At 41.1% G+C, this 144,179-nt stretch overlaps 4 protein-coding genes across 8 annotated transcripts; 2 read left to right on the top strand and 2 right to left on the bottom strand.

The window, feature by feature from the left end:
- Nucleotides 1–6,440: 6,440 nt before the first annotated feature.
- Nucleotides 6,441–30,357, bottom strand: LOC139452846 (lateral signaling target protein 2 homolog). Its single transcript, XM_071234480.1, has 12 exons — nucleotides 30,184–30,357; nucleotides 25,249–25,527; nucleotides 20,923–21,072; nucleotides 19,605–19,657; nucleotides 15,645–15,734; nucleotides 15,347–15,436; nucleotides 14,590–14,691; nucleotides 12,227–13,654; nucleotides 10,017–10,177; nucleotides 8,661–8,909; nucleotides 8,083–8,186; nucleotides 6,441–7,139 (listed from the first exon to the last, which is right to left on the bottom strand). The coding sequence occupies exons 1-12, from the start codon at nucleotides 30,217–30,219 to the stop codon at nucleotides 7,011–7,013; spliced, it is 2,871 nt and encodes a 956-aa protein (XP_071090581.1). The 5' UTR covers nucleotides 30,220–30,357; the 3' UTR covers nucleotides 6,441–7,010.
- A 263-nt stretch (nucleotides 30,358–30,620) lies between these two features.
- LOC139453024 (charged multivesicular body protein 7-like) lies at nucleotides 30,621–51,290 on the top strand. Of its 2 annotated transcripts, none has more exons than XM_071234651.1 (10): nucleotides 30,621–30,988; nucleotides 34,752–34,920; nucleotides 35,525–35,719; nucleotides 37,153–37,223; nucleotides 39,605–39,667; nucleotides 44,524–44,572; nucleotides 46,454–46,573; nucleotides 47,142–47,240; nucleotides 47,671–47,803; nucleotides 50,182–51,290. In XM_071234651.1, the coding sequence occupies exons 1-10, from the start codon at nucleotides 30,732–30,734 to the stop codon at nucleotides 50,280–50,282; spliced, it is 1,257 nt and encodes a 418-aa protein (XP_071090752.1). In that variant the 5' UTR covers nucleotides 30,621–30,731; the 3' UTR covers nucleotides 50,283–51,290. The 2 variants fall into 2 exon arrangements, with proteins under 2 accessions (XP_071090752.1, XP_071090751.1); XM_071234650.1 differs by having other exon boundaries at nucleotides 47,671–47,851.
- Nucleotides 51,291–58,861: 7,571 nt separating this feature from the next.
- LOC139452096 (regulator of G-protein signaling 12-like) lies at nucleotides 58,862–125,188 on the top strand. Of its 4 annotated transcripts, none has more exons than XM_071233411.1 (16): nucleotides 58,862–60,992; nucleotides 84,829–87,299; nucleotides 111,904–112,014; nucleotides 118,421–118,600; nucleotides 118,750–118,836; nucleotides 119,776–119,922; nucleotides 120,065–120,208; nucleotides 120,343–120,400; nucleotides 120,526–120,695; nucleotides 120,950–121,129; nucleotides 121,378–121,575; nucleotides 121,782–121,869; nucleotides 122,118–122,156; nucleotides 122,857–123,074; nucleotides 123,418–123,586; nucleotides 123,724–125,188. In XM_071233411.1, the coding sequence occupies exons 1-16, from the start codon at nucleotides 60,767–60,769 to the stop codon at nucleotides 124,683–124,685; spliced, it is 5,448 nt and encodes a 1,815-aa protein (XP_071089512.1). In that variant the 5' UTR covers nucleotides 58,862–60,766; the 3' UTR covers nucleotides 124,686–125,188. The 4 variants fall into 4 exon arrangements, with proteins under 4 accessions (XP_071089512.1, XP_071089513.1, XP_071089515.1 ...); XM_071233413.1 differs by lacking the exon at nucleotides 58,862–60,992 and adding an exon at nucleotides 81,770–81,911; XM_071233412.1 differs by lacking the exon at nucleotides 122,118–122,156.
- A 7,395-nt stretch (nucleotides 125,189–132,583) lies between these two features.
- On the bottom strand, nucleotides 132,584–142,717 carry LOC139452317 (uncharacterized protein C2orf42-like). Its single transcript, XM_071233749.1, has 9 exons — nucleotides 142,603–142,717; nucleotides 139,912–140,621; nucleotides 138,724–138,856; nucleotides 137,479–137,655; nucleotides 137,193–137,315; nucleotides 135,955–136,059; nucleotides 134,836–135,044; nucleotides 134,180–134,339; nucleotides 132,584–133,431 (listed from the first exon to the last, which is right to left on the bottom strand). Exons 2-9 carry the CDS (start codon nucleotides 140,605–140,607, stop codon nucleotides 133,226–133,228), a joined length of 1,809 nt encoding a protein of 602 aa, XP_071089850.1. The 5' UTR covers nucleotides 140,608–140,621; nucleotides 142,603–142,717; the 3' UTR covers nucleotides 132,584–133,225.
- Nucleotides 142,718–144,179: the final 1,462 nt, after the last annotated feature.

Genomic DNA, 144,179 nt, shown 5'->3' with positions numbered 1-144,179 from the left:
ATCCTGTGCTTCTTCCTGTAAGATCTGTGCACTGAGGTGTCCTGTGCTTCTTCCTGTAAGATTTGTGCACTGAGATATCCTGTGCTTCTTCCTGTAAGATCTGTGCACTGAGGTGTCCTGTGTTTCTTCCTGTAAGATCTGTGCACTGAGGTGTCCTGTGTTTCTTCCCGTAAGATCTGTGCATTGGTGTCCTGTGTTTCTTCCTGTAAGATCTGTGCATTGAGGTGTCCTGTGCTTCTTCCTGTAAGATCTGTGCATTGAGGTGTCCTGTGTTTCTTACTGTAAAATCTGTGCACTGAGGTATCCTGTGCTTCTTCATGTAAGATCTGTGCACTGAGGTATCCTGTGCTTCTTCCTGTAAGATCTGTGCACTGAGGTGTCATGTGACTCCTCCTGTAAGATCTGTGCACTGTGTTTCTTCCTGTAAGATCTGTGCACTGAGGTATCCTGTGCTTCTTCCTGTAAGATCTGTGCACTGAGGTGTCCTGTGTTTCTTCCTGTAAGATCTGCACACTAATGTGACCTTCGATTTCTCCTCTGACAGTTACCCAATCATTGCACTTGAGTCTTGTGCTTCCTCTTGTTAGATCTGCCCACTAAAAAGTGCTCTATGCCTATGCTCTAAATAGGTCAAAATTAATGAAAGGTACCTCCGCGAGTACGGGTATGGTGCTGCCAAACTTCAAAACATAATTTGAACCCATGATCATAGGATTCTGGCGTGTCCATGGGACACAACTCTGCACATTGAAGTTCTGCTCCTTAGACGACTGGGACACCCGTGCCCCCCTAAGGTGAAAGAAGATATGGTGGAAACTATCAGATATTTAGAAACATTGTAAACAACCTTTGTATTATTACAAACCTGCTCACCAAATGCTTACAACACATATGGGTCCTGCAGAAAGACAAGTCCGACCTTGATTGGCAGTCAAACCCATTTTTGCATTTGAAGCAGGTATCACCTGTGGCCAGGCCATGTTTTATTGAAGCAGTATTTACCTAATATCACCGAAGCAGGATTTACCAGATGTCAACCTTTCATTGAAGTAGGATTTACCTGTGGTCAACATTTCATTGAAGAAAGTTTTACCTGTGGTCAACATTTCATTGAAGACAGTTTTACCTGTGGTCAACATTTCATTGAAGCCAGTTTTACCTGTGGTCAACATTTCATTACAGCATATTTTGTGAGTGAGTATGGTTTCACGACGCTTTTAGCAATATTCCAGCAATATCACGGCAGGAGACACCAGAAATGTGCTTCACACATTGTACACATTTGGGAATCGAACCCGGGTCTTCTGCATGATGAGCGAACGCATGAACCACTTGTCTACCCCATCACAAAAGACGAACCCCTGTTGGAATCAAACACGTTTTGTCTGCATTGATCTCACACACTCAACTGGGCAACTGGGATCGTCTCAGTTCTTCAACACTGTAGCGAACATAATTCCAGCTACATCACAAGGGTCTGCAATACATCAGATTCCAGTAGGTTTACCTTCATTCCAAACACAAACACTGGTATTTCTGTATATAAAAAGTGTTTATTGACAGTAACCCCATGGTGTACATGAGCCTGCTAAATGCTGCACACAACCTACACTGATTGTACAAGTGGAATGACAGCCTCACTCACTCACAGATCCCACACTGAAAAATCTCTTAATCCAAACTTGTAGAAAAGGCAATAAGCATTCATTACGAAACATCACTGCAAGAACAACTGCTCCTCTTGTATTTCTCTCAGGCAAAAATCGGTGTAAGTTATTAAGATATAACAGAAAAATGTTACAAACGAAACCAATATACAGAAGAATACAACCTTGAATACTGAGAATACATGTAACATGTGGTGCCAGTTCCTTAAAGCTTCATCTTCTTAAAATACTTTAAGTAAGAAAACTTTGTAACAGTTTCAGGGAATCAATATATGTCAATGATGGAGTGCAAGTGGATAAGTACATCACCTTATACATGAGTTGACCACCTACCCAGAGTAAAATTTGTTGCATTTCTATTGCTTGTTTGTTTGTTTGTTGTTTAACGCCACACTCAGCAATATTCCAGCTATATGACGGCTGTCTGTAAATAATCAAGTCTGGACCAGACATTCTAGTGATTGACATCATGAGAATTGATCCACGCAATTGAGATACGATGACATGCATCAACCAAGTCAGCAAGCCTGACCACCCGATCCCGTTAGTCGTCACTTACGACAAGGATAGTCGCCTTTTATGGCAAGCGTGGGTTGCTGAAGACCTATTCTACCCCGGATCTTCACGGGTCTATTGCTTTTACTGAGCCAGATCAATGTATGGTCCTATCGATTTCCTGATGCTGGTGAAAAAAGTTAATACTTATCATGGTGTACAACATGTTTCCAAAATTTCAATATAAAAAAACATTCAATGTAAACATGACACAATAATTATGTTTATTATTTATAAAATGTGTGCACATTTGGCACATTTGAATGTCTGCAAAACCAGGTACTTCAGGCTTTCATGTTCAAATATGCAAACAATGGATGTATATGTCATGTGTTATTAAAAATGTTAACCGTTCAGATACTTTATATTCTGAGATGGACACGGATGTATTTGGTACTCAAACTGACAAAAATGTTTTCGTATATTTGTAAAAAGATAACTTTTACCATCTGCAAAAATATTTGCAGCTCTAGAATTCCGTAGAAATAGGACAAGCAGTCTCATGGAAACACATTTCGGTCACATTATCTTCCCGACATCTCAGCATGCCTTTTCAAAAAGTGAGTCGACAATAAAATGAGATCATGAGACATTGCTTGTGATTAACTTTTAAACATGTACTGTGTTTAACTTCTTCAAAAAAAGGCAAGCTCAACCATAAAACAAAAGAAATACCTTGTTTCAGCACTTTGAGTTGTAGGTAATAGCCTACTCAAGAGAAGGATCACCCGATTCTTTCATATTACAACAGTAAGGGACCAACCACTTGATATTCTGGGGGTGGGAGGATATTTGTAAAATATCATTTATTTTTTTAATAAGTATTTAGGCTTATGATAGGCTGGTTTTGCTGCTGTAGCTGAAGATATCTAGTCTCAGTGCAAAGTCTCAGGCATCCCTGGGGTATCAAATGGTCAGCCCCTAATATGAAGGGTCGAGAGGTCCTTATTTTCTTAGCATAAGTTGGAAACTGAAGGATGCTGTGGTCTGAAATAGAATAAGTGCACAAACAAAGAACCAACCAACAATTAAATCAGCACTATAAGGAAGTAAAATTGGTGTCAAGAGCTTTACATATCTCTTGTGATAAAGGTTACAATAAAATAAAAGAAACAGATCTATGATTGTGATCCTCATTTATATCGAAATGAGATCTTATGAGGACACTTGGCAAATACGGCTGTGAGAGTTACCTCCCTTCACATGGTCTACCTTATTTCTAAAGTTCTAAGAGGTGGCGATATCTCCTGAACACATGGAATATGGAATAAAGTTTCCATGGCTAAAGTGTGGGGGTGACTGAGAAATACAATTCATTCTTGACCAAAAATATATCTTGAATCAGTTTCATGCCTTGTTCGGTTCTTTTTTGTGTTAAAAATAAACTGCAAATATAGCAGTCCTCACAATAAAACATGTTCTAAAAGCATGACAATTAAACAACATAAAATTCACTTTGCCAATATATGTGTTATATGGAATATTTGTTGTATTTAAAGCAATAGCAAACATTTCATTAAATGCTCAGAATGACAACATCATCTTGCCTGCATGAAATCTTACATTACAAAAACATTCAGCAAATGCAATCAGCAATGTATGTGATATACAGAGTCTCAAAAAACTATTGAAGTGATCACCATAAGAAGCTGTTTACTATGACTATGTCAGTATATGAAAATATTCTCTTTATACAAATCTCTTGAACCCAGAGTAGAGCAAAGTAAATATATATATATACAATTGAACATTTATCACAGTTAGTTCAACATGTTCAGTAGGTGAAATACTCCCGTATCACCCACGACAGCAGTGTTAGAAAGACAGTGTTGACACAGTAGCAGTGTCGGATTGAAGTGACACTCCCAGTTCCTCCTCCCCCAAGCTGTGGTCCCCCTACCCCTAGCTGTGTCCCCACTTCCCCCTAGCTGTTCCCCCTACCCCCTAGCTGTTTCCCACTAACCCCTAACTGTTCCCCCTACCCCCTAGCTGTTTCCCCCTACCCCCTAGCTGTGTCCCACTAACCCCTAACTGTTCCCCCTACCCTCTAGCTGTTTCCCCCTACCCCCTAGCTGTGTCCCACTAACCCCTAGCTGTTCCCCCTACCCCCTAGCTGTTTCCCCCTACCCCTAACTGTTCCCCCTACGCCCTAGCTGTTTCCCCCTACCCCCTAGCTGTTCCCCCTACCACCTAACTGTTCCCCTACCCCCTAGCTGTGTCCACTCTACCCCCTAGCTGTGTCCACTCTACCCCCTAGCTGTATCCCCCTTCCCCCCAGCTGTGTCCCCCACCCCCCTAACCCATAGCTATGTTTTCAAAGAACACTAATCAAATATGTGTAATACTTTTAATAACCCTCCCTCCCCTGGTCTTATTTTGGGTGACCATCCCCCCTGACTCCCTCTGATCAGAGGGAATAGTAACTACCGGTAAATGACCCATCCCTAGATGCAGACTGGAACCAAGTTCAGTGCCATCATGTCACGGTAACAGTTTACAATTATGACCTAGGTGAAAGCACAGGTATGGTGCTGACAGACCAAGGATAATAATCAGGGCAAATCTGGGATTTGAACCCAAGATCAGGGGAACATTGCACAACTAAAGAACTGTGAGCTAACTGAAGTGATATACACCACTGGGCCACCTGGGCCCTTACTTAACATGATCAAGTAATTCAAAGTTTCCAGTAGAAATAAATACCAAAGCATACAGCTAGCATACCACACTCTCAACCCAAGTACAAATGAAAGAGTAAGTTTTATCAAAATAGTCCTACTCTTCATGATAAAAACATCAATCACTCCATTGTAAAATATCCTTGATGGGTGCGAGTATAAACAGGTTCGTTTTGATTGGCTGGCGATCCCTGGAGCTGCAACAACAGCGACCTTGACACCAGCTGCAAAGTGCAGTGTTGACCCACTAGGAGCAAGCGGCTCCATGTAATTCAGGCTATGGAGCCGTTCATTCCACACCGATGTTGCAGGCCCCTCGCTCTGGAATTGATAGTCACATTGTGCTGGGCGGCACTATTGCTCTAAGTAGGCAGCCAGACCTGGCGGTAGGTCATGAGGAACAGCTGAAGGATATACAGCTGCGCAAGTTTGTTCATATCTAATCGGTAGCCCTGCTATCACGATGGAGGTTATTGGTTGGTACATGAGGAATATATGTGTGAAAGCATAGAAGAGTAAGATGACTGGCTCTACTGGTTGGTTATGTATATTGCCAGAATGACGTAACGCCATCAATGAGTTGTAACAAGGAATGGTGTAGCCATTTAGTAGGTTGTCCCTGCATCAGTGATTTGGTTTAGTGCCCGACTAGGACATCCGGCAAATGGTTAATGATTACGGGCTTTCTACAGGACATCCTTGCAATGAGGAATGGCTCATCTACATAACATCAATAGTTAATGGTATGGATGTCTCTGTGACAGTTGAAGGTGTGCCTGGACAACTAGGATGTCCCTGTTGAAGGTGTAGCTGGACGACTAGGACGCCCCTGCTGCAGGTGTAGCTAGACAACTAGGGCACCCCTGCTGGAGGTGTAGCTGGACAACTAGGGCACCCCTGCAGCAGGTGTAGCTGGACAACTAGGGCACCCCTGCAGCAGGTGTAGCTAGACAACTAGGGCACCCCTGCTGCAGGTGTAGCTAGACAACTAGGGCACCCCTGCTGCAGGTGTAGCTGGACAACTAGGACGCCCCTGTTGAAGGTGTGCCTGGACAACTAGGATGTCCCTGTTGAAGGTGTAGCTGGACGACTAGGACGCCCCTGCTGCAGGTGTAGCTAGACAACTAGGGCACCCCTGCAGCAGGTGTAGCTAGACAACTAGGGCACCCCTGCAGCAGGTGTAGCTGGACAACTAGGGCACCCCTGCTGCAGGTGTAGCTGGACAACTAGGACGCCCCTGTTGAAGGTGTGCCTGGACAACTAGGATGTCCCTGTTGAAGGTGTAGCTGGACGACTAGGACGCCCCTGCTGCAGGTGTAGCTAGACAACTAGGGCACCCCTGCAGCAGGTGTAGCTAGACAACTAGGGCACCCCTGCAGCAGGTGTAGCTGGACAACTAGGGCACCCCTGCAGCAGGTGTAGCTAGACAACTAGGGCACCCCTGTTGAAGGTGTAGCTAGACAACTAGGGCACCCCTGTTGAAGGTGTAGCTGGACAACTAGGGCGCCCCTGCAGCAGGTGTAGCTAGACAACTAGGGCACCCCTGCAGCAGGTGTAGCTAGACAACTAGGGCACCCCTGCAGCAGGTGTAGCTAGACAACTAGGGCACCCCTGTTGAAGGTGTAGCTAGACAACTAGGGCACCCCTGTTGAAGGTGTAGCTAGACAACTAGGGCACCCCTGTTGAAGGTGTAGCTGGACAACTAGGGCGACCCTGCAGCAGGTGTAGCTAGACAACTAGGGCACCCCTGCTGAAGGTGTAGCTGGACAACTAGGACGCCCCTGTTGAAGGTTTGCCTGGACAACTAGGACGCCCCTGTTGAAGGTGTAGCGGGCCAACTAGGACGCCCCTGCTGCAGGTGTAGCTGGACAACTAGGGCACCCCTGTTGAAGGTGTAGCGGGCCAACTAGGGCGCCCCTGCAGCAGGTGTAGCTAGACAACTAGGGCACCCCTGCTGAAGGTGTAGCTGGACAACTAGGACGCCCCTGTTGAAGGTTTGCCTGGACAACTAGGACGCCCCTGTTGAAGGTGTAGCGGGCCAACTAGGACGCCCCTGCTGCAGGTGTAGCTGGACAACTAGGGCACCCCTGTTGAAGGTGTAGCCGGCCAACTAGGACGCCCCGGCGACGGTGAACGGAGTGACTTGGAACATGAAGCAACGGTTGCACACCCTGACAGGCTTCGCATGTCCATAGTGCGGCAGCGGAACAGAGTTGGAGGAACAGCGCCCACAGAAGATCTGAAGCAGAAAACAAGCCTGTCAGAAAGTCAATTCACAACCAAGGTTGATCTGTTTATTCTATTGTTCTTAATATTTGCACCAACACTGAATTGGATATTGACAGCTCTAGACTTAGCTGTAGTAACCTTATCTCTGTGATGCTCCCTATCAACGATTCTGAGGTTATCTTGTTGTTATGTGCTGTTCAATACAGTTTTCGAAATAGATTCCCTATTTGGAATATACAGTACTAACAATCCTGCCATAAAGTACATGAATAGCAATCCCCCGAAAACTGCAACACTATTCACTTCCTGAAATACTTGTCTTCAATTATGTAAAAGCATACAAAACGTTTATGGATAACAACCGCTTTATCTGTAACAGCAACATTTGGTATAGATCCTTATACCGTTGTCAATTTCGATATCCAAACCATAGAGCAGCGTTAGAAACTAACAGTTTTCATCCACTAGTTCTTATAACGATAACATATAGCATAATCCTTGAAAAGGGCAAATTTATACTTGTCCTTAAGATACATTAACTATTGGGCAGTTTAGCAAGGACTACAGGACTAGTGTCAATTTCTAACACTGTAGAGTGATACAGGTAAACTGGAGGCACCTCAAAATTTCGTTCCCTAAGAGTTAGCTGCCTTTGATCTTCCTCATGGTTAATCATACAAGGGGATCGACACGAGGGGACATGGGTGGGTCTACCTGTCATAGTAGGCTACGTATTTAATATACGGAACAATGTGATCACTGCAAATTATTTTTGCTGTTGTCAACGACTTCACAGTATAGATCCTCACACCGCTGTCAACACTGTCAGGATCATTACCAATGTCGCTATTGCAGTTATACGCTCTACTGAATAAGTCTCCAAAACAGAAAGTCACATGTGTCTAGCAACTCTATATTAGGGGGCTGCCCAACAATCAGTCCTGCCTGCATACCTTGCCACAGTTCCTGCAATGGTGGCGTCGTCTCACGAAGGTGAATGGTATTCTACACGCCATGCACAGTGGCGACACCTCGTCCGGCACCCAGTGTGGAGGATCTGAAACAACCACGTCATTGCTACATTAGCAAACAGTATTGTTTAAAAACAAATTAATATCTGTCATCTTAATTTAATTTCTAGATTTGTGTGTGTAACTGCTTGTACAAGTCCAGATTTAACCCAGTCTTATAGCGCTAACCTGCTGGGACACCATGCTGAGGTTTAACATGGATACTCCACTCAGCCACATGATATCGACTCCTAGCTGACCAGTCCCTGTTTTATTCCCTTAATACCAAGCAGGGTAAGAATAAGTACCATTTTTCGGCTTGGGATCAAACTACTCTCTCCGGACAGATGCTCTATCCACTAGACCAGAGAGAGGGATGATAACATGATTAACACATCACACTATTGAGGTACAATGACACACGATCGGTTATGGTTTTTTTTGGTCTCTTGAACCATGACATTTTGAATATGAACATCTGTTTAAAAGTTGGTCTGACTTTAATCAATTTCAAATCTGACCGTGTGTTGGGTGTGTGTGCTCCTGGGTATCACTGCTGTGGCCGTTGGATAAATATTCTTGATTTTCGATGTGACTCCTGACCCTGGTAGGGGAACTCTCGTTGGATGAACTTGCAGCCGCCTCATCATCAACATCCACATCAATATTGTCATCATTAATTAGAGGCTCAGCGCAGTTCATGTCAAACACAGCACGCAAAATGTTTCGCAGATCACTGGCAAAGTTGGTCTGAAGTTGGTCCGCTACACCTGCAACAATGCCATAAGTGAGAGAGGGAGCAAGCTGGGAACCGCTGGGAACCGCTGGGAACAACGCCGCTCAGCCCTCTAAGTAGCGACCATTTCAGTGGCCAAATGCAACTTAAATCTATGATTGGCGACCTCAATTTATCTACTCCTCGCCACTTAGCAATCGAAAAGTAAACATAACTGGCGACAATATCTGTTGGCTCCTAAAATATTAAAAAAACAAACTTAAAGGGCTGCCGCTTTAAACAGTATTTCACAGGGTGTGAACAAAATACAAAAAGATCCAAAACTGAAGCAGGTCTTAGATGTTAATGAAACATATGAGCCTAGGTTTAGAGCTGACAAACCAAGGATCATAGTGGGATCCGGCCCCACAATCACATGATCCTAATCAGCATTAATAATTGTCATGTATGGTCCAGGGGTAGACACATGATTTCTATTCAAGTCGCCCACAGCTTGCTTCAGACAAGTGTCTCATGTAACAGATGTCTTGGGTAGTAGAAGGTGAAGTGAATTGGGTTTTAACGTCGCGTCCCAGATTATTGCACTTATATAGCGACATGCATGCACGTGTGTATCTGTGGCTGCTTGTACTAGACCAGACTGATGCCAATTTATAGTGCTAGCACACTGAGATACCATGTCGCAGTTTCACATGAATAGCCCACTCAGACACAGTATACTGACTCCGAGCCGACCAGTCCTTGTTTCAGCCCCTTAATGCTGAGCGCCAGACAGGGTAACAACAAGTACCATCTTTTAACGTCTTTTGGTATGACGCGGCCGCGGATCGAACTCCTGACCTTCCGCTCTACCACTAGAGGCGGAGGCGGTCTTGAGTAGAAGAACTTGGCACTAGCCCCGCAGTGTATCCACATATATTTGTTGTCTAACTTCACACAATATTACAGCTACATGACAGCGGCCTGTAAACAATAAGGTCTGGACCAGACAAACCACTGATTGATGTTACAAGGCAATCAACAATGTCACCGACTACCCCATCCATTCAGCTGCATCATACAACAATGGCAGTCTCTACGGGGACTCTCCACAAAATACACTTATACCTCAAATATAGGCATCTGCATTTCTGAGTATTACCTGATATACAGACGAAGAGCCGATGAATCATGTCGCTGCTGCTGCGGAATCGAGATCGTGCCTCATTGCGTGAAGCAAGCTCCGCTGCCTGTATCGCCAGGGCGATTTCCTCATCGTCATGGCATTCTGAGTTGTAGGAGCTGGTCTCACTGCTGGCACAGCTGGACAAACAAGGGACGTGGTTACAGCAGTCACATAATACATGTCGATTCTCTCATGACAATTGGAGGTTAACACTGCAATATTCCAGCTATGTGATGAAGGCTTGTAAATAATTGAGTCTAGAACAGACAATCCAATGATTGATATTGTGAGCAAAGATCTATGCTGTCGGGGTATGATGACACACAATCAACCAAGTCACCGAACCTGACTACCCGATTGATTCAGTCGCATCTTACAACATCCATAGATTGCTGGTGACCTACCCTAACTGGGAATCCCCACAGGGTGACAATGACAAGATGGCCATGATAGTAAACCACATGTAGTTACTGGGTTTCAGAGAATTTTTTAGCATCAGGAGTACGTAGTCAAAATAGGAGTACTGGCAAAACTAAAAGAGTACACTTAGAGAATGGAATGTAATGGATTAATCTTGTATTTCATTTTAGATATGCACCACAGCATAATCAATAATCAATAATCAATTCATAATACTTTTTTAGTTGTACATGCATGTCTGTTGTATAATGTGCACTCCCTTTCCATGGTATTCAGTATTTGGGGGAGAAAAATTCGAGTATTAAGAGCAGACTTTTTTTAAGACGTATCCCTTCAGTAATGTCAGGTGAAAGAACAGGGGACAAATTGACATTTGAGAAAAAACATAACGAGACAAGATGATTTATCGTTTAAATTGTATTCCTGTTGTAATAGGCATTGTTTTATATGCAGAGATAAAGATAACACGCTGCTTGAAATCGGAATATCATTTCAGGGAAATACGTCTATAAATGAATGTTATGCTGTACATGTATGCTGTGATACGTATCGGATACGTCTATAAATGAATGTTATGCCGTACATGTATGCTGTGATACGTATCGGATACGTTTTCTAAATTATCACGCACTGTATCATGCATATTTCAACCCTACATACACCCAAATAGCCTTTATCTGCAGCCCTGTGGTTATTGTTTTCAAATATCATTGAGAGATGTCTTAAACAAATAAACATTTTACATGCTTAAGTCTGATTCTGTATTATGATTTATTGTGACAATTTGTGATGGTTGATAATCTTTGGAATTCCAAGATAATAATGTATTTTTTAAGGTAAAAATGTCATTTTTACTTATCCTGACTGATACTAATTACTATAGTGTATGAGTCAGTATAAGGTGAAAAATACATTAGACTTGTTTATATTCAGGTAGCTGCTGAGATAAGCGGTTTGCTGATGCTCAACATATCCAGACATTGGGTGAAAGTATTTATGTTAACATACTTAATGACAGTTCAGATAAAACAAGTGAGTGAGTGAGTATGGTTTTACGCCGCTTTTAGCAATATTCCAGCAATATCACGGCGGGGGACACCAGAAATGGGCTTCACACATTGTACCCATGTCGGGAATCGAACCCGGGTCTTCGGCGTGACGAGCGAACGCTTTAACCACTAGGCTACCCGACCGCCCCGATAAAACAAGTAATTCATGGAAGTAACAAAACATACTAACCATTATCATGATCATAAACGTGAACAGTGTCTGTGGTGAAATAGTACTTACCGTATTCAACATAATAAGCGCCCAGGGCGCTCTCAAAATTAGAAATAGGGGGCTCTTACTATGATATAATTTTAGTGGGAAAAAAACAGAGTTGAAAGATTGCAAGTTTCGTGTTTTATGCTGACAGCCTGAAATGATACAAAAGAAAAGTCTGTGCATATTATACACGACAGATATATTTTCCAGAATTTAATTGCCCATAATTAAAGGTGCATATAACACACAAGCGTATAATACACGAATAAATAAGTCTTGTGTACATTGATCGGAAGGGGTGCTAATTTGGATTGTTCACTACGTCGAATACAGTATGTCATTACTGACAATTTGAACAATGCCTTCTACACAGATATTTCTTGACAATCAGCTGGGCTGGAAGAGGCTTTATATCACGGACAAAAAGTTAGGAGTCTCTACCAGTCTCAACATCAACCCCAAACTAACTACTCCAACTCAATCATTCTTCACTGACGTACCTCTCCTTCTCCCAGTCTCCGTCGCCATGGACACTGGAGCCACCACTTCTACAGCTGGAGCAATTTGAGCTAATACTCTCGGCATAGCGGAGCCGTTGCACACTCGATACCGGAAGTCGCTCTGGAGTTCCCTCCCCAGGTTCCCCACAGGGAGCGGCAACCTTACTGTGGAGTTTATCTAATGCATTGCCATGGTTACTGCCATTATTGGAAGTCTTGCAACTTTTCTTGTCTTTTCGTGATTTCCTAGACCCTGTGGCTTGAAGTGTAGATTTTGAGCGTGAAGAGTGTCCATGTTTGGACAATTTGTGGGATTGGTCAGTATCGTCCAGTCTGTCGGAACTATCTACTATCACAGAACAGCCGGGGTGGACTGGAGATGATTCAAGGGAGGTGGAACTGGTGACTATTGCACTATCACCCACAACATTGTCTGTGTCGTGAGCTACGAGATCACAGGCAGCCTCTAACTGATTCACACAATCACTCAACATGCTGACAGAATCCGAGCCACTTTCCTCATTTGGCTTTGGGCTCAGCGAGTCACTCAACATGCTGACGGCATCCGAGCCACTTTCCTCATTTGGCTTTGGGCTCAGTGAGTCACTCAACATGCTGACGGAATCCGAGCTACTTTCCTCAGCCGGTTTCATGGGATTGGAAGACACAGAACACCCTGATGGAGACAGAGAAGGACTGACAGACAAACTCACAGACGTACTGACAGACAGACTTGGCGAGTCTACTACAGTTGTCTCAACGATGTCATTCACAATATCTGCACACATCTGCCTAATACTATGTGACACGTCAGCAATCACCGCTGTCTTACTACTTTCACCAGTCTCCATCGCCTCCAAACTAGCAGAGTCATCAAGGGAGGGACAAGTGTCACCCCTTGCTAACTCTGCCAGTGTTCTCTCCCCTTCAGGATTGGTCGCGGTAAGAGTATCGTTCAATAACGGTTGTGATTCTGTGGACGACACTGTCGTAATGCTGTCTGAAGTGCTCACATTTTCGCTATGCAGCCCCGAGTCATTGCTCTCACTCTTGTTCAACAAACACTCCTGCTCTTGCTGATCCTCAACGTCCAAGCTGTTTCCTCGCGATGCAGCGATCACAGTTGCACATGACGTCGAGGCAGACATGGTCCCAACAGGGAACTCTGTCTGCGCAACAGGGGTGACAGGACTACCAGAATTTGGTGTGTGCACAAGAATCGGTCCTCCCAAGGTGTCCTCATAAGACACTCCACCCTGTGCATCCTGGTTCTTGTCAGCGTGGAGTTTCATGAACTCAGTCTGGGTAAAGCCCTCCACGGATTCTATGGTCGGCTGGAGACTGGCTAGGAATGTTGGTTCTTCCGCCGAGCACAATGCTCGCTCCAATGTCACCATCTCCTCAGGTGACAATGTATACAGCAGCTCTCTGAAACACAAGGACAAGGTGAGAGTGATGAATTGTACCATACTTTGGCTGTAATGATTTATCATGTGCATGTGTATTTTTCTGTGTTTGTGTCTGTCTGTGTGTGTGTCTGTGTGTGTGTCCGTCTCTCCCTCTGTGTGTGTCTGTCTGTCTCTGTGTGTGTCTGTGTCTGTCTGTGTATGTGTGTGTCTGTCTGTGTATGTGTGTGTGTGTGTGTGTGTGTGTGTGTGTGTGTGTGTGTGTGTGTGTGTGTGTGTGTGTGTGTGTGTGTGTGTGTGTGTGTGTGTGTGTGTGTGTGTGTGTGTGTATGTCTGTGTCTGTGTCTAGCAATATTCCAGCCTGTAAACAATCAATTTAGGACCAGACAATCCTGTGATTGACATCATGAGCATCGATCAACACAGTTGGATACAATGACATGCATGAACCAAGACAGGGATCCCGACCATCCGATCGCATTCGTCACCTCCTAGGACAATCATGGGTTGCTGAAAAGACTGATTCTAATACAGATCTCCAATGATGGGCCAACCATCTTCCCGAGGCAAGGGAGTTAACCGACTGTAATTGTCCAGTTTCCACCCTTGCAGAAAAAGGCTAGATTTTCGTGACTCGATCGTAGCATAACCAGTGTACTTTCTATGGCCACTCTATTGACCAATCACCTTCCACCTCTCATATCACTTGCAATTGCATCAAACAAAATGGTGGAGCCCAGTTAAGACGATCTCATCAATAATCAAGATCTTTATTGGAATAAAGGTCTTACTTCACGAAGAGCATCAAATCATTTGATAAAAAACATGAAAACATTTGAATATCTGTCTACGCCCAGTTGATGGTGCACATGCCCTGCAAGAAGTGATGTAGATTTCGTAACGCATGGAGACTAGAGGATGCAAAGGAGGCTTGTAGTCAGAACTCCTGTAACGTACCTGATCTTGAATAGGAGGGTTTGGAATGGGCGGAACATGTCTGACATGTTCCATGGATCGTTGTCTGGATTCAGCGGGCCTTCACGGAACACAACCAGTCCACTACAACAACAAATAATCTTGAAACATTACCTCCATGTACACACTCTACGAGACTGAACATTTTTCATTTTTATGAGGACCCCTCACCTGATACCAGTTACTCAGGATCAGTTATCTTAGCTCACCTGACACCGGTTACTCAGGATCGGTTATCTTAGCTCACCTGACACCAGTTACTCAGGATCAGTTATCTTAGCTCACCTGACACCAGTTACTCAGGATCAGTTATCTTAGCTCACCTGACACCAGTTACTCAGGATCAGTTATCTTAGCTCACCTGACACCAGTTACTCAGGATCGGTTATCTTAGCTCACCTGACACCAGTTACTCAGGATCAGTTATCTTAGCTCACCTGACACCAGTTACTCAGGATCGCTTATCTTAGCTCACCTGACACCAGTTACTCAGGATCAGTTATCTTAGCTCACCTGACACCAGTTACTCAGGATCGCTTATCTTAGCTCACCTGACACCAGTTACTCAGGATCAGTTATCTTTGCTCCTGACACCAGTTACTCAGGATCAGTTATCTTAGCTCACCTGACACCAGTTACTCAGGATCGGTTATCTTAGCTCACCTGACACCAGTTACTCAGGATCGGTTATCTTAGCTCACCTGACACCAGTCACTAATGATCGCTTATCTTAGCTCACCTGACAATAGCAAGACGAGGGATGGTGAACATGAGTGCAGGGTCGTACTCATCAATCATATCCTGGGTCAGCAGCCCCACTTTGAGCGCCCTGAAACAAGATATATGACTAACAAACCTGTGACTTTACAGAAATAAACCAAAACTGGTCAGTGGTCATCATCTCAACAAGAACTTGCTATTCCAGTAATAATGTTACAAGGCAGCCAATACAAGTTACACAAACCTATCTAGCAATTCATCTCTGGACAGAATAAAAACCCCTGATCCCAATGAAGGCTGGTTCTCGGGGCACCTACCTGTGTACAGTCTCGGAGAAAAGCACCGTGATCTCCTGTATCGTGTCATACTCCTTCATCGTCTTCACTGGCACCATCGCACTCACATAGCTGTGGGAATACAACACAACATAAACACAATTGAACACATGAAAGGAGGCTGGTTATCATGAGCATGATTTGGGATATGTTTGACATAGATTTTCAACTAATTCTGGACTCCAATTAGGATCTTTCTCATGAGTGAATGTCAACAATTTGATTTACTGTAAATATTTTTTTTATCATGTTCTATTCTCAGTCTCTTGTCCATCCTTTCTTGTGATACATTATATTGGAAATGTATTATTGTAATATGTGTAGTTTATTTAGTGTGTGAGTGAGTATGGTTTTACGCCTCTTTTAGGAATATTTCAGCATTATCTCGAAATGGGCTTCACACATTGTACCTATGTCGGGAATCAAACCAAGATCTTGGGCGTGACGAGCGAATGCTTTAACCATTAGGCTACCCCACCGCCTGTAAGTAAATATAACTTGTACAACTTTCCACTTTATGTGAATAAAATATGTTTAAATACAAATACATCTCAGACAGCTGGCCACATAAAGAGACTGATACACATGTGTGTGTGTTGCACAAGCATCAGAAGTTCTATATATACTGAGTGAGAGAAATACCTAAATACTGACACAAGTTTCCCGACATTAGTATGATACACACCAAGTATGGGGCTAATTCCCCATTCTTCAACATATGTGTCCATCACAACAAATCGTCCGCAAAAAGTTTTTCTTACTGAGGGAGACAACTCCATAAACACATAATCCATGCATACCACTAAGAATATCTTGTTGGTCAGAGACGAATGTCACAAGGCAGAGATCCACAAGACTAGTACAAACAGTGTACATGTAATGGCAACGATTTTAGGCAACCATGTCATCATGTACTGTGATATCTATTAACAAGTCAACAATGACGTTTGTATAATGTTAAGTGTACAACGTCACATGGACGTCAGTTTTACGGCAACAACAATGTCAATATAATATTACGTCACCAAGGGTGGTGAGGCCAAATGGGATAAAACAGTCTGTTCAGGGTTAATGCAATTACAGCAACATGCATGCATATGTGTGTGTGTGTGGCTGCTTGTACGAGTCCGGACTAATTTTATAGTGCTTGCCCACTGAGATGGCATGCCACAGTTTAACATGAATACCCCACTCAGACACAGTACAGTATCTCTGAGCTGACCAGTCCTTGTTTTAGCCCCTTTAATGCCGAGCAGGATAATAACAAGTGCCAACAATGGTTGGTTGGTTGGCTGGTTTTTGTTTAACACCGCACTCCAGCGGTCTGTAAATAATCGAGTCTGGACCAGACGATCCAGTGATTAATATCATGAGCATCGATCCATGCAATTGGGATCGATGACATGCATCAACAAGGTCAGCGTGTCTGACCACCCGATCCCGTTAGTCGTCACTTACGACAAGCATAGTCACCTTTTACGGCAAGCATGGGTTGCTGAAGACCTATTCTACCCCAAAATCTTCACGGGTCGCCAACAATGGCATAAGCATTATATCAACAATTGTGTTTGCAATGAATCAGCAGCTGTAGGTGAGTCAAATCAAGATCATAAATGTCTATCATTGTTCGAACCCTATGACATAATTCACCACAATCAGCTTCCCCCTGGCATCTGCAGGTGGTGAAGCTGACAAGCCTGGGACAAAGCACATAAAGTACAGAGATTGGACAACACTGTGACATAAGACTGATGAGTAGTCACACACTGCTCCGCAGCCAGCAGCATGTCAGTGCATGTTGGTTTCATGTCACGAGTACATGACCGTCCACAGCAGCCAGTATGACCCAATCCTATCTGCCTATTTTTTACCCACAATGTCACAAAGAGGTCATATTGTTTGATATAAAAGATTTTCGATTTGTTTGATCTTAACAAAAATCATTTTATCTTTCCATACTTAGTCACTGTTTAGAGTCTTGTCCCAATAGTAACTTTAGAAATCTCTTCATGTGTTGACACTTAATTCAACTAACACATTAAAGAGTCTCCTATTAAATACCTGGCTCCAAATATCTCAGCAAACAGCCATCTTCGTTTCAGGTCATCAGAAACACAAGAGGGAAGGGACCCATAACGCTCCCAAAAAGAACTTTTTTGTCTTTGGTCTGTGTCCAACCTGAGTTCCCTGGTCAACTAAAACACTGGCCATCTTGCTCTAATGAATCACCAGGTTGCCCTATTTCTCAATGAGTTGCCATGATAAAACTTGCCCCTATTTCTCAATGAGTTGCCATGACAAAACTTGCCCCTATTTCTCAATGAGTTGCCATGACAAAACTTGCCCCTATTTCTCAATGAGTTGCCATAACAAAACTTGCCCCTATTTCTCAATGAGTTGCCGTGACAAAACTTGCCTGTATTTCTCAATGAGTTGCAATGACAAAACTTGCTTGTATTTTTCAATGAGTTGCCATGACAAAACTTGCTTGTATTTCTCAATGAGTTGCCATAACAAAACTTGCCCCTATTTCTCAATGAGTTGCCGTGACAATACTTGCCCCTATTTCTCAATGAGTTGCCATGACAAAACTTGCCTGTATTTCTCAATGAGTTGCAATAACAAAACTTGCTTGTATTTTTCAATGAGTTGCCATGACAAAACTTGCCTGTATTTCTCAATGAGTTGCCATGACAAAACTTGCTTGTATTTTTCAATGAGTTGCCATGTTAAACTTGCCCCTATTTCTCAATGAGTTGCCATGTTAAAGCTATTATCAATAGGAATGATGGGCCCCGAGGACTGTGTGACTGTGTGTGACCCTGTGTGACCCTGTGTGACCCAGTGCGACCCTGTGGTCAAGTGGTGCTGTTGGGCAGCCTGTGATGCAACAGGACATCCTGTGACAAGTGCCTGTGACATGTGATGGTCTACTAGCGAGCCATCACTTCCTGGTGCGAGACATGGGTCACTTCCATCAACATCACACCAACAGGATGGGTTGACACTACCCGTCATGTCACAGACTTCAAACATGACATGGTCAGTGATTGCTTCAGGTTGTTTAGTCTTCTTGTTTGAGTGTTTGAACATTAATATATTTGCAGGGCTACAGATAAATTTTATAACCACTGAGTAATAACTCACACTGTATCATTGACATTGGGTATTCAGAGTTTTCATTGGGTATTCAATATGTTTACTCTCTTGGATCTAGTCTGTTGGATATGTTTACACCAATGAGTAGACATTGTTTTTAATATTAATACTTGTAATGCTGTTTCAGGTGACTTTTAATTTGTATCTGTCTGTGTGCTGCCCCAAGTGTCCAAGATGTCACATAAACTCGCAACAGCGATACACATATCTATTTAACAATAAGCAAAATGGACCACTTGAATATTTGCTACTACCACCAAGACAAGACTCTAATCAGGACATATTGTCTAACTTCTTAATGTCTTTTTTTCATACATGTCACATTCAACCACATGTTGATGTTATGACCATGACAACAGGATGCTGTATTCTCGTGGTCCTTTCATGTCACTACATTACACATCTTTGTGTCTCATTCCAAGGACAGCCCACTGAGATACCATGCCGCAGTCGTACGAGGCGACTATCCTTGTTGTAAGAGACGACTAACAGGATCGGGTGGTCAGGCTCGCTGACTTGGTTGATGCATGTCATCGATCCCAATTGCGTGGATCGATGCTCATGATATTAATCACTGGATTGTCTGGTTCAGACCGCTGTCATATAGTTGGAATATTGCTGAGTGTGGCATTAAACAACAAACCAACCAACTTAATATTATTAAGGTCTACTGAGGGCCACTATTGTAACAGATTATTATATTTGTTGAGAAAATGATTCATGTCATGTAGTCAGGGAATATTCACACTTCTTAACTATCAAAAGACAATAATCTATACAAACCTGAGCTCAAATTCTGCAAATAATTTGTCGAATATAATAAGTGCTTCTTTGATCTGAAAGAAAAAACAAAAACATCAATATCAGGCAGGAAGAATGAAGACGTTAAACATGGTGACATTTGAAGTCATTGTAGACATAATATATATACTGGGGAGAATAGAATATATGGATGATGAATTAATAATGGCACTCAACAATCACAAGCCGGTAGATTATTGATTCATTGGATATAGTGTTACAGTTGTGCAGGTGATGAATATAACTGCTCTCACACAGGAAGAGAACACCAATACAGATCAACCCATTGATCTCCACACCAACAATACATCTAACCAACAATACATCTAACCAACAATACATCTCTACACCAACAATACACCAGAACTGAAGGGGCATCCTTTGTACAGTCACTTCTCAGGGTTATGGTCAAATTATGATTCTCGCTGTACTGCTTGTTTTCCACAATGAGCATGGTAAGAACAGAACATATTTTGTTTTGGTTTACAAATTTTTGGGCCAAATATTCAGGTCAGTAGGTCAAAAATAAATAATTAAAATTCACAATTTCAGTTATTTGTGTTTGCATACATTTATACCTCCTGATCAAGCGTAGTACAGACAGCATTTCAAGGTTTCAAGATTAATCCATTACAACTGATCACAATGACTTATGAAACCTGGATTCAAGGACAAGACAAAAATACTTTCTGACCATGGTTCATACTCTTGTTTATTCATTGGTATGATCAAGTCATGAGATCACCAACCACAAGAGGGTGAGTATCCTAGCATCTACAAAACAGCCATAAACATCTTCAACATAAAGTGATAGGCATCACATACCCTAAGGCAGAGAATTCATGGATGTCAACTTCTTTATGATGAGGAACAAGTTTCAGAGTATATACTTACTCCTTCATCAGGTGAAGGAGTAAACATATACTCCAAAACGTTGTGTTCCTCATCATAAAGAAGTTGACATCCATGATTCTCTTCCTTCTGTGTATCACTTCTAAATGCCTTTCATGAAGACCCGGACTAGAATAGGTCTTCAGCAACCCATACTTGCCATAAAAGGCGACTATGCTTGTCGTAAGAGGCAACTAACAGGATCGGATGGTCAGGTTCGCTGACTTGGTTGAAGCAAGTCTTCGTATCCCAATTGCATGGATCGATGCTCATGATGTCCATCACTGGCTTGTCTGGTCCAGACTCGATTATTTACATCTACAGACTGCCTTCACATAGCTGGAATATTGCTGAGTGCGGCGTCAAACAGCAAATGCTCACTCACTCACTCAAAGACTTGATCACCTACCCTGTCTGTGTACTCGTGGATGTTCTTGAGACACTGCTCCCTCAGGATAGTCCGGAGACTATCTAGCATCTTGGTGAGTGCCCGCGCCAAGGGCCGCATGCTGGCACTCTCCGCCTCGCGGTTCATGATGCTTGACCCCGCCGCCAGACACTGAAACATCCACCAAAGGCCATCACATTCAACATCCACCACAGCCCATCACATTCAACGTCCACCACAGCCCATCACATTCAACGCCCACCACAGGCCATCACATTCAACATCCACCACAGGCCATCACATTCAACATCAACCACAGCCCATCACATTCAACATCCACCACAGCCCATCACATTCAACGTCCACCACAGGCCATCACAGTCAACATCCACCACAGCCCATCACATTCAACATCCACCACAGGCCATCACATTCAACATCCACCACAGCCCATCACATTCAACATCCACCACAGCCCATCATATTCAACGTCCACCACAGGCCATCACAGTCAACATCCACCACAGCCCATCACATTCAACATCCACCACAGGCCATCACATTCAACATCCACCACAGCCCATCACATTCAACATCAACCACAGCCCATCACATTCAACATCCACCACAGGCCATCACATTCAACATCCACCACAGGCCATCACATTCAACATCCTCAACAGCCCATCACATTCAACATCCACCACAGGCCATCACATTCAACATCCACCACTTGTTCTGTACAGTTTCCAAAATGTAACTGCTCGAATGCAATTAGACCATTATGTGTTATTATTACCCTTAGGGTTCATAAAAATTGTGTGTGCACTAGTGTTTTGTTGACGTCATTCAAATCATATTGTGGTTTTCTAGGACAATGGTTGTGATCAGAGCATTTTTCTACAGGGAGCTAAAAAATATTAAGAAATAATGGGTAATATAGAAATTATTACACTCATATGTGTGTCATACTGATTTCTCACTCTCGCTCGGGAAATACAAGAATTCTGACACTCGATTCGTAAAATCAGTATGACACACCTGCTCGTATAATATCCTCTATCGATTACAGCAGTCACTGGATCAGTGTGCACACGATTTTCAATGTCAGCTCCCTGGGCAGTATACAACTCAAGAAGCCTGCTAGAATATTAACAGTAATATTACCATCACCTCCTACCAGGTACCCATTCACTGCAAGGTGAACAGAGGCATCCTCTGAACAAAGTCACTTGCCTAACACGTGTTACATGTGCTTCAGTGTGGGGCAGGGCTGAAGCCCCCGACACTCAGTGTCAAGCAGCCGAACCCTGGACACTCAGTGTCAAGCAGTACACCAAGACACAGCTACTGACATCCACATAGCATTACACCAAGATACAGCTACTGACATCCACATGGCATTACACCAAGATACAGCTCCTGACATCCACAGGACATTACACCAAGATACATCTCCTGACATCCACATGGCATTACACCAAGATACAGCTACTGACATCCACAGGACATTACACCAAGATACAGCTCCTGACATCCACATGGCATTACACCAAGATACAGCTAATGACATCCACAGGACATTACACCAAGATACAGCTCCTGACATCCACATGGCATTACACCAAGATACAGCTACTGACATCCACATGGCATTACACCAAGATACAGCTCCTGACATCCACATGGCATTACACCAAGATACAACTGTTGCATGTATAACCTTCCTGGTCATATTCAGCATCATTTTCAGAAGATTTTCGTCTAATGAGTGAGTGAGCGAGTTGGGTTTAATGTCGCTTTAAACAGTATTGCAGTTATATCACAGCTGCCAGCTTGATGTGGGAGGAAAGCTTAAAGTGATAGTGCTGACAAACCTAGAAACATATTCGTGGCGAAGCAAGATTCATACCCACAATCAGACGTTTCTGATGTCCCCAAAGGGATGTAACGCTGCACAGCAAAACACCATGCCTTAGAAGACAGGGCCATCCATGCCCCCCTCTTATTACATCGGAACTATTATTAGCAGAACTTCTTAGACAAACACAAGACTGGTGGCCAAAGAGACCAAAATTGTCAGAGGTCAGGTGTCTTCCCCTATCAAGTACATGTACAGGTGGTAGTTCAACTAATTAATTAATGTACTCGATGTGATGTCGCCGTACCTCCACAGTCCACTAGTCAAACAAATTTGTGTTTGACAAAACACTTTTTATGTCAAATGTTCTCCACATTGTTGCTGGCCACAATACTTGGACAATCAGATTTGGACAGATAAATTTTCCGATGACAAGCAATTTCTCTAAATTCTGCAGAAATGCCACAATACATATATGGTTGGCTACATGAGATGAGGAACATGGATTAATGCATCATAATTCCCCATCTGTATACAATGGTTAACAATAACCAGGTGTAGGACATGCTGGCTGCTTTCAGTAACAGGATAAAGTAGTGGTCTACATTGTCTACAACAAGGATGACAAATCCACAACAGCAGTAGTCCCAAAAACTCACTGACAGGCTAACACCTAGGAAAAGGTGAATACCTGATAACACTGATAACTCCCTGATAATATTGTTCATACTAAATTTGCATGACTGGCAGCCCATTATTGAAATACGAAAATGCTATAATGGATGATATTCAACATGCTGAAGGTTAAACACAACTACTGATACATTTGTCATGAGTTCATTCTGGGACAATTAACTACTAATCGGTTAGTAATTCTTGCATAAATGTTGTCTAGTAAGCTGAGTTAACACAGGGTCCACAATTCAACACTAAACTCTACTAGAAGTGGTACAAAAGGACTAATGAGGTTGTCATACCAGAAACTAACAGTTTTAGTCTACTAGTCCTCATTATGATCACATACAGCAAAACCTTAATGGGCAAAGTTCTACTTTTCCTTATCAATGCTTATGGTACAGGGATTATCCTGGAAATTTTTACCTTTGAGAGACTTTCTTTTTGGCCACTAGAAATAGTTCAAAATTTGTAATTCACGCACAGTGGTCATTCTTGTACGAGGGTACGTTCATGAAAACTCTTCCACCGGTGCCATCATCGGCTAGGCGATTCTCATCTAAAATATGATCGTTTCTGATCTGCAGTTCATAGATTATTATGGAGAAAGAGTTGTATGTATATTCATATAGTTTTTTGTTTTGCTGTCATTTCAAAAACGAAATTTGCTCGTATTTTGAAACTTTACCTGTGATTGCCTTTTTCTCTCTTGATTTCTGCCATACACACATACATGTAGATCAATGTCTTTGATTTCTGGTAGGATTTAAGTCTTAAAAAAATATGTTCAATGACTTGGAGTTGTAGATCACGGAATAAGATTTTCGTGCGCTACCAAAGTGTAAAAACAAACACTTGTTTTACCAATCAGGGATAAAAAAATATACTCCACCATTGTCAGCTGATGCAAAGCTTCATGCAGTGATATAAGAATCGGTTATGCAAAGTAAGAGATAGCATGCAATGTTGTGAGTATGCAAATCGCGTTTTTGATTGACAACTTTTGATGATTGAATAAACTAGCGTGTAAGTTTTTATTGACATTTTTAGGTACCGTAAGATAAATTTATTCAAGCAATACGACATTTTTATTATTGTAGGTGAAAATGAGATTGTTAATGCAGAAAAATCTATAAGATCTACCCGCTGATTGAATGTTGATGCGATATCTACGACAACTATGTGAGAATATCGCAGAATCACGGCTTAAGTCAATCCCTGTGGTACCTTAACAATTGGGCAGTTTGGCAAAGACTATAGGACTAGTGCACATTCCTAACGCTGTAGACTCATAAGATTTTGACACAGTCTTCATGGACTGACTTAAGCATCATACCGCCTCCTTGGTCTAGTGGTAGAGTGTCCGCCCGGAGAGCGGAGGGTCCGGGGTTCGATCCCCGATCGTGTCATACCAAAAGACGTTAAAAGATGGTACTTGTTGTTACCCTGTCTGACGCTCGGTATTAAGGGGCTAAAACAAGGACTGGTCGGCTCGGAGTCAGTATACTTTGTCTGAGTCGGGTATTCATGTTAAACTGCGGCATGGAATCTCAGTGAGCTAGCACTATAAATCGGCATCAGTACGGACTAGTAAAGGCAGCCACACACACACACACGTGCATGCACGTCGCTATATAAGTGCAATAATCTTGGACGCGACGTTAAACCCCATTTCACCTCCCCTCACCTTAAGCATCATTGAGAATAATCACAACTAACACACTCATACTTCATGCTACATTGGAATATCAAAACTAACTGACGATTGGGACAAGTAAGTGGCACAACTCAAGCATGTCAGCATCTCTCACCTCTGCCCCAAACCACAGCTGGCCTGCTAGGTTTTCCTGGATAACATCGTCCGGGAATTTACAGCGGAAGTCCCGACTGGCTCTCTGGCCCGGCACTGCGTCCTCCATGATGTTCTGTATGGCTGTGAGGACCTTGTCCTGGCAAGCCCGGAGCTGGTTCACCAGCGCAGTGCAACGCTCCGGGTCCTTGCGCCCATCAAAACTGTCCAGCTCCGCTGCTACCATGTTCAGGTCCTCATCTGAGTAGAAGAACTGGGCCAGCAGAGAGGTGTCTGTCCTCTGGAACAATGAAGCTGGTCAGTCAATAATATAAACAATATAGGCAGATTGATTTTTTCTTCCTAAACTCTGCACTCCACTATTTTCCAACTATATGATCATGGCGGCCTGTAAATAGGCAAATTTGGACAAGACAATCCAGTGATTGATATTATGAGTAATGATCCATGGTCTAATCCTTCTGTTTATAAATATGAAAGTTATTTTTGTCATAAATAAGTACTGCATTTATAACTCAAGTTGTTTTCAATAAAAAGTTTATAACACATTCAGAACGTCCAGATTAAGCACCATGGAAACAAAAATTATGGTGATTTGAGTCAATTTTAAGATTTCACTAAAGTGGTATCCACTAATTTATTTCTTATTAATTTTCATTAAGAAAAGAATTTTAAGTACAATCTATCATCACACATTTCCCGATAATTGTTTCTCTCAGTGGCATGAGAAAATACTGGGAAATTCCTCCTATCAACTGCAGGCCTCAGGGGCCTGATGAAATTTAAAACTATCAGCCCGAGAACAAATCAATCGGCCTCGGGCTGATGTCTATTTCAAACACTGCACTCAGCAATATTCCAACTACATAACGATGATCTGTAAACAATCTAGTCTGGACCAGACAATCCAGTGATTGACATGAAGAGCATCAATCTATGCAATTGGGATATGATGACTTGGATCATCCAAGTCAACGAGTCTGACCACCTGATCCACAATGTCACTTGTTAGCGATCTTAGCACTAAGGTGTTCATAACTCCCATACCCATGTTACTGTAACACAAACTTTCATTTGTTTGTTTGTTGTTTAATGTCGCGCTCAGCAATATTCCATCTATGTGACGAAACACGACAGTCATATATAGCCCTAAGGTTGTTTTGTACAACCAGCTGACAATGGCACCCTGTTCTGACCTAATTCCCAATGGGGAGCCAGATGGATTGATTGTGGCATACATTGTAGTCGTCTACAAGTGGATCTTAGCAATTTGAGCAAGTCATGGTATGTCAGCTCAATTTGGGAGGAAAGCAATCCAACGAGTAGAGATATGGTTCTGACAAACCATGACAATTAATCTGTGTGAATCCGGGAGCTGAATCATAGGCTTCTGGCAGTGACACACCTACAGGACCCAACTATGTATTGTGAATTGTGGCTTCATAGACGACTGGGTCACCTTTGCCCTATTGCAAAAAGTGTTGACTAACACCAGGTCATTGATCCCAGGGAACAAAAGTGTTACTCCATTTTTTAGATTATGGGTCCATAATATTATTGCTGGACTTGCATACTGACAGGCCACGAGGTAATGTTCTCAGTCCTACACCTGGGTATTCAAATCAATCTGTAACACTAGATGTTGGCCAAAGAGGTAACAAAGAGGTTTGTTTGTTTAACGCTCCATTCATCAATATTCCAGCTATATGATGATGACTATGCTTGTCATGAGAGGCGACTAATGGGATCAGACAGTCAGGCTCTTTGACTTGAAAGATGCATGTCGTCATATCACGATTGCATAGATTGATGTTCATCATGTCAATCACTGGATAAAGTGGATTGCCTGGTCCAGATTGTTTACAGATCGTCGTCATGATTGTGTTTATTTCTTTGTATTTTAAAGCTGTACTAAGCAATAATCCAGCTATATGACAGCAGTCTGTAAATAATCAAGTCTCAACCAGACAGTCCAGTGATTGACAACTTTAGCATTGACCCAGGCAATTGAGATACGATGACATGCATCAACCAAGCCAGCGAGTCTAACCAACCGATCCTGTTTGTCGCCTCTTATGACAAGCATAGTCGCCTATTAGAGCAAGCATGGGCTGCAGAACACCTTTTCTACAGGCCTCAAAGTTGCAACTAATTTCGTCGCCATGGTGAATGAAATTTCCACTTGGCAACTAATATTATTTAAGCAGTCACCACTTGGCTACTTGTAAATCAAGCTGGCAACCTGATATCACTAACTGCATAAATTGCAGCATAATAGTCGAGACAGAAATGCAATATATTAATAAATACTGACTGACTGAACTAAAATTTCATTGTAATTTTTTTTTTAAATCATTATGGGAATTGTGAGGTAAAAAATTAATCGACAATCTTGTTCTTACAACAACGTACTTAACAACAAAGCCTGATACACCAAAGGTAGGTATATTATGATATGGTTTAACAGTATTATACAATACTGACCATTATCTTGAAGTTCAGCTCCTTAATTTATCACATAACTTCTGGAATTTCACATTGGCTCCCTGAAAACAATTATTAGGCGCCAATGGCTCCTTGGGAAAAACTTAATCTTTGAGACCTGTTCTACCCCCGAATCTTCACCGGAGTAGGACAGTGACTCAGTCACATCAAGCTAAAAGATAAGAATCTTCCCTGAGTACTGCTTTAAACCAACAAACATGACGACGACGATCTGTAAAGAATTTAGTCTGGATCAGACAATCCAGTGATTGACATCATGAACATCAATGAAACATTAATATAACAGAGATGAAGTGAACCAAATAGTTCACTGAATCTGCAGTCATTTTCTCACAACAGTACAGCAGGCCAAAGCTTGGTCAGCCCACCCAAGGGGTCAGGTCCACTTTCCAGGGGTCTTTGTTTCTGCACAATGATCTCACCAGGAGTGATCATTTGTTTCGTTCATTAAATGCTTAATTTCACCTTTTTGAAAGAAAGAGTGTTCACAGACTACTAGATGTTTTCAAGCAAACAAAGTCAATATTGATCATGTTACAGGTCAATTGTGATTGTGACAAGCCACGTGACTTGACAAAACCTTGTCAGTATTGATATGTCAGCACTGAAATCTATCTTTTCATCATGTTCATCATGTAATCATGGTATATGGGTTAAGCACTGAAATTCAAAGATTCTTAATCAGTGAGTGAGTGAGTGGGTGAGTTGGGTTTAACACCGCTTTTAACAGTATTCCAGTCATATCACGGCGTGTCAGCTTGTGGGAGGAAAGCCCGAAGTGATGCAGGTCTCAGACGTTTACCACTTCGGTGAAACCCACGAGCACGGGTATGGTGCCGACAAACCTAGAAACATAATCAGGGTGAACCCGGGATTCGAACCCACAATCATGGGTTTCTGGCATGCCCAAGGGATGCAACTCTGCACAGCGAATCGCGGCGCCTTAGACGACTGGGCCACCCGTGCCCCCGATTCTTAATCAAGGCTCAACAATATGAAATAAGTTCTTTGAAGGGCATTTAGAGTTGGAGTACTAAGTAAGAATAGGATTTATGGTTGTAATAAAGAAGTTGTTCATCCATAAATCCTATCCTTACTTTAAATGAAACAAGCATGATAAGGTTGCAATGATTCCCTGGTTCATCACAACAGGAAACTCAAGATGCAGAACTAGATCTGATCGACATTCTAGCTTTGAAACATACATAAAAATCTATTGACATATTTAACTCATAGTGTACATTGGTATTATGTTTACCTGAATATGTGGATATCTGATAAAAATACAAGATTTTATTGTCAAATGTATCAAAATTATTCCAGTTTACCATGTGTACAACACATACCACATTTTGTATTGCACTTTGACTTTCCAGTCTTTCAATCGCAAAATTATCTCAGTATTATCTCTTCACACACCTCATCAGGAAAGTCATGAAAATGTCTGAGACAGTTGGTCTAAAACTTAAAATACTAACAGGATTGTCATAGATGAGCAGTACGTTTTCAAATATTCAAAATTGAAGGTGATCACTTATTACCAAGCTTTAATGTTATATTATAATTAGTTAGATGAACATGTCTCACCATGTTCACGTGTGTAATTTAAAATGTTTTACACACCAACAAACAAATCTCTGATATAAACATGATTATTGAATACCATTTGGATATTCTCAGGTCTGATGTTCTGAAACATGTTTCGTCATGTTCATTGAAATGTAACATGCTCCAGTTTAAGCTTTAGGCATAAAAGCAAGGCAGAAATATGACATAAGGAAAACAGTATCATAAACATGATAAAGTTTTGCATTTCAAATTAATAAATATTTATGACAATGATCTGCAATAAGGGAAATAGATGCAATCTATGACAATAGATACATAATCTGTGATCAAATCAAAACAGTGGTGAAAACATAACAATGACTAAGTCATAGTGATTCATCATCAAGCTAGCCTCGTGCTTTTACATCTAACCCAAGAACATTAACAGAGGTGAATCTCATATATGTTATTGATTATTTAAAACATCCAACAAGTTGGGAATTGTTGATTAGGGTGTGGTTGATATTCGCAGGACACCACATTCACGATGTACACACGATCGACATAGTTATGTTTCATTCTATCATTATCAAACCCAAAAGTTGATGATCCATGTCCAAACTATCCAAAAGTAGGCCAAATAACCAGCAAATAAACAATGAAAACCTATTTATCTTCCTGAGATTAAACTATCATGGAGGGGCATACAAACCCTTGAAAGACAATGGGACTGATTTCATTTGTCACACCAACACTTTGGATATCAAATTACTTCAGTTATCAACATTTATCTTTTCTGTAAACAAATAAAATGGACTGCCAAAACAGACAGGTGCGCGACAGGAGCTAAACTAGCAGGCATTGTGGTCACACATTCGCTTACCTTTGGCCTGTACAGCCATCTTCGAAGAGAATTCATCTTGAAGATGGTAGTTACACTGGTATAGTCCAGAAAGGCGAACTTTCTAAATTACAAAAACTAAGGAGGGAGTTTTCATGCATCACAAAATGATAGTAAGATATGACCAATTCACAAATTCTCGCTAACGTCACGCGTTACGTCAGTTGTCCGCGTGACTTCCGCGGTTTTCGTACATACTATTAGCCAGAAAACGTATAACATATGGTAAAAAAATAAATTAGATACACTGGCACAAATTACAATACTTTCTTGCAGTGATAAGAAAATATGTTTATCAGATTTATCGGGTTTTTTAACAAGATTTTGTTTGATTTTTGTACTTAATAACACTTTATCGTAGGGATGTTAAATTTGACTTATATTTGTTGTAGGATAATAATACCGATAGACATTCACAAATGACAACATTGCAATGTGGTTGTTGGAAGCGATGGATTAATTGACTGTTCTTGCGGTGATAAGCCATCTCTAATGCGATTAGATGGTTACATCAACCACATAGCTTGATTATGTCAAGCGACAAGTTATTCCTGCCTCCGGAATGGAAGGACGATCAGAAGATGACAGTGTTGTTTGCTCCATTCCGCGACAGATCTCTTAATCCGCAATCATGGGATCGAAAGTTGAAATTTTGGACTCACGTTATCAGTGAAGACTGTCGACAGAATAACCGTATAATTGTTGATGTGAAGGAACTACAAAGTCGTTTTGTAAGAAATGGGAAAAAACCTGGGTGTCTTGATGTTGTTGGTGTTGAAATGCAAAGGTAAAGCTCAAAATTAGTCTCCGTACCATATAAAATGTAGCTGCGTTTATTTGTAGGATACAACTGAATGGCTATAGACTAGATGTGTGTTATGGGAATTAGACGGGTGCCAATGAGAGACACTGAACATGGTGAATAATGCCAGCAGGAAGCCAATCTTATGGAAACTGCTTAAACACTGTGCCCTTTCTCACAGGTGCCAGGTACAGTGATAGGGTTATAGCTAAAACTGGGCGAAAAGGGCACCGATTGGCGAAAACGGCCCCTCGCCTCAAGAGAAAACGGCTACTATTGCTTGGCGAAAACGGTACCTTATTTATTTTTTTACCTTGTTCAATTAAATTAAATTAAACTTACATGGTAACTTGCAAACACCAATAATTGTGAAATGTTAAAACAAGTTTACATTAGACATTAGCCTCTACTCCAACTATATACGCAACTCAACTTATTGTGAAAACATAACATGCTTTGAAGTAAAATAAATTAAATTAAACTCACATTGTCTCTTATGACCACAAATAATTGTGAAATGTTAAAACAAGTTTACCTTAGAAATTAGCCCCCTACTCCAATTTACCGACAGAGTCTGATTGGGAGGGGAAGCTAACTTATTGTGAAAGCACTATACGCTTTGAAGTTTACTCAGTTTAACTCAATGTCAAGCTGAAACTATATTTAAGAGGCCTAACATGGTCAACACGTGATGAAGATATAGTACCACATAAATCCTTCTTATCGTTATTAAAAATTGAGGTGCCATTTTCGCCCGACACATAGTAGCTGCTTTCGCCAAATGCGGTGCTATTTTCGCCAGAGAAATCGGTGACGTTTTGCTGAGGTGACGTTTTAGCCTGCACCCTAGTGATATCACTGAAACATCAGACCCATATATATAGCCTGCAACCTCGGAGTATCTCGGTACTTGTTATGTACACTGAACAGAACAAAATGCACTCACTAACCTTTATGATTATTCGTGTTCTCTATATCAGATGTTACTTATTCTATCTAAGTATATATATTTTACTGATAAAAGTTCATTATTTACATTGGTAGGGTCGAGTGAAAGCTGGGCCTTGCGCTCAGTTTGGCAAGGGAGAGAACTCCATCGTATCACGTTACAGGGAAAAGTTGTGTATGGAGGTCAGAATTGGACAAAAACAGGACATAATTCTACCTACCACTAAGTACATGTATGATGATGCCAGACATCAGTGATTTGTGCAGTCAAGTGCACAGACAGCACAAGTAAAATTCTGAATGTGTAATAAGTATTCAAGGCATATTTACCGAAAAGTAAGAACAAGATATTTTTTTAAAACCTACAACAAAAGATCAGAAAAGACATTTTTAGATTGTTGTTTAAAAAATTGGATGAAAATAATGTCGGAAAAAATTTAAAAGTTAACAATAAATATATAAAAAGCACTCCTACTATGCCAGAAGTACTTATTTATCATTTGGTTACATGTGAAGAACATATTTCTAAGTATGGCATTTTGGCCCTTATTATCTCCTAACAGATTCTGGCCACAGAGTGGGAACAATGTGCTTCCATCACCTTATGAGTCACCATGAATATGCAGATGATCTAGTTCAGGTCGACAGAGAAAGTTTACTTGGGAAACTGTGGTTGTATCTTTGTATATTGATAGATGGGGGTAAGGCAATATTTAAAAGATGCCAGAAGTAAGTATCAACATGTTAATATATCCGTACTTTCCGAGGAAATTGAAATTGTTTACGAAGCAAGCACTTCCTTGTTACTGATTTGCATTAAAAAGCTGGTGACACTCCCTATTGCAGGACGACCGTAAACCTCCAGTATATATACACACAGAATTGTACATTGACATGACACAAGGACCTTTACACTACACAGAGCTTTCGGTGTCAAAGTAAAAGATTAGAGGAATAGACAGACGCTAAGAGGCGTGAACCAGCGGAAATCACAAATGCCGTGATACGATGAATGCCGCGGTACCACAGGGTTCGGGTATAAATAGACAAGGTACGTCACTCGACATCTTGGCCGTGGTTGAAATTGGATGTATGTTTTAAATTAAATGAAAATGTACGCATGTCATGTTCACAATACCTCCCCACCTCACTTCTCATACACGCTGAATGCCACAAACCTTTATTTTTTGCAATTTATTATCTGTATTGGGTGATTTTATGTACATGTGTACATTTCCATTTATTATGAATGACATAGCCGATTTCAACTTCTGCCAAAATGGTGAGTGGCATACCTTGTCTATTTGTATATATTGGTCCGTTGTTTTCAGTAATATCACTCTTTTGCTTCAGGTGCCTGTGCCTGTGCCTTTTTGTCTTCAAGATGTCTCAAAGCATGCAATGATAAATAATGGGAGTTAGGAAACCCCTATGAGTGCAAGTAGTGTATATCATACCATATCTGGGGGCACAGGTGGCCCAGTCATCTAAGGCGCCGCAATTCGCTGTGTAGAGTTGCGTCCCTTGGGCACGCCAGAAACCTATGATTGTGGGTTCGAATCCCGGTTCGCCCCAATTATGTTTCTAAGTTTGTCAGCACCATACCCATGCTCGTGGGTTTCACCGAAGTGGTAAACGTCTAAGACCTGCATCTCCTGGAGCTTTCCTCCCACATTAAGCTGACACGCCGTGATATACATGGAATACTGTTAAAAGCAGCGTTAAACACAACTCACTCACTCACTCACTCACTCACTCACTCACTCACTCATACCGTATCTGATAGTGGTTATGCTTCATTAGCTGGGCTAGTCAGACCCATGAAGATCCAGGGTAGAATAGGTCTTCATCAACCCATGCTTGCCTTAAAAGGCGACTATGCTTGTTGTAAAAGGCGTCTAACGGGATCGGGTGGTCAGGCTCGCTGACTTGGTTGATGCATGTCATCGTATCCCATATGTGTGGATTGATTATTCACAGACCGCTGTCAAAGAGCTGGAATATTGCTGAGTGTAGCGTTAAACAACAAACAATAAGCTGGGTTAGTCATATTCAAATTTGGCTAGTTGAGAGTAAACTAGGACTGGGACGGGTAACTTGGGTACTCGGGTCAGGTGGGTACTGAGAAGGACCCAGGTGTCCACAGAACTACCCGGACCCGTGGCTACACCACAAGTCATTAATGTTGGCATTTCTTTCTGACTATGCACCCAGACGTTTATATGTTTGAATAAACATAAAACTTCAATCAACTTCAATGTATGCATGACCAGATCGTTTTATACGTGTCTCTATATACATTTTGTCCAGGGCTACAGTCAAACTATTCCAAATTGGACATTTTGTACATATCTCTTGAGACCTACAGTGGGTACCCAGGTAGGGTCGGGTAATAGGTGGGTGGGTACCCGGGTAGTAAATTTGGACTCGTCCCAGCCTAGCGTCAACACTGTCAAGCCCTATTTTCAACCATGTTGACAAGTGTTGAACAAAGAGGAATGTATTAGACATTGAAAATAAAGGGGTCCCTACCATAACCCTGATTTTGAAAGTTTTAGTGCATCCTTAGATTCAAATCTAGTGCTAGCAAATCTCAAGGACACTTTAGGACACTGGAGTGTCGCATTCCATGTTTTGCTGACATGGTTGAGGATGAAAAGTGCGAGTCCTTAATTTCAGTAATTTCTTAAATATGAAGAAATATTCATTGTGATTCTGGAAAATTGAAACGATAATGTTTGATGTTTTTGAGATAATGTTTGACATGTTTAATGTGTTTGTCTGTTATCTCAATTTGCAGAAGTGGCAAGTTACACAAAGTGTCCCAGTATCAGAAAGCAGGGAGCTCAAGCTGGCTGGGGTGGGGCTTCAGCACATTTGTGTGGAGGCCGATGACGTGGGGACTGAGTGCGGTGTGGAGGAAGTCGGAAGACAACTCGGAGCCACTGGTCCTGCATCAGCTGCTTACAGTAATAAGTTACTTCTCATCTTTGGGTATACATGAACATCATGATGTATAAGCAGAGCCTTTTTTGATTCCATGTTGTAATCAGGTAATGATAAAAAATAGCGTTTTCATGTTTATCTTGGGGGCACGGGTGGCCCAGTCGTCTTAGGCCGCAATTTGCTGTGCAGAGTTGCGTCCCTTGGGCACGCCAGAAACCTATGATTGTGGGTTCGAATCCCAGTTCTCCCCGATTATGTTTCTAGGTTTGTCAGCACAATACCCGTGCTCGTGGGTTTCACCGAAAGTGGTAAACGTCTGAGACCTGCATCACTTCGGGCTTTCCTCCCACATTAAGCTGACACGCTGCGATATAACTGGAATACTGTTAAAAGCAGCGTTAAACCCAACTCACTCACTCATGTTTATCTTTCTAATCACTTTTTACAGGGATGCTTTTCTTTGGGGATGGGAGGAACTCTGTGTGCAAAGTGAACATGATCTGTAATATTTTAGCCTTGTAAGCATGTTAAATTGTGATGAATCTGATAATATTGCTTTTTTATGATAAGTATTCAGGGTTTATGTGTGCATGTAAAATAATAGCCAGTGTATTTTTTGTCATTCAGGAGAAGTGTAGTGAGATTCTGTGTCTCCACTACGACACTGTGGAGCACGAGTCTACTGACAACCTCGTGGAACTGGGGGCTCTCCGCTCCAAGCATGCATCGCTGGGCTTATCGGAGAGGGATTTCGACCTGGTTATACAACAGCTAGCACTAGACAAGAAGGTGGTTGTCACACAAACCATGGAGAGAGACACTGTATGTATAGTCTAAACCATGCTTTGGTTGTTGGTTGGTTGGTTTGTTGTTTTACGCCGCACTCAGCAATATTCCAGCTATATGACGGCGGTCTGTAAATAATCGAGTCTGGACCAGACAATCCAGTGATTGATATCATGAGCATCGATCAACGCAATTGGGATCGATGACCTGCATCAACCAAGTCAGCGAGCCTGACCACCCGATCCCGTTAGTCAAGCATAGTCGCCTTTTACGGCAAGTATGGGTTGCTGAAGACCTATTCTACCCCGGAATCTTCACGGGTCTCTAAACCATGCATTTACGACAGTGAAATCTTGTTATTCAGATTCAGAGAACGATTGCAAAAATACCAGGACTGCACGATTTTAGCCCTGGGCTTTTTTTTTATTAACATTTTATCTAAATACCTATAAGCCCAGGGGTTAAAAACAAAAAAAGACAAAACAAGATAGAATGAATGAATATCCCAAGTTTATTTAAACAGTACTCACAAATGGAATGACAGAGCAATACTTCAACAACTTTGTAGAGGAGATAACAAACAAATTATTTTTCTCAGAAATCTTTCAAATCTTTCTCAGAGGGGGAAATTCAGAACAGGGGGATTCTAGATTAGAATAAGTACCCAGCTAACTGAGCTGGTTGTTGGATCAGGTTGTCAGGTCCAGTGACTTGGAGTGTCATCGTACCCTGGCGGTGGGCGTCATTCACAATTTTAGGTCCAGATGGGATTATTTACAGACCATAGTCATAACGATGGAATGTTGCTGAATTCGGCGTTAAACAACAAACAAACAGAACAGTCACGATTTCCAGTAAAGCATATGTTGCTTTTTTATCCAGTAATTCTGTCCTGACTGTGCCAATACATTCAATAATCTGTGCTGAAATTGTTGACTGGGCTGTGAGGCAGTTGCAGCTTAATGTCACCTATCCCCACGCAAATGTTACCAGCCTTTGGATTCCAGGCAGGCAGCTATTTCAGATGCTGATAGTGATGGGGCGATATATCTAGTTGAAGGATGAAGGCATGACCCTTTTGTGGTTAATGTCTGTCTGTCTGTCTGTCCTCACCGGTTCTATCTATCTATCTATCTATCTATCTATCTATCTATCTATCTATCTATCTATCTTGACAACGGTATAAGGATCTATACCGAAACGTCGCTTTTCACAGTATTAAAAAAGTTGTTATCTATCTATCTATCCTCACCGGCAAAAGAAACATGAATGCAATACATGTTGGTCAGTTTATGAAGAATAGCTCTTATAGAAGAGATATTAGATTGGTGCGATGCACAATGATCTATGATGTAAATATTTAAGATCTGTCACACTTTGATCTTCCAACCCACATTCCAGGTTATGACTGAATATTGTTCAAAGCAGTGCTTGCTTGCTCTCACTCACTCACTCTAATTCTGTTCCAGGTTGTGAAGTTCTCAAAGAAGGGAGACAAGCGTGTTGGCCCTGTGAGCGAAGTGGAGCTCAATGTCTTCAGGTAATATATAGGTGGTGGGTAGTGGAGACTTCAGGCAATACTGACAAGGCCAAAGTTCAGTTCTTCACAGGGGCTTAAGTTGGTTACCCTGTTGTAAAGCTTGCGTGACAACATGGGAATAGCAGTCAGGAATGCTGTCACTGACTCTCCTGTAACTGTATCATTATATGTGACCCTCAATGCATTGCTCCTGTAACTTAGGCGGGGGGGTGTACACACTAGTAAGAATCCAAATTCGTATATCGCTGTGTATTATGTTTTTTCATAACAAGAAATAGGAGGCTTTCAAGGTATGTGTTTGTGTGGAGTGGGGGGTCTTCTTATACCCGGGGTTGATTATATATTTCAGTTATATTACTGGCCGAATCACCGGTAGATTCCGAGAAAAGTGTATACAGCTGAAGGCTACTTCTGGCTTAGTTTACGAGACAAAATGCAAAATTAATCCCAGCATATAAAACAATGCCAGTCAGATAAGGAAATACAATTTAATCGGCTAATCATTATGTTTAGTGATGTTTTATCTCAAATTTCAGATTTGTATTGACCAAGTGAAATTGATATAATCTGTTCCATTTTCCTGAATTCGCTGACGGGCTACGATGTAGAGATTTTGTATGCACTAGTGATGTGCTATATTCCGATTCACTTTAGAGCGGGGGTATATAAATTAGCATTGATTTCCCGCTTATTTTACGAGACAAATAACCTCTGCATTGTCCTTCATACAGTACACAAATACCACTGAATTTGTATTTGAATACCATCATCATGTCTAGTTTTTTCATTGACCAAATTTGCAAACAGCAAATCAAGCACAAGAACTCCTATTGCCGCCATGACCATAACACGAGATGCGCAGTAAAGCAGTGCGCATGAAAAGGGAAGTAACTGCATGTATACTGGATCACATTGTTTTTAAGTATTGTAGCATTTCACAGTTGAGGTCGTGTGTTCGAGACGCAGAACATTTAAGGATTTGAATTTTTTTGAAAATGGAAATAAAAACGAAACATGCGACAGACTTTATGATGGGCGGTGCCTGAGAACCAAGAATATTTTAATTTTTTTAGCCTTACATTATGTTTGTTATTGTTGTCAACAGGGCTACAATGTGTGAATAACCCGCGACCAGTGTAAGGCATAAAACCATTCTCACTGTCGCTATGTTTGTTTTGGGGGTTACTATCATTGTGTCGCATTTGTACATGGTCCTGTGGCAAGACCAATCTCATTAATATCAGATCTTAGGTCTCGCTATCGCTAAACAAGATCTGAGGACATCCCATTACGGGTCACGTCAGAGGGACCTATCATCCGACTTTTCATCTGACCAATCAAAGCATCGCTTGCCAGATCATGAAAGTGACAGTCGGAATGTGTTTTCTAATCATGCAACCTCGGAAACGTTAATATTCCGAACGACAGTTATCGTCTATCTCTCGCTTCCGTGGGATAAACATTTAAACAGAGGAGGCGTTGCACAGTACGTGGGAAGCACTGCCATACAAATTCAACCATATATTAGACATTCCGGAATGTTCGTTTGTTCAGTTTTCATAATGTTAATCGAGAACTGTGTCAACATATTTTTCAAGCATAGTCTGAAATGGATGTCGTGACCCGTATTGGGATGTCCTCAGATCTTTGATTAGCGTTAGCGAGAACGAAGATCTGATTTTAATGAGATTGGAGGCAAGACATTAATTGCAAGGTATAATATGAATAGTTACTGTCGATGCCTTGCAACACTACATCCGACAGTAATTAGGAGTACCTTCTGCTTTAGAAATTGGCGCTAGTCCTATAGTCCTTGCCAAACTGCCCAATAGCTAAGGTATCCTTAGGACTAGTAGAAATTTGCGAGTTTTGCTATATGGTGCCATTTTAAGGACTAGTGGGCTAAAACTGTCAGCTTCTATCGCTGACCTTCCACAACTCCCTAGCAACATCCAGGCTCTGAATCCTGGACGTGACTGACATGTCGGGCTTCATCATGTTGTGAAACAATGCAAGGACATTGACATTGTAATGTGTAGGAAGGTGAAAGAGAATCTCACCCGAGTGTCTTTGATATAAAACAGGAGTTGATAAAAGTTTAACTCCAAGCCTTACCTTTTATCTATGAGTGTTGGTACATTTGATATCAAAAGCCACGAGGGTGAGATTCTATTTTTGATCCAAAAATCATTCTTCCAACAATTTCAGTTTGTAAAAGTACTTGTCCACCAACTGAAAACATTGTACCTATATTACTAAAATAGTACTACAATGTATTAAGATTATCCATTGAAAACCCTTGATAGTCACCCCTGTTGTTGTTTCAGATGTTGATGTTGTTGTTGTTGATGCAGCTAATGATGATGATGTTGTTGTTGCAGGATCCAGAAGGTGCAGCTGAACCTGGAGAAGCAGACGGAGGTTCTGTCCCAGCAGTGTGACAAGTCAGTACAGCACTGTCACCTTGTGACATCACCTTGTTCACCTTGTGACATCACCTTGTTCACCTTGTGACATCACCTTGTGACATCACCTTGTTCACCTTGTGACATCACCTTGTTCGCCTTGTGACATCACCTTGTTCGCCTTGTGACATCACCTTGTTCACCTTGTGACACCACCTTGTTCACCTTGTGACATCACCGTGTTCACCTTGTGACATCACCTTGTGACATCACCTTGTTCACCTTGTGACATCACCTTGTTTGCCTTGTGACATCACCTTGCTCACCTTGTGACATCACCTTGTTCGCCTTGTGACATCACCTTGTTCGCCTTGTGACATCACCTTGTTCACCTTGTGACATCACCTTGTTCACCTTGTGACATCACCTTGTTCGCCTTGTGACATCACCTTGTTCACCTTGTGACATCACCTTGTTCACCTTGTGACATCACCTTGTTCACCTTGGGACACCACCTTGTTCACCTTGTGACATCACCTTGTTCACCTTGTGACATCACCTTGTTCACCTTGTGACATCACCTTGTTCGCCTTGTGACATCACCTTGTTCACCTTGTGACATCACCTTGTTCGCCTTGTGACATCACCTTGTTCACCTTGTGACATCACCTTGTTCACCTTGTGACATCACCTTGTTCGCCTTGTGACATCACCTTGTTCACCTTGTGACATCACCTTGTTCGCCTTGTGACATCACCTTGTTCATCTTGTGACATCACCTTGTTCACCTTGTGACATCACCTTGTTCACCTTGGGACACCACCTTGTTCACCTTGATAATGCAGAGCTCCAGATAAGCTGCGTATCTGCGTAAAATACGCATCAGAAATGCAGAAATATGCAGTGAAATAAATTCAAGTGTATCAAATATGCAACAAACATTATAGATACGCTACAAAAATAAAACTTGTGCGTATCATCAAAATACAATCAAAAGTAACCCTGCGTATTCGATTAGCAAATCAGAAACTTATTTTGAAATGATATACGGACATTCGGTCAACCCTGCCAAACTCCACGATGACAGTTACATCATGATCATTTGCCATCACACTTTCTTGTTGAAGTATCGCAGTATTTTTGAGTCCTATAAAGCTCTCGAACCCACACGACATCAGTTTGCAGGGACTAGATGAATAGTGTTTTTAAATATTTAACTTAAATACCCACATGTGTAAAAACTAGAGGGTAACAGAAATTTGAATACCCAGATAGAATTATTGATACCAAATGATTTTAAAATGCATGGGTAAAATACCCACAACACCAAAAGCTTATCTGGAGCTCTGTAATGTTTCTAGGTTTGTCAGCACCATACCTGTACTCGGGGGTTTCACCAAAGTGGTAAACGCCTGAAACCTGCATCACTTCGTGTTTCCTCCCACATCAAGCTGACACACTGTCATTTAAGTGGAATACTGTCCTAAGTGGCATTTAACCCATCTCACTCACTCGCTACATCACCTTGTTGTGTCACATTGCCATGTCACCAGTTTCACTGGTTCAGACTCATCCACATCCTCAGCCCATGCACTGGTGTCCTGTCTGATGCAGAAATGTACAGTGGCCTGCATAGACTGTATCCATGTGGGCCATCAAATCTGGGTCCTCGGCATGATTAGCTCACATTTTAAACACGAGACATGCTACAATTTCGAGTTATTACTCAACTGCTTCTTCTCTCAATCCCAATCCCAGCCATTTGACCTACACTTTATCACACCTCCAGTGTAAGCCACTGCTTCCCCAGGTTATCTTTCAGATTCTTCACAGGGAGGTGGGGGGACGTTAGGGGGTATGGCATTCCATTCTTTCATTTTGGGGGACAAGGCCATAGTGGTCTAAGTGTCTGCCTCTAGCTGTGCAACGGTTTGCTGGTCAAGGGCTTGCCGCCGCTATTAGGATCCGTAGTCTGTCAGCACCATGCCTGTGCTAGTGGGTTTACCTTTGGACAAGACTTGCATCACTTTCCTGCTACATCAACATGATGAAGCTGGTGGAACTGGATATAACCAATATTATGTCGAAGTGGCTTTAAATGCAACTCATTCACACAGTCATTGTGTCTCCAGTACTTCTCTGTGTTCCCTGGATATATATGAGGGGCATTCACAAAGTTTGGCAAGTCATATACAAAAGCAAGGGACACAAAGTTGAATTCATTTTTATATTTCAACATAAAGACCCTCCTTTTCAGTATGTTTAGTCCATTTGTCCTTCAACCTTGTCATATGGGGCGGTGGGGTAGCCTATTGGTTAATGCATTGGCTCGTCATGTCCTAATCCCGGGTTCAATTCCAAACATGGGTACATTTTCTGGTGTCCCCGCTGTGATATTGCTCGAATATTTCTAAAAGCGGCATAATACCATACTTACTCACTCAATCTTGTTATCCCTCTATTATAGAGTCATATTATCAGGCGTCAGCGGCAGACATGAAGGCATCTTCTGCAAAACAATGCAATGCAGGCCTAAGTTGTCAAAAGAGATAATAGTCACTAGGAACAAGGTCTGGGCTTCAGGGGGATGATTTAAATGTCCATAGCCACATTCCCTTATAGCAGCCTGTGGACTCCTGGAATCCTAGAATACTGTCGCTATGCCGTTGTTGCTGATGGTCGAGTCTGAAACTTCTAAGGTGCAGATGTTTCCATTGCATTGATTCAGTTTTGTCTCTCGATCCTAGTGATGAATCTACGTCTCATCCCCTGTTACCAAACAGGAACCTTATTGCAGAGTTCAAGGACCTCGTGGCTCCACTCCGTACTTTGGTGGAGATCTTGCAGACAAAGGTTCCAAAATGTTGATGAATGTTTTCAGTGCCACTCACTGAAGCCTCAAAGTCACAGGCTAGTTTCACAACCTTTACCTGGCGATCTTTTATTATCCTCCTTCCATAGCAGCTATCATGTCAATATTTGTCTCCCTGACCTTGGGTCATCTTAGAGGGACACTCAGCCATTTTTAAACTCTAGTCCATCGAGTTACAATCATGTAATGAGTGGCATCAATTTCTGTCGATACCCTTCCTTTGTCAAAAACTTAATGACTGCGCTTTGTTCCGTCTTGCTGAAATCCAATATGAAGACACTCGGCTTGAAATGATGATCTATTTATCATGTATTATATGAAGTACAGTTATACAGTAGAACACGGATATAACGAACACGGATAGAACGAACAAACGGATACAACGAACTGTTAAAAAATCCCCGATTTATCTCCTATATATTATCATACAAAATTTACATACATAACGAACCCTCTACAGCGAACTAACGGATATAGCGAACTGATATCTGATCACCGACAAGCCCATCTACCACTAATAAGTGATTGTATAGCGAACTGAGAAATCTCACTCAGTGTCAAGTGTCACTGACAATTGGATGTACGCAATCAGATGCGAATCAACACAATTACTGGTGACGATTCAACCTTGTTAAACTTGCATTATGTTAATCTTAATTCTGATCAAATAATAACTTCAGATACAATTTCGTCCGAAAATTAAAATTTTGGTACTTTTTAACTGAATCACCGGTAGATGCGGAAGGAAACGTGTATAAAGGTGTATTGTATTTTGTTTTAGCCAAGATGGCAGACATTTCCTTGCGAAAACGTATATAACGAACAACGAATATAACAAACTGATTTCTCCGGTCCCTTGTAGTTCGTTATATCCATGTTCTACTGTATGTTTGTCAGCATGAAATCAGCTTAGGACTGACTACCAAATGCCAGTAACTCTTCCACACTGGCTGTAATATTACTACTGATGTTGCAGGACCTTTTTAACATAGGACCCTGGTAGGACTCTGTGACAGGACTGTCTCTGTGGTAGAAATACAGAATCCCAGTACCATGCCCTGTATCAAGTCGGGGGGGGCGGGGTAGCCTAGTGGTTAAAGCATTTGTTCATCACGCCGAAGACCCAGGTTCGATTCCCCACATGGGTACAATGTGTGAAGCCAATTTCTGGTGTCCCCGCCGTGATATTGCTAGAATATTGCTAAAAGCGGCTTAAATCAATACTCATCCATCATCCATCAATATCAAGTGACGTACAAGCTATGGTGTCAAGCTGCTTGTCTCCTGACAATGAGTCTGATTTGGGATAACACCTTTTTTATTATACATACACGTTTCAGGGCTACTTCTTGCCCCATTATTCACTTAATGAAGGGTAAGGAAATAGTCCTGATTGTTGTGTATGTATAATACATGGTCTAGTGGTAGAGCATCAATCTGGAGAGCAGAAGGTCCGGGGTTTGATCCCCGGCCGCATCATACCAGAAGATGTTAAAAGATGGTACTTGTTGTTACCCTGTCTGGCGCTCGGCATTAAGGGGCTAAAACAAGGACTAGTCGGCTCAGCGTCAGTATACTGTGTCTGAGTGGGGTATTCATGTTAAAACTGCGGCATGGTATCTCAGTGAGCTAGCACTATAAATCGGCATCAGTCCGGACTAGTACAAGCAGCCACACACACACATGTGCATGCACGTCGCTATATAAGTGCAATAATCTTGGATACAACATTAAACCCAATTTCACCTCACCTAACATCCAGCCGTTAAGTTCCTAGAAAGACACTACCTAGTTACCCTCTAATATGAATCAAATCTCAGTTTTATACTTGTCATGTTAATTCTGAGTTTGTTAATATTTATCATTCGAAAGTTCAAAATCGAAAGTTTTTTAGTATTCATTATGTTTTCATAGGTTTGAAATGTGCCACAGTTCTCTGCCTTACATGTATGTATACATAGACATCATTGTAATAGTTAGACTGTTTCAGAGTAGAGAATGTCATCCCCATCTTCTGTTTCAGACTGAGGAATGAAGCTAAGCTTCACGTCAAGGAAGGAAAGAGGACCCTGGTAAGTGTTTATGATTCATACCAACTGGGAGGGACAGGTTTACTCAACAGCAGCTTATTTCTTCTGTTGTTTTCCTTGAATGGTATTAATACCGTATTCGACGTAATAAGCGCCCAGCTCTAATAAGGGCCCACAGCAATATTTGCTAATATATGGCTAGTGAACAATCCCAATTAGCACCCCTTCCGATTGATCAATGTACACAAGACTTATTTATTCGTGTATAATATGCACGTGTGTTACATGCACCCTTAATTATAGGCAATTAAATTCTGGAAAAGTATATCTGTCATATATAAACATTTCAGGTTGTCAGCATAAACCACGAAATTTACGATCTTTCAACTCTGTTTTTTTTCTCACCAAAATAATAATCTAATAAGAGCCCCCTCTTTCTAATTTTGAGAGCGCCCTGGGTGCTTATTACGTCGAATACGGTATACTCACAGCCAAAAGAACATGAACTATAGAAATATATAGAGAAGTATGTACATGATACAAGTATACATTCACTCACTCAGACACCAACTCACTCACTCAAAGACCAGCTCCCTCACTCACTCTGTATGTATCATGTAATCAACCTCACTCACTCACTTACCCAAACACCAACTCCCTCACACTCTGTATGTATCATGAATCCAACCTCACTCACTCTGGATGTATCATGTATTCAACCTCCCTCACTCGCTTACCCAAACACCAACTCCCTCACACTCTGTACGCATCATGAATCAAATCTCACTCACTCTGGATGTATCATGTATTCAACCTCCCTCACTCGCTTACCCAAACACCAACTCCCTCACAATCTGTACGCATCATGAATCAAATCTCACTCACTCTGGATGTATCATGTATTCAACCTCCCTCACTCGCTTACCCAAACACCAACTCCCCCACAATCTGTACGTATCATGAATCCAACCTCACTCACTCTGGATGTATCATGTATTCAACCTCCCTCACTCGCTTACCCAAACACCAACTCCCTCACAATCTGTACGCATCATGAATCAAATCTCACTCACTCTGGATGTATCATGTATTCAACCTCCCTCACTCGCTTACCCAAACACCAACTCCCTCACACTCTGTATGTATCATGAATCAAATCTCACTCACTCTGGATGTATCATGTATTCAACCTCCCTCACTCGCTTACCCAAACACCAACTCCCCCACAATCTGTACGTATCATGAATCCAACCTCACTCACTCTGGATGTATCATGTATTCAACCTCCCTCTCTCACTTACCCAAACACCAACTCCCTCACAATCTGTACGTATCATGAATCCAACCTCACTCACTCTGGATGTATCATGTATTCAACCTCCCTCTCTCACTTACCCAAACACCAACTCCCTCACAATCTGTACGTATCATGAATCCAACCTCACTCACTCTGGATGTATCATGTATTCAACCTCCCTCACTCACTTACCCAAACACCAACTCCCTCACACTCTGTACGTATCATGAATCCAACCTCACTCACTCTGGATGTATCATGTATTCAACCTCCCTCTCTCACTTACCCAAACACCAACTCCCTCACAATCTGTACGTATCATGAATCCAACCTCACTCACTCTGGATGTATCATGTATTCAACCTCCCTCTCTCACTTACCCAAACACCAACTCCCTCACGCTCTGTATGTATCATGAATCCAACCTCACTCACTCTGGATGTATCATGTATTCAACCTCCCTCACTCGCTTACCCAAACACCAACTCCCTCACAATCTGTACGCATCATGGATCAAATCTCACTCACTTCCCCATACACTTACTCACTCACTCACTCACTCAACAACTCCCTCACTCACTAACTCACCAACTCCCTCACTCACTCTGTTATTTCTGTTGTTGCAGGCCCTGCAGTCACTTCGCAGGAAGAAGCGGGTCGAGCAGACTCTGAATCAGAAGATGGCGTCCATTGACCAGCTGCATAACATGATGACAAAGATTCAGGATGCTGCTACAAATGAAATGGTAGGGTTGTTTGGTTAGTGTGTAACGCCGCACTCAGCAATATTCCAGCTATATGACGGCGGTCTGTAAATAATCAAGTCTGGACCAGACAATCCAGTGATTGATATCATGAGCATTGATCCACGCAATTGGGATCGATGGCATGCATGAACCAAGTCAGCGAGCCTGACCACCCGATCCCGTTAGTCGCCTTTTAAGACAAGCATAGTCGCCTCTTACGGCAAGCATGGGTTGCTGAAGACCTATTCTACCCCGGAATCTTCACGGGTCGAAATGGTAGGGAAAAACATCCATGTCATGAACGAAGTATGGGCAAACTGACGATAAAATGACTAATGAGCCATCGAACAGCAAGGGGCATTATGAAAATAAACAACACAAAGAGAGACTGGGAGGAATTCTAAATGGTGCTAATATCATTACCATGAACAAAATATGATATTACTTATGACATTGGTGTCAGTGTCTGTGTATGATTAACTAAATGAGAAAGACCAGATACTACTGAGATTGTCAACGTGTATTGTTTCGTACATGCTGAGTAGCCATGTTTGTTTCCCTTCCACAGATACTGAAGGCGTACGATTCCGGGATGTCCGCCATCAAGTCTCTCAACCAGGAGACCCCTGTGGAGAAAGTGGAGAATGTTGTCGACAACCTACAAGATGTAAGGCCGTGTGTCTCATCTGATGCACTTCTGTTTTCACGGGAAGGAGTCTGTACTATGAGATCTGTGTTACTTTCTTTCCACATAGTTCATTCCACTGAGGGTACAGGTTCTTCTTTACTTTCAACACCATACTGTCCAACATCTGGCATAAGCACAGTTGGCATTAGTACATGGCTAGCATAGACAGGTCAGTATGTACTCAGTAAAGTATGACAAGGTGTTCTCTGTACAAACAGGGCTCCATTTAGCTACCGGTATTTGAGCATCATGTCTCAGAAAAAGATGGCTTACACGTCACCGATAAGAGCATGTGGAAGTACTGTGATACGTATCGGATCCTGAGCAAGGTATCGTGATATGTATCTGATCGCACAGTTGGTGTATCGTCCCAGCCCTAAGAGTTAACTTGCTTCACTCTGTTGTTCAGGCGCTGGAAGATCAAGGGGAGATAACTCAGTTGATATCCCAGGATCTGTCATCAAGTGATGCCTCTGAGGACGGCCTTGAGAAGGAACTGAGTGACCTCCTGTTCGCTGACCAGCAGGCCATGAAAGAGGAAGGTGACGACCTGGCGTCAGTGCTGGAAGGACTAGCCATCCACGATACAAGTAGAATATCCGACTTATTAACTGTCTCCTGTTTCATTAACATTTGGTTCTTACTGGTTTGATTTACTTGATTTTTTCAAGCACAAGCACAGGGTTCAGATATGTATGCATAGCTGCCATCTTTCCCTTATTACAATCAGTATATTTGTTAGGTTATCTGGTTGGGACTCTAGCATCTACTCATGTGATTCTGAAACTCAGTTGATAATTTTATCGCTTAGTTTCTATTTCAAACTCTGCAACTCATGATATTTGTTTTGTTTTGGGTGTTTTTTTGTTTTGGTTTTTTTTTTTTTTTTTGTGTCTTTTTTTGTCTCCTGGGGAGGGTTTGAAATCTGGATATTAAATAAAATACAGATCAAAATTAAAATGACAGAAGACGTTGTTTACATAGGTTATCCAGCACAGACCTACAAGAATGCGCTAATCATTGTAGCAAAGTACATGATTTATAGATATAACTTTTTCAATAAACCGCCCACATTTAACCAACGATGCAACAGGAAAAAACCCCAAAAGAAACCACTTTAAATAGGCTTCACACTAGTCAATGAACAAGACGCACTCTTGAACGTAGCAAACAGCACCCCAATGCAAATTTTGTCCTTGTTTGTAGATTGGCATATTATTGGTATTACTTAAGAAAGGAAATCATTTGTTGTATTTTGGTTGTAAATTTGCCATAAATACAAACATTTCAGGACAGTTGGCAGCTATGTATTTGCAATGGGGTCCCCTATGTAGCGACCGGATTCTCCCTGTTTATCACTATCACCTTGCGTTACCTCATTTCTGTTCATCACTGTTTATGTCCATTCACACATTAATACAACCGCCGGCCATGTGCTTCTTGTTGGACTTGCCATCTTGTTTCCCATGCCCACTTATTGCCAGTCAGTTCTTTCTGGAACTGGTGAGCTAACCGTGTTACAAATATTGACCCCAATTTCTATGCTCAGGTCTTGAGTTGTTTGATAGGCATTACTTCGAAGTTGACGCACCGGTGACAAGGTAGACACAATTTTATGGATAACAACTTCTTTAATACTGTTAAAAGTTGACGTTTCGGTATAGATCCTTATACCGTTGTCAAGCAGGGAACGGTAACTGACAACTTCTTTCGGTATAGATCCCTGCTTGACAATGATATAAGGATCTAGACTGAAACGTCGCTTTTTACAGTATTTTAGAAGTTGTTATCTATAAAATTGTGTCTACCTTGTCAGGTCTTGAGGCCTGAATAAGATCAGTTTTGGAGTTATGGTATTGTAAGTGGGTGACCGGTATGCACGTGAAGCAAGTGTTTAGATGGACCCAGACAGTTCTTATTCAACAGTGACAATCACTGCTTTCTAAATACCGGAGACAAATCTTGATTCATGTACTTGACATGAACGTAAAATGTTGAGACCCACCAGACAAGGTAGTGAATGAAGCCTGCTTTATACCAATGTATGTAATTTTATATTAGTGATGCTTACAAAATTAGCTACTTTCATTTATTCAGTTATTTTAGCATGTTTTTCATCTCTTATACGTCTGCATATTCAAATTAAACAGGCTGAATGTCAGGTGGAAATTAACAGCAGGTCAGGTCTGTTTTGTGGAGCCCCTCATTAGCTTGACCAGTTCATCTGTTTGTGTTCATGTGTTTGGGTTTTATCATCAAAAGATGTTGATACAAACAACTTAGGCTAGTTCATCTTCAAGCCATAAAGGGGAAAGAGAGTCATACTCGTCCACTAGCCCAAGGCAGTTCATTCTCTATATCTGAAGGACTCGCATTTCTGTAAACCTACACTATCCATTCCCGTGGTTCTCGCAATCTCAAACATGACCTTGATTTTCCTTTACATTTTACCGACCAATCAAACGTCAAGGTATGGAGGAATGTTAAGGAAGACTTGCCACCACCAGTTTTAATGGAGTCATCATTTCCATCAGATTTTTGAGTGTCAGTCGGTTTTTAATGTTGAATTTCACACACTCTATCATAACCAATGGGAATGGCTACCATGTTGTTGATATCGGCAACCCAACATTGAGGCTAGTTTGTAACTCGCATTCAGATTGTTCTAGCATAGCAAATCAAAATGTAAAACAAGGGCGGGTAATTTGAGATCATGGGAATGGATCCACGAGTTAGTGTAGGTTGACCAAAATACAAGCCCTGGAGATACTAGTATATAAAGTCCACTAATGTTTGAATAATTGTGAACATGTTAGGGGGTGTTCCTGTGAGTTATCACTATTTGTGCTAGTACACTTTTGTTTTAATTTCTATGCCTGCATATGGGTGATCACTACTAACCTTGTGGTCTTTCTTCCAGTGCCAGACCTGCCAGATGTGCCAAGTTTCTCCCCTTCTAAAGAAGAGACAAAACAACCAAGGGGGACAACTCTTCAGAAGCCCATGGCAGCAACAAACTGACCCCAGTGCAAAACTTACTTTAGTGCTTTCAACATACTTCACTGCAGCATGTAGAGAGCTCTGCATTTCATTCACGCTACATTCAGTCACACAGAATTGTACCTAGTTCTTGTTCTACCATGTACATAACAGTTGTATAGAATATTTTTAAAACATCCCAAGTGTTTTGTTATCAGGTTCAAAGCATGAAGAGTGAGTGAGTGAGTGAATATGGTCTTACGTCGTTTTAAGCAATATTCCGGCAGTATCACGACAGGGGACACCAGAAATGGGCATCACACATTGCACCCATGTGGGAAATCGAACCCGGGGCTTGAGTGTGACGAATGAAAGCTTTATCCACCTGGCATCCCACCACCCATCATGAAGAGTGAGTGAACGAGTGAGTGAGTGAGTATGGTCTTACGCCGCTTTAAGCAATATTCGAGCAATATCACGGCAGGGAACACCAGAAATGGGCATTACACATTGTGCCCATGAGGGGAGTCAAACCCGGGGCTTGAGTGTGAGGAACGAAAGCTTTATCCACCCGCCCATCATGAAGAATGAGTGAGTGAGTGAGTATGGTCTTACGCCGCTTTAAGCAATATTCCAGCAATATCACGGCAGGGGACACCAGAAATAGGCATTACACATTGTACCCATGTGGGGAGTCAAACCCGGGGCTTGAGTGTGACGAACAAAAGCTTTATCCACCCGGCATCCCACCGCCCATCATGGAGAATGAACACCATCCAGGGTAGCAAGAAGGGAAGGAATATCACGGCGGTGGACACCAGGAATGGGCTTCACACATTGTACCCATGTCGGGAATCGAACCCGGGTCTTCGGCGTGAGGAGCGAACGCTTTAACCACTAGGCTACCCGACCGCCCCCATTCAATTGAATGCAGAACTGATTCTCATGCCCCGTGCTTTTTGTTTACCTACTTGTTATTTCCGAGAGGGTTTCGTTAAAAAAGTATGAATATTTATGCAATAAAATAATTTTGGAATACAAAAATAAAACTTGTCAACCTTTCTTCTTATTCAGTTTGTCCTTGCTGTATAGAGAAGTCACGACTTCAAACTATTTCAACAAGCAGTATAATATCTCTTAAACAAGTGGTGGGATATATCGATTGTGTCTCCCCTTGGAACCATCTTCCCGAGGCAAGGGAGTTAACTGGCTGTAAAAGTCCACCTCGCCTCTGAAAATGCTTGGAACACACGAATGTACAGTATCCGTAGTTATAGTGGAGAGATGCGACACGGGAGCACCTTCAGGATTCAGTACTTCTCGTGAGGACGATCTCTGCCGTAGGTTGCATGTCACCGATGCTCTTTCATCTCATCTAGTTTGGCTTATCATCCGCGCCTTGATAACCCAAAGACATTGCTGAAACATATTTTATCTATGTATTGGGTCATCGTGGAGATGTGTCTCCATCACTCTCGGAGATATCCCCGTATAATGTGACCATGGAGAAATGTGTCAGGCGCGGAGAGATGTATTTATTGTGACAGCGATTATTCAATGTGGTTGCGGTCCTGTGGGCTACAATAGAGGTGATCATTGCAAGACACGCCATTAAACTGTAGTTTAACGTGGTAGTTTGCGCTTTTCCTGCTGTAACACGGGGGACTGCAAATAATCGCGGCTTAACAGGCAAATAGGTGGATGAAATCACGAGCACCGCTCCACGCCAACGCGACAAATTATAGCGTATGACCGCCAAGTGCTCTTTTGTCGCCCCCAACAAGCACGGAACGATTGTGAAAAGTAATATTTGAGATAATATTTTTATCTGAGAGAGATTAGGGGTGAGTGATGGCAGTTGTGGCATCGTCATACGATCGTACAGTTTCCTTTGGGTTTAATTCTGTTGAGGGCGTATGACATCGCATTCGTTGATGTTATCTAACGCTTATCAGATGAAGCGTCCACACATTGGAAGTTTTAAGTGTTAGATGTGTGTACATTGTAACTTAAAGACACTCTCGTCCTGTCAGACGGAACGTGCATGTGCCTGTTACAGGCATAGTCATGTTTGTAACTTACGCCGCACTCAGCAATATTCCAGCTATACGACGGCGTTGTGTAAATAATAGAGTCTGGACCAGACAATCCAGGGCTTGACATCATGAGCATCGATCCATGCAATTGGAATACGATGACATGCATCAACCAAGTCAGACAGCCTGACCAGCCGATCCCGTAAGTCGCCTTTTACGGCAAGAATGGGTTGCTAGAAGGCCTATTCCCTGATCTTCAGGGGTCGCACAGTCATGTAAAGCGATATCCCGCGAGTGTAGCCTATCATGTTGTGTTTCTAGTGTAAAAGTTACACTCTTTGCGCTCGGGTGTCATTCAATGACCTCTCTGCCCACAGCAACAAATAAATATCACCACTTTGTGCTCTCCGTGCCATTAAACAAGAACCAACAACCTCATTACCTTCGTACCTCTCCACATACCGGCGTTAAAATGTGACCGCGAACAATGGCTGAAGTGTAGGCAAGACTCGCTGCTTCGTCAGATGTACAGTTGCTCTCTGACCCCTGGGCTGCGCGGCAAGCCTTGAAGGAAGACATTCCATTACCTGATTAGGGGCATTTTGTATTGCATTTATTGTCAGTTACACACTAATTATCTTCGCTTGAAAGTCGCTCGAAAGATTACACTGTTGATGCTGCACGTGCAGGGGTTTAGTAGGTCACGTGATGTCGGAGGTCGCGCTGACCCAGGACAAAAGGTCAAATCAGTGATGGTTGTCGCGGTGGATGGTACGGGTGACGCCAAGGGTAAGGTCAGAGATCTACGTTAACGGTCAAACTGATATGTCCCCTTAAGAGTTTAGGCTGGGTTGGGAGTATGACAGGAATAACTGAAAAAGACAACGTTGGTGTACCGTGACCGAACCGCCATCATCTAGTGAATTCTGACCAGTGTCGACATACGACACACATGGGTTCGAACCCGCCACGTTGAGATCGGATGAGGGCCCGTTCCTCAAAGCGATCTTAGCGCTTAGGTGATCGTAAGTCCCATACATTAACATAGGCTTACGATCATCGATCATCGTAGCGTCAAAATCTCTTCCTCAGATGAGGAACGGGGCCTAGCATAGAATCCCCAAGAACTCATGCTTGTGTATCGACCATAAAATTTCCGAGTCCCGTGATGGGATTCGAACCATGGACCTTCTGATCCGATGTCGGACGCCTTGTCCACATGACCAAAGAGGTTAACACCGTCAGCAAGCTGACAAGGTAACTCTGTGGGGTGACTCCACGCCCTGCTACACTTGGAAGAGGCGACTCCATTGGGTGGTCAAGATCAGTGACGTGTTGATTGCGTGTGATTGTATCCCAACGACGTGAGATGGTGCTCATGATATCAAACACTGGTTTGTCTGACCCTGAGTATTTACATGGTCGCTGAGATGTAGCTGAATGCTGCATAGCAAAGAGTCGTACACTGACCACGCGGAATGATGACAATGCATCGGTTATTACTTTCCCCTTCCCACTGCCTGAAGACTCGCGGGATATCGTTTCACATGACTGTGCGACCCCTGAAGATCAGGGAATAGGTCTTCTAGCAACCCATTCTTGCTGTAAAATGCGACTATGCTTGATCGGCTGGTCAGGCTGTCTGACTTGGTTGATGCATGTCATCGTATTCCAATTGCATGGATCGATGCTCATGATGTCAAGCACTGGATTGTCTGGTCCAGACTCTATTATTTACAGAACGCCGTCGTATAGCTGGAATATTGCTGAGTTCGGCGTTAGCTACAAACATGATTATGCCTTAACAGGCACATGCACGTTCCGTCTGACAGGACGAGAGTGTCACAGTGTTTATGTTACAATGTACACAAATCTAACACTTGAAACTTCCAATGTGTGGACGCTTCATCTGACAAGCGTTAGATAACATCAACGAATGCGATGTCATACGCCCTCAACAGAATTAAACCCAAAGGAAAGTGTACGATCGTATGACGATGCCACAACTGCCATCACTCACCCCTAATCTCTCTCAGATAAAAATATTATCTCAAATATTACTTTTCACAATCGTTCCGTGCTTGTTGGGGGCGACAAAAGAGCACTTGGCGGTCATACGCTATAAATTGTCGCGTTGGCGTGGAGCGGTGCGCGTGATTTCATCCACCTATTTGCCTGTTTAGCCGCGATTATTTGCAATCCCCCGTGTTACAGCAGGAAAAGCGCAAACTACCACGTTAAACTACAGTTAAATGGCGTGTCTTGCAATGATCACCTCTATTGTAGCCCACAGGACCGCAACCACATTGAATAATCGCTGTCACAATAAATACATCTCTCCGCGCCTGACACATTTCTCCATGGTCACATTATACGGGGATATCTCCGAGAGTGATGAAGACACATCTCCACGATGACCCAATACATAGATAAAATATGTTTCAGCAATGTCTTTGGGTTATCAAGGCGCGGATGATAGGCCAAACTAGATGAGATAAAAGAGCATCGGTGACATGCAACCTACGGCAGAGATCGTCCTCACGAGAAGTACTGAACCCTGAAGGTACTCCTGTGTCGCATCTCTCCGCTATAACTATGGATACTGTACATTCGTGTGTTCCAAGCATTTTTCAGAGGCGTGGTGGACTGTTACAGCCAGTTAACTCCCTTGCCTCGGGAAGATGGTTCCAAGGGAGACACAATCGATATATCCCACCACTTGTATAAGAGATATTGTACTGCTTGTTGAAACAGTTTGAAGTCATGACTTCACTACAGCAAGGACAAACTGAATAAGAAGAAAGGTTGACAAGTTTTATTTTTGTATTCCAAGATTATTTTATTGCATTCATACTTTCATACTTTTTTTTTACGAAACCGTCCCGGAAATAACAAGTAGGTAAACAAAAAGCGCGGGGCATGAGAATCAGTTCTGCATTCAATTGAATGGGGGCGGTCGGGTAGCCTAGTGGTTAAAGCGTTCGCTCCTCACGCCGAAGACCCGGGTTCGATTCCCGACATGGGTACAATGTGTGAAGCCCATTCCTGGTGTCCACTGCCGTGATATTGCTGAAAAGATTGCTAAAAGCGGCGTAAAACCATACTCACTCACTAATTCAATTGAATGACGAGCAACTTTACTCTCCTATCCGGAGCTCCATGTGGTCAACTTAGTATGCTAAGTCGTCACTGCTCCAGGGTGTGGAGAAACTTAACAGAATAACAGTCAGGAAAGGGTCTGTCATAACCAAACCTAAGGTCACCACCACGTAGTACCCAAACACGGCATACGTTTGATACCGGTTATCTGAAATGGCTTCCTCAAACACAGATGCGTAAGAACATATATTTATCTACCATTCTGTGACGGGGACACATATCTCCATGGTTACACAATACATGGATATCTGTCTGTGACGGAGATACACGTCTCAATGGTGACACAAAAAATGGATGGATCTCTCAGTCTGTGACGGAGACACATCTCAATGTTCACACAATTCATCGATTTCTCAGTCTGTAGAGTTGCGTCCCTTGACCGAACAAGGAACCGATGATTACAGATATGAATCCTTTATTCTCTGCCATAATGAAACATTTCCTCTTGAGAAATATCTACAGCCTTGGGCATTCATCCCGTGTGAAACCTGATAGGCCATATTACTGCTGAAAGCGGCGTTACAGCACTTTAGCCACTCCTCCCGTGAGTCGACGGCTACTATTGCGTCTGACGATGACCATTTCAACAAGAGGCACTAGAATCCCGGGAATTTCAATGTACAAATATATCCAGCGACCAAAGTATTGACTTAATGCTCCTCCTCATGCCACGCCGACCTGCGTCGCCTGGCAACACAGCGTCCGTGTCGGTCCTGCCGCAGTGGAGGACGTGGAACACTGGACCAATCATTTTGTATGGCTACTTGAATATGACTTACACATTGTAATAAGACTTATTAACATGTGGGGTCAGTCCGCTGATAAATGACACCAAAGTTGAACGGAAATATTAACCCTATAAAGCATGTACACAATAGAGACCTACATCCACTGAGGCCGTTCACCTCCTTAATGTGGAACACTTACCTGGAACGCGTACACTTTTAGTATTAGATAAAGAAGCACCTATCCTTAATACTGGATGATAAGGACCTATTCTTAGTAGTGGTTTGTAGAAGCACGCATATTTGGTATGGGTTGGTGAGCATGTATTGTGGGTATTGGTTTAGTTTGTTTTATTTGTTGTTGTTTGTTTTGGGTTTTTTTAACGCCGCATACACCAATATTCAAGCTCTATGACGGCGGTCTGTAAATAATCGAATCTGGACCAGACAATCCAGTGATTGACATCGTGAGCATCGATCTACGCAATTGGGATACAATAACATGCATGAACTAAGTCAGCGAGGCTGACAACCCGATCCCGTTTGTCGCCTCTATTGGTTGCTCATGGGTTGCTGAATACATATTCTAACCCGGACGTTATGTCATGTTCACGGGACGTATTGGTTTAAATTTAAGTTTATTCTTCATTTTGCTTGAGAAGCACGTATTAATAGTAATTGTTTAGAAGCGCGTGTTCTTAGTTGTGGTTTATAAGCACGTAATCTCAGTAGCGGTGTGTAGAAGCACGAACATTTGTTTATAGGATGATAAGCATGTATTTTAGGTATTGGTTTAGAATCAAGTATGTTGCTTTAGAAGTACGTGCTCATAGAATTGGTTGATAAGCATGTATTCTGAGTTCTGTTTGAAAAGCACGTATATTCATCGTACTTGACTATAAGCACGTATTCTTAGTTCAGGTTGAGAAACACGAATGTTTTTATTGGTTTATAAGCACATATACTTAACATTGGTTTAGAAGCACATGTCCTTAGTATTGGTTGAGTATATTCTCTGTGGGTCATATAATTTCAAAATCTGAATAGACTATAGACGTTGTCGACATAGTAATGGTGTTTTAATTTTATCAAATTACGATGACGCTACGCAAATACGACCAAGAGGAACATGTCTCTATTGAAAGGTGCTTTGCAGTGTGCAATCTTATTATTACATCCTTGTAGGGACCAAGGTGACGTCATGAATGGTACTCCGCGTTATTGCGTACTTCTCATTCATAAAATACCAAAATTAATGCAAATTATATATGCCATAAAGAAATATGCTGATATTGCACCTTTGGCATTTCGTGCCGAGTACCACCTACTCATAAATACCACAGAACGATCTTAGACAGATTAAATGTAAATGCGCTACTTGAGAAACGCGTTATCCATCGAGCCACTTATCACGCTCCTTGTTAAGTTCAATAATTTGTCGTCTGTTTGAGCAGGGGTAATTCTCGCCCTAAGTTGGCGAACCTGGCCTGGCTGTCACGCAGGCGAGAGATCAGTCTCATTGGGCTCATTACGGCAACAGGTGAACAACAACAGGTTAAAGCCTGTCACACTCATTCATACAGGACATTCGGTGTGTGGAGAGGATTTTCTGCTTGGCAAGTTTGATCTAAGAACTATATCCCTTTCTCAGACTTCCATTTGAGCTCGCACTGGAATTCCTCTGCAATCGATCAGCCGACACCGCTTCGTCTATCGTCTTCAAGCCCTCGGTGACCTCCGCTCGGACCGAACCAACTGCTGGGTCACATTTACCTTCTGTGGGACTTTGGCAGACGATATGCGATAAGCAGCAGACGAATTGTAGCAGACGACATGTGACAAGCAGCAGACGACACATGCAGAAGAAGAAGATAACGATCATGTACTATGATGATACGAGACAGCACGTCTGGACAATTTGACAGCTTGCTTCAAAAGATGATCGTCATCTTTTGAAAACTGTTGTACGCAAGAGTGAAATACTCCTTTCCCATCGTGGCCTTCCTTCAGTGTGTGTAAATTCAAAACCGCTCGGATTTGTTCACGTGATTATTTCTTAAAATTGGATTTATATCAATCTGTAGGTTTATTTACCTGCTTTTGTTGAAAGGGTAGAGATGCAGTAGAACTGTTTATTTACACTCCTCAAGTTGCGAATATCCTTGAACTATTAGGAGGGGATGTTACGGGTGTCCCCGGTCAAACAGCCTGGATAGCTGTGAGTCCCCCAGTTCACCGACAGCTATCGGGATACGTTAGTGGGCCCGAAAGCACAATCCCTGTCGTCCCATCGCTCACTGGCCTGTACAATTCTGATTTATTGTGTTTCAAATGCTAAGAAATGCACGAGTGAACAAAATGCAAGCGTCTTATTGTCAAAGGACCTCTCGTGGCGTGACTTTTATTGGTATTTGATGCAGCAGCAATCCGGGGCAGGATACAATACGTTGGATACCAAGGTGATACTAGATTCATTTGATCCTATACCCAATCGATGGAAGACCAGTACGTGTAGTGTGATTAATACATCTGTGCACACAGTGTGCACAGCCCGTGGCAACTGCCACTGCATGGTGCACGGCAGCACTACCACCTGTCGTTGAGTTTATCGTTTTGACAGCGTGTTTTCGTTAACTAGTGAAAAAGGTGTAAGTTATAATTTACTCTGCGTCACTAAATCGTTGCGCACCTGGACATTGTCATTAAGGCTTCACTGGGCGATATTCAACTCGAGTAACAAGTGTATGTAGGTAGGATCTGTCTGCACTATCAACGGGTGTCGCTCAGTCTCTCTCCACATCGCCGACTGCATTCAGAATTCAACAACCTTACTTCGAGAGAAACGTGACCCTCACTGGCGGATAGGTGTTAACTGTCTTAATTATCAGGATCAGACACACTCGAAACTGTATCAACAAACTTCAAGAGGCCTATTTGTCAACAGTTTGTACTGAGAAAACACCATCACTCACAAGGAAGACATTGTATCGTCTGTTCTGATTCTTCAACATAACAATAGCTATTGAACTCCGGTAATCCACATTACAAACTGGGTATTATCTTGGACCGGACTTGTGACGGATCAACGCATGTCCAGGTTTGCGGACGACTTTGAGATCACTGTTGCAAACGACATGTGGACAAACATGCAGATCAGCGTGTGTATATCATTTCATTGAACAGATCGCGGGATAAACATATATCGTCTGCTAGTAACCATCCTCTTGGTGTTTTCGGTTCTCGCACCAGAAGAGGGGAATACCTTGAATATTTTCTTCTTTCAGAACCACTTTCTGTCCCCTCATCTCCATCAGATGAAGAGGCAATACACTGGCGCAATAATCGTGCATTATATCAGCGTTCAACTTTTTCATTCAGTGGATTAAAAACAAACACATCATCTGTTGAAAATAATCACCATCGGCTTGCCAGGATAACACCAGAAGACACATTGGATACATATATGCTTCTATACAACGTACTGTTTACTATTTCTCAAGTGGATTAAGAATAAACATATCACCTACTGAAAGTTACATCTATACAGCCTGCCCGGATAGGCATCTTCAAAGGAAGACACTATGAGGACAGGTATGTTTCATAAAGTACTTTATCATATCCTGGATTAGCTTTCTAAATAAACATATGGATGATATATCTCCTTCCAATTTGCCCGGCCATGCATTACTAGCAGCCCGGAATATATTATATGAAGGCTTTATCTGAATTATTTCACGGAGCAGATTCAGAAGTAAACATATCGTGTGCTGAAGCTATCCTTCTGGAACCTGTCACACCCGAGTTAGCAATCCCGGACAATAGCCGTGCTGTGGCGGTTTGTCGTACACCGGGAGAACATTGTGAGGGAGCGAGCTCCACGTCTGTGTCACAGTGTCAGCACTGGATTAAACCCTGTCATCAAAGCAGCGCATCCAGTCTGAAGGGATCTCCCAGTGATGTCAGATGCTGAGTGGAAGTAAGTGAAGCGTGGATATCATCCATGCACCTATCCACCCGCCAGCTGATCATGTAGTAGTGGTAGTAGCTGCAGGCGACTATGATCGACAGGGTGGGATGTGTCGTCCTCTGAAGACGCGCTGATGACATACACAGCGGGAATCTGTGGTAACATCGCCACCTATGAGGTGGGTCTCCGTGGGAACTAGATCTGGAACCGCCCAGCTGAGAGCATCGTCTTTGGAACAAGGATATTCAGAACTCGTGTGTTAGTGGTGTTCTGTTGGATGTGAAGTCTATGTGACTTTTGGTTCATCTTATTTTCCAACTATGGAGTTGAACAGCGTGTAGTATACTGTAATACCTTTGTTGTCGGAAGTTCAACGACTTGCGCACTTTGACTTGTTTTTATCTACAGGGATACTAACAGTGATAAGTGTTCCGTGTTGAAGGGAACACGTGGAGGTGTGTGTAGTTCCAGTGTTGTGCATATTCAGTTAAATGTGGAAACAGCGTTCTTCTGGTTATCAGAATCAAACAAACCTGTTCAGATAATTCGCAGCAGTACAGAGGAATACCTGATAGTGATCGAAACTGGAGAAGTTTGTTGTTGATGAGGTGTCTGAATGACAAGCGTGGGAACTTGTAAATGTTACGATACCGCTATGTACCCAAGCGCTCAACCCGAAAGGAGGCAGTCGAGGAGGACTCGCAGGGGGGTCCCGGGCAGACGACAATCCGGCGCAGACGACAATCGTCCGGGACCAAAGTGCAAATGGCTGCAGAAGCTTTCCCTCTCCCTCCAGAGGTCGCAGCTGACCCCCTCTCAGACGACGCCGGGGAGACAGATAACAGCAAGGACTCCGGCAGAGAAGGTGAGATAATCACAGGTCTTTGATATGCTCAGGTAAAACGTTTAGATAAACTCAACGATTGTTCAGTACAAGTCAGAATGCTGACTTGAAGGGTAAGAAACAAGCAGCTGAGATTAACATATACCCAGATTATCATAAATAGAGAGTCCCAGTCAAGTTCTATACCCCATGCATGGAAGTATTGTTTTCATAAGAACCTACTGTAGTGTCAATAAAGGCTTATTTCCCTCCACCCCAACCACACACGCTCTCTCTCACACACACACACTTACCATCACACTCCAACACACACACATCCCTAAACACACTCTCTCTTTCTCAAACTCACACCTACACACACACACACACACATACACATCCATTCACACGCACCTACACACACACACGCCGCCTATATACACACACTCACACTCACACACACCTACATGCCTACACACACGCGCCCTTCTCCTGACCCTCATATATAGTGTAGCCATTACGTTAACCTGTCTTGTGACATTACAGAATACAATACACAGGGTCTATTAAAGGTTATACACACTGTTTATGCCTAAAGTCTGAAGGTTCATTTGGCTATAAATGTGAAATGACCCATAACCAATTTCAGGGTCCACTTCCTACGATATCAGAGCATTAAAGAAACGTGACAAATCACCGAATCATAAACATTTTGACTTTTTACAGAAAATGGACTTCGGGTCCAATAAACGGTTTGGGAGAGTGAAGTGTGCTGACCCCCGCGTTTGCACACTGATCTGATGGGGGTTGTTTGCTGAGAGACGGGCCGAGGTTAAGAGGTTCATATCGCCACTGTTATCATCTGTAGATAACTTGACAGTTGGGGGGATTAAAGGAAATGGGTTTGAGGGACCGCTGTCATATGCTTGAGTGTTTATATTTTCGAGCACTGTTGGTTGAGTAAATCTAAGTTCGTTGGTTTTAATGGCGCTGTTTGCGGATCCGAGGAACTTGATCTGCCCTCGTCATTTCGCCATGTTGGACGGTCAGGGCTTATGTCAAAGTATACATTGTTTTCATGAGAACTGGGAATATGAGAACACTATGTCAATAATCTTTTTCTGTAAAACGCAAATAAACTGTTTGCTGTGGGGTTGGGTGAGAAAGTTGGCTTTGAAACTTAAGCCCGCCGTTCTATTATTGAGCAGAATGTTGATGTGCATGGGGCACACAGGGAACGATACTGAAACAACAGACGAAATAAGGAAAGACATCTGCAAGCAGTAAGCGCACAGTTCTGACGGTTCTGTCTGTACCAGATGAATAGGGTTGGAACTCTCATATTGTTTGTTAAACAATGTTTGTTTATAACGCCGCACAATCCCGTGATTGACATCATGAGCATCAATCCAGCAACTGGGATCGATGACATGTATCAACCAAGTCAGCGAGCCTGACAACCTATCCCCTTAATCGCCTCTTACGACAAGCATAGTCGCCTTTTACGGCAAGCATCGGTTGCTGAAGACCTATTGTACCCCGGATCTTCACGGGTCTGTTAAACAATGGAGTGAAGCTGATGAATAATGGATTACGGGCGATAACGTTGTAATGATGTCTCGACAACCACATCGACAGCGTCAATAGTTGGAATAACGGCAAACAGGAGTTAGTGTATCGGGTATAAGGCCGCTTTCAACGGGTATATCACTCACCGAATATATCAGTCAACAGGTATATCACTCCCCGATTATATCAGTCATCAGGTATATCACTAAACGAGTATATCAGTCTACATATATATCCCTCAATGAATATATCAGTCAACAGGTATATCACACACCGAGTATATCAGTCAACAGGTATATCACTCCCCGATTATATCAGTCAACAGGTATATCACTCAACGAGTATATCAGTCTGTAGATACAGATATATCACTCATTGAATATATCAGTCAACAGGTATATCAGTCAACGAGTATATCAGTCAACAGGTATATCACCCAACGAGTATGTCAGTCAACAGGTATATCACTCATTGAATATATCAGTCAACAGGTATTTCAGTCAACGAGTATATTAGTCAACAGGTATATCACTCAACGAGTATATCAGTCAACAGGCATATCACTGACCGAGTATGTCAGTCAACAGGCATGTCACTCATCGAGTATATCAGTCAACAGGTATATCACTCAACGAGTATATCAGTCAACAGGTATATCAGTCACCGAGTATGTCAGTCAACAGGTATATCACTCATTGAGTATGTCAGTCAACAGGTATATCACTCAACGAGTATGTCAGTCAACAGGTATATCACTCAACGAGTATGTCAGTCAACAGGTATATCACTCAACGAGTATGTCAGTCAGCAGGTATATCAAAATATATCTGGTTTTCTATCTGTAGCTGAAAACATATCTGGTCTCAATATAAAATCCCAACCCCACCCCATCCCATCCCATACCCGCAGAAAATCAAATGGTCCGTCCCACAAATGCACATTCACTGACGTCGTGCCAACAGAACAGGGGCGGTCGGGTAGCCTAGTGGTTAAAGCGTTCGCTCGTCACGCCGAAGACCCGGGTTCCATTCCCGACTTGGGTACAATGAGTGGAGCCCATTTCTGGTGTCCCCCGCCGTGATAGTGCTGGAATATTGCTAAAAGCGGCGTAAAACCATACTCACTCACTCACCCACTCCAACAGGACATAACGAGAGTGAACACAGGCTATCTGGGCGTGTAGGAACGTCACTCTGAATATAATCACTGAATACTGTAAGTACCACTTCCGAGTAAGAACTGCAAAAGTAATACAAGCACTCATAAAGGAAATGTCAGTCGACGTTTTATTTCAAACGACAGATTTCCTTTAGGGAAAAACTTAAAGAAACCCCATGTAATCCACGTTTTTTTCTAACTTCATAGTATATGATTTCCGTTTCGTGTGTCCATACTTACTTAAATTGGGAATTTAACGTGCGCTTTCCGACATATGCGTATTTCGCGCAAGGGCCCACCAGGCCATTTAGTGTTTGGTCGAAAAGGGTATATCCGAAGAGGTGGGGCAACCTATGGGGGCTTTTAGGGTTGCTTAATTATTTTGGAGAACAAATTTGGAATTTTGAAATATGCCATGCACATGTCCTCCCTCAACCTAGAGTATATAAACACCTTTTAACACCTGTAATCAAGGCCGTGGTAAGGCTAACACCTGTATATACCCCCAGGTGACACTATTTGAAAGCATTTATGCATGTAATTGAAGTAAAAGTCTGTATAAGTACGACAACAATTACTGGAGGGATGTTGCCCTGGGTGGGAGGACGAAATCAGAGGTCACAGATTTTCAAAGATTGTGCCACCTCGTTCTTGCACGGAGCACGTGGTCTGTGGTCACAGATTGCGCTCCCTTGTGTGTCACAGATGATGTAGTCAGTGGTCACAGATTTTCAAAGATTGTGCCACCTCGTTCTTGCACGGATCACGTGGTCTGTGGTCACAGATTGCCCTCCCTTGTGTGTCATAGATGATGTGGTCAGCGGGCACAGGTTGTCATCCTTCGTGTGTCACGGATCATGTGATCAGTGGTCACTTATTGTCCTTTCTGGTGCTGCACGTCAAGAAGGTCAGCCTAGGGCGCTATGAATCATCTCTAATGGGATACTGATCTATACTGAATGATTGTCGCCCTTGGGACATGTTGGAGCATTTTTGAGAACGCGTTCGACCACTCTTGGGAATATGTAGGATTATTATCAAACGGTAATGACGAAAGAGTTTCTCCATTGAGTTTCAATCATGGTGGCTTTACTGGTTTTATTGTGTCTGAAATAGCACAATGAACAACACAATTAGGGTAGGCACAACACAATTAAGGCGGGTACAACACAATTAAGGCAGGAAAAACACTATTAGGGCAGGTACAACACAATTAGGGCAGGTACAACACAATTAAGGCAGGAAAAACACAATTAGGGCAGGTACAACACAATTAGGGCAGGTACAACACAATTAGGGCAGGTACAACACAATTAGGGCAGGTACAACACAATTAGGACAGGTACAACACAATTAGGGCAGGTACAACACAATTAGGGCAGGTACAACACAATTAGGACAGGTACAACACAATTAGGGCAAGTACAACACAATTAGGGCAGGTACAACACAATTAGGGCAAGTACAACACAATTAGGGCAGGTACAACACAATTAGGGCAGGTATGATAATAACAAGTTCACCCATGTTCTTGGGTTATCTACTCCAATGGAACACAATATGGTCGCAATCCTTGACGTCTGCTGGTTTCTCAATAAACACTCAGACGTCCTTGGTTCACCCAGAACATCAGAGGCGATGTTTAGAGACTTGGCCTCTGCAGCTGTGAGGCTACTTTCCAGGCTACTTTCCAGGCTACTTCCCATAGCCACCCGGGGAAACAGAAGTCCCACTAGTTCGCTGCTCGCGGAATCGGACAATTCGATTTGTTTCCAGGACATCGAGCATTTACACCGAATCATTGTTAAGCGGTTAAAACATGAGAATAATTTATTTCCAGCCTTTGAAAGAATTTATAAATGTCAACTTTTCTATTATGAGGAACACAACGTTTCGGAGTATATACTTACTCCTTCATCACGCCCCTAAAGTATTTTCATTTTTCCTTGGAACAAGATTATTTTTTTCAAATAAATAACCCACTCCCCAAGAATATCAAAGGTTTCGAGATATTGAGTGACCACGTCGGCCACTGTAGTATTTACATGGGAGGTCATCTAGAGTGTCCAAGTCTTAGCTGCGGGTGCTGAATATGTTGTATTCGTAGGGCTTCGTTGATGTCAACTCACACTCACACTCACACTCACACTCACACCCACACACTCACACTCACACTCACACTCACTCACCCACACTCACACCCACACTCACATTCACACACACACACACACTCACACAAACGCACTCTCTCACACACACACTGTCACCCACACACTCTCACTCACCCTGACTAGGCTACACGTGGAATAGAGACAATATTAACTAAAAACTCTAGGAGTAAACGATTAAGAAATACTAATGCAACGAAAATTAAGAACAATCTTTTTCAGATGGTGTTTGGGGGCCATGTGAATTAAGATATGTCTCCCATCATCAGATTATCTGAATTTGCATAACAAATATTGAGGAAAGTACTTTTTGTCAGATTATTGACAACGTACCCGGAATTTCAAGCTATTTCGTACGTAATAGGTGTTTGGCAGATAAATAACATGTGTGACGAGAGAGTTAGATACAGTTACAACACGAGGTGATGAAGGATCCGCCATGGAGATGTTTGCCGAGCAGGTCATTGAGATGCGGCATCAGATGATGAAGTCACTTTGAACACTGCTCACAATACAGGCCTAACCCAGGTTGTGTGTAAATGCCAAGCCGATATACCTGGTTTTAACACGGCGGCTATATTAGCATGATAAGCCCAGGGTTTAACCAGGAATGTTGTAGAAGTTTGTGATATGCATGTATGAAAGTAATCTATGCTGAAATAGGCGTCATACATCACACCCATGCTATAACAGAGCGTATATCACCCGTGTATACAAGTGACCAACAGTCTATTATCGGGGACAATATCACACAAACAGCCAAGTGATTAACATGGAACAGTTTAGCACTTCTAAACGTGTTCTCGACGGCGCTTGTAGGATTAAAGAAGTAGAGTTGGCAGGTGTGCGTAAAGTGTCGTCACGTGGTCTCCCTGGTGTGGCGGACACGGGCCAATTGTGTTGTCGCTGACCACGAGTTTATGTGGACCGACGACGCTGCCTTGTTGTGTTGGAATTGCTTACAGACATGGTCAACAGTACTTATTAGGAGGCGTAAATACAGTTATCGTAGCCCATGTACCCCGACACATTATTGAAGGGGACTGAGAGCTATTGAGCCGAGCACGTCTCCAGAACAGGGTTGTGTTTACTGAATGCGAGAGGCGATGATATATAGTTACTGACAATTAGGCTGCAGGGATATTTGTAATACTCGTTGACACATAAGTGGAAATTGGTTCCTGTGCGCTAGCTTGAATAGTTGCTAAACTTGAATAAGGATACGGAGAGCGAAGGGCGAGGTAGACAAGTTGTACAGGGGTGTCCATACTGTTATCATAAGGCCAAACAGTCAGGCAAGGACGTGTATGATGTTGCAACAGCTAAACTCCATTGTGTGTGTGTGTGTGTGGGGGGGGGGGGGGGGGGGGGGGGTATTGAAAACAGTTTTTATTTGAATCATGAATATACCAGTTGGGGACAAGTGATGTAGAGAGGTACGAAGGTAATGAGGTTGTTTAATGGCCCGGAGAGCACACATAGGTGATATTTATTTGTTGCTGTGAGCAGAGAGGTCATTGAATGACACACGAGCGCAAAGAGTGTAACTTTTACACTAGAAACACATGACAGGCTACATTGTGATATATACTAGTGGTCTTGGTTACAACTTAGCTCCCTCGGTAGTTTAGAAGTCTCGTTTATCCTGCAAACTCACGTTTCCGAATCAGTGATCTTTTTCCAGTGATAGATAATCGAGTCTGGACCAGACAATCCAGCGACTGACATTATGAGCATCGATCCACGCAACTGGAATACACTGACATGCATCAACCAAGTCAGCGAGCCTGACCCCCCGATCTCGTTAGTCGTCTCTTATGACAAACATGGTCGCCTTTTTACGACAAGCATGGGTTGCTGAAGACCTATTCTGACCCGGATCCTCAGGGGTGTCTTTGAATCTGATTATGGTAAACTTTCGGGTAGGGTGAAACTTTGCTCGACTGCTTGTCATCAAGAGTGAGTGAGTAAGTTGGATTAAACGCTGCTTTGAACAGTATTTCAGTTACATCACAGCGTGTGTGATTAAAAGGGGAGGAAAGATCGAACTGATGCAGGTCTCTGACGATTACTGCTCGGTGAACTCCACGTGTACGGAAATGGTACTGACAAACCATGGATCGGGACAAATCTGGGATTCAAACCCGCGATCATTCCACCCTGGCACGACTAATCTGTTGACCCATCCCCGGAATATCTGGGCCATCCATTTGAGGTCCGTGTGTACAAAAGGTCCGGTTATCTACACACTACCCTAGTCTAGTGGTTTAAGCGTTCGCTCATCACGCCGAAGACCCGGGTTCGATTCCCCACATGGGTACAATGTGTGAAGCCCATTTCTGGTGTCCCCCGACGTAATATTGCTGGAATTTCGCTAAAAGCGGCGTAAAACAATATTCACTTACTCACTTCAGAGCTGGGACGTCGTTTTATGGAGACCCGGCCCTCGAAAACATTTTGCAAATTCAGTCCCTTATCATAGTTTAATCCTAGTTTAGCTACGTACCAGGCTAATAACTAAACTATCTCAAGCCGTCTCTGTGAAAGCATGGCCTTGTTTTCCTCAACGAAGCCCTTGAGATCCTGTTTCAAAGTCACGTAACCACATTCAACCATGTCCCAACTAATATGCACGCAAACATTTAACATTTCTACAAAAGTCATAGATGTGTTTTACAGATTTACGGACAGACAGTACGCATAATCACTTTACCTCTACCTGTCCTGACGAGTTGAGCTAATACAGATACGTGCTTGAGGCTTCCATACCACGGCACCGTATAAACCCAGACTGGTTCCACACAAAGACGGTGATTCATCGTTTACACTGAACGACTTTCATTTTGAGAACACCTTAACAAATTAGTAAATCATGTCCTCGTTTCTATAACGTAAAACCAGTACCATGAAACGTGTATGAATATAATATTTCAACCATCTGGGGTTATCATATACTTTGCATCAGCTGAATGTATTCACATCTTCCCCGTGAGGATGAAGTGTTTTCCAACAAAAAGGGGTATTTAGAGCACCTTTGTACTCTGAAGTTATCCAGGCCATCATAGCTAATGTCGTACATTAAGTAGCTTTGGCAATTCGTTCCTTGGTTCCTCTATCGGGTGATCTGTGTGTCACCACGGGGGTTTGTTGGGAGTTCCTTTATGTAAGAAAAGGCTGCCAATGTCTATATTCCCGGGACCCGTGAAGATTCCGGGTTAGAATAGGTCTTGAGCAACCCATGATTGCCGTAAAAGGTGACTATGCTTGTCGTAAAAGGCGACTAACGGGATCGGGTGGTCAGGCTCGCTGACTTGGTTGATGCATGTCATCGATCCCAATTGCGTGGATCGATGCTCATGATATCAATCACTGGATTGTCTGGTCCAGACTCGATTATTTACAGACCGCCGTCATATAGCTGGAATATTGCTGAGTGCGGCGTTAAACAGCAAACCAACCAACCAACTATATTCCCGGTTGGTTGGTTGTTTTTGTTTCTTTAACACCGCAGTCAATAATACTGCAACTATATGACAGCGGTTTGTAAATAATCGAGTCTGGGCCTCACAAGCCAGTGATTGATATCATGAGCAATAATCAACGTCGTCGGAGTACATGCTACCAACCAAGTTGGCGAGTCTGATCTGCTGCACATCTTGCTGGGGACCAGTTACTGCCCTAATCACTGATGGGGTTCATTCCTGATTGGAGACAGGCCATACATAAATATCGTAAATATTATATGTACCATCTCTGTCATTACCTCCGTGTTTGTATCTGCATGGGTCGGCTTGGTAGACTTACTTACAGGTAGCCCCCGAAACATGTTGAACAGATAATAGTGCGTGAGTTGGGTTTAACGCCGCTTTTAACAGTATTCCAGTTATATCATGGCGTGTCAGCTTAATGTGCATGGGAGGGAAGCCCGAACTGATGCAGGTCTCAGACCACTTCGGTGAAACCCACAAGCACGGGTATGGTGCTGACAAAACCAGGAAACATAATCGGGGCGAACCGGGATTTGAACCCACAATCATAGGTTTCTGGCGTACCCAAGGGACACAACTCTGCACAGCGAATCGCGGCGCCTTAGACGACTTGGCTTGTCGTGACCCCGAACAGATAATAGTCAACGTAGCTATACAGAATCATGTTGAACAGCTAACAGTCAAGGTAGCTACAGAATTATGTATGACAGCTAACAGTCAACGTAGCTACAGAATTATATAGAAAAGCTAACAGTCAACGTAGCTCCAGAATTTTATAGAAAAGCTAACGGTCAACGTATCTTTACAGTAGTAAATAGAAGAGGTAATAGTCAATATAGCCACAGAATTATATATCACAGCTAACAGTCAATGTATCTACAAAATTATATAGAACAGCTAACGGTCAACGTAGCTACATAATTATATAGAACAGCTAACGGTCAACGTAGCTACAGAATTATATAGAACAGCTAACAGTCAACGTAGCTACAGAATTTTATAGATGAGGTAACGGTCAACGTATCTATACAGAAGTAAATAGAAGAGGTAATAGTCAATATAGCCACAGAATTATATATTACAGCTAACAGTCAACGTAGCTACAGAATTATATAGAACAGCTAACAATCAACGTAGCTACAGAATTATATAGAACAGCTAACAATCAACGTAGCCACAGCATTATTTAGAACAGCTAACAGTCATTATGAAGGGCTACACGGTAACCATGGCAAATATGCAACATTACGTATGCTTCATTAAATGAGGTGATTGACTTTCGTCGCATCTAATGCTGTAGGTGTAGTGTGATGTGCGATAAATAACTCTCTCTCTTTTGCCTGTGTGTGATGTGTCTAATCATCTAATGATAAAGGTTGGATAACATTACGTCTTTAGTAGATCATAATCGTTTATATGACAATGTAGTTTCAATGTCAGGGAAATGACCTATGAGCATCACTTCCTTTGCTAATATTTACGCAGAATTTCTGCTACACGTTTTAGAGATGAAATATTTAGTATTCTCATTTCTACACCATTGTCACACCAAGTCTGTGTAATGCACGTCTTCCAAAGATTAACCCGGCCTGACATAAACTGTCAGAAGAACTCCTTTTTGGGGAAAGTTAATGTATGTAAAGCATGACACGAAATAACGTTTCCGGTTAGAGAATCAAGTCTAGGTACATCATTTTCAAATATGTGGAACATATGAGTCTTCAACGGTAAATGCCGAGATTTCGTTACGTACACTGATGGGACTTACGGCTATAGGCCACTCCGCGTCCAAACAGAATCATAGGGGCTTTCGTTTGAGTGTTTTCTGAATATATTAATAGGGGCATTCATCTGATTTATATATGGGAGCACGGTCTGGGACATTCTTTTTGAATGTTACGCCTGAATATTGTTTGGGCATTCTTTGAATGCTATTTCTGTATTGTTTGTCTTTTAGGGGGCCGGGCTTCGTCTGAATGTTATATCTGAAAAGTGTTGGGGCATTCATTTGAATGTTACAGTGGAGTATTGAATGGGACCTTCGTCTGAATGTTATATCTAAATGTTGTGGGGGCATTCATTTAAATGTTACAGTGGAGTATTGAATGGGACCTTCGTCTGAATGTTATATCTGAATGTTATGGGGGCATTCAATTGAATGTTACAGTGGAGTATTGAATGGGACCTTCGTCTGAATGCTATATCTGAATGTTATGGGGGCATTCATTTGAATGTTACAGTGGAGTATTGAATGGGACCTTCGTCTGAATGTTATATCTGAATGTTATGGGGGCATTCAATTGAATGTTACAGTGGAGTATTGAATGGGACCTTCGTCTGAATGTTATATCTGAATGTTATGGGGGCATTCATTTGAATGTTACAGTGGAGCATCGAATGGGACCTTCGTCTGAATGCTATATCTGAATAGTGTTGTGGCATTCAATTAAATACTATATTGGAGTATTGAATGGGACCTTCGTCTAAGGCGCCGAAATTTCCAGTGCAGAGTTGCGTCCCTTGGGCACACCAGAAACCTATGATTGTGTGTTCGAATCCCGTTTCGCCCCGATTATGTTTCGAGGTTTGTCTGCACCATACCCATGCTCTCGGGTTTCACCGAGGTGGTAGACGTATGAGCCCTGCATCACTCCGGGCTGTCCTCCGACATTAAGCTGACACGCCTTGACATAACTGGAACACTGTTCAAAGCGGCGTTAAACCCAACTCACTCACTTGCGATAATCGGACCATATTGGTCGAGGCGTTTGTTCATGTGAATCCATTCGCCACTCACGACCAGCTTGACCTGCAACACCTACTCCGGCCACAACACTGGCAAAACTACTTGACTTAATAATTCCAAATCAAATCAAGTATAGGGGTTAGTAAACATACCAATATTTATAGCTCACGTTCTCATGGCGTCTTATCAAACACGGTGTGACTGAATTCCACGCAATCCATAAGCCCATGGAGGGTGCATTAAATGTGATATGTCTATATGGTCTAACATTCGGTGGTGAATACCTTGGATTTTCAGTTTTGTGTAACAAAAGCAAGCAGTCCCTTGACGCGCGTCTAATTCACAAAGAAATAGAATAAAATCACACATTTACCCGCTGGACTAACATGTGTGTGCAACGCTGAAATGTTTTATCAACGACCTGTTAACATATAACTACAACACGGAGTATTTGTATCCACAAAACACAAATGCAAAAAGTTCGAAAACAGCAACATAAAAAGTGAAAACCCAAGAAATCAGCAATAAAGGTGACGACCGTGTTTGTAGCACGTCGTCGACAACGCTGTAAGGACGTAGACTCGCCGAAACGTTGCCTGGTCGATGTCCCCAGTTTTCGGCAAATACCTGCGGTAAACATGCCGTGATGGTCGGAGGTGGTAACCCGCGGGTCGATAGGCCCTGGGCTCGTCGACCAGAACAGGTGTCCGGGTATACTGGTATACTCCAATGCTCTTTAGCCTTTGGACACCTTGAAGAAAGTCAGAATTAGGTATGACGTTTGTTCTGGGGAAAATGAGAACCGCCTCCGTGGTCTAGTGGTAAAGCTTTTACCGGGAGAGCGGAAGGTCGGGGGTTCATCGCTGGCTGCGTCATATCAAAAGACGTTAAAAGATGGTACCTATTGTCACCCTGCCTGGCGCTCGGCATTAAAGGGGATAAAATTAGGCCTGTTCGGCTCGGAGTCAGTATGCTGTGTCTGAGTGGGGTATTCAAGTTAAACTGTGGCATGTCATGCCAGTGGGCTAGCAATATAAAATCGGCATTAGTTCGGACTAGTACAAGCAGCCACACACTAGGGGTGACTATAGGTCTGGAAATCACTATTGCGATAACTATTGATATTGCAAGCAACTATAGCGATAACTATCTATATTGCAAGCAACTATTGCGATAAATATCGATAGTTTTCACTGTATCATTTTAGATGGATTTTAGAGTTGAATTAAACCTTGGAACTGAAGTTTCCTTTGAATGTGATAACCATTACAACAAAGAAAATATGAGATATGACTGATTTGTTTTTTCTTTACCCTACTAATTTCAGAAAAAGAAACTTCCACATTACCATGGGTAAATTACTACCACTCATGATCAAAAGAAAATCAAATTTGAACAGCATTGCATGTACAATCGAAACTATCGATGTTCCTTACTGAAATCGATACTATTGATCGGAAACTGATTTAACAATCGATTTATTGACTTTATGTGCTTACCAATAGCAATATATCGATATTTCGATTTATCGTGACACCCCTACCACACACACACACACACACACACACACACACACACACACACACACACACTGCCAGTGCTGCATATAGGCCCACAAGGGCTCATTTCTGGAGACCCTAGTCGTGATATTGCTGAAATATTGCAAAAAGCGGCGTAAAAACCATACTCACTCAATCACTCATATATAGGTTTATGTAGTATTTAATGTCATGCGACATTGAAACGTTGACTCTGTGTAAGTAGATTAATCATTAGAGGTAGACATTGAGCGCTCATTACAAGCGCTGGTTGATCCATCCGAAAACGAGGCTTACATTATCAAGACTTTTTTAGCCTCACTTGCACATTCTACACATTAGTCCTCTAAGTCACATAGGTACAACACCGATGCATCGTGAAGACAGGCAATTCCATTGTTAAGTATTACGGCCATGTATTAGTTCAGGGCTTCCAGTTTTCAGCTCTCGCTCGATGACCCCCTATAAAGATATGTATCATACAATTTGAGTTAACGTACCAGTAAAGTGGGTCTTAAATTTCTTGGACCTAGTTTACATAGGACTGCCAAATATATATATATATATATATATATATATATATATATATATATATATGTGTGTGTGTGTGTGTGTGTGTGTGTGTGTGTGTGTGTGTGTGTGTGTGTGTTTGTGTGTGTGTGTGTGTGTGTGTGTGTGTAGGGATTTATTGTAATTATATGACGAGAAAAATGTTAGAAACAAGGGGTTCAGAATATTTTCTTTTCCCATGAAGATCACTACACTCACGATAAATAATTACTGAGGTTAGTATTTACACTGATCTTTATTTCGTCCTTTGATGTTTTGAAGAAATACATTTTTAATTTCAGCTATCACAGATCTAAAGATTTTAAATTACAATTTACAATGGGAGAAACGACTGCAGGCTATTGATGTCGCGGTTATCGTTTCACAGGTTTCGCGTGTGCTCACACAATTAATAGCTAATTAGCTGTTGTATAATCTCCAGGTAATCAATCTAGAGAAAGCGTTTCCTGATAATACGCTTACGGGCGACAATAGCCTGCACGGCTCAGGGTTATAGGTCATAAGTTAATGGATTACATGATAACGGCCGTGTTCCCTTGAGCGTGGTTGAGACAGTGAAACGTACAGTTGGATGTCTTCCCGAGTAGGTAATAACAAATATGTACTATATATACGGCTTCTACAGTACATATCCTATACTTCTTAGGGCTGTTTTATTGTTTATTTTGCAGTTTGTTTTTTAAATTTTGTTTTGTTGTATTTTATATCATTAATTTTCAGAGGTGTGTGTGTGTGTGTGTGTGTGTGCATTTCGGTTAGGGGTTCTCGTGTTTTCTTTTTGTTTCTTTCTTTAAAAAAGATATATATGAAATTGTGTTGAGAGAGGAAGTGAGGTATACGTTTATTCAGTGATGTATGGTATATGTGTAAGATACATGTTTTACACAGAGTAAACGACGTTATTTTGTGCATAGCGACAGCTAGTCATACACGTGCATCGTTCTAACATTAAAATTATTATGAAAAAATATTGACTGGCGACAATACAGAATCGGGTGTTAAAGAAAAAGAAAAACGACGATGTGGAAAAAGATGACACATTCCGACAAACTTGTGACGAAGAATTCCTGATGTCTTCTACATATAGTGTATTGTTGGCGGGATGTTTTTTGAAAATGTCACCATCTTCAAACTTCCACCAAAAAAATGTCAAACATTGTCTTGATCCGCCAGTAAGTGTTATACATGCCCGATTACTCCCGCTCCGCTGTTTGGAGAGAACTGACCCTTTCTCCGTTACAAGCAGGTCAATATTGACTGCTGCTATTTCCTACACTCCCGCGTCAACAGTTTGTCCGAGCGGATGTTCTCGAAAGATGCAGTTAAAGAAAAGACAAGATATCTCCAAGCTTCTGTTTTGATGTTTGCTACTGTGTTTGTTTAGGTCTCGCGTTTCCTCGGTAACCCTGACGAGAGCAGTTCGAGTCAACAGATGCATGTCTAACTGTACAAGCATGTCGACATCAGTCGGGATAAACCACACACGACAATGTAGTGCATGATGCTAACCACGTTGTCTAACAGAGAAAGAGGGTTGTAACTAACTTAGATGGAGCATCAAATTGGTTCTTTATATCCGTAGTTAGATAGATATACTTAGTCAGTAAATTGGTTGTAACGAACATTCAGGTTCCGTGAACATATGTTCGTTATATCCGTCGAAAGAAATATTCTTATGCCTTCAATCATATATAGTTATGACGAACACTGAAGTACCGTTGAAATATGTTCAGAATATGAGTAGTATAGAAAGTATTCAAGTATAGTTAAACATGGCTGACGTGTTGAAATAGATTCGTTATATCAGTTGTATATACTTTATTCCTGTAGTTAAGCATGTATGTACTGTTGAAATAGATCGTCATATCCGTAGTATATAAAACATTCGTGTATAGTTAAACATGTATGTACTGTTGAAATAGGTTCGTCATATCCGTAATAAATGAAATATTCATGTGTAGTTAAACGTGTATGTACTGTTGAAATAGGTTCGTCATATCCGTAGTATATGAAACATTCGTGTATAGTTAAACATGTATGTACTGTTGAAATAGGTTCATCATATCCGTAGTATATGAAACATTCGTGTATAGTTAAACATGTATGTACTGTTGAAATAGGTTCGTCATATCCGTAATAAATGAAATATTCATGTATAGATAAACGTGTATGTACTGTTAAAATAGGTTAGTCATATCCGTAGTAAATGAAATACTTATGTATAGTTAAACGTGGCTGTACCGTTGAAATTAGGTCGTTGTTTACGTGGGTCGCTTCTCGTAGATCGTAAACTGTGTCCGAATATTTTTCATAACCCTTTAATGAGACATTAATTCATTCCCGTTACTGCAACATATAGCTGGGCAACTTACGTTCGTGTGTATGATGTATAAATGAGGTAGTTGTAATACGACACGTGACTCCTGACGTATATTACGGTATATAGGAATAGAAAACTCTGACTTCGAGATAAAGAATAGAATATTATGTTTAGTAAATAGTTTGAACCTGTGTTTATCCTGAGATCACGAGTAATTCCGAGAGTTGACAGTCTCGGATATATTCTCACAAAAATAAACCATTATTTTGTATTTGACAGTTTTACAAAACAAGTAATACTTACTGCAGCTGAAATTCTACTGCTGTTGCCATGTGAGATACGTTCTGACAAGTACAACCTTATGTAACGTCCACATGTGTAATAATGGAACCGAATCAATGGTTCCTGTTGCACGATTGTAGTCCAGTAATTAAAAGGACCAGGTTCAACAAAATTGACGGAAAAGGTTTATTGCTGGATCTTGGTGCCTTGGCACCTATACATTAAAATAAAAAATAGTTTACCAAAATCGGACATGGGGAACCATCCGAAAATAGGTCAAATCCAAGATGGCCGCCAAGAAAAGTAATAATAGTCATAAACGTGGAACCAATAACAAAAAAAACATTTATGATGAGTCTATCTGTAGTAGCTTGCCAGGATAAATGCAAAGGAATGTATATTTAACAATTTTGAAAGGAAAATTCACATAGAAATTTAAAATAACGCTTCAAAATGACGAAAAAGTACATAAATTTGTTAATATCAGTAATTCTTGCAGAACATGAACCGATTTATTATAATGTTGACGTTTTGCATAAAATCATGCAGTTTATTGTCTTCACGTAAATAATCAAGTTAGAAACAAATATAATTGAAAAACCCCAAAGTATTCCCTTCTTCAAAATGGCGGCCGAGCATACAATGTCTTAAAGATAGACCTCAAGAACATAAAGGTATGTATAAGCTATTTTTCTTTTATAGCTAAAATGAAAACTTGTATACTATATAGTTGATTGGCTCTCGAGAGGAATAACTGATGAAAATATGAACAAATATAAATATAAAATTTGAAACAGAGCCTTAAAATTAACATCAACATTTGTTTAAAGGAAAATCAAGGGAGATAATCCAAACTCCGGGAAGCAGTTATTTTTCTCAAATGGTATTAGCTTCTCAGAAACTTTATTAAAAGTTAATTCAGAAGATATAATCAAGACATTTAGCACAAAAATCATTTGCTATAATCGGAAAAGCAACATTTGTATCTGGACACATGTCAGCCATATTTCTATCAACTGTTACTATTCGCAGGTGACTATTCTCAACTGAAGGTGTCCTATGTAGATCACAGATGGCGACTTGTTTGCTATGTATGGAACCAGTTAACCTGGACAAACCCCAGGATTATGTGAAGTTGACAGCAAAATGCTGCTGTAAATTCGATGCACCAGACATCATATACAACTGTAGCCTGTTGGTACACAGACAGTGTCGAAGTATGCATAAAAATCCGAAGGCAATCAAAGTAGCTGAAACCTTTTGATCATATGTTAAAGCCTTAAATTTTAAAACTCACTGTTTTCTATGTGGTACTTGTACAAACATCCATATAGAAGTGTACTTCAGCCCTGCGATGGCTCTTCAGTTACTCAACATATGTCTGCAACATACTGTGTCAACAGGCAAGATGATTGGACCAAGATGGTACAGTCAAGTATTGTGCCCATATACAATCTACCAGCTGAAGAAGCTATCCATCACCATGCTTGTGATAAGAATTTTCGGAGAGGGACAAGTATACCTGCAGCTTGTATTGAACATGGGGAGGCTCCACCAAAGAAACAGAGACTTGGTCGACCGAAGTGTATGTCCTAGATGACAGCATTTGAGATTGCCATTTATTACTTGGAAGAGAATGATGATGAAACGATTCCTTTGGACAATTTGCATCACATTATGAAGTCAATGAGTGCACTGAGTGATGATCAACTACACACTACATCTCAGCTGAAAAGGGAATTCATGAATCACTATGGGAACAAGGTATTCATAACTAATCAGGCAACAACCTAACATTGCATCTCTTACGGCATATGAAAATGTTGCAAAGGTGGACAAATCCGACATGGACAGTTTGATTAAAGTTGGAGGAGGATACATCCATACGCAGGTAGAGAGCATGTCGAAACATGTTGATGTGTGTCTCGACAATGAGCAGATGGCATTGATTGACACCAATCTTGATTACCTCCCACATGCATTACTCATCCTCCTTCAAACTATCATCAAGAGCTGAGCTGCGTCATTGGGTCAGGCAATAATGCATTCGAAATGTCCCCATCATTTCTGCCTCCTCGACAAGTTTGACAAAGTATCACACTATAACACATATATGGTCATCGTAATTTAGTGGATATGATAAGCCAACTCGGTTTCAGCTCCTCGTAAATTTAGAAAATTCTCGGTGACCACTCATGGTGTTCACCTTATCAGAGACATTGCAGATACATTCGTGCAATACCAGGCTGGTTATATAGATCATGCCAGCAAAAGGTTTGATGGGACTGGCTCAATCCATGCCATGGGCGAGATGGTGAGACGGAGGGTACCAAGAGTTAAGGTGGACTTGGATGATGTTAAAAAAATCAACAGTGTCAAACCATTCTCACAAAGAAATCCAAAGGCAGTGCTGGCGAACATTATCTATTCACCAATTGGTGACTTCTGTCTTGATGAAAAGAATAGCAAACTAGATAGTTTGTGGAGTGCGCCACTTCTGTGTGTGTTGACCACTGTGTTCCGGTTGCACGCAGTTGCTCCATTCTGACATTCCATACCCCAGGAAGAGCTCTGAGATATTGTTGATTATCAACGTGACACCATGTGACGAATCCTGTGTCAGATCAACGCTGGAGTATATTTCAAAATATGCCAGACGACATGGAATCACACCAGTTATTACAATCGACCAGCAACTTTGGTGAATTGCATACATGATCATCGAATCACGGCCAGCTGAGAGCCCCTTGCATCGAATAGCCCTGGTCTTGGGGGTATTCCATACTAAGATGAGTTTTGTGGGTACAGTTGGGAATCTGATGGCTGGATCTGGGTTAAAGGAGATCATCACTGAAGTATATTCAGAGGGTAGTACAGATCAGATGTTGTCCGGCAAATCTGTGTCACAAGCTGTGCGGGCTCATTTCTTGAGGAACCACTTCTGCAATGCTCTTATCGTGTTGATGGTTATTGTGGTGTTTTTTTTACCAAGGATGAGACCCATCAGAGAATAACTGGAGGCCATCTTTCTTCAGACAAGTACAAAGATCACTGACATCTTCATCCTACAGATGATCCTTGATCCTAATCTCAGCCATTCTTTACTCTTTGTACATGCATTGTCAGGGACCGACACAACATTGAGGCCATATGGCATAGGGATGGTCTCAGGAATATTCAAAGGTTTTCATGGTGACAGGTGGAAACCATGCAGAAATCGAGCAGGCTGGTAATCAGGCACTTGCAATCCTCTACGGCTGTATGCCTGGCTTGGATTTGAATTCTGAACGTGTGACAAAATTCACTGAGAAGGTATGTATCAAGCTCAAATTACCTACCCCTTCGACACCTTCCACCGACATCAGATGCTGCCAGATTGCCCAGCCAACGAGTCTGACTCCAAGTGCAGACCTGGCTAGACAACAATATGGATGCGACAGAATGGGGCTGGACGTTTCACAAGAGCAACAAGGGCACTATATTGAAACCAATCACAAGGCACCAAGCTGTCACTCCTAAATTTCTGTTGAAAATAATCAGATACAATTGCACTGGAAAGTGTGATGAAAACACATGCTCATGCAGAATTTTTTTGTCTACAATGTACCTCAGCATGTGGACAATGCAAAGGGATGACATTTTCAAATGGACCAAGTCATGACTTCTCTGACATTACTGAATAATCGTCTCTTCATGTCCAATATATGAGTGTGACTGTCTTGAACTTTAGACATTTAAATTGATAGTAAGTTTGACTTGTAAACTGTAGTATTGCAGGGTTATTCCCTCTTTATAAGCCCGTGTTAAGTATTTTGTAGTCCGATATGGAACAATTGCATTTTTTCACATTTCGGGCAGCCGTAATTTATTTCTGTGTAAGATTTCACTTTAAAATTGTTAAATATATATTCCCCTGTCTTAATCTTATGAAGTTGATTATAAATAGAGTCATCATCCATGTTTAGATTTTGATTGATTCTTTTTTTTTTACTTTTTCGATTTTCGTTTGTATTGATGGCGGCCATCTTGGATTTGACCTATTTTGGGTGTTTCCCCAAGTCAAATTTTGGTAAACTATTTTTTTTTTTAAAGTAGACCTATCAAGGCAGTGAAATGTGTTAAAAAACCTTTTCCGTCAATTTTGTTGAACCTTCATGAAAAATAAACCTTTAATTACCGGACTATTGGGCGAACATGTGCAAACGATATAGGGTCAAAGGGACATAACTCTCGATCTCAGAAATCGTACGTAAAATATTAGTTGCGTTGGCCCCAGCTGTGGGAATCTATATATAATCTTTTATAACCTCTCTGGTTTCGTTAAGGAAGGACTTCTGTCTGGTATAACTTACACAGGACGAATGTTTTGTCCATACATACTTTTCGGTTTTTGTTCCCTACTCCAGGATACCCTTGTAATATGAAATCTCAATTCACTTGCACAATGCATCAACTTTGTAAATTATAATTGTTTTATGCATGTAGTAACTGTTTCAAGCTAACATTGTAACGGCAGTGATCAAAATATGGCAATGCTGTCATTGTTTATTCAGCAAGTAATTCGGGTTGTTTATGCATCCTAATGTATTCCGTTCTGCAGTGCACATGTTCAGTATCATACAAAAGTATTTATTTTCGCTCTTCGTTTATACTCATCTATAGCTGAATATACAATGCGAATAGCACTATTAGCATATGCTGTTGACTGCATATCATTTATTCAATATCTAAGCACGATAAATAGAATATAGCATCAGGGAGTTGTCAAGTATGAATCTATATCCTCTGAAATAAAACGTACATAAATTATCCTATATATGTATCTGTGCCCATTTATATCCACGCCGTACATGTTTATCAGCATTTACCATTTGAAAGACAACGGGCACCTGCTATCTGAATTTGGTGCGTTATGACGTCACAGGAAATGAACCAATCAGATTGTCCGTACCATCACTGACATCAAACGGTCGTCCATCTTGAACCGCTGAAAACAAATAATACCTTGAGGGGTCTACCAATATTTTTCTGGGCATTATGAAGCATCTAACTGATATATCAGCCTGACATATGGTTGATATGTCGAGAAGCACCGGGCAATTACAAGTCTGAAATTAGATCGGTAAGAAAGTGTTTATTTGGGAGACAGGTGCGCGAAGCCATATCTACCTGTTTGTGAAATCAACACCGTATGTATGTATACGTCACTTTCAGTTTCATGTTTTTATTTGAAAAATATTGTATGCATCTCAAATCGGTACCAGTGATCGGATATACGGCATGTTTGGGTCTCTCGTAGGATACTTATTCTCCGTGCTGTTCTCAGTAGCATGTTGAAATCTGGAACGAGAGAGAAAGGGTGACCGAGTTAGGCACAGAAAGACAGGAAAAGATTGTACATGGCTGTACATGATCTCCACATGTGTACTCCAACAATCCCGTGAGGTCGCCCCCAGGTTCCAGAGTGTGTTAAAACTCACACCACCTATTCTGTGTAGAAATTTCATTGATGTGTATTCATTTTTTTTGTTAAGATTTAATCTTTTACCAGATCCTTCAAAATATCCAGAACAGTCTTGACTTGTACATGTTGGTGCAAAAGGTAAAACCTTTTAACAGCTGGTTATGCAAATTCACTAAAGTTATAAAAAGAGAAAGACACCTTCCATTATTAAGTAGATGGAAATACATCAGTTCAGTAATCGTTTTTGAATTCATTATTTATCAGATGCTCAGTCCTGTTAGGGGCGGTCGGGTAGCCTAGTGGTTAAAGCGTTCGCTCGTCACGCCGAAAACCCGGGTTCGAATCCCGACATGGGCACAATGTGTGAAGTCCATTTCTGGTGTCCCCCGCCGTGATATTGCTGGAATATTGCTAAAAGCGGCGTAAAACCAAACTAACTCAGTCCTGTTAGGCCACAACCAAGAAAACCTTTGTTTCAGGAACATCAACCCAAGATTTTCGTCTTCGTTAATTTTTTATATTTTTATGACCCCTTCAAATCAACATGTCTGTCTTGTCATTTTATTTATCATTTAATTATCTTTGTGGACATAAAAACACATGTTTATGGTGATGTTTTTAAGAATTAAATACCATTTCTTCGTGTCTTTTTTCTCAGTGCTCTCTCATGTCTGCTGTCTTGGGATATAACACAGTAGAGTACCAAGGATTTATATAACTACACATGTCATTATTATATCATCATTTTTACATATTAGATCTTGATGTCAGATCATTGTCTGGGTTAATGCATTAAATTGTAGGTTTTTGGTATCGACGTGAATCTTGTTGGCAATATTATACATGTAAAATATTAGCTATAAAAATACTTCTAATGACATTTACTCAATCACTTGACTACCTTTGATTTATTTCTTTATTGACTATATGCACAGGTATACAAGTGGTTAAGTTCATATCTGTTCATAAATTCAAATGAATATGGCCATCTACCTGAAATGGAGATTACAGTTTTGCTGATACTGTTACATGTCCATTGTCAGTGTAGGTCTGGATGCTATAATTGATGCTGTGAGTGAACTGAAAACATTGCCTCTTGTAGATGTTGCAATTAATGCAATGAGCACTTCTTAAACTAGAGTTCACAGACATGCTGTTTAAATGGCCATATTTTGTCTCGCAAAGTACCTGACAATTGGTATGTGTCCAGGTACTCATCAATTTACTGTGCAAGAACAAGTTACAAGGCATGCTAGGGCCACAAATTATTATCAGATTTACATATACATTTCAAAGATTGATTTTTATAGTAATTTTGCTTGATTGTAGATTCTTGGGAACAATAGTTTTGAAAGATGAATAAGATGATGTGATTCACCATGTTGATAAGGCCATAATAATTTAGTTATTATATATATTTACTGCGAAACACTTCGTCTCACATCTGTGTTTATTTATTCATGTTGTCCAGCAAACTCACTGACACTAAAACACACAATGTAACAGTACAGTGATAAAGTATTGATCCCAATACAAGGCCTTCAATATAATACATCTATGTACAGCTCCGCCACCTCCAACACACACATAAAAGAGAGAAGGTGTTTGTGGTAAGTGTAGGGACAGGGGTGAAAATCTAATAGTTAACTTTTACTTCTACTTCAATCATGTTGAAAAGTTTAGTACTAAAATATTATTGTCATATTTTAAATATGATTTAAAAGAAAAAAATCTTGTAATTTTTTGAATAGCATGATTTGCACTTTGTATGTGAAAAGTTTCAAAACAGTCATAAAGAGCTATGTATGAAAAGGATCCTTTATGGCCCACTTGAAAGCTCAAATTTGCAATTGTGGAAGACTTGGAAAAATTGGTATGTCTTTATGCCTCTGTCATTGTAAGAGCAAAATGCGTCAGTGATAAGTAACTTTACTGTGGTAGTCTTCATTTTGTTTGTCTGCCAGGGATGAAATCTGGAATTGTTTTGTTATCTGATCGACCAAGCCCTCTGCTGTGCTAGTCATCTTTGGGAAGCCATTTGAAATAAGAACAGCTTTCTGATTGGATATGCGTTTTCATCACAAGGGATACAACTTGTTTTCTACACGGGGTGGCACTGCAATTGAGCCAAGAAAAGTAGGCTTGCAATGGCAAGGGAGGAAACTAGGCTTTGGTATAGGATAGTGGACACTCTTCCCTCAGAAAGATGCACTACCATACATCCTGCCTAAAAAAAGGGGGCTGTGTCACGTGTGCTCATGACTCCCTTTTCTTGATAACACACACCATACACATAGTCACACCATACCTCTGGCATCACTTGCAGTATCAGTTAATATACAGTTTGTTCAACAATGTTTTCATCAAATATGTGTAGAGAGACATCAGAGATAAAACACAATTACTGCCTCACGTTATTGCAAAATGTGTTTAATAATATATTTGTCATGGACATAGCTGAACTGCTAGACTGATGATATTTCTTCTTGACAAGGTTCAAACTAGATGCTTAAATCACAAATAGTTTTGAGAGATTGTAAAGCACAAGGATATAATTTGTTTTGTTTCGTTGCAGGATTGGCCGGAATGCATCAGCCCCGCAGGAGGAAGAAACGCCCGATCCATGGTGTAAAGACGGTGGCAGTGACCCGGGGCAGGTCGGGCTATGGATTCACGATATCAGGCCAGCATCCCTGTGTCCTTAGTTGTATTGTGGCCGGCAGTCCCGCGGAACAGGCCGGACTCAAACCAGGGGACTATCTGGTGTCAGTGAACTGCGAGAATGTGTCCCGCTACAGCCATGATGATGTGGTGCGTATGGTCGGCTTGTCGACAGGGACTCTTGAGCTGCAGGTGGCGGAGAACTACAACAGCTCTGATTCCTCAGACGATGATTACCCACCACGTACAAAGTCCAGATATCCAAATCGTATTCGTCCCAGACAAGCTTTTGAAAGAAACACGAGAGATAAACATTCAAATTCTGATCTTAATAGCCGACCACACAGAGGGGCCGATGTAAGGGGAGATAACTTGAAACTAAGACATAGGCAAGTGATAGGTGGTGAGTCTGAGACCTCCCAGAACTCGTCTCTCACTGATGGGGCGTCTCAAGATAGAATTTATTCTTCAGACCAATCTGCCTTTCACCAGTATGTGTCTGCTGATAAAAACTCCCATAGGCAGGAGTCCAGAGCCAGCTTGAAGCAACTAAGAGACTCAAAATCAAATCTTCAACAAGACCCAAGATCAAATGTACAATATGGACAGAGCTCACGCACAAGTTTGCATAAAAACTCAAAGCCGCCCCCACCCCAACGAGGCTCAAAATCGTCTTTAAATTCTTGCCAGCAAACATCCAAGTCAAGTTTGAATGGCATGGAAAATGCTACAATAACGTCAACAGGATCTGTCCAATTTCAAGAACTTCACTCTCAGAATATCTCAGGGTTCCAGGGTATGTTCCCGACATCTGGCATCGTGTCATCACATGGCCTGTCCAGCTCTGGGATGTCCGACCCAGGACAGTTGCCACGGGAACAGCAGGCAGAAGGAGCAGAAGCTGCTGCTGCTGTTCCTGCAAGTCCAGGGTACCCCGAGGATGACGATAGCTTTGATATGCAGCCCCCTGCTGGTGACATCAAGGCGATCGTGGGATATATTGGCTCAATCGAGATGCCAAGCAACTCAAGTAGACCCCACCAGAGAATTCAGTCTTTAAGAAACGCAGTGCGGAGACTTCGCATCGAGCAGAAGATTCACACTCTTGTTCTTATGGAAGTAGACCCTGATGGTGTCAAGTTGACAAATGCAATGGGAGCTGGTATAGCTCATTACCCAGTGGACAGGCTAGCATTCAGTGGTGTCTGTCCAGATGATAAACGGTTCTTCGGAATTGTCACTCTTCATGCTCCAAGTGATGATATGAGCGAGATGAGTGTGCAGAGGGATGATGCACCATCTGCCAGCTCGTGTCATATCTTCATGGTGGACCCAGAGCTACGATCTCATAACAGCCATACTCAAAAAGCCAAAGCCTTCAACATTCAGTGTACTGTCGATCCCGAAACTCAAAGGTGTTTGGAGTTCCCTCGCTCTGCAACTCCAATAATATTATCTGTAGCCAATCTCTACAAGGACCGTCCTCGTGGTGTGTATGAGAATGATATTGTCCAGTCTCAAGCCCTCGCTGACCCAGTTCGGGCCATCCAGCGCAGCAGCAGCAACAGCAGCAATAGTGACAGTGGTCTGGGCTTTGGCCGTGAGGACAAAGTGAACGAGCGTGTGTTTGTTGTGGACATGCCAGTAGATGCTGCTCAGAATCAGGAAGTAGCAGAGGCTTCTGGGAACCCAACACGATCTAACCCTAACCATGCCCTTCAGCATTTGTCTCCTGAAGTGAACACTATGCCGACACCAAGACACAATTCCACCCGACCACAGTCGGCCATGGAGATCCGACGTGGAATGAACACTTCAACAAGCAGCGAGGAATGTTGGCAGGGTAGCAAACTTAATCCACGTGCAATGCCTGATCCGATCTCACTCTGGAAAGCAAGGTCATCAGATGACCTTGAGAGACAGAATAATGCCGAGACATTGCGTATGAGCATGCATAAGTTACTCCAAGCAAGACAAAGACATGCCAGCGAACAGAATGTTAGCAGTGATACTGAGTCCCAAGACTCGCGGGATTGTTTCCTAGGCAGAAATGGGTTTACTGCCCCGCGACCAGTGTCGGCTCCATTTGCTCAGTTAAACTTCATTAAGAGTGAGAAGGTTGAGGCTGTTGACCTGGCTGCAGGGAAACTGAGCCCGCGAGCCTTTAGTGCAGCGAGCCTTGCCAAGTACAGTGGCAGATCCCCTTCAGCGCCTCCCATTCCGTACTTCCAAGGTAACGATGACGACGATGATGATGATGATTCTGAGGAGGAAGACGATCCATTCGTCCGTGGAATCATCTCACGACTTAACAGAGACAAAGCTCTCGGTCTAGCAGATGAGGATCCTAGACGATATTCCGAAGGATTCGCATTGGCTAGAAAGGTAAGTCGTCATATAACAAATTCTTGCTGCATATTTTTCTCACAACACCATTTAAAAAAAGACAGAATGGACTGTGGTGTATCATTAGTCAATAGGACTGCCTCTGTGGTCTAGTGGTAGAGCATCCACCTGGAGAGCGGAAGGTACAGTGTTCTATTCACAGCCGCATCATACCAAAAGACGTTAAAAGATGGTACTTGTTGTTACCCTGTCTAGTGCTCACCATTAACGGGATAAAACAAGGACTGGTCAGTTCTGAGTCAGTATACTGTGCCCTTTATTTAAATGTTTTAGCGGTAAAGCCCAGTTACAGTTTGGTGTGGCAGTCACACTGCAGAGTCACACAAGGTCCCTGAATAGTCATCGTTTCATTTTGCAAAATCTGTGTTCCAGTCATCGTTGTAAGAAGCCAGATTTTATGTTACTCCTCTGTTCTGTTGCCTATCAGGGGGCACTGGTGGCCCAGTCTTCTAAGGCGCCGTGATTCGCTGTGCAGAGTTGCGTCCCTTGGGCACGCCAGAAACCTATGATTGTGGGTTAGAATCCCGGTTCGCCCCGATTATGTTTCTAGGTTTGTCAGCACCATACCTGTGCTCGTGGGTTTCACCGAAGTGGTAAACATTTGAGACCTGCATCACTTCGGCATTCCTCCCACATTAAGCTGACTCGCCGTGAATAACTGGAATACTGTTAAAAGTGGCGTTAAACCCAATTCACTCACTCACTCACTCACTGTTGCCTATCAAACCAAACTGGTTGAATGTGTGATAACCTTTGATTCAACACCTTGCGATTTTATTTAGCTGATAGTCATTAAAGAAGGGAAAGCGATGTCCTCACTCGGTTCACTCCATAGAGACTCGTCGTGTGCTTGTTGTCAAGTAGCTTGAGGAACTTGATCATAAACACTCCTTTGGCATGTCTACTGCAGTCACTGCAAAGTGATAAGGGTTGGCTAATGTGTTATTTTACTGGTGCTTCATGCAGCTGCTTTGCAAGAGTTGTCCCCCTTAGATTATTGCAAGTGGGTTGCATTGTGGAAAGGTGCAACTGCTTACATCAAATGATTCACATCTCAGTAGGGGTGTCATTGATTGGACAGTTTGTATCAATATATCAAGATATTGATTAGTAACAATATTTGTGTTTCTGTATGAGCTCAGATAAAAAAATCTATCTGGATCTGCTAGTATTCAAATATTCACTACTTGTATTCAAATAGATGATAACAAGACTGTTCCAGTCGATGTTTAAAATTATATTTTCTGCCTTCTTATTGTCCATTTTAGCCTTGGTGTTTGTTTTATGTAAACATTTCTGTGGCAGTAGCTTAATAATATAGTATTGATATTCTTAACTGAGTATCGATACAGTATCAACATTAATTATTATCAATGCATCAATATAGCAAGATCAAAGACTTACAGAGAGAATGACACCAGTAGAAATGTCCCCCAGTCTACTGATCTGTCAATCACATTAATGACGTCATTCCTGTTGATACAGGTTCATGCTCACATTGATTAATTACTGCTTCAAGTGTTCATTTGGTAAATGTGACTTATTATGGAGGATCACCAAATACTTTTATTGTCCTCAAGTTATGTTCTTGACATCAGTACCATGTTTGAGAATGTCCAATTGTGGAAGAATATTTATGTTCTAAGGAAACCAAGTGGAACAAGTCAAACATGTCTCAGTTGTGATTTTAAGTCTATCACCAAGCTTTGTCCGTTGTGAACTTGGCAGTATTCTCTATGACATTTTGCCTGACAAGTGGCATTTAGTTTGGAATCCTGGATAAATCCCTGGTGCCTGGTTTGTGTGCCAGTGAACATGGTGAGTGTCAGTCTAATGACGAAAGAATTCAGTTCATAATTTGACTTCAATCCTGGGAAAGATGGCTTCCTGCAAGGGCAGGTTTAAGAAATGAACCATGAGCCACAAGTAAGCTGAATCCTGGTTTTGATTCAACACATGTTCACATCATGTCTGAAATTAGTGAAAGTAAACAAACCCTGTCGTAAGCTATTGATGCAGAAGGATTATCTACCTAAAGACAGTGATCCTGTGATGTCTCATAACTGGTAGACTGGTTATGTCTGTTGTGCATCCAAGGAGGTAAACGAAATATCAAATTAAAACAATCAGTTATTGTGTTTGAAAAGTGGGAGCTTCGTGTGATGTCCGCTGTTAGGCCCTAAACAAAATACTTGTGTGTTCAGGTACCATGTGAAACATGAGCAGTAGACCTATAGCCACTGGTTGGCAATAAGATTCGGGTCTGTGATTCTAGTAATGTGCCCAACCAGTTGCTGTGCCAGGACATTTCTGTTCAGTATTGAATTGTAGCCTTGTGGTTAACATTGCCATGTCACTGACTTGTCAAACCTGGATTTGACATTTTCCCGAGTTAACTGACTATAAAAGTCCAGTTTCGACCCTTGATGAACTTGGCTGGATTGGGGAGTTATATTTTGGCTCGACTAACGAGTCTATGCACAGTCAAATCAACATTCGGTTCATAAACTGCATTGCAGATTTCGATCGATTGCATGATTTGCAGAGCATGTGTACCGGCAACTCAGTGCCAACAGATATTTTCAAAATATTTTCATGTTTATAATCAATGTGCTCACGTGATTTGATACACTTCGCTAAGTGAGACCCATTTTATTACAACAATATCGACCTTGATTATCGATCACATCGTCTTCACTGGGTGCGTCGTCACGCCGAAGACCGGGGTCAATTCCCGACATGGGTACAATGTGTGAAGCCCATTTCTGGTGTCCCCCGCCGTGATATTGCTGGAATATTGCTAGTGGCGTAAAACTATACTCACTCACTCACTGGGCGCAACCATTTTGTTTGAATCAAATGCAAGTGACATCAGGTGGAATCTGATTGGTCAATAGAAGAGACACAGAAGGGACACAACTGGTGGCGCTTCAATCGAACCCAGAAATTCTGGCCTAGTTCGGTAAGGGTGGAAACTGGACTGTAGCAGTCAGTCAATGCCCTTGCCTCGGGAAGATGGGATTTGATTCCCGCGTGAGTACAAAATGAGAAGCGCATTTCTGGTGTTAGTCTACAGTCATATGGATGGATTATTGCTAGAATGGAAGTGCATCATAAAATCATGTTTCCTTTTATTTTCATAGAAAATAGTAGGTAACATGTTTACAATATTATAGCATGATAAACAATGATAAACGGTAGCCTACATTCCAACTATGACAATCATGGGTCTCCAGAAGTGTGTGGTTCTGTCATTAAATTATCATTATTATATATTTAGATTCTTGGTGTGTAGTGAGGTGATGCTATGAAAATTTCTGTGTCATGAAATAATTATTCTATTTGATACCAGAAACGAAAGTATTTTATAAGAAAACAAAATTGCCTTACATGATCGGTGGCAGAGGCGTGTGTGGGATCAGTAAGGCGAGGCATGTTGAAGATAGGACATATCCACGCTCTTCAGATGTGCTCAGTAATTCTGTCATCTTGCAATCTGCCAGGGCGACAGAGCCGACACCTTTCATTTGTTTGTAATCACTTGTAATCCCAGTGTTCAAAAGAGCATTACCTGGCTGGGAGATTTGTTATATGAAGGTAGAAGTGTATGTAAGTGTATACAAACCCCGGTGTCGTGGGGGGCAGGGAATGGTCGTTTGTCATAAATCCGTGAAATGATTGCAGACCTGTTATGACTCAATTTATCTTACTCCCCATCCCAGCTGACAGCCCAGCTTACAAGCTCTTCTAAAAGGTGTCGTGTTAAATTACAGCCAATTTCATTCCAGATTCCAACCTTGTTGTGATATATGTCGACATATTATTCTCAACCATGGCTATGGGCTGTGGGCTTTTGTTCTTAATCTCCACAACCAAATGACCATCTCGCCAAGTATTCATGAGACTGAAACCCATTGGAGGTTCGATTACAGGGAACAAAGAAGACTGAACAGTTTACATTAGTCAGCTTTAGACCTCAGTGTTTTCTTTCTGTTCGACTGAAAAGCCTTATAATTCAATATTGAAACTGGGCGTGCATATACTTATGATGTTATCCTGGAGGTCGGTCAAACAGCCTGTTCATAAATTTATGTGAAAATGCGAACCGTAAACAGATTAGTTGGTGTGGAGTTTTTCACATTCGCAAAGTCAAGTTCGGGGAAACGTGACACACTTCATATGTAGAGATAGGAATGACACCAACATTCTTCTTAGTTCAGTGGATGTCAGTTGACTTGTTTAAGTGACTGCGAGACAGAGATTTCCAGCGTCTGTGACGACACACACAGCTTGGTCAACATGGGAGATTTTCATGGCCCGTCTGCTTGTCAAGTTTATGTTGTAGAGTTGACGCCAACTTAGGACGTGGATATATCGATAAGCTGATTGTTTTAGCTAAGCATGCTAAGGGGCTTTACTGTTTGTGTATCACAAAATATTAACTATTTAATGGACTTACCCACAAAATTTAGTTATTGTGTGAGGAAAATAAGCTGGAGATATTTTCTGTAGTTGTGTCCTGAGGAATGATATTTGTATTTGTATCAATTATTGACTCATTCATTGATTAGAGTTATGTTATAGACTCTTCTTAACATGTATCCATTCATATAAGAAATCTTCCCTTAATCAGTCAGTTTTTGTTTGATATTTCCGTTATTGTCAACATTTGTTCAATGTACTGTTATATACAGACTGTAAGTTTATTTACCCCACCTTTCACCATGGTTACATACAGGTGATGATTGTTTCCATACAAACTATCACAGTGTCTAGCAGGTGACCGCCTCCCAGACAGACCTTTCTTTTTATGGTGTGACTTCACATGCTCAAAAACTACTGATAAAGGGTGTCCATTAAGCTCTGGCTGTGATTTTGAATGTGCTTAATATTTGCTTGGTAAAAACTTGGATTCTGACCGAAGAACACATCTATTCAAGCTCTAGGTAGAACTACGAAAAAACATTGTCCTCGGATGTTGTGCCGGTTTGCAAGCCTGCTTGAAATACTCGCGGAAACCTGGCATATGGGGTCTGTTGAGACTTAGCTGTATGGGCCCTACATGCAACTGTTGTTAACACCGTGGTGCCACATTGGGAGTTGGTCCACCATCTCCGGCCATATGCATAATCAATGAAGAAGGTGATCCGCTGGAGCCTGGATTTGCAGTGAAACTTTTGATCACATAAGTGACATTGTAAATAATTTGTACGTTTAGGGAGTGTGGCTTGCAGTTTTGAAATTGCCATGTTAAAGTTGGAGAGTTTACGTCATGTGAAGGCAAGCAGACACTTTCGCATGCATAAGAAGTTGGCTATAAGGAAATACCTGTCCGAGGTAAGATCCATTTTGTGCATAGTTTAGGGGACAAAATTGAAGCTGAGTTTTAAAATTGAAGTATAAATTTTAAACAGTTTACATAGCTGTAAGGCAACTTGGCTATACAGAAAGTATCAGTAACAATAAGGAACATTTTATCATGTTTATGGAAATCATATGGTTATTTTCAACAAATCTTTGTAAATTTTTCTAACAAATGTCATTTAGTTGTGGTAACATGACAAAAATAAAACTGAATTAAAAAGTTAATAATATGTGAGTAATTTTTTTGTTAATGCACGAGGTAGGCAGAAAGTTTCAACATCAGAAATATTTTATTCTGAATGAATAAAGCTGAATTAAAAAGTTAATACTATTTAATTTAAGCTTAGTTATGCACGAGGTAGCCAGAAATTTTCGACATAATGTATATTTTATTCTGAATAAATGAAGCTGAATTAAAAAGTTAATGCTATTTAAATCAAAGTTTAGTTAATGCACAAGGAAGGCAGAACTTTCAACATAATAAATATGATATTGTGAATAGTTCTTTTCTATAAGTCGTCCAGTTTTCCTTTTCCCTGTGACTATGTAACAAGGTACTGTATTGCAGTCAGAATATTGGGCATTCTGTACTACTTGGGTGTTTTATCAGATGATAGAGCTTTAACTTTGTCCATGTATATTTAGTATATATATACTCACGGGGAGTTAATGTTGTTCCAACCCACCTGTTCTGTCTCTCTGTTCTGGTGCAGAGTTATTAATCCTGTATGAACAGTTTACGTTGACGGAGGTCGTGGTTATTCAGAGTCACTGGAGTTTGACTCGGGAAGGTGATCATGTCGGCGTGACGGACCAAATATGACTTGACACTCCGGGACTCCGACATGATGCACCTGACACAGGTGACATTTTATCATGTTCAGGTAGGCAGATTATTTCCACTCCCAGACTGAATTTGTCTTGTTTGGGAGAAGGGGGCACTTGTCATCCATGTACATTGTGTAACTGGTAGGGTTGATATCGCCTCAGGTTTCACAGTAGACCTGTCATCACATGATAAGCCATATCACAAAACTGATGTGGTTTCCAATGACTCGATCAAACCTAATTGTGACATCCCAGTCTACTGGGAATTGCCTGAAGTTGTCATTGGCATTTAGTATGTTTGTTCTTAAAATGATGACTCCGGTTTCAAGTAACTAGAGAAAAAGACTTTCGCTGAAATTTTGAGTGCAACTCTTTCACTGAAGCACCTTGTTCCAATCACTGTCAGCCAACTAGAGCTGAGTATCGCCTGGTATCACACGATATGATTCGTATTTCGATACTGATGTTTGTTTATTGTTGTTTCAAAATCTTTAACAAAGAAAACCACAAGAAAAAAACAGCTTTAAATCAAGTGATGCTTATTAAATGTAACAGTTTGTCGCCACATGCTCAGCTACCAGGTCCATGTGTTCTGCTATGCTTACAGGTGGCGCTGTGCTACTTCTACCATTAAATGGGAGGCAACTCCATTGGTTCCTATTCTATTTATAGCTATCTCACAAACGCAGGGACACGTGAAGATTCCTGGGTAGAATAGGTCTTCAGCAACCCATTCTTGCCGTAAAAGGTGACTATGCTTGTTGTAAAAGGCGACTAACGGGATCGGGTGGTCAGGCTCGCTGACTTGGTTGATACGTGTCATCGATCCCAATTGCATGGATCGATGCTCATAATGTTAATCACTGGATTGTTTGGTCCAGACTCGATTATTTTTACAGACCGCCGTCATATAGCTGGAATATTGCTGAGTGCGGCGTTAAACAACAAACAAACAAACAAACTCAGGAATCAAGTATCGTGTGTACCTAAGTATCAATGATATCATAGGTATCGGTGAATTGTTACAGCACTTCAGTCAACAGTCTAACTGGGTGTGGATCACACCAGAGAACAGCATGTCCTACATACACATGCACACTATTGTCACTCCCGCTGAGCAGATGGTGTTCATCAGCTATAAGGCTTGACATTGTGTGACATACATGTAAGCAGCTTGTATAAAAATAGTACAGGAGAGCAACGTGAGAAATTCAATTCGACATTTATCCAGCCATTGTCAAGCAAGGCTGGTTGTAAGAAGTAATTTAACAGATTGTGTGGTCAGGCTGGCTGACTTGGTTGATGGCATGTCACAATATCAATCACAGGATTGTCTGGTCCAGGGCCAATAAATATTTACAGGTTGCATATAGCTGGAATATTGCTGTGTGCAGCATAAAACAAAAAGGCATACACGCTCTCTCTCTCTCTCTCTCTCTCTCTCTCTCTCTCTCTCTCTCTCTCTCTCTCTCTCTCTCTCATTTTCTCTTTCTCTCTTTCTCTCTCTCTTTCTCTCTCTCTCTCTCATTGTCTCTTTCTCTCTCTCTCTCTTTTTCTCTCTCTCTCTTTCTCTCTCTCTCTCTCTTTTTCTCTTTCTCTCTCTCTCTTTCTCTTCTCTCTCTCTCTCTCTCGCTCTTTCTCTTTCTCTCTCTCTCTCTCTCGCACGAACATACACTCATACATACGCACAAATACAACAACCTTGAGACACTTCTACACAGCTGGCTACTGAACAGTACATGACAGTGTCATTACCTGCAGAAATAAGATACACACATTGCTGAATTACACACTCAGACATGACAGTATCATTCTTCAGAGAGAATCAGCTGGTGCAAGACTGGGGGGTCTGCTTGGCCCCCCTGTGCGTGTTACCTACCTGATATTACACAAACCATGTCTTTATTGACTTCCCTCTGTACCCACCAACAATGCTGGCATTATTAAGATTCTACCTAGTTGAATATTCAATGAAAGACACAGAGATACATAGACTTCCAGTGGTAAATATTGCTTGGTATCACAGTACACCCAATACTGCTAAATATTGTCAGATGTGCCAGTCAAGAGGGTGTATAGTATGCTTTACTGACGTGATAATGAAATCATGTATATTTATGTCCTGGCTTGTGAAACATATTTGGAGTCATCTGTTGGGTTGTAGATGGAGCACATGGAGTAATACTTCTACACTGCTGGGACATGGGACGAGAGATTAGGCAGTGTTGAAGGGCCCTTTGGGCTGCCCCATTACAAATATTTGTCTTTTACAATTTGTCGTTTATTGTTGTTTAATGCTGCACTCAGCAGTATTCCAGCTATGTGACGGCGGTCTGTAAATAATTGAGTCTGGACCAGTAAAACGCAATAGGGATACGCTGACATGCATCAACCAAGTCAGTGAGTCTGACCACCCTATCCCATTAGTTGACTCTTTGTCAAAAATAGGGAAGAAACGGTCATTCTGAGACGATAGTAGCTGATGTTGTCACTTGAAAAATAACACTCAAGAATAGAGCAGTGCTCAATCATTGGTGTATCAGATGCGAGAGTTATCCCCTGTCTGGGTGTGTGTTATTATGCTGCTAGTCGATACGGGCAGGGCAGTATCCTCAATAACATCCATTGTATAGTGCTCTGACCGGAGGGGACCTAGGTCATGTAAACCTCAGCTACCGCTGACTGTGAAGATGCCTGTCTTTGCACTCAGACTGTTAGGCTGACAGTGTTAGGGCAATGTTAGCACACACAATGTTTGTTCAGATAGATCAATCTCTGTAGTAGTTTAAACACTTTCATCATGTTCATGTTGTGTCAAGTTATATTTCTTTATCAGCTTTTTGACTTCATGTTCATGATAAATAATCTGTAAATATGTTGGAATGTGTAAGTGCAAGATATCAATTTTAGATATGGTTCAGACTCTCTTCAGAGGTCTCAGTCTTTTTATCATGTTGGCTGAAGAGGGATCTCATTAAAAAGGTAAAAATATCTAATAGCGTAACCAAGATGTCAGTTGTGAATTTTTTATTAGATAACATTTGGTATGTAAATAAAACCAGTTTGATAATGAAATCGTAAGTATCTCTGATATGACAATAAGTTGTAGTGGTTGTAAAACTGTAAAACTTAATGGGAAAATATCTGTTGAGAGAGATTGTAAATGCCAAGTAATTGTTAGACGACTAAGAATATGAAGGGGACATTGTGAGACAGAGAACAGTGGAGGCATTGTAAGGGGAGGCAAATCATACTGATAACGTTACAGCTAAAATGTCTTGTGAAAGTGTTAACTGTAAAATCCTATTTGGAAAAGGAGTTTTCTTCCAAAGGGCAAAGAAAGTTGACATAGTTAATGATGTAATAAAGATGCAACACATTGTCCAGTGATGACAGAATCTGTCTAGCTGAGGAGGGGTGTGACAGATTTATGGGCCTGTATTGTGCTGACCCAATGATGGGCAGGTAATGGACATTACCCAGATGACTGATGCCTCTATGTGAGAGTGTGTGTCCACTGCTGTCGTGATGCATTTGTCCAGGTGATAATGGACTGAAGATCTGACAGTGAAAAGTTCAGGTGAAATAAGGTAACAGATCATTACTTGAAACTATCTACCTGTTACGCGGCTCCTCATAATTTTCTCAGCCATTCAAATATTTACTTGCATGTTGACATTCGATATTTATAGTTCTTTTGGTATTTAATATATATGTTGTTTGTTTGTATGAGTATTTTACGTAAATATGCTCTTCTGTAACATACGTGACAATTTAATGGTGATTATTTTTTCCACTGGGATATGATAAACATGAAACACACATCCTAATTCAGATGTAAAATAACAAAAACAACTTTTTTCAGAAAAATGAATTAAAAACGTCTGAGTCTACCAGCCTCGACCTGCCTCTTAGTATTATTTTCAGTTGATTTTAGTGTTTTTATATGGAATAATAATTATGATCTTATATAGGCCGAAAAGAATTTTACTAGACTCGAGATAAGGACTAGTGGATGAAGTCACATCCTCGGAATGTGAAAGAGAAATGAAGGTAGCTTTGTTCTCCGAATTAACTATTTGAATTTAGAAATAAGCTCTTAAAACATTTTGGTAACAAATATCTCAAATTCTACCACTTCTGCTTCTTGTGTTACTTAGTTCTAGTAAAAAGTCTTTCAGCTGGATAAATATTACATAATAATAGTCTGTATGTCAAGATTGAATGATGCCAAGATATTTATTCAGTCTTGTTAGACACAAAACAATTTTGTGCAGTTAATAAAAATGAAACAGACAGTTGCTTTGAAGTCTATTGTTTCAATGTTGTTATTGTTGCTTCAGGTCGGTCGCCTTCTGCCTTAGCAATTTCGGCTGACCTGTCCGTATTTGGGTCTTGTGTGTGAGTAGGGTACATATATCTATTGTGAGTTTCAGTATTGATAAAATTTCTCTTTTTGTATTGATGAGATTACTTTTATCTTATTAATATGTTAAGATTTGGATTTTTAGAAATTGATAAAATTTCTTTATGTACTTCGAGTAGCTGACCATCTCTCAGCAACAGTAAGTTTGGCTTTGCTATTGCATCTCTTGGCTTTAGATCTGCAATAGATTGTTAACCTTACTGCAATTCTTGTTTTAACCGATCCCAGGCTGGGGCATGGTCTGGACATTCAAGTAACAAGTGAGCAATGGATTCAGGTTGATTGCAAGATGGTCATACTTAGTGCTTTTGTGACTGAGTTGTGAGATGGCTAAATCAACTTTTCCTTTAAATTTGAGTATGATTATGGCTTTTGGTCGATTTTGGGTTGACTTTTGTATAACCGTCTGCCGATCTTACTCGCATCTCATTGAGCTTGTCATTTGTGGGCTATGGAGGTTTTAATTTTCTGCACCTATTTGGATCAAATGAAATAAATAAATTTAGTTCCGATTTGAAGCCATGGTCTAAGACAACAACCCATGCATGTCACTGACCAGGTTGTGGTCATTCAGCTGTGTCATTGCCCCTCTGAAGGTGAAGGTCAGAATGAGGCTGGACCCTGTAGGGTGATAATGACTGTACTGACCCACTGTTACATCACATTGTGTAACACTGTTGTACTGTTACAGGTAGAGCAGGTTAGATGGATATGTTACACACTACATAGGTAAAACTTGCCTCTATCATCATAAGATTATCAGCATGAAATTAAAGACCTTCAGTTTCTTCTCTTTGATGATTCAGAGGTTGTTGGATTTGATGTAAATGTTGAGTAATAATTTGCTCTTTGAAACCTGGATTTGTTTTCTAAACTGTTACTGAAGTGGTACTAGGTAACAAACTATTGAACAAACTAATTTAAATATTAGTTCAGTCGCTCAGAGAGCCAGTTTATTGTCATTTCATCAGATCATCGATACAACACGTTCAACCTTCACAATGAAACTGGCCAAATAAATATAATGTGTAGCTAAACTCATTGCATGTTTATCATTACATATGCAAAAATATTTGTCACATCAGTCTACCTTTATTTTTGATATTCACGACACGAATGAAGGAGTTATTAATTCGATACATTTACATAGCACAGCTGCCAATGTTTGAAGGTCAAACACCAACAAAGTGCCATCATTGCTTCCAATGTGTGACTATCTAATGCCTGTATTGTCACCAAACATTGTTCTATTGGAATTGACCCATAGTATTGCCTCGCACTCTCCCAGGGTTACACTGGAACCTTGAGATTAATTGCTAATTCCCGCCATCATGTGACACTGATGTGTCAAATTACATCCAGATTTAGGGATTTCAATCGACCCCCTATCAGGGATCAGCACTGCTTGATCACAGCAGCCAACATCAATTACCATTCAATAATGTAGGTATAACATAAAAGATGTACACTAATTACCTACACTAATGTTATCCTTGGAATAAATCCCAGCCACTTCCTCTCATATTGTTATGCTGCTATTATGAAGCCTAGGGAGCAGCCATTGTGGTCTGGGTGGTTGACTGTAACAACATCCACTGCAGTGTTGTTGTAGCAGCTTGGGGAAGCCTTTGATGGCAGACAGAGTCGACACCTTCATCTTCTGGAGAGTGAAAGCAATTGCTGAATAAAGGTCTTGTGGGGAGAAACATGTTTTTTGTTGGTGATAAGATTGCTCATTGGCTGTAGTGTGTGGGGATGTGTAAGAAGTGCTGTGATAGTGTGATGAGTGTTCAGATTGTCTGTCGAGTCCCGGGGTGCCAACTGCTGACAGTACTCAACTCACAGGTACTGAGTTTATTCATTGCTACTTCGTATATCACTTCAGTCAATGTTGTCATCACTGTTTCATTTACGTGTTTGTTTTTGTATTTTGTAAGTTCAAGATTTGTACCATGTCTGTTAAAATAGAGAGGACATATCACTTCATATCGGCTCATCATTTAACCATCACATCAGCACTGATTGTTTCTCTCTATAAAATGTTTCATCTACCACATTTTTTCTGCCGTCAGTTCACTAACAATGTACCTTAAAATTTGCCATAAAAGACAGCTGCCTTTTTCAGTTTTAGTTGTGAAATGAATCAAAGTAGGCTACTGGTGTTTTCATTTATGTATATTTTGATAAATAGTTCCTTCTTTAACGTGAAGAAATATGTGCGGTACCAGTGTAACATTCAAAAACATTTGTGCAGCCGATCAGGTTTATATCAACTTATTCTAATCCAGTTGCCATCCTGCTTCAGCAGTTATTGGCTTTGTTGATTTATTTAACGAAACACTGGGAAACATCCAACTCGTTATGCGAGAGCAGACTCATTGAGTTACATTCATCTAGGTCACAGCTCACTGATGTATGTAACATACCTAGATTTTGGGAGAAAACATCCAGTGTTTCTAGATCTCCTCTAGCCTTTGACTAGTTGATATATGAAACCCTGTGTATCACGATACCTATTGTATCGTGACCTTGTATCATTTCACCTCTACTGTCTGTAGCATCTCACCCTTATGAATCGTTGCAAGGAGAGTCACACTCATACAGTTCAAAGTATAGCATGGTCGACATAATTGGTTCTTTTATACCTTGCAAATACTTCTTGAAGTATTATGAACTCAATACAGCATTGAGATGAATTGGTTTATGGGTAGGTGTATCGACGGGTAGGAAACGTAATTTGTAAAGTTTCATGTGAAAGTTTCTGTTTACCGCAGCCTGACCGACCAGAGGTCAAGAAGTGTGTGTTTAACTTGCATGATTGGTTACTTTGTATTTGCTCGGGTAGTATGCAGTAACTGCAACCAGTACAGAATGAAGATGCATCTGTTTATGGGTGGGCGTAGCGAGTTGTCGGGTACAAACTCAGTGACTTGGGTCACTCTAATCACTACTTATATTACAATTATGCTATAAAGGTAACCTGAACAGAACTATAGAATAAATATCCAACTGAAAGCAGGGATCAAGTGTATGTGTTTGTGCCAGATAGATGTCCGGTCAACTGTGGTGGTGAAAAGCACGAATTGCATTACCAAGACTCCTAGATACCTAACGTGTAGCCATCTTCCCGAGGCAAGGGCATTAGCAGACTATACAAGTCCTGTTTCACCCTTTGCCGAACTATGCTGGAATTATAGAGTTTCATTTTGGCTAGACTAACAAGTCCCTGTATAGTTCCAAATGGCATTACAAACTAGACATCTGGTTCATAACATTGGATTTCAATGTGCAGGTTTCGGTCAAAGCATGTGTACCGTCAACTGGCCATAGTTTTTTTCAAGATGCTCAAGTGATTTGATGCGAGGTAGTGCTCTTTTTTGTTCAAATATAAATCTTGATTATCAATCAGATCGCCTCGACTAGGCACCACCAGTCTGTTTGATGCAAATGCAAGTGATATGAGAGGTGGAATCTGATCAGTCAATAGGAGGGGCATTAGACCCGTGAAGATTCCGGGGTAGAATAGGCAACCCATGCTTGCCGTAAAAGGTGACTATGCTTGTTGTAAAAGGCGACTAACAGGATCAGGTGGTCAGACTCACTGACTTTGTTGAAGCATGTCATCGATCCCAATTGCGTGGATCGATGCTCATGATGTCAATCACTGGATTGTTTGGTCCAGACTCAATTATTTATACAGACCGCCGTCATATAGCTGGAATATTGCTGAGTGTGGCGTTAAACAACAAACCAACCAACCAAAGGAGGGGCATTAGAAGGGACATAACTTGTAATAGCCACTGAAGCCCTTGTCTTGGGAAAACTTTGTTCCTGTGAAAAGTATTGTTTGAAAGTGTTTTACCTACATGTTGGACACTGGAAAGTCCACCTCGCAAAAAAACTATTTCCTTTTACCTTTAGTCAACCTTAACACTTGATGGCCCTGCTGGAGTCAGGTGACCTGTGGGAGGACATTTGCCTTTCCTACGTCTCCCATTATTGGAGGTAATTGGTCATCTGTGTTTAAACATGTTGTGCCTTCTGTAAAGATTAACATTGGAATGAGGTGTTTCAGGACTTGTATTTGTGAAAGGAAGTCACCGGGTTCATAAATATACTTAGACTGAACCTGATCTGTAAAAAAAATGAAGACCCTATGTTTTACTGTGACAAAGTTTCCATGAAGCCTGATGTCCTTCTTATTGACAGTCATTTACAGTACAGCTGTTTTTTTTACAAACTAGAATATGGACTTTTGAACCATTGGCATAAGTATAAGCCTACAAATTTCAGTCCTGTATAAGAAACCTGGCTGGCAGTTTATATATTTATAGGATTTCTTTGTTGCACACAGTGACACTCGGTGACAGTAGTTTATATGTCAAGCCCATTCCTGGTGTTACAACTGGTGACTGTGCTAGAAGTAACATAAAATATCACTAACATTCATCGCATCAGTGTGATCGGTTTCTTAACATGTTGGATGGTCATCTTCCTGAGTGTACAACACCAGCTTGTAGCTGGGAGATTGTCCTGGACTGTCCTGTGGTACTGGGTATACCCCCTCCCTGTCTCGTCCGACTGTGACACTAACTGTAGCGGAGAGTTTGTTCTGTTGTAGCAAGGTACATACATACCCTAGTGACGCTGACAGTTCAGCTGTTACACTAACTGTTAGGGAAGCGGGGAATTGGTTCCGAGGTAGCAAGGTACAAACCCTGGTGACGCTGACAGTCTGGCTGATACACTAACTGTTAGGGTAGCGGGGAATTGGTTCTGTGTTAGCAAGGTACAAACCCTGGTGACGCTGACAGTCTGGCTGTTACACTAACTGTTAGGGGAGCGGGGAATTGGTTCTGTGTTAGCAAGGTACAAACCCTGGTGACGCTGACAGTCTGGCTGTTACACTAACTGTTAGTGGAGTGGGGAATTGGTTCTGTGTTAGCAAGGTACAAACCCTGGTGACGCTGACAGTCTGGCTGTTACACTAACTTAGGGGAGCGGGGAATTGGTTCTGTGTTAGCAAGGTACAAACCCTGGTGACGCTGACAGTCTGGCTGTTACACTAACTGTTAGGGGAGCGGGGAATTGGTTCTGTGTTAGCAAGGTACATACCCTGGTGACGCTGACAGTCTGGCTGTTACACTAACTGTTAGGGGAGTGGGGAATTGGTTCTGAGGTAGCAAGGTACAAACCCTGGTGACGCTGACAGTCTGGCTGTTACACTAACTGTTAGGGGAGTGGGGAATTGGTTCTGAGGTAGCAAGGTACAAACCCTGGTGACGCTGACAGTCTGGCTGTTACACTAACTGTTAGGGGAGTGGGGAATTGGTTCTGAGGTAGCAAGGTACAAACCCTGGTGACGCTGACAGTCTGGCTGTTACACTAACTGTTAGGGGAGTGGGGAATTGGTTCTGAGGTAGCAAGGTACAAACCCTGGTGACACTGACAGTCTGGCTGTTACACTAACTGTTAGGGGAATTGGTTCTGTGTTAGCAAGGTACAAACCCTGGTGACGCTGACAGTCTGGCTGTTACACTAACTGTTAGGGGAGCGGGGAATTGGTTATGAGGTACATCATTGTCTGGCTGTGACACTAACTGTGGGGGTAGCAGGTTTGTTCTGTGGTACAAGCGTACATTCCCACCCTAACTGTCCGGCTGTGACACTAACTGTGAGGGTAGCAGGTTTGTTCTGCAGATAAATGTGACACCCAGTGTCCTGCAGCCACAGCCCACCTGGCCATACATCCACTCACACTGACACCAGTGTTCAGGAATTAGGATTAATTGGGGGAGTAGGGATTAACCACTTGCTGATCGTTCAGCTGGTAATCCGGGGCTTAATTCCAGCCCGGCATCATCCCCTAGTGCAGATGTTTAGAGAACATATTAAAAGTGATTTGTTTCAGCAATTGACATGACAATATGTACTTTCAGTGGTTAGATCTGGAGTGGGCTTTTGTTGGTGTTTAGATTACTATCTAAAGTTGCCTAATTGACTGTTGCAAAACTAAACTAAACTTGGCTGTACTATGTAATTGTACAACTTTCAGAGATATTCATAAATCTGTACCCTGCAAATTGATACACTATAAATGATAATGGATCGTATCTCATTAGCTTGTTTACAATGCTATTTAACCTTATGTCCTGGCCAGTGAAAGTCAATTTTAAATATAAATTTTAGACCCCCAATCATGTCTTTCATGTAACTCCTATTTTCCCCAGAGAACCCAGTGGACCAAGCATTAAATTTCAAAGGATTCATTCTTCGTATTTATGAGGCTGCTAAAATGCATGACTTGTTTTAAAAATGCTTTGACTTAAACCTCTTGTAGCCATGCATTTAATCATCCAGGAAGTGAAAACCGACAAAATATATATGTTCAACGGATGAAATCATATTCCAGACATTTTATACATGAAGTTATTTGACCAAGGAGCCAGGTGGAGACTATTTTGGTCCTGGCTCACGAGTAAATGCATCAACAATTAGGGAGTTCTTCCATACTAAGAAGTCTGGGATGGGTAGGAGTAGGATCCAGGTACCCACAAGACTACTGGACCCATTAGCCACATGATGTATCACTTAGACAATGATAATAAAACACATACACAAGTCGCTAATGTTCACATCTCTTCCTGACTATAAACTTTGAGTAAAGACAAAGCTTCAGACAACTTCAGTGTATGCACGATCAGATAGTTTTATATGTGTATCTAAAGAGTTTTTGCCAAGGCTCAGTTAAAACAATGCTGAATCAAAACTTTATGTACCTATTTTGTTGAGAGGGTTGGGTACAAGGATAGTAAACTTGTACCAGTCCTATTCAAATGTTATATATATTTTTTAGTGTGCCTGTTGAATCACTATAGTCTACATGTTTACTGAAACAACTGTAATCTTTTCACCCATCTTGCCAACATCTTAGCCAAAGGGAACGGAGGAAGAGTAACCCCTGCTCAGATAGTCCCTTAATTCAGTCAGCAGGGATTAATTAGTGTAATCTGTAGTGATTACTTAACGATGACCTAATTAGTGAGAGAAGTGTGGTGTTTGGGGTGTTTTTGTAGCAGACAGCACACCTGGCTGACATGATTGCACCCCACAACAATGCCTGGGGAAAATTGGGGGTGCTACTTTAACACTCAGGAACCCCCCAAAATAGTAAAAATAATAAACAGAATGACAGTCTATTGTTATAGCAGCAAAAAAAAATAATCTGTTTTTGATAACACATCTGACATCATTTTACGAAGGACCCTAACATTCTTTTCACCTTTTTACTACCTGTCATGAAAACTTAAAAAAAGTATTATACCCCCAAAAACCTTTCAATTAACTTGTGTACAGAAATGCATGCATTAAGTGAAAAACTCAAATTTATAATAACAGCTTTTTCAGCATGCGTTCAAATGACCTAATTTCCAAATCACAATTATGAGCTAATTTACTTTCTGAGTAATCCAGGGCTAGTGCAATTAGGGAGTTCTTATATATTTAGAATATTATTTCATTATTTTTTTATTTTTTTTTAAATCTTGAGATGTTCACTAATTTTGGGGAAAACTCAATAAAGTGATAAATAGATGAGTGAAAAAATATTGGTTACCCAATGAAAAATGTAATAACCCAATTAAAATAGAAACCCTGGAGTAAAAACTCAATTGCTCAAAATGTTGTCTGGAGCTCTGGCATAGAAGTAAAATATATATTGATCACTTAAAACTAAGAGTAGAAGAAAAAACATTGATTTAACAGTTTTCCGAGTAATTATCCCAGATAACAATTTTTAAGCAGCAATGTGACAAGTCTATCATTCATCAGGAAATATACAGTCTTACATTATTTCCATACCTAATATAGGGGTCACGCGTGGCCCAGTCGTCTAAGGCGCGCGATTGCAGAGTTGCGTCCCTTGAGCACGCCAGAAACCTATGATTGTGGGTTCGAATCCCGGTTCGCCCCGATTATGTTTCTAGGTTTGTCAGCACCATACCCGTGCCCATGGGTTTCACCGAAGTGGTAAACGTCTGAGACCTGCATCACTTCGGGCTTTCCTCCGACATCAAGCTGACACACCATGATATAACTTGAATAAGCCCTACTCACTCACTCACTCCATACATTATGAAATATCAGCAACAAGGTGCCGGTGAATTTTGTAAGTTTGTTTTTAGTTTGATTTTGCTAATCATATGGGCATCTAAGCCAACAACCAACATGCTGTACAGGTACAGGACAGGGTAATGTCAAAGAGATTTTGAATTCCTCCTAGATAGTCAAGATAATTTATTAGTGAACACTCAGATTAATGCCCGATCAGTGTTTGCTCAAGATAAAGTCACTTTGAAAAACCGTTCCCTGCCTGCCTGCTCTGTGTTGAAGGAGAATTTTCAACTAAAACATGTTTATCAACTTTGTGTGGTTTTGTGTGCTGAAAGCTGTTAACCTGTGTCATACTCCAAACCGTATCTCTAAATGTTGTGTAAAATGCATTACCTTGGGATTTTGTTTTTCAACCTTGCCATATCAATGACTTTCAGCATGCGTTGGTTTGTTAGGTCTATTGAGAGAAAAAAAGGAGCGGCAATTACCACACAAAACACGCCCGATCTTGTGAGCTGAATACAAAGATTTTCATATTTCATATTTGTAAGCAAGGGGACTGTCGCCCAGTGAAGAAGTTTTCCAGGTGATTAAAACAAACAGATCACATTGAGCCATGTTTGCTCGAGCTGTGTTAAGTTGTGTTGATATCAGTCCGGGTCGGTCCAGCTCCTGAAAGGATTCAACGCAATATTGGTCCACAAGTACTGTCTGTCTTCGCTAGCACTGTAGCGTGAAATTTCGGTACCTTCACTAGCCGATCTGTCTTTGTGGCAAGGATCATATCCAGTGAAAGATCGCCCTGTGTGAACAGCCAGCTAGTATCACAGAGCATTACAGTTAGCTGTCGCTCAGTTGTGGGGATCTGTAAAAGTTTCATTTGTCTGTTTGTGTGTTAACGTGTAGACATTTAATGGTGTATGAAAAGAATGTTGGCTGTGGTTATATCAAGCAGAGCAAGAAGGAACAGATAACTGTAACATCCTCATTGATAACATGCTGACAGTTGGAATGTTTGACATGGTGTATGACTTCCATGGAAATCTGTTGTTGAGTTGTGCAGAAAACATGGTCTGATATCACTCGGTGTTATGCGAAGTTTCTCGCTCAAGTTTACCACAAGGGATATTTACCATGTTCAGAAGGTAAGTCGGGACCATCGAAACAAATACACATTAGTCACGATTTTTTACTTTAAAACATGCGTTGAAGTTGTGAAATATCGGTGCTCTTGTTTAGTTTTAGTAAAATAAATTTGGGAAACAGAAATTAGGAATGTTTGTGATAGAGGTGTCAAATTGTTTACTCTTTTGTTAGTTGTCTGGCAAATGTTCTGTTGTATGGAGAAGATATCCAGGTAACATTCCTGTGTCTTGTTGGCAATGTGAAAACGATTGTTTTGATCCAGAACCTGAACGGCCTCAGTGAAACAATGCGGTGTTGTCACAGTCTGGTCTGTTTACTTGCCATACGCTTCCTGAGGTGAATAGACGTTGAAGCCATCCCTGATTTCAATGGATTCATTTCTTGTATGTGTGTGAACAGAAAATGATTACAAATGACCATAATAATTAATATTACCTATACTTTTACTAAGTAGATACATTTTATGATAACGACTTCTTTATTTACTGTAAAGGCGACATTTCTGTATAGATCCTTATACAGTTGTCACGCAATCTACTTTGTCATCCGTCAACTTCTAAGCAATTTATACTTTTACTGCTATAAGAAAATCATTTTAAAAAAACCAAGAAAATGATATTGAACGTTCCTGATTGTACTTTAAATTCCCCAATAATATTGTTAGTTTCCTTCCCACATAACGCACAGTGATCAGATATCTTTCAGCATCTTCAGTAACAAGTTCTAATGAACTTTTTTCAAAGCAATTTAGGGCTTAGAAAGTCCAGTCAAACATATCAAGGCAAGATTCCACAATAACCCCTGACTGTAAGGATCAAGCCCTCTGATTAAATAAACTATGCACCACTGCCGGCTATGGTCACAGAATAATGTACTCCCTTCTATAGTCGTCTCTCAGCCCATTCTGTACAAACAAATGCATTCAATCACATGATAGGAATTAATGGTCTGTATTATTCATATTTTAATCGAGATAAATCTCACAAGCATTACTGACAATAAACCTTACTGACACAAACTGAGATATCCCGGGAGGACATCTGTTGTTGCTAGTCAAATAGAAACGGAACCTCTGACCACATTAACTCATCTCGAAGTCAACAGGGTTGTGGGGAGGCAGTGTTTGTATTAAAGGGCCGTGTTTTAGGGGACAGGTTTGCCCTGAGGTGGGGGACTCCGGAGGTATGGCCGGTGATATTATCTCTGAAAGTGCAAGTCAAAATATTGTGATTATATCTCAGGTGATCTTAACACAGGAAGAGATTCGATCAGAGGCTTAGTAAAAATTGTTGCCTGTTGACTGTGAATATGCTTTTCCATGTTGACGACCGAGATAAGAGATTTTGTATAGATTAACACAGACCTGGGGGTCGTGTTTGGTTGGACTCAATGGCTGCCTGTCATACCTGTATGAGATAGGTATTACCCCCTGTGTACCTGTAGTCAGTGTACAGGTAGGGCGTGGCACCTGGAACATCTGTCTCATACAGGTGCCCCACCCTGACTGGATCTTTTAATAATCAGAGCTCCAGATAAGCTGCATATCTGCATAAAATATGCATCAGAAATGCAGAAATACACAGTAAAATAAAATCCAAGTGTATCAAATATGCAACGAACATTACAGATACGCTACAAAAATAAAACTTGTGCGTATCATCAAAATATTGTGAAGTAACCCTGCATATTCGATTAGCAAATCAGCAATTTAATTTAGAATTATAAACGGGCATTCCATCAACCTTGCCAAACTCCACGATGACAGTTACATCATGATCATTTGCCATCACACTTTCTTGTGGAAGTATCGTGGTATTTTTGAGTCCTATAAAGCTCTCGAACCCACACGACACCAGGTTGCAGGGACTAAATGAATAGCGTTTTTAATATTTAACTTAAATACCCCCATGTGTAAAAACTAGTGGGTAACAGAAATTTGAATACCCAGATAGAATTACTGATACCCAATGATTTTAAAATGCATGGTTAAAATACCCACAACACCAAAACCTTATCTGGACCTCTGTTAATGATTTGTAACGGCTTTTGTTTTGACAGTGATTTTCAGATTAGGAACAGATTACTATATTTAGCTACTGTGTTATCTCTCTTGCTTGACAATATCAATAAGAGCATGTTTAATCACAGTAAATTACCTCTACCCTGTACTATGTACAAGGAAAAACGTCCCGCAATCTTCTCTATGAGTTATTACTGAGCTGTGCTATTCCATCAGCTGATATCAACACATGCCAATCTGAAAAAAGGATTCATGTAAATGTTGTCCTTTGTGATAGATATGACCCTCAGTTTTGGGGGAGAACAATCTTCAAAACAAATATTACATTTTTGGCTTAATCTAAGAAAACATGAAAACATTTTTATTTAAAATCTATTACTAAATTCGTTTCTCGTTCTTGTAGTTCTCTCCACTGAATTACCTTCAGTAAAATGTTTTAGTGTAGTATGACTATTTCTAGATACTTACTATTTATAGAAGAAACTGATTTGGAAATAGATTTATATTTAAATAATGGTTGTAGTGCCTACAAGTTAAGCCAAAAATGTAATATTTGTTTTCAAGATTGTTCTCTCTCTCCTCCTCCTTCCCCCCCCCCCCCCCTTAAACTGAGGATGATAGATACATAGACAGATATAATGTGCACAGTTACATAAAAAAGAAGAGTAATATTCAAAAGGTTATTAGTGAAGGATTTAGGGGGTCCTTTGATTCAAATAATATATCAGAAAATCTTAATAAGCACCCAAAATTTCTATCATTGATGTGGGATGTGGTGGCATGGCATCAGGCATTTCCCCTTTATTCTGATAGTCACCTGTCTGTAGCAATCTCTCTCACACACTGTTAACTTTGCCTCCACCGGCTCTGCTAGCCCTGATAACAGTTGTCCACTACCTTAATTAACGCATCCCTGGTCAATCAGAGCCAGTTCCTGTATAGGGCCATAAAGCACCACACTGACCAGCCATATCCAACAGTAACCCAGGCAATAACAGAGTCGTAAAGCCCACCGCCCCTGCAACAGCATGTGGTCTTGGTTTGAATGTAAGTGTTTCTCTCAAGTCTAATAAGCAGCTAAATAATTCCACATGTGGCTATAGGTTTTAATCATATATATAATTCAGCATTCAGAAGTTAAGGTCATTCTAACTAGAAGTTTGAGAAGACACAGACTTGGTGCCTCAGACAGTTCAATCTCTGGGTTTGCTCTGTGAAGGGTTCATAATTAACTCAGATTTATAATCACTTCCTTTGATATTGGAACCATTCATTATTTGATATGGAATGATTTTCCTGAGTGTTGTTCCTATTATCTTGTAAAGTGCTTTAGATTCACCGGGTTGTAGAGCAGTATTTGAGCACCCAGGTGTGCGCTGACTGATTGTATTGAATTACTAACGGAGTAATCATATCCCGGTATTGTTACAGCAGGTATTGTCAAAACAAGGCACTCTAAAGGCTTCTGTTGTTTGGTCAAGGATCAACTTGCTGATTGTTTTTTCAACAATTAGTTTTGTCATTAAGTTCCCAAAAGGTGTGACTATGGCACAAGTTGTGCGCCGCCTGTCCCTCCAGTTTAGGTATTCCAGCATGGTAAGATGTCTTTTGCAATATTGTCAGACATTGCTCTTTTCTAACTTTTAATTGTGTTTTGGGGACAAATCAGAGGGATTTTCAACTCTGTCATCACATTCGTTTCAGTTGAGATAATAGTCGTCCCTGACCTCAAGCAAGTTCATATTTTATATCTTTATCATATATGATCGTTGTTCATAGGGGCCGTTCCTGGAGTGGGATACAGTTGGTTAGAACTTACTGTCGCACCAGCATTATTTCAGCTAAATAGTGACGAGGAGAAACAAGTCACTGGTTGTTTTAGATATTGGTTGACGTATAATACGATTATTACAGTAAGTGCATAGATTTGATGCCATGTGAGGACTGCTAACTTCGTGTTCTTGGTTGAGCTTGCAACACTGAAAAAGAACTTCTGCACTTTTGCCTTTTGGCCATTTATTATATGACATTGTTAATTTCTGGACTGGCAGAGATAAGAATATGTTGGTTTGGTCTTATTGTTCCATGTGTTTGTCGACATTTTTCAATCTCTGTGTCTTAACTTATTTTGTTTTTTTAGTATTATGCCCCGTGGATTGTAGGATGACATTTGCTAAGATAGTTTCTGAAGAGTGTCGATGTGATCAGCTGGAGCTGTCACCTGTTGCTATGAACTTGATAAATGTGCAGAGGACCTTTCAAATATTATAATTATAATATGGACTGTTCTCGTAGCACATTACATTAAACATGTGGAAGATTATAACCAGACATTTTTGTTTGTTAATTTTGCCTCAACTTTTTTGATTACCGGTATAGTTTGATAACCTGTCACCTAAAGTTCACACAGAACTTTGTGTCGTAGCCTCAACAACATTGTAAACCACCTCTCAGCTGATAACTGGGATATTCATGAATGCATTGGTTTGATTGACACCTGATTTCCCATCAGTCACGGTACTGATTGCAGTAATTTGACTTCCTCCTTGCGTGAACTTCAGGTTCACTGTCACCACAATCCGTCCTCCACAACACAGTAGTCCAATATGTCTAAATACAGTCTTGACTTGGCCCACCCTGCCATGGCTCATTCCGTGTTTTACCTGGATTTACCGATTCCGTTTCAGAGAGAGAAGGAGAGAACTGACGTAGCAGCTTTGCAGAAGTGGACAAAGACGGGGTCATTCAGACGAAATCGAGGAATGAAAATTCAAAATCCACTCAGCCACTCGCACGAGGTAAACTTTTCTACCTACCATTTATATTGTTATGCCTACTAATAATGTTAAACATTTACCAGATAAATATACATCCTAGCATTTGAGGGAAGCTTTAATCTGAGCACCATAGATATTCATTGTCAAATGTCCAAGTTTGATGAACCCAAACCAATTTGTACATCAATGCACGGAACTTAAACATCATGATTCATCGTGACTAGAAGGGCTACGCCAGAGATCTTTTTAATAACGCTTATTTTACACTCTATGATGGTGTTTAGCTGTCAGTGTAAATAATTGCATGGTTGAGTCAGAACATGACCGATGGTTGTGGATGGTAAGTTTTTTAAGTGTTCACAGGATCCTAAACACGCCTTCGATCCAAACTTGTACAGATACTCACATTTGGGAACAACACTATTTAAAGTGAAATGATATGTTTGTCAGCCAGAACAAACATGACCTGTCAAGCCACATCTATTAATACCTGTATGTGACATGCGGTGCAAGGCAAACACCAAATACATATAATTAAGCTCTCTGAACTTAACTTTGCAAACTATTTAACAAATAGCTTGATTTGTTTAAACATAAACTCATCTGAGATTAATGTGTTTGATTTCACACCTTCTGAAATAAATCTTGAGGACAATTAGCAAGACTCCAAATACCTTTGAAGATGTGACAATGTTATATATACAACCATGTTCCTAATGGTTGCCTTCACTGATGTTTGATCTGACATCATAGTCCTTTGTCTCAATCACTGATCAAAGGGCCACACCCATGGAGGTCGCAGTGACCCTTCCTAGGTCACTGTTACCTGAGTTAATTAATTAGGATTGACAGGCTAATGAGCAATTGTTTCCCACCTGGTAAGTTAAACCACTCTGGTTGAAACAACACTGGTTAGATTAGCCACTCTAAACCAACACCAAATCTGAATACACGTGATTCTACTCTTCATTACTGTAGATTGACAACTGAACTATTGTATGCCACTGTAGCAGGTGACTTTGTACTTAATTGATTAAGTGTCAACTGATGTAAATGTGTATTCAAGTTTTCCTGTTAACCTGGAAGTCAGTTGTTTGATTTTAACTTTAATCAAACATACTACTCTCCTTCCTTCCTTCTGTGAATAATGTGACCATCCCATCATGTAATCCAAGATGGCTAATTTTATGTAGCTGTAATAGAATATATCTTTGTTTTCTTGAACAGATAATGAGGCCATAAATCCAATACATGGGAGAGATCATTGATCATTGTGATGATATATGTATCTGACCTCACCACATCATACATCTTATCACCGTGCTCCGTATTAACAGGGGCCCTTAATGTTATAACCTGTAATATATAAATGTGGAAACCCTAAATCTCTAAACATAATGGTTACGACAAGGACCCCTTGACTTCCATGCTTAGTTTTTAAAATTCATATATCTAATAAAGTTACATCATTAATTCCAATACAGCAGGATCTGATGCTAGTCTGATGAAGTCAAATCACTAAGTGATAGGAATTAGTGAAATCTCCACTGTACCCAGGAAATCAGTGACTTAAAAAATAAATCTGTTTGTGATTTGAACTACTTTGCCAAAACAGAATTTAGTAACATATCTATTGGGGTAGTAAATCTATATATACGTAAATCCATGTGATTATTCTATAAAGTTTTGGCTTGTAGACTTCGACATTGTTGTCACAGATTGTTATGTATGCAGAGGTATATCTGGATAATGAAAGGGTCTTGCTAGCTAGTAGACTGGAGAATGGTGCATCACTGTAATTGTGAACTGGTGAAAGTTTTCCCGCCAGACATACAATTTCCATATTCTAAATTAATCCAATACAAATATGTTCCTGCAAGCTGCACATTGCTCTGGTGGGAGACCCAGTCTGGTGACAGTGTGTGTACAGTGTGCTGAAGCAAGCAGTCGTGTCACCCAGACACTGACACAGTAGCACAGCTCAGCTTGGGGGTGAGGGTGGGGGTGAGGGAAGCACCGATCTGATCAGACAGTGTGTACACATGTCACACCTCATCAGGCCTATCAGTGTCCTAGCACCTTCCTGATTGCTTTGGGGAACTATTTCAATCAAACATGAGTATTATTAAATAAATGTACTGTTCCTCCTATATACTACGCAAAACATTTTTCCTCGAAATGTGGCAACAAAATTTCATCAAGTGGTTTAATAAAGGATATAAGTGTAGCCTATTTCTGATAAATCAAAACATTTCCCCTTGCAATGTGGAGTCAAATGGGTTTAATAAAGGATATAAGTGTAGCCAATTTATGATAAATCAACATTTTCCCTTGAAATGTGGAGTTAAATGTTTATCAAATGGTTAAATTAAGAATAAAAGTGTAGCCTACTTAGGATAAATCAGGAAAAAAAGTTTTGTGTAGATTAGCATTACTTCATGAATCTGCGTTAGACTTGACATGCTAACACCAAGCCGGCACATTAATGTAGAGATATGCCTTGGAGATGCTGTGTGTCTTTCTTGGTGAAGCAAATAGGCAGTTTTATCTGAATGTCACACTGTATTACTTGATTGTGTAATAGGTAGAATATGATTCAGTGACGAAATGAGGGATAGGATTGAAATACACCACAGGCTTTAGCTGGCCTGTCACAAGCATGTCAGCATCTTAATTGGTATTAGAGCAAGTTTTAACCTTTCTGTGCAAACCTAGAGAAAGTATTATATTAATGTTTATCACCCTGAAGCTGTCAAGGTATTATGCCATGTGTGGAGGTGTGATATCAGCCAGTGTTAACTGCTTGTAACAGAACAAATACACATTATAGCTACACACAAGCTTGTGGGGTATATACCTTTATTGTTTAACACAAGTAGGGATAACAGTTGCCAGGAATTAAGATAAATATCACACATTTTATTTACATTTCTATATCCCCACACCTTTCCATCAGTATCAAATAGTCACTGACAGGTATTTAATCTAATCAGTTGTTAGCCAATCAGCAGGCTGTATAGAATCTGTAAGCCAATCAGAGGCAGCCCAGGCCAGCATCCCTAGGGAGCTTGTGGGTGATTAGGAGAGTCTGGCTTGTGTAAACAGTGAGAGGTAATTAGAGCAATAGTCAGGTGACAAAGTCAGATTGGTGGCAGCGGGAGTAATTGTGTGGGGATGAAATGAACACAGCCAATCAATCGGCTGCTCCCATTCAAGCAGTGTTCACTGGCTGTCACTTGGACAGGCTATATATACATGTGCTGGACCAGTCTACACCATTCACTTCTAGCATCTCAAACTGTCAGCATCTCTTGGATATATCTTTGTGATACTCTTGGACTTACTTCATCAGTGTATTACACTTGTGTAGATTTCACACAGTTTGGTCGAGTTTGCATATTTGAATTTTACACTTCAATCTGAAAATGGTTCTTGACATGAGTTTCAAGCTGAACTTGTCGTACAGCTATGGTGCCAATCAGTCCTACAGTGACTGTCTTGAACAGCATATGTTTAAGAAGCGTAAGCACCACAGAAGCCGATCTGGACATGTCAGCAAAAAATCTAAATCGAAACAATATGGCTACTTGGATTGTACCATCAACCTGCATCATGTAAGTTTTCTTTCATCATCCTCTCTTATTAATCAGCCTTGACAGGCGTCGCTGTGGAAAAGTTCCATAAAACTTCTTTTTTCTTTTTAATTAAGAGATATTTATCATTGAAATAAGAAGCTAACTTGAAGAATTATGAAATAATGGTCAATGGGTAAAATTTCAAATCTTACTGCCATTAAGACAAATTTTAAATGTTTCAAATTTTTGGTCTCTTTCTTCTATTTGGTGTCCAAATATTCCATCCAAGTCAATATGTTTGTCCCGACATTGACAGTGAAAGTGTTATTGCAAGGGACTTGCTACTGTTTTCCTGCCAACTTCTTTTATTGTCTTACACCTTCACTGAAACATGACTTGTTGAGCCCAGGGCAATTGCCCCTAATCCCCTTGAAGATTCTACACTTTATTGACAAATTGTTTAAATCCCTTGACAATGGTGTTAGGCCATTAGTATCCCCTTTGAAGCTCATTATACAGTAAGACAAGGAAGATGGTTGGCCCTGGGGCATGGCTGTCATTATAGGGATCTGAATCACAAATCCCCCTAACAGATTTAAAGGCCTTTACAACATGCTTCTTCAGCTTTGAACTTCAAGACTTTATGGCCCATGTTTTTACAGCCCATTTCACCCCTTCATAAAAAGAATATGGATATGTTTTTATTGTACCATGTTCAGAAAGTCAATAGTTTAACAGTGAATTTAGGGTGTTGAGAAGGTCTTTCAGCCACTAAGTAGTATTTTATGGCGTCACCAGGAGGTGTCGTACTGTGTCAGGGGCAGCCTCACTTGTTGACTCGGGTTCTACTTGTGCTGGCAGACAGACAGGAAAATATTTCTTTTATCAATAAATTATATGTTGACACTACAGGCCTAGCTGCTTGTTTGAAGTAATTTACAACAAAGTTGGAAATTTTACAAATGTACTGAAAAGAGAAAATTAGGGATCACGACTGTGTTTAAGGATATTTTTTGGAGTACACAATTTAATGAAAAATATCCCCCCCCCCCAAAAAAAAAAAAAAATCTTTCTGGGGTATTTTAGTCAGCTCAAAATCTTTTGAAATGGTGTAACTGACAACAGTTTCAGCTTGATACATACAACATTCAGTTTTGTGATTTTTAAGAACATGTTATATTTGGAATGCTCTGTACATATAGCAGCTGAAATCAATGGATATCCCTTACATCTTTACAGATGAAAGAAATTAGATAATTCCAGGTCTAGACTAACAGTTCATCAGAACAAGAAACACCAGACAGTGACTGTTATGTAAGATCGGTTGTGGTTGTTAATTATGACAATGTTGTTATTACATTTCACTAATTAGTCCCCTTGACCTTGGCCCAGCCTGGTGTTGTAATGCGTATCACGGTCACGCTGAAGTCACAGGGTAATTAACCCGGTCAAACACATGTTGTCATTGCAATACATGCAGGAGACGCAGATACAAGATGGCTTGTTGATCAGCCAACAAGGTATTCTTGTAATTGCTGAAATAACACTACAACACACATGGCTACTGTTAAGCATGCACTTTTGAAAAGTCCAACATAAGTTAAAATTGTAATGATCTCAATTTGTCTAAAATTCAAATTGGTATTTTAGACTTTATATTTTGCGTTACAAAGTTGTATGATGTCTTTGTAAACTTACATAAACATTAATTCCTATACATGTATTTTCTGTTTCCTAAATGCACAAGTATTGGTATCTGGTTCAAGTGCAGGCGATATCTTATACTCCCTGACTGCCACCTGGGGACTGATAGCTCCACTAGAATGTGATCATTGTTCATGAAGTACACTGAGATTTGGTGAAGTGTGACAACAGGATTAGACACAGGTGTTGCTCAACCAAACGTCTCCATGTATTATTTCATCAAGGAAATGCTGCCTCCCATGGAGGATATTTCGGTATTTAAAATACAGACCCTGTTCTCAATACATCATTCCCTAGTATACAATCTCCTTAATTTGTTAATCCCAACTGACAAAGGAATTCATCATAGGGCTGTGAATGTAACACTAGTCCCATTACCTGTGTGGCTGTGATTATTATAAGAATATTACAGTGCATGTATGAATGGACTGCAGTTGGATCTGGGGTAGGTATGGCTGATCTAATCAGGGGGCTTTAGAAGTTGGTCATGTGGAGAGACCTGCCTGGCCCCACATATACCTACCCATTGCGATAGGCTTTTCATACACACAATACTGCTACTTGTAACAATTTAACTGCTCACCATTGTCTTGTGGCAATTGGTTCTCCTGACTCGCCCAATGTGATTGAAATATTTTGGAATATTCCTGGAGCTGCAAAATTTGGATGTGGTTATGAACTTGATGGATAATATTGATAATGAGATATGATTTGTGTGAGATTACTGCGCCAGGAGTTGTTTGGTGTGGAGGATCGAAGTGGGGTGCAGGCCTCAGCTTCACAAATTGTATTCCTTCACAACTCAGTAAGTATGGCAGCCATATTGCCTCATAAACCACCCTGCTAGACACCATCTTCATAAACAACCAACCATCCAATTGTGATCTGACTTTGATCTACAGTGGACATAAATTGAACCTCTATTCATTAGCTGTTATGTGGTATTCAGTATACCTGATTTGGTAGCTGATTTTGGTTAATTGTCTCAAAGGGCACACAATGCAAATTTCTGTATTGATACAGAGACCAGAACAATCTTAGCAAGGTGTCGTTTGGGATCGTCTACACATGTTGGTACGAAAATGAAAAAGAAATTTAGTCAATCTCGTTTTTGAATCCTATTTTGAGATTATTTCTTTTCATTTCAGTCGCTGATAGCAGGAGATGGCGACCAGTCAATTCAGAAGTTGTTGCCGGCAAATAGTGTCAACAGCATCGTTGCCCAAGTGGCCAAGAAGGACGATAAGGATGAAGTTGGCCGTGTGGCTGGCTGGGCAGTCAACTTCGACAAACTTCTTCGCGACAACGGCGGTGTTGTTGTCTTCACTGTAAGTTCTTCATCTTATCGTGGCAATGTCTTCGTCCTTTGTAATAATAATAATTCATATAATACATATAGATATAGCTCCAAGTAAAAATGAATGTTATGTGCCATGGTGAATATATGTATTGATTTTAATCGTTTTTCTCCCCCTAGGAATTCCTGAAGAAGGAGTTCAGTGAAGAGAACATTGTCTTCTGGCGTCTGTGTGAGCAGTACAAACAACTCAGCAATGACGATGAGGTAAACCTACTTTCCTGACAACTCTGTAAACAACATGACTGGGAATAACTACATATCTAAAGGCAATTTACCCAACAACTACTTCTACCTGACCAGGAATTAATGAGAGTCAGGGCACAGCATAGTTTGTCCCGACTGTCTGGGTCTTGTTGAAACAACTTGAATATTCAGCCAGTGCACCATGAATCAGCTCACTCCAGTGCATGTAGAAAGCTTAAATTCTTCTTAATTATCATTGATCTTAATTTTTATCCCCCTCGCATATAATACGGCAGATATAGTGAACAGTCTGTCGGAAACCGTGAAAGATGTTTCTTCCATACTTGGTAGATGTGTAAACCAGGGGTTGAAGTGGTGCTTTGGCTGTTGTTGGGGAGGTGGGGAGAAGGGGATACTTTGTCATCTTCTGATGGCTCTTGTTTATACGTGTTGGGGCTGTCCCCCAATTTTATTGTTCGCAGAGGTGGAATATATATTTTCAAGAGGATTATTGTTTAGCAAGAACTGGTAGATGATAATCTACTGCTGATATTCAATCCCTATGTGGTGCGATCATCCATGACTACAACCTATTGTGAAATAATTACTGTGTGGTGGCAGGTCACGACAAGCCTCGCCTAGAGTAGTCAAAAACATAGTTAGGATCGGGAAAATTGCTAAAGAGACTCAATCTTTGGAGAAAAGGATATTTCAGGAATGATATGAATCATACACTTTATTATGTCCCCCTTTGTTGTGGCAACTAAACAAACCCCGCACCCCCATACATATATTTATGTGATATCTCTTTATCTTTTATGGTTTTAAGTTGCTTGTGAATGTTTTGTTCATTGCTGTTTAGCATGCAGTGACTACTGCTACTCAATAACGCTGTCCTTGTTATGTTTTTATGTTTGGGTTTTTGTTTTACATTCTCAAATTTGCTTTTTGTCTTTACAGAGAAAAGCCAGGGCGAAGGAAATCTTCACTAAGCACCTGTCCTCCAAGGCTTCAGAGCCTGTCAATGTGGACAGCACGTCACGTCAAAATGCAGAGAAGCATCTTGATAACCCCATCCCTTCCATGTTTGACATGGCGCAGAAACATGTAAGTCTTAGTTCTCAAATTATATTCACATTAAAAATAAATGTTCAGATTTAATAAAAATGACATTTTGCCTTTGAATCTCTCAGTGTTTATTATTTTATGATTGACTTATTACTCATGTGACTTGTTGATGTGTCCTCAGATCTGGCAGCTGATGAAGCAGGACAGCTATGTCCGTTTCCTGAAGAGTGACATGTACAAGACATACCTGATTAGGGAGATGGAAGGGAGACAACTGGAACTGCCCCACGATCAGATGGCGGGAGCCAGTAAGGACGACAAGAAGGTAGGCACATGGATGAACTCAGATTTTAAGTGTTTTTGTAACTCTTTTCACTATTCATTAATTGATAAAGCGATACAGTGATGGAAGTATTTTGTTTGACAATGATTTAATATTATTTTGTTTATTAATTTCAGAATGGAAAGGGCAAAGAAAATGAGAAGAGAAGGAGGTCTTTGTTGCCATGGAGACAAAGTAAGTTGGTGTGATATTCAAATATTTCAGAAATAAATAATGCAGCTATAATCTAGGAAGAAAATGAAAGGAACGAAAGTGATGGGTTTTGTACACACTCGCTCATTGTCATCTTGTATTTACAGACAAGAACAAACACAGTAACAACAAGATACCCTCCGACGCTGAACTGAAGCGTGCGGCTACCAAGGACATCAAGATCAAGGACAAGGAGGTCAACAACAACCTGAAGAAATGTCCTGGGCCCGGAATCGACCTGAGCACCATGAGGAAGGAGGTGTTCCAGACGAAGGAGGTAGGTGTCCACGGGTGTCTGGGCAGGGGAGGGGGGTCAGCAAATATCAAGCAGGATGACAGTCGCAGTGATGGTTAAATCGATCAAATACATCAAACTAAATATTTACCCAGATTCATCAGAATCTATACTTAAGTATGTGATTGATAGCGTTGTAACATCAAGGCATCAAACTATATATTTACCCAGATTCATCAGAATCTATACTTAAGTATGTGATTGATAGCATTGTAACACTGTGGTGATGTTTTCAGGAGATGAGGGACCCCAACGAGGGCCAGTTCAAGTTCTGCCGTGTTGTGCTCCCTGACGGCTCCACCACTGTCGTGTGTGCCAAGCCTGGCCAGTCCAGTCGCTCGGTGCTCGGGAAGCTGTGTGAGAAACGAGGCCTCTCCATCGCTGCTGTCGACGTGTTTCTTCTTGGCTCGGACAAGGTATGTCAATTTACATCCATACGTCAATAACTGGCCATTAGGTCATTCAGTTCCATATTAAATGATGAACACTGTAATTGGAAAACACTTCATACTATTTCTAAAACTATGTTAAATATGATCTGTTGCACACAAGATAGTAATGTGTGAAGTCGGTTCTTGCTGTCACATTGGTAAAATATTGCTAAAGGCAGTTTACAATTTCACTCACTGCATAAAATTAATTCAATTTGTTCTTGTTCTTCTAGCCACTTGACCTTAGCGAGGACGTGTCCACCCTTGGGTCAAAGGAGGTTGTCATCGAGCGAAGGGTTCTGTTCCGTATGGACTTCCCCAACAAGAAATCTATCGGGGTCAAGGCCAAGCCTAACAGAACCATCCGAGATGTGTTCAAGCCCATTCTCAACAAATATGGCTACAGAATCGAGAACATTGCTGTTCAGCTGGTAAGAATATTAATGGACACTTAATAGATTTTGAATTGTTTAATCATCAAAACAATTTGAATGTAATTTAATAACAGAATTTTGTTTATATTTGAATCTTACATTTAATATCATGTTTTTAATATACAGTTAGTTCATAAAGAAATTATATGATCCAGAAATCAACGGTATTACTGATGACTAACAATGCTTGTGTTGTGTTTCAGTCGGGGCACGAGGAGCTGCTAGACATTGATATGTTGGTGTCCCAGTTAGACAACCAGCGGGTCGTCATCCTCACCAAGGAGACGTTAGGTGTGTGCCTCAACAATGCTTTCCTAAACACCTCTGACAGTGACAATATGACACACTGTCTTAAACAGTGCTGAGAGTATGTTAATATGTAAAGTGAGCATTAATGTTAAAATGTCAAGACTTGCACCATCAGCAGCTCTGCAGTCTGTACTCATGGCTCAATTAACGTGCTGACTCGTGTTTACCCTAACATGACCTTGTAGTATTTCAACCGTTACTAAAGCGTCTATCACTTGCTGCTATGCCAGGACCTCTTCCATGCACATGCTCGTGTCATTGTAGACGAGGTAAGGTCGAGGTCGTTTCATCAGTTGTTTCCATTACTTAGTTCTTTTGTTATTAATTTATTTCATGGAGTCAAGTTTTTTTTTCTTCATCTTGGTGTGTTTGGTTGCTATCTTGCTCAGTCTGGCCTGTTTTGCTGTGGTTGAAAACCGGTGTAAATTCCGATGCTTGCCCTGGTTTGCCGTGTGTGTGATTCAGTTTGGTTCAAAAAGCCGCATGTTCGCTTTCATCATCGTCCCTCCATTCAACAAACTAATTTCGATAACAAAACATTTCATTCAAAATACTTGCTAACATTCATATCATGAAATAAAGAGACTGCATTATTTTACCTTGATCTACTAATATAACATCATCTATTATTGTATGATCTACTAATATTGCATGATCTACTAACATTGCCTAAACTATGTGTTCTCATCATTGCATGACTGCCTTGTACGCTGACTTAACACTAATGCTTGTTTGCTTACTGACACTTGTTGCGCAATTAATCCCACCTCACCTTCACTCTCGCTTGCTTCATCACAACTGATGTTGGTTCCTTTAATCACTGATGTAATCATCTTGAGCCTCTCCCTGCCTCACTCCAAACATATCACTCCCTTGTTCTATTCCTGCACATATTGGTGGCACCCTGCACGGTGCATGGATCGTTGAATTGCATTAACAACCATGCATGTCTCGTTATTTGTCTAACAGACTGGGTTGGCGAGGAGCGACCTGGCATGTCGTCCACCCTTCACAGACCCCCTCTCCCGCCCACAGCTAGCCGGCACAAATCTGGTAGCCTGGGTAACATTAAGGCAGGATCGCTAGACGAAATAACTAATCGTATATTTGAGGACTTGATGAAAGGGAAAGCGGAATCAGCTCATAATTTTGATGAACTTGGTATTGTGGAACTGGAAAAGACCAAGGTAAGGGGTGGAGTTACCTCCCCTTGTACGATAGGTGGAGTTACCTCCGCTCTCGTTTGATTGGTGGTGCTTCCACCTCGCGTGTTTCATGCTCTGGCTGGTTGTCTTGTGTGTTGTGATCTGTTGCTGTCGCATGAGAAATAATCTTTCAAGGACTGTTGACAAATAAAGTTTGAATACATAAGAAACTCCAAGAGATTTTCAATAAATTTTGTTCTTGTTGGCATGAGTTTTCACGTTTGTGGTTTTGTTTGGTTGGTTTGAAGAAGTTGGTTTTCACTTTGTTGTTGTCAGTTCATCATAGCATAGAAACAAATAATTCAACTGTGGCTTTTCTGTTTAGGCTCCCAAAAATCCAGACGAGCATCGCTTATCAGGCTTATTCGGCCTACTGAGAAGAGAGTCAGTGGGCAAAGCAAAAGACAGCAAGCAGCCGAAGTCTACAACAGCAAAGAGCAAGGTGACCTTTGCTCTCCCAAAGAATGAAACCCGTCCAAGATCTGATCCAGAAAGTGAGTATCCAGTTATCCGATGCAATTTCTTTATCTGATGTTTAAAACATCATTATTATAATTATGTAACGCTTCATCATAATTTATTTATCTGATTACGATCACATTTTAATGGAAATATAATTTTTCTTTGTCAGATGAAAAACTCTTCGAGCTTCTGTCGCGAGCTCAGAGTCAGAGGCTGGACGACCAGAGAGGAGTGGGCACAGACTCTGTCGAGATTCCAGAGTTCCTGAGGATGGAGACGCCGGTGCCGACCGACAGCCCAACAACACGCGGGGTGTCTTCCACTGATCTCTTCGATGACGTGGAATACTTGCAGGGTCATGGCCGTCCATCCAGAGGAGCCCAGACACCTCAAGGTCAAGGTCCAAATCCCAGTTCCAGGAAGGTCAACAAATTTACCACATTCGGAACTCCCGGGTTTGGCTCCTCCAATCAGAGCTTTAGTTTGGATGGTCAGATGCCGTCACAAGAACTGGCAGACGAGTATTTCCAAATGCAACCAGTAGTTTTAGATGCGAATGAATTCGACATGGAGAACATCGAGAACTTTTATCAGACGAACGTCCAACAAGAGCATGAGTGGGCTGAAACACCCCATCATCTCAGTGTGCAACACCTCACATCTCCAGCCCCCATGGCTTCTCCTGAGAGGTTTTCCCCAAGAAGGAAGCTTCATGAGAGATTCAATGAACAGAAAGTGTGTGAAGCTATTGACCAAACTTTTATGGATCAAAACAAAAAGGGTGTCACACTAAACCTCCACTACTCACCTAGACCGCCCCCACCCCTGCTTCTTACGCCGAGAGAAATCCCCAGGAAACCCCCCAATTACACACCACCACCACCACTGTCGGAAATTAACAAAGACTTAAACAGTTCTCATACAGGACATTCCGAGAGCACTGGCTTTCACCGACCCCTCAAACACAGTGGTCAGGTGAAGGATTTGGCCTCACTGCGGGACAGTGAGAACTTGTGTTCACAACCAGCTGAAGGAAACCCTGGGGCCACGCCCAAACATCTCGGAAACACTCAGCATAGTCAAGTAGTGGTGGATATTAAATATGGGGAAGAAACAGTGACGTTTGTGTAATTTCAAATGTTTGTCATTATGTTTGTAATAATGGTTGTGAACTGCTAGTTTGTCTCATTTATGTTGTGAAGTTTTACTTGGCAAATCATTTGTTAACTGTCATATTTCTTAATACTCTAAGTATTATATTCTTTTTACAAAAGACGGGAAATCTTTTTAAACATTTAGAATAGTTTTTGTTAGAATATGATCAAGGGATCAGTGTCATACGGTGTTTGTAGTTGAGAAGTTGTAACCTTGTTAAATGGCAATTAATTTTTAGTTCCTGTAAGTATCATGCATTTTAATTTTTAAAATATTAAAATGTTTATTTTATGGCATTTTATTCATCTTAAAATGGAATTGTGTAAATAACACAGGGAGATCACTCATGTGCCTTGGAAATTGCCTTCATTGTATGTGAGATGCACGAGAGAGTATGGTGCTAATTTGTAAAGAAATTGTATATATGTGTGTACAGTTTTATTGTATAGAAAATTGTATTTATTATGTTTATAGAAATGGACGCAGCTTTCAATAAAAACTTGAAAGTAAATTCTGAATTGTGTTCTTGATATGCCACATGCATGAACAACTGAATGTGTTACCGAGGATTTACAGTTCCTACATGTAAGTCAATGTTTGACGTGGCTGGATAGCCTAATGGTTGAAATGTTTGCTTGGTACGCCAAAACGGGGTTCTGTGTTTCCCCCATAAGTGAGTGAGTGGTTTTATGCCGCTTTTAACAATATTTCAGCAATATCAGGTGGGGGACACCTGAAATGGTCTTTACATGTTGTAACCATTTGGGGAATCAAACCCAGGTCTTCGATGTGACGAGTGAACGCTTTAACCACTAGGCTACCCGACCGCCCCTCTGCCTCTTATGAACCAGTATGCAATTTGTATTATGAATTCTAGTAAGTAAAGTGAGGTGTTTGTATTCATCACACATGTATTGTATGGCGCACACAGCTTGCTGTAAGTAAACCCTCCATAAAACAGGTTACAGTTATGCTTTCTCCAATCAGGCCACTTTTTCTTTTCTCAACCTGGAGCTGCCAAAATCGTGGCCTTTACAAGACTAGTCCAGAGGATTAGTGTAAGCCTGATTAAAAGTGTTTGCTCGTCAAAGGCCTGTGGTTGATTCCCCACATTGTTGGAGTGTTGCTAAAAGCACTCACTCACTTGTCCTCAAGAGTTTGTACATGTTCTGTCAGTTTTATTCAGTTGCTATTTGTAGCTAAATTGAAGCATTGAGAACTGATTCAAGATTATCTTCCTCAAATGCTCCCAGGCAATGAGGATGTTTCCATGTCCTAAACACAATTTAGTAGTCTTGGACTCGTGTGAAGTTTGAAGGCAGGCAAATCCACTAATTTCCATGTAGGGATTTCCTAGTTCTCCATCTTCATCATGAGAGACAGTTAATGAACATCGTGATTGTGTGTGTGTTTGTTTTTTAACTCCGCACTCTGCAATATTCAAGCGATATGATGGCGGTCTGTAAATAATCAAGTCTAGACCAAACAATTCAGTAATTGATATCACGTGCAAGGCAATTGGGATATGATGACATGCATCAACCAAGTCAGAGAGCCTGACCACCTGATCCCGTTAGTCAACTCATACGACAAGCGGAGTCGCCTCTGATGACAAGCATGGTTGTGATGGTGCAGCTTGTGTCTGATAGTGGTGTAAAACAACATTCATTCACTCAGTATCCTACAGTGTTTGAGCAGAGAATTTTTAACCTTTTTTTGAAAGCTATCAACTTTAAGTCCCTGTAATTATTCCAAATACCAATATGAGATTGGCTGACAAGATAGGTCAAGGTCACCCTGTAGAGCGACAGCATAAGAAGTAGTCAATATTCCGCCATCCTTTTAAAAGCATATGTGTATAAAATCACTTCGTGAAGAAACATTTAATGGTTTGTTTTCTAGTTCTGCTCCAGAAACATATCGGACGGAGGCCATTTCTATTTCCCCTGCAAAACTTTCTTTGGACAGGAAAAGAAACCCTTTTTGTCATGAGTTTTTACAAAAGGAATTTTACACCAAACTACATGGTCTCTTGGGTGGGTCTCTATTTGAGTGAGTGAGTACCGCTTTTAGCAATATTCCAGCAATATCACGGCGAGGGACACCAGAAATGGGCTTCACACATTGTACCCATGTCAGGAATCGAACCCGGGTCTTCGGCGTGACGAGCTAACGCTGACACCACTAGGCTACCCGACCGCCCCTCTCTATTTGATGTCTGATATCAAGTCTGGTCAATGTCACTGTGAAACAGCACAATTGTCATGACTTTTCATTAAAACACAATGCTTGTATAAGATGAAGCATGAAAACTTTTGTCAAAGCCATTATCAAGATGATTCACAACTCCTTATGGTTAATGATATGCCCATCGTTTTCTATATTGAAAGGCAGACTTTATTGGTCTTATACTTTCTGTTTTGAGTGAGGTTATATTGCAAGCAGGCATGTTTTTTCAAAACCAAAGTGCTTTCAATTTCATGATTGCCAACCATCAAGTCCCAGGTATTGACAATCTCATTAAAATCGGATCTTAGTTCTCGCTATTGCTAAACAAGGATCTGAGGACATCCGATTACAGGTCACGTCAGAATGACCTTTCATCTAACCAATCAGAGCGTCGCTTACCAGATCATGAAAGTGACAGTCGGAATGCGTTTTCTAATCATGCAACCACGATATTTTAAGATGGGGTATTCCGAACGACATTTACAGAATTTATGATTATATCCATACAATCTAGGCCATCTATAAGCCATTCCAGAATGTTCGTCTTATCAGTTTTAAAATGTTTAATCGAGAATACATCAAAATATGTTTCCAAGCGTAGTCACCAGTTTGAAACTAGTGTCGTAAAGCTCGAGAAAGCTGCCTTCTCATTGGCCAATGTCGATTTCTTGTCAGTCAAATTTCGCAAAAGGCCGTTCTGACGTGACCCATAATGGGTTGTCCTCAGATCTGTTTAGCGGTTGTGAAGACTAAGATCTGATTTTAATGAGATTACAGGTATTGACTTCATAATTTGACCTTGGCCTTTAAAGCTGGACAAAAATTCCTAAAGGGTATTGAATATGAATTATAATGAAATCTGTCTGGAGTTGAAACATCCATCTTTTAAAGACGGTTAGCTGTGGTTCCTTGCTGCATATCGACTTCCTCAAAACAACAGATGCATCGAGTGAGTGTCATGTCATGATGTACAAGCACAGGATGGTGCTGAAATCTCAACAGTGAACTTGATGCCTCAGAACACAGGGCCCCCTGTGACTTCCAAACACACTGACTGTCTTCATGAGAGAGGGGAGGAAAGCTTACTGTTTTGAAATTGTTCATCGTTGTCTTGAGACCTCAATTATGTGTTCAGTTTCAATTAAATTTGGAAATTGTTGAAAATGTAAAAGATTAATCAATGGATGAGGCCCCAAGCACATATACTTATGGAAGAAAATAAAGGAACAGAAATACTGCAAAATGCTGTTTACTGCTGTACTCCATGCTCAACAGACAAAAGTAAAATGTTAGCAGTTGATGTGTCCACATCTTCCCGAGGCAATGCATCCACTAACCTTTTTATTAAAGTCTTGTTTCCACTCTTGCCACATCAAGCCCACTTTCCTGTGCTAAATATGATTGAACTATGGCACATATCGATGGTCCAATCAGAGTGAGTGAGTGAGTATGGTTTTACGCCGCTTTTAGCAATATTCCAGCAATATCACGGCGGGGGACACCAGAAATGGGCTTCACACATTGTACCCATGTCGGGAATCGAACCCGGGTCTTCGGCGTGACGAGCGAACACTTTTAACCACTAGGCTACCTGACCGCCCCGGTCCAATCAAAGAATGTTTAAAAAGATAAACATCCACGACTGGTACACCTTCGTATGAAAGTGATTTACCGCTGTTTTTGTTGACATGAATATGTCTTTTTCATCTTTTAAACCCCCCAACCATTGCCTGTGTTTTTGTGTCAGGGATGAAATTGCAAATGTTTTCGTTATCTGATCGAAAAGGTCGTCACCTATTGTAGTCACCATCTTTGTGAAGCTACGAGTTGAGAACAGCGGCCTGATTGGATATCGCGTTTTCATTACAAGGGGCACAACTCATGATCTACGAGAGATGGCACCAAGGTCGAGCCAAGAAAAGTGGCCTTGAGAAGGCTAGGGTAGAACTAGGCTTTGATATAGGCCAGTGGACACGCTTGCCTCGGAAAGATGGTGTGTCCACTACACTCCCAATCTTGATTGGTTGTCTTCAGGATACAAAAGAATTTCATGCTTCTGATTCCCTTTAAAGCTTTTCCCTCACTTTCCATGAGTATATGTACCTGCCATAGAGCGGACACCAGCATCCAAGAAACAAGCAACACACTGTTTACAATGGTTAACATCAAGAGGCAATCACGGCCACAACTTTATTACTTTGTGTATATTCAGACAGCTATTGCTCCAGGAGAGAATATGTATACAGCAGTACCCAGCTCCATGTCACACAGAGAAGCTATGTATACATTACTAAGCTCCATGTCAAAGTGAACATAAGTATGTAGTACCCAGCTCTACATCACAGAGAGAAGCTATGTATACATTACTGAGCTCCATGTCAAAGTGAACATAAGTATACAGTCCCCAGCTGATACGTGGCCTACATGAAGTTGTCAAGGTACTGTTTTATCCTAGAAAAGATACTTATCATATGACATTGGGAATGATCTACCTATACATTTACGTATCAATATTTACTTTAAGATACTTAATTTCCCAAAAGTTGCAACTTGATACCATGGTTGGTGTTTTACCATAAAAAAAAGAAGCAATTTTTATCCGACGGTTATGTTTGAAAATGTTTCATAGAAACCCCGTGGAACATAATCCTCTACTTTATTTTCATTACCTTGAAAGGAACATATTATTTTTCCAAGTAGTATTGTGTCCAACTTATATATACTTTTACACACGGAGACCATTTTCGAATATCTTAATTAATTCAAGTACATGTACTTTTCCTGAATGAACCCCTACTATAGCAGATTGTGATATAGAGAATTTTGATAATGAAGAATAAATCCAACTACCCATTCTTGATCATCCTGTCTGCAAAGGTTGATATAGATGCAAGGCTTGACTGCAACCTATTTATCAATTAGATGTGCATCAGTCAAGTCCAGGGAATCGGTAGAAGTTGATGTGGCAGTGACATGCATCTCCTTCAGTCATTGGACAAACTTACAAATAAGTTAAGTAACATGCAAAATAACTTACAAAACCATGGGCCAAACATACAATAAAACATAAACAGTTTTGTGTACAACACAGGATTAACATTGACCGCTGGGGCTTACTGTTTTTGATGTACAGGTTTCAGGCCGACATTACAGTGAGACTCATGAACAGAGTACAGGCCGACATTACAGAGAGATGTCTGGGTTGAGAAAGGCCGACATTACAGCGAGACTCCTGGACAGAGTACAGGCCGACATTACAGCGAGACTCCTGGACAGAGTACAGGCCGACATTACAGCGAGACTCGTGGACAGAGTACAGGCCGACATTACAGCGAGACTCCTGGACAGAGTACAGGCCGACATTACAGCGAGACTCGTGGACAGAGTACAGGCCGACATTACAGCGAGTCTTCTGGGCAGAGAAAGGCCGACGTTACAGCAAGACTCATGGACACCAAACTTATGGACGTTTCAAAGTGACACCAAACCGTTAATCGGATATGATACAGCGAGACTCCTGGACAGAGTACAGGCTGACATTAGAGCGAGACTGAGTACAGGCCAGCATTACAGCGAGACTCATGGACAGTGTACAGGTCGACATTACAGTGAGACTCCTGGACAGAGTACAGGCTGACATTACAGCAAGTGAGTATTTGGGACATAGGCTACCTTTCAGCGTTTCAAAGTGGCACCAAACCATTAATCGGATATGATACTTCAGTGCATGAAGATCTGGCAAACCCTCCATAGGATTATGTCAGTGAACCCTGACCACCCTATCTGAATGAATGAGAAATAGTACTTCAGCCAATCAGCTTTCAAAATGATTAGGTCCAATTCCTCACTTCACCTTGAATCGGAAAATATCATCTTTACAAATGAAACACCAACACAGAAGACAAATGTTCCCTCACTTAGCGAGTCAATAGTAGACCCTTTTGGGAGTAGGTGCCATGGCAATCAGAAATGACAGGGTGCATAGTATATTCCACAACAATATACAGCACAGCTTTTATTAGTTTCCATTCAGAACTTCCCAATTTTGTAGTCTTTTCGAGATATAGAAATCAGATGCATTGCGCACAACATTTTGCTCGTTTGTACCAAAACTTTGAGGACACTTCAATGCTGATTGGCTGATAAGAAAATCCACCAAATACAACCTCGTACGACAGTTATTTTTAGATCTTCAAGCTGAGAGGTGTCATATACAGTAAATATTGATAGTAAAATAGAGATTGTTTACAGGGACCTAGTATGTAGAAGCGATGTGGTTCCGACTGCACTAATCAATTATACCCAGTTTATAGCTGATTTGTAGGTAAATATAATTACCACATACCAGTATATAAAGTAATTACAAGAAAACACCAAACTCTTTCAAGCATTTTATGGGTTGGTTGGTTGGTTTGTTCTATAACGCCACACTCAGCGATATTCCTGCTATATCACGTTTGTCTGTAAATAATCGACTCTGGACCAGACAATCCAGTGATTAATATCATGAGCATTGATCCACGCAATTGGCATCGATGACATGCATCAACCAAGTCAGGGCACCTGACCACCCGATCCTGTTAGTCGCCTCTTAAGACAAGCATAGTCGCCTTTGCATTTTATGGGAATTGCAAACAAAATCAGTTTGGCACAAAAACGTTCTGGCAATCAGAACCACATAGTTTAACCAAAGTGACGAGAATTTAGGTAATAGAAGTACTGTTGAGTAAATACTAATGGTTTTAGCCTTGAGACAACAACTACAGATCATCCTGTGATCAAAAATGATGGATTCTCTTATGTTTCCATATTCCAGTGGTCAAGTCTACAGTTTTAGGAAGATCTCAGTCACCATGGTTACTATGGCAGCATCTAGTCAACTTTTCAGCATCTAATGTACATATGTAGAAATGTCTAACAAGGCATCAACAATAACTTAATCTGGTTAGTGAATGAGCTTTTGTGGACTTTGAACAGTATTTTATAGTGCAGCATTAGAAATTGGCATTAGTTATATAGTCCTTGCCAAACTGCCCCAAAGTTAAGGTATCATATGGACAAGTAGAAATTTGCCAATATTAAGGGTTTTGCTATATGATATCATCAAAAGGACCAGTTGACTAAAAGTGTTAGTTTCTACTGCTGGTGCGTCAACTGTGTATGGTAAGAAAGCCTACGGTGACTCAGTTCGTGAATGTCAACTACCAATTGGTGAAGACAACTTGCATGAGTCAGAGAGTTGTCCTTCAGACAACATCATTCAACACAACATCATTCAACACAACATCATTCAGCCAGCTCATGCCACTGCTTTATCGTCGATTCGACGTCGAATCACCTCGAACATGTTCAAACTGTTATTCCACTGGTTTTAATGCAGGAAACATACTCTCCAGGTTTTAATGTAAATAAATATAAATATTTTTCCTTCTAATACACTGTAACTCATAAGGAAAGAAGCCTAACAAAAACATAACAAATATATAGAGATTTCTGGGGAATTCTGTCATTTGAAGAGCTAGTGCTTCTACATGGGACAGAGCAGGCTTCACATGTTGTAGCGTTGTCGGGATCTGTCATCCAAATAGTTGACTGTTTTCTTCACAGACCAAGCTAGACACCACACACAGGAATCACTGATGCACTGATAGTAGTTTCACTGGCTGGTTGTAACAAGACCATATAGACAATCTTAGTCACTTTTGTTCAAAAACATAAAGATTAGATCTCATGTTCTTTTCAGAGAAATTAATTACTTAACCAGCATGTACTTTTCAACCTGATCCAACATTCAACATATGGTTGTCACACTACATCAATACCCAACGTCACTGTTACCATGGTTACTGTCTATTTACACATGTCAATTTGATGCCATGTCAACACACTATATACAGATAATCTGAGTGTTCCTTCTGCAGGAATCAGTTCTGTGGGAGACGTGTTTTTGTCCAGAAATGGCAACACGCACCATCCATGCAACACTTGACCAGTGCTTGATGCTGACTCCATGATATCCATGGCAACACTGAGCTACCATAACTACAAGCTGGACTCATTCGCAGACATTCACAAAGTCGAACACACTAACATGCCAACAGCCAGCAATACTGTTCGGTTATGTATCTTCAATGTAGATATGCCATTTTGTTCTGATGTGGACACTGATTGTCTGCAAAGTTGGACAAAGGGAGGTAACTCATCTGGACATTTTTCCCACCATTGGCTTGGTGGGAATGTCGTTCCTCGTAATGATGCGACTAGGTAATGGCCACCAGAGTCATGTGTTATGTTTGACACACCTCCTGAAACTGTATTGTCTGTATGGGGATATCAGAACTAGGCGCTGAGATTCTGTGCTCAATTTGTCCATTTCGTTGGTGACCGTATTCAAATTTGATCCTGAGCTCACCGATCCGAGACCGTGGTAAAATGTCTGGTATCCATTCGATTATGAAAGGAGTGGGGTCTTTGTTCTCCCCACTGATATTACCTGTAAACAAAGCAGAACATGAATGGATGGTATTTCATGCAAACAGGTAATTTGTTGTACAGTCATCAAAATAAATGTTACTGGAGTCTTTTGCAGAGTCTCACATGAAAAGTATTTTGTTTTTGCATGTAGTCCCTAATTGAAGCATCAGTAATATATTATTCAAGGATCTCATTGTCCAGGTTACCACCTGCCATTTTGTCACTCACTAAGCATGTTTAAATAAAATTTCCTTGTGAAGTTCCAGGTTAGAATAGGTCTTCAGCAGCCTATGCTCGTTGTAAGAAGCGACAGGATCGGGTCGTCAGACTTGGAGACTTGGTTGAGGCATGTCACCGATTCCCAAGTACATAGATCAATGCTCATGATGCCAATCACTAGATTGTCCTGTCCAGACTCGATTATTTCCATTTTTGCTGTTTTCTCAAAGACTTTCCTGTGGCACCTTTTTCCTTTTATATCACAACTCACTCAGCAGTATGACACCTATATGACATCCGCATCTAAATATTGGAGTCCGGACCAGACAAACCAGTGATTGGCATCATGAGCATTGAGGTTCAATGAACACAATCAACGAGTCTGACCACCCAACTTACATAGTGCCTGCCAGCATAGGCTGCTAGAGACCTGTTCTAGCCCGGCATCCCCATAGTGTTTTCCTGGGTCAGTGGTCATGTTGGCAAATATGTTGCCATACCAGTCATATAGCTGGCACAGATGATGTACAGCTGACCTAGAGACTTACCGACTTTGAGAAAGGTTTTCAGTTCAAATGGCCTGATAGGTGTCTGTGTTTTCCCCTTGAAAGAATCATCAATGTTTTCCACCTGCACTTTGGGTATCTCGTACAGATCAAACGTCCCATCCCTGTTCTCTACAAAGTTCCTCGTAATCTCTAGAGGCATCTGTAAAATATCGTCATAAATCCTAAAATCTTTACCATTTTACAAAAACTATGTCTCTCTTTATAATTGTTTTTAAGCTTAGGCCCTTCCTCAAGATAACAAAGAAGACAAACATCCTGGTTAATGAACTCTCTTAATACACGAGTGTGAGTGAGTGTTGTAACCCTGCCTTGAACGCTGTACACATTTCAAGTTGTCACATGTGTTATCGCAATCATTGTGTATCGCGGGAAAGACCCCAGGGACGCAGGTCACAGACGTAATCACTTGGGCTTGATGACCTTGTTAACAGGTATGAATCTGGACTTCAAAACCATGACTGGCATATCCTGCTTGGACAAAGGGAGACAACTTGTTGAGATGAAGCACAGTGAATTATGGAATTTGGCCATCATCCCTCACTTCAGGCACAGAAACAAATAACTATTGTCTCAAAAGAAATTTAATCTGGCATGTGCCCGATGACAAGAAAGAAGCAAGAATGGCTATCACTTACTTCTGGAGTGTCAAATATCTGCTTGACATGGAGTATATTCGTGATATGCCAGGTGTACTTGGTGAAGGTGCCCAGTGGGAGGGCGTCCTTCCTTACAAAGCCGGTCGTGTAGTTGGGCAAACGTTTCTTGCGACTTCCAGCTGAGATTCTTTGTTGGAGACAGTCGAAGAACACTTGAGGTGCATGGAACACAAGGGGTTCCGGGTTACCTGAGGACAAGCATAATGTTGAGAGATATAAATATTGTGTAAATTCAGCGGTTGATTTAACTGCTGGCATGTTGGCTTGTGGCCGGGTAATATTATAAAGGGCCTGCTAAAACGTAACATAGATGACCTGTCTGGTGAGTCAATATTTCACCCCTTCTCCGTGTTTGTTAAATTCTTTTTAATTGGATCAACTTGGTAGAATGACAACCAGCCTCCATTTTGTAATGTTGTGTATTTTATTTGCTACTTTGGTGAAACCCACCAGCAAGGGTATGGTGCTGACAAACCTAAAAACATAATCAACACAAACCAGGATTCGAACTCGTGGTCATAGTTTCGGGCGAGCCCAAGGGACACAACTCTGCACATCAAATTGTGACGCCTCAAACCACTGGGCGACCCATGCCCCGCTACCCCAAATAAGGTACAATCACAATACAGTGGTAGAGTGAATGTGAAATTGTGTGGTTTCAATGTTGCTTTCGTCAATGTTTCAGTTACTACCAATATGGTTACAAATAACCGAGTTAAAAAACCCTGTATTACACTAGGGCAGGTATCACACCGGTATATTGTTTACATCATCTGGACAGCATTGTTGACATCATTCAAATGGTTTTGTGATGAAAGGTCCAAATGATGTCACACCAGAAATGATGTCATAGTTGACGATTGTTGACGTCACATTTGACAATTGTGGTTTTCTAAGATGGCAGTCGTGATCAGTGTATTTTTCGCTCTTTATCAGGAAATGCAAGAATTCTGACACTTGTTTTGTAAAATCAGTATGACACACGCTCGTATAATAATCTCTCTATACAGCATAATCTGGGGAAGGTTTCTGGCACGCCAAAGCGAATTCCAGTGCCTTGGATGACTGGTCCCCCTACAGTGGTTCAAGTAACATTACCATCGAACTGGTAGTGCATGGTCTGGTTGATCCTCTCCGTGACACTGGCCAGCCACTGGTGCCAGGTGATGATCGTCTGAGTCTCATCCAGGAATGGGGTCTGGACTGGAACAGCAACACAACTCAATGAATGCTCCCTAGCAAGATACTACAATGTCTATCACAAGCCATATTATAATCAATACAGAACTGTTTACATTTAATAACTAATTTGGACTTTTGGCTAAACATTTTTGCCAGTCTGTGAGGACAATGTCACAGGTTACCTGTGATTTTCATCGTTATTCATTACTGTTTAATTAAACTTCTTCCACAAAATGCCCCTCTACCTTGTGTTCAGCCAAGGCATGTTGCTTATGTTGTGTATGTAAAAGTGTAGACTACAACAGTGTTGGACATACAGAGATTCTGATGGGTCAATGACAGTAGACCTACCCTAATAAACACATAATATTGCATGTAAAGCCTCTTGTATCTGATTCAAATCTAACTCAGGGATAATATTTTATCTACAAAGGCCACTGATAGAATTTACTAATTGTGTCTGATTTCAAAACAAAAGATACTGGATCCGGTAACCATGAACGTGGTGGCTGTGATATGATTAGGTGCATGCTTTGCAGCTCTCCTTATGTCTCAGTTACATAAAGTATTTGCAAACTCTGTGTTCTATGATTGACTTTCCAGAAAAGGCACACACAGATTGAGTATCAGAATCGTCAGCCATTTGGAAACTTAGGTGAGGTGAAATGGGTTTAACGTCGCGTCCAAGATTATTGCACTTATATAGCGACGTGCATGTATGTGTTTGTGTTTGTGTGACTGCTTGTACTAGTCCGGACTGATGCTGATTTATAGTGCTAGCTCACTGAGATACCATGCCGCAGTTTAACATGAATACCCAACTCTGACACAGTATACTGACTCCGAGAGGACCAGTCCTTGTTTTATACCCTTAATGCCGAGCACTAGACAGGTTAACGACAAGTACCATCGTTCAACGTCTTTTGGTATGACGCAGTCGGAGACTGAACCCCGGACCTTCCGCTCTCCGGGCGAACGCTCTACCACTAGACCACGGAGGCGGTTGGAAACTTAGGAAAGGATTGGTGAAACGACATTCAAATGAACTTGGCTAACTGAAAGTAATCCTAATACTTTCCAAGAATATTATTGGGAAATCCACCACATTCCCTCGAAATCATGTTCTACTGCAGCATGCATGTTATGCCACTCACCAGGTTTCTTGGGAGTGGTGACAATAGTCTTGACAGTTTGCTGGGTCTGCTGTTTGACAGGACTGGCTTTCTTTGGTGCAGGCGTCCCCTCCTGTAGTGTGAGCAGTGCGCTGCTGGCTTGAGCTGAAAGTACACCAGTCTTCGATAATGTGAGGCCCATGCAGAAAATGTTTAGTATGCCTTACAGGACCTGGCAATCAATTGTTCCATTTCATATCTGATGAAATTATAGATAATTTATTCTTTATAATAATCAGTCTCCTTGTGTTGATTAAGGTCCACCTACCCAGAGTGTCATCTTTCTTCTTCTTCTTGGCGGACGTCGGACCGAGAATATCTTCCTCTGTGACGATGACCTCCAGTGTGCTAGGGTCAGTAGTTGTCAGCGTAGAGCCATCAGCTGTCTGATAGATTGTGAGCACCTGCCGCTCAGTCACGCTGACACTCGGCGTTATCGTGGATACTGAAACCAGGTCTCAGCATGAAAAGCAAACAAAATAATGCGACTATCTCACAAAACCATCACTCATTAAGACAAGCATGAAATCCCCTGCCAATATGACATGTCCGGTAGTAGGCATTAACCCTCCGGAAACGAGCACTACCGCCATTTTCAGTCAAAGTCAAAGTCGTTGCCATGGAAACTCCCAAACTACCAACATGATCAAAAGGCACCAGTTCACCACTAGACCTATCTACATGGTCTATGTGCCAAGTTTGGTTGAGATATCTCTCATGGTTTTTTTTTAGATCTGCTCCAGAAACAAAAAGTGATGGACGGACTGAGGGAATTCAGGCTGGGGGTTAATAAATCATGTGATGTTGCTTGTATAGATAATATCAAAGTACTAAATCATCAAACAGGTATGCAGTTGCTAAATTCTTCCATGAACAATTTTCACTTCATTACATCCAAAACAAACAGAAAAGATATTACATGTTTGCATATAACAGGGTTAGAAACCAAAAGTTTTTGTCCACTAGTCCTTATGATGATCACATATATATAGCAAAACCCTTAAAATGGGCCAATTTCTACTAGCCCTTAGGATACCTTTACTATTGAGCAGTTTGGTAAGGACTACAGGACTAGTGCCAATTTCTAACGCTGTATAATGGTATATGACGGAGAGAAAATCAGTACTGGTATGAGTGAGAGAATTGGTATTAACGCCGCTTTGAACAGTATTCCAGTTACAATTTATATCATGGTGTGTTATCTTATTGTGGGAGGAAAGCCCTAAGTTATGCAGGTCTGACATTTACCACTTCGGTAAAACCAAAGAGCATGGGTATGATGACATGTTAGAAACATAATCAGGGTGAAATCAGGATTTGAACCCACTATCAAGGGTTTTAGGTGTGCCCAAGGTACACAACTCTGCACAGCGACACCTTAAACAATTGAAACATGATGAAGATCAATCAATAACTTTACATCTGAACATAATCATGATAATGAGCACTGATGAAGCTAACAAAACCACCAATTTTTCCATTTAACTACCAATGAATGCAGACAAAAACTTACAGGCGTTGTCCAAGTTGACATAATGCTCAAATTCTTCTGCCAGTTTATCATCACTAGCAAATGCACAGATACAGGCATAAAAGTGGACACACCGCTTCATGGTGTCATCCTTTGGTGCACCCGGTTTGAAATTCTGAAAGCATTTAGAAACAACATCCTATATTTTATAATTCTGACAATGGGGAAGGGTGAGTATTCTGAAAAATGAAGTTTCAACTGAACAAGTTATGGCCAAACAACGCAAGTGTAGAATCTGTTTGCTACACAATAGTACTGATACTCATGACAGTATAAAAAAAGTAGATATATCTCCAGAAACATTATTTAGTATTGCTTTACTGATCTTGGATACCTCATTGATCCTGAGGAGTTACTTGTGTTACCCCCAACTCTATCCCTAGCCCTTGGATCCTTGAATAAAAATACTGGCAAACAGAAACTATAGCGGCTCCATACATCTTATATCATCATGAATATTTTACATTTCTCCTATCATCATGATTGTGTTACTCACATCAGTGACACCTTTTACCATGTTTACTGTTATAAAACAAACAAGAAAACAGCGTTGGCACATTAGAATTTTGCTTGTTCATATAGTAGTGAATATAAACTATAGAAAAGTGTCCTATAAAGCAGTAAGATTATGCTTTATGTGCTTTATATCATCAGTAAGAATGATTAAATGTGAAAATAATTCACACAAAAGGCCCCGTCTCTGGAATAAATAACTCAGTCTTGGTAAATATCCCTTAGATAAGTAGTTTCTTAGAAAACTTGTCCTCATTGCAAACACTATGCACTGAGTTAATAAAATTAATCTGTAAAAAAATAATTGACAGGGACAATTTTCGAATTCAGTCTTGATAAGTATCCCTAAGATAAGCATGCAAACTTTCGTACACGTAACTTTAGTAGTTACTGAGAAAACAGCCACATTTCTAACTGTATGTATGAAGTTGAAAAAGCATGGAGCAAGGGCCATAACTCTGTAAAAGATGACTTTATGACACCAGTTTTGAAACTAATTTGAGGTCATGACCACTAAAATCAGTGTGTAAAATTTAATTTCTCTGACTTATACAGTTTATTAGAAAATCTATCCCCTTTGAGAAGTGGACGGACGGAAGGATGAACTCCAGGTCTATTTATAAAACTGTAAGAATACCTCATGGGTTCAATTCTTACCTTAAATATCTTACAGCTACACTGAAACTTGTAGTCTGGTGCGTTTCTGTTTCTTGAGGTCTCAAAGAAAGCAAAATGAAGGAAGCCTAGTGGTTGTTTAGGGTTAGGTTTGCACTTGACTACCATGATATTCTTTGTGACTCTCTGTACAAGGGGACCTGTTGTCTCTGTAGCCAGGAGCCAGATCGCCTGCTTTGTTTCATTTGAGACTTGAAGGGAATTGAGTACAGAGTTCTTAAGGGTGAGGGGCTGAGCTTCTGCTGTGCATTCTATAGCAGCCTTGATGTGAGCACAAGGTTGATCTTGTTGGATATTGATCTGGTTAGTATTCCGACTACACGTGTCCACATAGCACCTTGCAGCTGTAGCAAGCACTGAGGGGTCTACCATTGTGGCTGGGTTCCCATCCAGATCTTGAACTAGGGGTAGTTGTACAAACCCTCTATAGTCAGGTCCTCGATCACGAAGTCGCACTGAGAAAACCTGCACTGTAGACCCAGTGATGATTTTGACTGCATCAGCGCTGTGGCCACGTTTCCGTTCCTTCTCCTTGAACACAACATCACAAGCCTTGTTCTTGCAGCTAATCCCCCTTGTGCCATTGTAGGTACCACATTTAGGACACTTACGAACACCTCGTAAAGTCGGTTTGCCTAGATCTTCAAATAAAAGTTTGATCTTTTCCTGAGATGCCATAATTTAACAGCCAGCTGGAAAGGAAATTTTAATTGTCGTAATATGTAATGTAAAAAGGTTGTGGTAACCAGTTCATAATTAGGTTTTGGCGTATTGGCACCTAAATCATATTGCAATATATTGCAATATATCGCAATACGGAGAGCAGTAATGTGATACATATTGTAATATGTATTGGGGCCCAAATCATATATATTTGTACTGTTCAAAAGGTATTTTTTCCTTCAATAATCCATAAGTCAGATTGCAAGATGAGTAGTATGGATAAACAAGACTTTTTATTATGTTTGCCACAATAACTTAAAACCAAAATTGAAAGTCAAATAATGACATTTACACATTTAACATGTTTACAAGACAGAACCATACATGTCTCCATGCAATACACAATGAATGATACAGCCAAGAGCTGTTCTGTGATGCGATATCAGTGGGTGAGCTGTGATAATACATTGAACAGTATTGTATTGTAAATGTATATGTAAAACTTGAAGTGATGCAGCGTGTAGATGAGTTGGCAATTAGGAAGAATAGTAATCATGGTTATGACCGCAATTTGCTTGCACATTCCAGGTTGTCATTACTTCACATGGACAATGATGGAGGGCGTTGTCTTGAGGTTGGGTGAATGTGGATACCAATGTTGCAGGGTTTCACTTTCAGAATGGATATTTTTCAAGGACACTGACTGAACATAATCCCACGTCCTAACAGTTCTTTTTATATCTTGCCTCCAATGCAGTACACTGGATAGCTTCTGCCATTTTGTTAAGGGGTTTCTGGTGAGGTTTTCTAAGTTTTTCAGCCGCCATTTTTAGCTGTCTTGCTAAATTAACAGGGTCATAGTCATAAAAGCTTTTTGTAAGTATGTGTCATTTTGAGTCACTAATAAAAAATACTACATGTTTATTGAAGTGGGGCCCCAATGCATGTGTTTATATGTTGATGTCTCAATTTCAATGTTTATCAATTGCTTTGATATTCAATTTCGTGGTTCAATCATATTCAACCAAACAAATGCAAGTGGGGGTGTTGCGTGCCCCTATATTAGAAGCAGCAAACAAATAAGTTAGACTGGTTTCCAGTATGATGCAAGTCTACCAAAATTTGTAATGACATTAAAATTTGATATAAACATGAATATACCATAATGCTTTTTGTCTGTAGCAAAATCACTGTGCTGAAATATATCCTACTGTAAGTGAAAACCAGGATTTAAGGAATAAAGGAATAATGAACTGTCTACTTGACTGTGTAGATTGTAGCATTGACCAAATGGCTATTTTAAATCTGAACTCGAAAATAACATGTTTACAGTCTGTCACAGACCATGGCAGCTTGGTAAGAGTAACATTACTTCTATAGGACTGGTTTGTATGTGTATTGCTAACGCCGCACTCAGCAATATTCAGCTATATGACGTCCTATAGGACTTGTATACTAGTAATACCATTACATGTTAATGTAGGGACTTAATATTCTTCCAAAATTGTGTAGAAGGTACATAAGGGTGTTTCATGTTGGATAAAAGCCAAGGCTGGTAACCAAAGGGACCAGTATTTAAGAATAGTCACTAATTGTCTATCTAAAATATGCTTCGAGATATATTGAAACAGCATGCAAGGGCTATGTTGTTTCGCCTGTATCATTGTATCTTAAGAGCTTCTTGCGACTGTCGTTCACCAAGTCGTGTGTGGCGGGAAGTAAACAATATTTCGGTTGACTGACCGTTATTTTTTACATCATAATAAAAAAAAATTATTATTTGTGCACTTGCGCTCCGATACCAAGGCTCTCAACCTAACATACTAGTACAACGAGTCTTATGTACACGATGATCACTACGAATGGAATGCTCGGTACTACAAGTAACCAAAATGCGTATTTATTGACTTTGGTCGTGTTTGTTACTCGCATAATGCGCCAAAATCCGAGGCTCTAAGTAAGCGTTCTATGGAAGTGATGGATAGAGTAATCAGATATCTAAATACTCACGTAATATTAACACAGATTATTTGGAAAAATAAACTCCAAAAACGGATGAACTGAGTCCATGTCTCCAGTCAAACTAAATCTTTGTGATGGGTAGCCATATTGGCTCCTTCCTCGAAGAAATGAAATGTCGCGGCTTCTGATTGGTTGAATTTGAGCACATGATATGAAGTCGTCATTGATTGGCTAAGGATAAATGCAAGGGAGCATTTGTTGATAGCTGTAATGATTTTTGACGTTTTTGAATGCTGATTGTTTATTTGCCACATCCACTTACCCACGTCTGCATTATACGTATATTTGATATTTTGTTCATAAATCGTTTATGAATTAATTCAAATTACGTTCACACAACACAACGTTATTCATTTACACCGACGTACCTCGACGCCTTAATTCATATTTATATGCATATATGCAAATGTTTCATTAAGCTAACTAATCCCTTTAATTATGCTTATTAACCATTGAAATGATAGTTTATGTTCCTAGTGAAACTATTTCAAGTTAGTTTTGAAGCTGTTTAGAAACAAAGGGAACGAAATGGGCGAACTTGCCATTTGGATTGAACAATACAGTGAGTCTTAGAGACGCTTTGAACAGTTTCCACTTATATCATGGCGTGTCAGTGTAATGTGGGAAGAAAGCCCGAAGTGATATGTGTATTAGACGTTTACCAATTTTAATGTTGCTGACAAACCGAGAAACACAATGAAATCAGGGAATAGCGGCGTCTTAGACGACTGGGTCCCCTGTTCCCCAGGATTAAAACGTTAAATATATGAATAGTTTGTAGTTAAGTCAACAATATTCCAGCTGTATCACAGAGGCCTGCATAATCGGTTTCGGTTCCACACCATCGGGCAATGATGACGCGCACTCAGCCAAGTCACCGAGCCTGACCATGCACCTTATCCTGTTTAGTCTCCGACAAATAATATAAGGTGCTGGGGACCAATTCCAACCTGGGTCCATAAAGGTGAAATATATTATATGTTTCATTAAATATATTTACTGATATATATACGACGACTCAAAAACATGTAGACCTACCTGGCCAATAGGATCACAGTTAAGTTATCAATCAAATACAATTGTTTATTTCAATTATCAAATACATTTCTATAAAATATTGAGGTAAAAGTACGATTATGAGTGATCCGCTGAGACCGACCTTGCCGAGATTCGTTTGTCACCAACTTTGGGTTTCACCAAAGTGGTAAACGTCTGAGATCTGCATCACTTCGGGCTCTCCTCCCACATTATGCTGGCACGGCGTGATATAACTGGAATACTGTTCAACGCGGCGTTAAACCAAACACACTCACTCACTCACTCACTCACTCATGTTAGTTATCATGTAACCGCAGAGGTACACGGGTGGCCGAGTCATCGAGGGGGTGGTCCACTAACCAACAGATGTTTCTCTATCGCCCTGGTATTCATCCATCGAGGAGGTGTTCCTCTAAATACAGAGCTGGCGTCTTCTGTACCTGCTTTTCCTCTATGGACCGGTGGTTCCCCTACGATAACGTCCCCGTTATAACACTACACCATCTAATTCAAATTGTAGCGTCCCG

Source organism: Haliotis cracherodii, unplaced genomic scaffold (assembly GCF_022045235.1).
Source record: "Haliotis cracherodii isolate W230 unplaced genomic scaffold, xgHalCrac1.p SCAF_9, whole genome shotgun sequence".
NCBI classification, from domain to species: Eukaryota; Metazoa; Mollusca; class Gastropoda; order Lepetellida; family Haliotidae; genus Haliotis; species Haliotis cracherodii.
Note: the sequence above shows the minus strand (reverse complement) of the source record. Positions and strands in the feature narration are given on the sequence as shown.

Excerpts from the sequence above, each read along its gene's own strand:
- LOC139452846 (XM_071234480.1), bottom strand. The coding sequence starts at position 30,219 with ATGAATTCTCTTCGAAGATGGCTGTACAGGCCAAAG. Across the intron at positions 25,528-30,183 it reads GATGGCTGTACAGGCCAAAG|AGGACAGACACCTCTCTGCT; the intron begins GTAAGCGAATGT and ends TCATTGTTCCAG. Across the intron at positions 15,437-15,644 it reads TTCTCCGAGACTGTACACAG|GGCGCTCAAAGTGGGGCTGC; the intron begins GTAGGTGCCCCG and ends ATCTTGTTTCAG.
- LOC139453024 (XM_071234650.1), top strand. The coding sequence starts at position 30,732 with ATGTCAAGCGACAAGTTATTCCTGCCTCCGGAATGGAAGGACGATCAG. Across the intron at positions 39,668-44,523 it reads CTGTCCCAGCAGTGTGACAA|ACTGAGGAATGAAGCTAAGC; the intron begins GTCAGTACAGCA and ends CTTCTGTTTCAG. Across the intron at positions 47,852-50,181 it reads ACTAGCCATCCACGATACAA|TGCCAGACCTGCCAGATGTG; the intron begins GTAGAATATCCG and ends TCTTTCTTCCAG.
- LOC139452096 (XM_071233411.1), top strand. The coding sequence starts at position 60,767 with ATGTTACGATACCGCTATGTACCCAAGCGCTCAACCCGAAAGGAGGCA. Across the intron at positions 121,576-121,781 it reads AGAACATTGCTGTTCAGCTG|TCGGGGCACGAGGAGCTGCT; the intron begins GTAAGAATATTA and ends GTTGTGTTTCAG. Across the intron at positions 123,075-123,417 it reads TGGAACTGGAAAAGACCAAG|GCTCCCAAAAATCCAGACGA; the intron begins GTAAGGGGTGGA and ends TTTTCTGTTTAG.
- LOC139452317 (XM_071233749.1), bottom strand. The coding sequence starts at position 140,607 with ATGGCATCTCAGGAAAAGATCAAACTTTTATTTGAAGATCTAGGCAAA. Across the intron at positions 137,316-137,478 it reads GAAGAAAGATGACACTCTGG|CTCAAGCCAGCAGCGCACTG; the intron begins GTAGGTGGACCT and ends GTGTACTTTCAG. Across the intron at positions 135,045-135,954 it reads CATGCACTACCAGTTCGATG|GTAACCCGGAACCCCTTGTG; the intron begins GTAATGTTACTT and ends GCTTGTCCTCAG.